Source organism: Podarcis bocagei (assembly GCF_964188305.1).
Source record: "Podarcis bocagei genome assembly, chromosome: 2".
In the NCBI taxonomy this organism is placed as follows: Eukaryota; Metazoa; Chordata; class Lepidosauria; order Squamata; family Lacertidae; genus Podarcis; species Podarcis bocagei.
In genome coordinates this window covers 69,381,188-69,524,491 of record NC_138126.1, presented here as the reverse complement: position 1 = coordinate 69,524,491, position 143,304 = coordinate 69,381,188, and the positions used below count along the sequence as shown (strand labels likewise).

Genomic DNA, 143,304 nt, shown 5'->3' with positions numbered 1-143,304 from the left:
ACCTGGCGTCGGCGAGACACCCGCAGACCAACGGGCAAGCGGAGCGGGTCAATGCCATCATGCAGCAGTACCTGAGATGCTATGCGAATCAACAGCCTGCGACGTGGGTGGATTACCTGCCGCTTGCCGAGTTCGCCTACAACAACACGAAGCACGTGTCCACGGGGGTCACGCCGTTCTTCGCCAACAACGGGAGGCACCCCAGAACCTTCCCGGGACTGGAAAGAATGGGGGAGGGGGAGCCGCAGACGGCAGATGCGTTCGCGTCGGAGCTGCAGGAAGTCCACGATCAGCTGAGGCGCCACCTGGAGCTGGCCAAACACGCATACAAGGTACAAGCGGACAGACACAGAAGGGTTGGCGAAGAGCTCCACGTGGGAGACTGGGTCTGGTTAGCAGCCCACGCAGTGCCAGCCAGGTCGTTGGCCAAGAAGAAACTAGGGCATAAACAACTGGGGCCCTACCAAGTCGAAGAGCAGGTCAACCCGGTAGCTTTCAGACTGGCACTTCCGGAGGGTTCCAGAATGCATCCGGTGTTCCACAGATCGGTGCTCACTCCCTACAAGGCACCGCACAGGTTCCAGGAAACCGGAACGGCGCCGAGTCCGGTCAGAGACAGAACAGGGCACGCGGGAGTGGCACAGAAGGAGCGCATCAACGAAGTCACGGAGATTTTGGACTCCAGATGGGGGGAAGAGGGGGTAGAATACTTTCTCGCCAAGGAGGGCACCCCGGCCAGTGCGAACAGCTGGGTGCCGGGCTACGCCTTGGACGAACCTCTACTCAAAGACGAGTTTCATGCCCTCTTCCCACATAGACCTATGCCAGCAGACTTTTTCGACGACTGGCTTTTCACGCCCACGCTTTCGGCCAGCACTTTCCGGGGGTTCGACTCGGAAGAGGACCCGACACAAGACGTCCGTTCCCCGGAGGGGTCACCCTCGGGATCTGCATCAGAACCCTCGTATTGGTGGGACGATAGACCAGAGGAGCAGTTCCGCAGAAGGTGGCTGGAAGGCCCAGGACGAGCAACGCCGCCAGGAGGAAGTGAGGGAGAAACGGACATGGACGTTTTCGGGGACGACCCTGGTTTCGAGCACGGCGGCACAGAGATGGAAGCGGAGGTGACCGTCGTCGACGAGAGCAGGGAGGAAGACCCGCGAGACTTCAGATGGAGGCCCGCCACGGGAAGCGAACGATATCCGACGTTCGTCCCTTTGCAACAGCAGCACCCAGCTCCAGCACCGGAAGGAGGGGAGGGGGGAATGGGGGGCTTCGAGGGGGGGATGGATGTCAGGGATTTAGGAGCAGAGGCAAGGCCAAGGGAGGAAACAGAGAGCGAAGGGGAGGAGGCAGAAGAAAAGATGAGTGATGACGACGACCCGAGATCTCCTAGTCTTTCCAGTGAATCAGAGGATTCACAGAAAGGAGCACCAGTGGCCAGGGCAAGGGGGGAGTCTAGGGGGGCACCCCAGGAAGATAGAGCCAGAGGGGACTCAGGGGAGAGCAGTTGGAAATCGGGACCAGCGTCACCGCCAGGGAGCAGGGAAGAAGAAGGGAGCCAGGGGGCAAGCGCTGGCAGCTCACCACAGGAGGGAGGGCATGAGTCAGGAGTGGCCACACCTCCATCGGGGAGCGAAGAAATGGTTAAGAGGAAAGTGGAAGGTTGGGCGCGCGCGCCAAGTTCAAATGCAGAGGAAGGCGGCGCAGTAAGCAGCCCGGAAAGGGAACCAGGTCCTAAAGCCCGGCGCAAGGAGGCAGGAGGGTCCGGGTCAGCGTCAGAAGAATCCAGGAAGGAAGAAACCCCGGGGGGTAGAGGGACCCAGAGGAGGACAGTCAGGCGGAAAAGGTGGAGCAGGGCTAGGATATTAAGTTGGTGCACAAGGGGCGGAGACTCAGACGGAGCTTCGCCGATCTAGCTACTAGACGTAGAGTTGCGCGCAGCAGCGTGAGAATGGAAACTGCAATTCAATAAAGACTTTTACTTAATGATCGCTGGCTAGCGTGATCCTCTGTGAGCTAGGATCTTCAAGCAGCTCTGACAACAACATTCAAAATTTCTGTTTTAGACTGCCTTTTTTGTGATGTAGGTATTATGTATCTGAGGGGTGGTCTTAGGTTACACCCTTTCTATTAAGTAGTGGGTTGACATAGCAGCCGGCACAGCGATTTCTTCAAGTAGCTCTTTTATTAAGATAAGCTGGAATAGAACTGACTGCGAACAGCTCAGCCGGCCTGTATTTATAGGCAGCCGGCTGTCAACATTGTAACTACAACAGCTCAGAGTTCCCGCCTAAACTAACTGCCGCGGACCTGAGTGAAAACTATCTACAGACCTGAGTGAAAACTATATACAGTATCCCCCTGTTGGCCCAGGGTGAAAATACACTACATAACACCCCTCCCCACCGAGATAAGGCGTTAGTTACAATCGTAATGGTTTCCTTATATACAGCACTACGCGTAATGGTTCAATTAGGCACAAAAGCATATCGGTTACATTTCCCATACTTAGACCAACAGTGATACCTGTCCAACAACGTAGTCCTTTAAATGAGTTGGCCGCTTGGAAACTCTGCCAGACCGCCGGGGACTGGTAGCCAAGTCCGGAGGGCCACACAGTTCTCACTGAGGCTGTGGTGCGACCCTAGGTGGCGTTGGAACCAACTCCCCTGGATCCGCTGCTGTGGGTGGAGCCTCCGCAAGTGGAGTGGCCTGAGTCTGTTCTGAGACGGCTTGGTTCGGCTCCACGCTGGCAGTTTGCGAGGGAGGTGTAGGTGGGGCCTCGCCATCTGTACGTGTCTCTTCTGGAGCCGCAAGCGCAGTTGGGGGCACCTCGGTAGTGTCTAAGTCGCCAACCCTGCGCCTAAGCTGGTCTATGTGCCGTCGCCACAAACGTCCGTCTTCGAGTGCCACCTGGTACGAGCGAGGTCCAGTGACTCCCACTACTGTGGCTGGCACCCAAGGGATGTCCCCCACATAGTTCCGGGCAAAGAGCTGGTTTCCTGGGACAAATGACCGTGGTGCGTTGGCACAGCCTGGGGGTTCAGCCACGGCAAAGTCTGGGTGTAGCCGGTCGAGCGGTGACCTGAGGCGGCGGCCCATAAGCAGTTCAGCAGGACTCCTCCCTGTGGCCGCATGAGGCGTGATGTGTTGCACGAACAAGTATTCGGCGACCCGCTCATGCCAGTCTCCCCGGTCCAAGCGCGCCAGTGCCTCTTTTGTCGAGCGCACCATTCTTTCCGCTTGCCCGTTGCTGGATGGATGAAAAGGTGCCGTTAGGGCATGGCGGATGCCCAGTCCCAAAAGATACCGCTCAAACGTGCCTGACGTGAACTGCGGTCCGTTGTCAGAGACAAGGACATCAGGACACCCATGCGTTGCAAACAGGCCTCGCAGCACCCGGATGACAGCTTCGGTAGTGGTGGAGGGCATCAGGGCGACCTCCAGCCATTTGGAATAGGCGTCCACCACTACCATAAATGTCCGGCCGTGAAAAGGGCCAGCCAGATCGATGTGTACCCTCGACCAGGGTGTCTTTGGCGTCTCCCAGGTGTGTCCCTTAGCTGCCGGTGGTGCAGGCCTCGACTCTTGGCACGCTTGACAGGCGGATACCCAGGCAGTGATGGCATCGTCCATATTAGGCCACCAGACGTAACACCGAGCCAACGCCTTCATTTTGACAATTCCCGGGTGGCCAACGTGCAGAGCCTCCAGGACGCGCTGACGGAGTCCCTGGGGAATCACGACGCGGTCTCCCCACAGCAGACAGCCGCGATGATCTGAGAGTTCATGTTGTCTGGTTGCGAAGGGCTGGAACTCCGATGCAAAAGGCCCTTGTGGCCACCCCCTCCACACCCAGTTGAGCACCCGGCTGATGGTGCGATCCTGGGCAGACGCGGAGGCCACAGTGGCAGCCGATACAGGCGCTGCCGGAAGATCCTCAATCAGAAGGAGCGATGAAGCTGGAGCTGGGTCTTCCACAAATGCTGGAAGAGGGCAACGGCTGAGGGCGTCGGCATGGCCCATCGATTTTCCCGGGCGATGGATGAGCCGGTAGTGGTAGGCAGCCAGGAAAACAGTCCATCGCAGCATGCGTGGTGAGAGGACCGGTGGAGTCGGACGATCACCGGCGAGGAGGCCCAGGAGTGGCTTGTGGTCAGTGATGAGGTCAAAAGTCCTGCCATAGAGGTATTCATGGAACCTCTTCACTCCAGCCACAAGTGCCAATGCCTCCTTGTCGAGCTGGCTGTAATTCCGTTCCGTCGGAGATAGTGTCCTGGAAAAGTAGGCGAGCGGTGCTTCTCTTCCATCTGGGAAACGGTGACTAAGGACAGCACCGATGCCAAAAGGTGAGGCGTCGCAGGCAAGGACCAGCAGCCTGGATTCACTGTACTGTACCAGTACACTGTCTGAAGAAAGGAGAGCCTTGACCGCGTTGAAGGCCGCCGTCTCTCGATGACCCCAGGCCCAAGGCGTCTTAGTGCTAAGGAGTCGGTGAAGAGGCTCTGCCACAGTGGCTTTGTGGGGCAGGAACATGTTATAAAAGTTCAGCAGCCCCAGGAATGCCTGCAACTCCGTTTTGTCCTTTGGGGTGGGGGCCTGCTGGATGTGGTTGGATGAAGGCCGGAGGCATCGATAAGATAGCCCAGGAACTCTACCTGTGGAACGGCAATCAGGCACTTCTCCCTCTTTACCTTGAGCCCGGCCTCCTGGAACCTGGTCAGCACAGCACGGAGGCACTCGAACAGCTGCTGGTGTGATTCTGCAGACACCAAGACGTCATCAAAATATGGTACCACGCCCGGAAGCCCTTGCAGGAGACGCTCCATAAGGCTTTGGAAGATGCCAGGAGCCACACTCACCCCGAACTGCAACCGGCGGCAACGGAATGCCCCCCGGTGGGTGACGATCGTCTGGGCTTCAGCAGTGGCATCATCGACTGGCAGTTGTTGATAGGCTTGGGCAAGGTCCAGCTTAGCGAAGACCTTACCCTCACCCAGGGAATGCAGCAGGTGTTGGACAACAGGAACCGGATAAGCGTGCTGCTGAAGTGCCTTGTTGATTGTGCACTTGTAGTCAGCGCAGATCCTCACCGACCCATCTGGCTTGACAGGCGTGACGATGGGGGTTTCCCACTTTGCGTGGTCAACGGGCTCCAAAACTCCTTGGGCGATCAGTTTGTCCAGTTGTTCGTCCACCTTAGCTTTGAGAGCAAAGGGAACCCGGCGTGGCTTAAGCTTGATGGGGGCGACTTGTGGATCAAGGCTAAAGGAGATGGGCGTACCAGTATATTGTCCCAAGGTGCCGTCAAAAACCTCGGCAAAGTCTTTGACCAGACCCTCAGTCTCTGCGTTAGAGATGCAGTTGATGCCGGTGACTTCCAGGCCGAGGGCATCAAACCAGTCTAGCCCTAGGAGGCTTGGCCGCTGACCTTCGACCACCACCAACCGGAGCAGGCCCGAAAAATCCTTGAAGGCGATCCGGAACCGGCCAACGCCTACCACGGGAATGTCGTTTCCCTGGTAGTCTCTCAGGTGTACGCGGTGAGAGTCGAGTTGCCTTTTGGATACTCTGGGTACCAGTCTTTTGATGGTGCTCCATGACACGACGGACAGGGCAGACCCGGTGTCGATCTCCATGTCACATGGAGCTCCTTCAATGAGCACCGTGACGTTCAGCTTGCGTCGCGTAGACGAGTCGGTTTGGCCAATCGTGGTTCCAGACGGGCAGCGGCAGTTGGTGAGAGCGAAACAACTTTCCTTGGCAGACTGGAGTGAAGACTTGAACTTGCGAGTCGATGAAGGGGGGGTGTCAGACGGAGCTGATTGGCAGACCTTAGCGATGTGGCCCCTTCTGGAACACCTCCTACAGATGGCGTCTCTGAATCGACACTTGGCACGGGAATGGTCGCCTCCGCAGCCAGCACATTCCAGTTGGCCCTTGGACTTCTGTTGGGGCTTCCTGCGCTCCCGCTTTGTCTGGTGCACGTCATCGTCTTCACTGGAGGATGCCTCATCACTGCTGGCCTCTTCATGATGCACCGGAACTGGCCCCCTAGCAAGACGCGGGCTGCTGGACTTGCGGATCTCCTGGGCGGAGCGTTCAGCAGCTTCTGAGGCCACAGCCTCCTCAATGGCTTTCTGTAGCGTGAGGTCTGGCTTGGCTAGGAGACGCCGTTGCAGATGGATGTCCCGGACCCCGCAGACGATTCGATCCATCAGGGCATCGTCTAAGTCTCGGAACTCACAGTGCATTGCAGCCTGTCGCAGGGCGGTGGCGTAGTTGTTGATTGACTCCCCCTCTGCCTGGTTCCGGTGGTAGAACGCATGGCGGGCAGCAATCTTGGACGGCTTTGGTGCGTAGTGGTTGCGGAGCTTCTCTTGGATCGTGTCCCATGGTGTTGCCTGGACTGCTTCCGGCGCAACCAATGCTCGGGCCGTCTCAAACACCTCAGGCCCACAGAGGCTGAGGAATAGGCCCCGCTTCCGATCCACTGATACTGCTGTCAGCTCGTTGGCTTGGAGGTAGCAGTCGAACCGAGCGAGGTAGGAGTCCCATGACTCAGAGGCTGGCGCAAACGGCGGTAGAGGCACAAATGAAGCCATGATTCCGATGCCGGCGTGAAGGGCGATGGATGGAACACAGTGCTCTAGCCAGAACAGTCAGCTCTGAATTGGTTCTGCCCAGTGATTTCGCTCAGTGATTTCGCTCTGTGATTTAGCTCAGTTCAGAGGCTGGCCGCATCTGGCTGTGCTCTGATGTCCATCCAATCCCACCTTCGTCGCCAGTATTAAGTAGTGGGTTGACATAGCAGCTGGCACAGCGATTTCTTCAAGTAGCTCTTTTATTAAGATAAGCTGGAATAGAACTGACTGCGAACAGCTCAGCCGGCCTGTATTTATAGGCAGCCGGCTGTCAACATTGTAACTACAACAGCTCAGAGTTCCCGCCTAAACTAACTGCCGCGGACCTGAGTGAAAACTATCTACAGACCTGAGTGAAAACTATATACAGTATCCCCCTGTTGGCCCAGGGTGAAAATACACTACATAACACTTTCTGTGATGCATGTATGATGTTTCTGGGGGTGGTCTTGATCTACAGGGTGGTCATTTCAAAAGTCTTTATAACGCCTTGTGCGCCATTTTTCTCTGTTCCTCCTAGCGTGGATCCTAGCGGTTTTCCCCTTGTTTCATTCTAAGGGAAAGCCTACTCTTTAGCCCTAAATCAGTACAAACGTTAATCCAGAGAAAACCCTACAACTGAGTGCAAAAAGGGACAATAGAAAGTGAGAATGAGCCCTCTAACTCCCTGCCCCCCACGTACTGCAGTTCCTATGGAAATGCTTCGCCCACCCCATGCCTAGGTTTTTATTAAATAATAATAATCTATGATGTGGCTGCAAGCCATGCAAATAATGCAACATGTAGTGAGGCCCTTCTTTCAGAAGAAAAATATTTAGAATGGGAGCCTTAAAGGGAAACGAGCTGTTTCTGCCATTTCCAGAGAGGCTTAACAATCAATTCCTCTTCAATCCCCTTAAAAAAAACAACTGTCGAGTATTTCCATCCAGGATGTGTTCTAACTTTTTAACCGTTGTTTTAACCCCATTAAAACATTAACAACAAAGTGAAAAAAACCCAATAAATTCCTCTTCCTAGGAACTCGGAATTGTACCTCTGCAAAAGGAAGTACAGTAGGGGTCTCCTAACAACTCTCAGCCCCTCCTAACAACTCTCAGCCCCTCCCCTCAACAAACTAATTGTTCCTTGGGGGAAGCTATGAATGTGTAAAATGGTATCATAGTGCCATAGCGCAGTATGCTGCGATTGTGGTATATGGAAAGATGCAAAAATGTGCTGTATGAAATATTATTTTGACAGTGTTAGAAACGTTTAAATTAGAAGACGGGGTACTTAATGTGAGAGGTATTAATAACTTACATAATGAGAGCTCTCTTTTCTTGCTGACAAGGCCAGGAGCACAAATTCAATTCTTGTGTCAGAGCAGTTTCCTTTCCATAGAGAATGGTAGATCAGAGGATACGTAGGAGGACCTAGTGTATTATTAATCCTCTAGCGTTTCTGAGAGTGGTAGAAAGACTAGTCCACAGGATACTTTGAAGTTCTTCTCTGAAATCTTATGGACCCAGTGCATTTTCAATAGAGTGTGGTGAAGTCATGTGTTGTGTGTGTTCTGTTTTATTAATAACTGGATATACTGATTCAATTGTCTCTTAACCAGATGGAACACATTATCAAGAAGTCTGTTCCTTATCTCCCAGCATGCTTTTCTTCACAACAAGCAATAGCAGAAGACGTTTTCAAAATGGACATCAGTCTTTTTCACCTCATAAAGAACTGTCAGCGGTTAGTACTGCAGTAAACTATAACCAAGCTCTAAAACATGGTAGAAAAAGATATCCATGTTGGCCCATAAAGGGGGTGGGGGTGGGGAATCCACAGTGGGATAATACCTTTATAACCCAAGCAAAATGTCACAAAAGTGTGAGAAACCTTTTGAGTTCAGGCTGCATGTTATGCAAATCGGATGTGGGGAGAGAAAAATGTTAAAAGCTGGCTTGGTATTAAAGCCACAAAGTCTGCATTTAGTCACAAGACTTAAGATGGAGTATGTGAAGGCATATCAGACACAATAGATTAGGCTCTCCAAAGTGCTGTTCAGGTTTCAGGTTACACCTAGGGAAACGTGTGATGAAGAAATGTTTAGTAGCTGGTTCCCTGTTTGGGAAAATATAAAATCCAGCAGGAAAAAATACAAATATGATGGAGGATCAACTGCACAATAGTTTCAAGTGAGGAAAGCTGACATTTAGACATATAACTAGAGGCAGGATAACCATAAACTGCTGCTCTCTCCCCCACCTGTTTTTTTGGCACAGTTGAGCAAAACTGGAAATGTGGAGTGTTCCTGGAAAAACGTAGCTACTGTTTTGCCCAGGGCATCTCTATGGCACTTACAGAAACAATTCTAGAGTGTGAAGCCTGTGCTGATCAGTCTGTGAAGTTGAAAGTTACGAGCATGGACTGAGCCACACCCTCAGTATTTTGTGACCTGAAAGGAAGAGGAACATGTCTCATTCCTGAAATAACAACTATGAGGAGATATATGTATCCATGTCTGTCTGTCTGTCTATCTATCTATCTATCTATCTATCTATCTATCTATCTATCTATGAGAATGAAGTTCAGTACACAAAATGCTTCAGTAAACTAAGCCGCCCATCACTGCCTGATTTTCATCCCCTTAACAGAATTATGAAGTCCTACTGATCTGATACTGAACTAGCACCATTGACAGCGCAATTCATTTCTGTCAACATTTTAAGTTGTGCAGGAAAGCAGTACGGCTTTCTCTCCCTCCCCTCCACCACCTGCCCCCGCCCTTCCAGGTGTTTGGCTGTGCAGATTTTTTTTAACGTTATCCACAAAAGAGTTTTAATTCAAATTTATTGGTAGCTTTATTTACTTACTGAAGGAGAATTTCCTTAGAGGCAAGAAAGTACTTGGAATGATGTAACTTTATGATCCGCACTGCCATATGTCTAAGGAGAAAAAATGAAGCATGGGGGGGGGGTGTTTGTGTGTGATGGAAACACGGGGCCTTATGCCATTTCCAACACCCGACTATGGCAAGAGGCGCACAGGACTCTTAGAAAGCTTGGTAAGCATTTCTCCAGATGTAACAGCAGGAGTTACAGGCCTCTCTTGTATTTACCTTTGCAGACTGAGCTGAATGTAGTGTTGGCAATTCCCAATCCTAAAATATATTTCTACACTTCCAGGCTTTGTAGCTAAGACACGCATGCAGGCAGAATCATTAAGTGAATTTATTTCCTTTAGTCTGTCTGCATACTAAAGGTTCTGCTCACTACTGCTCATTCATTTGATCACTTGGTGTATGCATGCCATCAGTGGGTGTCTGAGGACGAAGTAACATTTTTAGAGTCACTCTGTTTCTCTTCAGAATCGAGCTCTGAAAGAAACAGTGGTTCCACAAACTTTAAGCAGACAGAAGCTGCGGAGTTGTCCACTGACCTGCTGGTGCCCTTGGATGTTAAACAGAAACTTCCCCAGTCCTGGGAACAGTTTTGCACTTTTAATTTAAAATGCAAACAAACCACACACTGAATCAAGCAACAAATGTACAGATCAAGTCCCAAATGCTCTTTTAAATACACAAACCCGCATCGTGGATAGTATATCTGAAGCAGGGTAGGGTGGTGGGAGAGGCAACACTGCTCCAGTACTTTCTGATATGGATGTCTTGCAATTTCAGTTGTCAAGTTGAAAACAGACCAATAGTAGAGCTTGAAAATTTCCTGGTAAGTTTTGTTTTCCTATTATACCTGTCTTCACCCTCAGGAACATGAGCTCTGAGAACTATCAGGAGCACTCTCATAAGACATCTTCTGCTGTTATGGAATCAGCCTGTTTTCCAGTCACAACTGAGCTGTCTTAAGTCATGTCCAAGTGGCTTGTTTGTGGAACGTTCTTCCTGATTTGTTTCTGCAAAGTTTGCAGGGAATTATAGAATATAGAGGTGGAAGGGCCCACAAGGGCAATCTCACTGGTCAATTTCCAGTGCATTTTCCTAACTGCAAAAGGCTTGTGGGTTTTTTGTTTTTTATTTCTGTTATTATTATTACTCACTGCCAGAGTTCCTGATTCAAGACCCCTGGTGCCTTAAATGTGAAAACTGACTAGGGCTGCATCTAGACATGTCAAAGAAGCGATTCAGTTAAACACGTTGCAAACTCATACTGTACAGGGAAATCCGGGAGGGAAAGATGGGACTCCACAGTGCCATCTGGTTCCACAGTGTTATATTGCATATACAACACATATTAAACACTTTTTCTTTACCCATCTAGCTGAGTCCCTAGAGTCTTACGCAATCTGGCAGAGAGCCCTGTGTAAATGTTATGTAGGAACTAGATGCAAAGAAATGGTGTGTCTACAGTCTCCATATAGCCATATGGCTGAATCCTTTATTGTTAGGCCAAAGCCACATAAAACAGCAGCAGAAAATGTCGTGTGTGCCTACAAACGTTAGAAGATCTGATCTGCTTAATATCAGCCCTAGATCCAGACCGGGGACAGTAATGTCTCTTTAGCTCAGAAAAAAATGGATTAGCACTTCATGTGTTTTCTGGAACATTAATTTCTTTCTTGGAAAATCTGACAACAACATTAAATGCTAGTCCATATTTCACAACATCAGGATTGAACTGGTGGCCTCTTTCAAATTCCTAATTTCAGGATCATGAGTCTGCCTGAGGCATGTTCTTTGACCTTTCAAAATTGCCTTTCTTTTGCACATCACTTCCCTTATCTCCCTTTTGCTTACAGACTTCTTGTTTCTATGAATTAAAAAATGCTCTCAGAATTCTCACAGTGAGAAACTTCATGTGCTTAAATTCCACAAAATGCACCCAAACCTGTTCCTTGAGTTGCTTTGGAATGATAATCTAAAATCAGAATGCAATTCCAGCAAAAGTTTGACATGTTTTCCATTTATAACTCAGAGAAGTTCGCTCCTTAGAAGAGGCAAACAATTTAGAAAGCATTTAGGAGCCAAACCCAACTAGAAGTTTACAGAGCTTTTATGGCACTAGGATAATTTGCTGTAATTCCAGATTCAGAGCAAAAGACCAACTGTCAGCATTTTCATGAAATACTGTCAAATTGAGAGGCTTCACAGCTCAGCTGCTCACATGACAGGCAAGGTTACAGCTTAGGCAATCAAGACAATTTTCAGTCGCACATTTTAAAAACTGATTGCTGGAGAAGTGGAATTTCAATATGTATATTTTTAAATCAGTGAACAAATCTCTCTATTAACAACCTTGCTAATAAACTGATAGATAGAATGCCACTATTTTTAATCTTAGCTATCTAATGTTTGGGAGGTACTTTGCTATAATAAAATGCTGTGCTTTTTGGGGGCTTTTTTAAAAAAAAGATTCCTCCATATCAATATATTTTTATAGTGAAGAGTAGTCCAAAACAATACTGAAAGAAAGACTGAGCAGGCTAAGGGGCTAATATAAATTAGCAAACCTCCAACATCAAGTCTGTCAGACTTACACACACAAAAATGTTTTCTAAAAATCCATGTCTACAAATCCCATTTGCAAGGAGGAAATGGTTACAGGGAATTTTGTGTGTCAAATAAAATACATACACATGGCTTCAGACTCACTTTCCACTCACTTTCCACAGTCATATGAAGTTGCAATAAAAAAAATCCTTCCAGTAGCACCTTAAAGACCAACTAAGTTAGTTCTTGGTATGAGCTTTCGTGTGCATGCACACTTCTTCAGATATTGGTATCTGAAGAAGTGTGCTACTGGAAGGAATTTTTTTATTTTGACTATGGCAGACCAACACGGCTACCTATCTGTAATATGGAGTTGCAGTACATGAAGTGGGCTATTTCTTTGCATGGAATCTTCAATAGGTTCCTCCTGCAACCTACTGGGGTTTTCTTCAAGGATCTCAAAGTGGCATTCATGGTTCTCCATTTTAACCTCACAACGACTCTGTGAGGTAGGCATTTCTTTCTACTGCAAGGTTGCCCAAACTGAGCCAGTTGCCTGTTTCTTTCTGGGTGGGTCATCTTATGCTTAGCAGACCTTCAACCCCATCCCTCATTTCCAGCATCAAGAGCAGATCCATGCAGATAGGCTCCTAGTTCATACAGAGACTGACATTTTTATCCTTCCTGCCAATACTGCTAGTTCTGCCAAATATGGAAAACGTTGGTTCTGCCATTTACACATTTATTTGTACTAAGTGAAAAAGAATCTCTTCTATTAGAAAAATCAAAGGCTTGGGCATGAAGTAGGATCTAATTCCATATTATATTTAAAGAGAAAATAGAAAGGTTTCCTTAGAGTACTAACTCAGCGATGAGTATTCTGTTGAGTAGATGCTAAGTTCTTCCTGATGAAAGATGTGCATATTATTCCAAATACAACCAGGCATATTTTAAACACAGATTTAGGTCATAAGGGATACCAGCAGACAAATAATCTTTCTTTCAATGTTTTTGTATTCCTGAATATACTCCCGGATCCCACACAAGCACAAAACTTTCCCCTACAAGCCCGCACACACACCATTCAATATGAATTCACAGAGTGAATACAGAATTTGTCTTGGGATTGTCAACTTTCACATGTGGTATGTGGAATGCATTTCATGTTGCTCATGCACCTTAAAATTATGTCCATAAGTCCCAAAGAAAAACAAAGACCAACTATCTTCAGTCAGACACTGTGATTAGATGCTAAAATAGGGTTGGGGTGGAAATGCTTTGGGCACTATTATAACCTATGCTCCCTTTCTCTTCCTATAGTGCTAAAGATATTGCCACTGTATTCTGCTCTGGTCAGACCTCACCTGGAGTACTGTGTCCAGTTCTGGGCACCACAATTCAAGAAGGACACTGACAAACTGGAACGTGTCCAGAGGAGGGCAACCAAAATGGTCAAAGGCCTGGAAACGATGCCTTATGAGGAACGGCTAAGGGAGCTGGGCATGTTTAGCCTGGAGAAGATGAGGTTAAGGGGTGATATGATAGCCATGTTCAAATATATAAAAGGATGTAATATAGAGGAGGGAGAAAGGTTGTTTTCTGCTCCTCCAGAGAAGCAGACACGAAGCAATGGATCCAAACTACAAGAAAGAAGATTCCACCTAAACATTAGGAAGAACTTCCTGACAGTAAGAGCTGTTCGACAGTGCAATTTGCTGCCAAGGAGTGTGGTGGAGTCTCCTTCTCTGGAGGTCTTTAAGCAGAGGCTTGACAACCATATGTCAGGAGTGCTCTGATGGTGTTTCCTGCTTGGCAGGGGGTTGGACTCAATGGCCCTTGTGGTCTATTCCAACTCTATGATTCTATGATATGGGCCCCCAAAACAATAAAGTGGATTCCTGGAACCTGCAGACATTACCTTGATCTCTCATTCTAGTTTACCTACCCACAAAAGAAATCCTAGATAGATGATAGTTATGACACCAAGTTCTAAGAACTCTATTTGTTGTGAGATTTGGGGTGGGGCGGGGCTGATCTGTGACTTGGGGCCCCAGGTGAGAGCCAAGGTGAATGGGTGGAGTACTGCAGGGGGCCAGGAGGCTGAGAGGTGGTGAATAGGGGAGGTGAGTCAGAAGGAAAAGAAATCACTGAATTGTAAGGTTGGTTGTGATTCTGTCATATGAACCATGTACAGTCAGTTTATATACAGGTTCTTAAGAATGTGCATGTTTGTAGCCAGGGGAGCGAGTGAGGTGAATTGAGGGGCAGGCAGCGTGTGACCAAGCCAAAACAATTCCTACTTTCAAAGGAAGCCTATTGGCTTAATGCCAATATACAACTTCCCAAATTTCTGCAAAAACATACATAACAGCCTGCTGGATCGGCCCAGTTGCCCATCAAGTCCAGCATCCTTGTGGCCAACCAGATGCCTGTGGGAAACCCACAAACAGGACTTGAGCGCAACAGCTCTCTCTCATCCTGTGGTTTCTAGCAACTGGTATTCAGAAGCATTCCTGCTCCCAACTGTGGAGGCAGAGCACAGCCATCATGGCTAGTAAAAGGTAAAGAGACCCCTTGTGATGGCCTGGGAATCCGATTCAGAGGCTGAACCAGAGGAACCCCAGCCTGCACAGGAGTCCCCGCCTCCAGGGCCGGTTGAACTGGGGCAGGGCCTTGGATCTGAAGCACCTGCACCTGTGCCGGATCCTCAGGAGCAGGCACCAGGTGAATCCACTCTGCTCCAGAGGTGATTGAAGACACAGTGCCTACAGGTGCGCCTCTCCCAGCCCTGTCAGGGGAAGGTGAGTCTTCCCCTGGGTCCATTAACCCTCCAGCCTCTCCTGAGCTGCAGAGACTCAGGGCAGAGAGGCGAAGGGAACTGGTTTCTCCCAGGAGGAGTGCTCGCCTTAAGGCCAGGTCTCCTGGGGGCCGGGATCGCCCCTGGCCTTAGGGAAGATAAAGGCGAGTCAGCCCGGTCCCAGGTTGCGGGAGCAACGTCGTTGAAGAGCTGTTTCGGACAGCACCCTGTCCTGTTCCTCGAGAGTTCCTGTCCTTGTCCTGCTCCTCGCCCTGGACCCCGCTTCGCCCGTGGAGGACTGTCTGCCGACCCGCAACTCAGGTCCTGGACTTCGCACCACAGTAAGCTCCCCCTGGGATCAGCACACCCCTGACCGTTAGGTCCAGTCATGACCGACTCTGGGGTTGCGGCGCTCATCTCGCTTTATTGGCCAAGGGAGCCAGTGTACAGCTTCCAGGTCATGTGGCCAGCATGACTAAGCCGCTTCTGGCGAACCAGAGCAGCGCACAGAAAAACTGTTTACCTTCCCGCTTGGAGTGCTACCTATTTATCTACTTGCACTTTGACATGCTTTCAAACTGCTAGGTTGGCAGGAGCTGGGACTGAGCAACGGGAGCTCACCCCATCGCGGGGATTCGAACCACCAACCTTCTGATCAGCAAGCCCTAGGCTCTGTGGTTTAGACCACAGCGCCACCCGCGTCCCTATCATGGCTAGTAAGCCCTCTAGGCTAGCGGCCATCACTACTTTCTGTGAGAGCAAGTTCCACAGTTTAACTATGTGCTGCGTGAAGCAGTACTTTCTTTTATCCGAATCGTCCAACATGCAGCTTCATTGGTTGTTCTAGTGTTAGAAGTGATGTGTAGGTGGGTTCAGGCATGAACCCAAGTCTGAGATTCAGCTCAAAAAGTATTTGCTGGAACAGCAGGAACAAGAAGAACAAGACTGACAAACAGGAACACTTGGCCCAGTATATTTACCTTAAACCAGCCCAGGCAAAACATACAGGTTGCCTGTGATAGGTCGCCTTAGTGCTGCAATTAACGAATCACAACACTGGCCCTATCACAGCAGGGATTGGTGGCTTGCCAGCTACTAACAATGTCATTGGAGGGTTTTAGAATCCTCTGTCTTTTGTTATGCAATGAAGTTCCTGAGCTCCAGGAGGTCTGAAGTGCATGCATACATAACAATAAGAGAGGGGGGAAAGCTTTTCTCTATTTTTCTCCGTTCTGCATGACATCTTTTACTTGGTCTTTTCTCTAAACTGAAGTCCCAGGTGCTGCGACCTCTCCTCATAGGGGAGCTGCTCTTCTCCAAAGGCCTTCATTCTTTGACCAGGGTCATGCTGAGAAATTGCCATGGTTTCTCCAGATGTGACTTTTTTCAATGCTTTATTTGCTGCTGCATGGAGAAATTTTGGAGACATTCAAGACTTATAAACACTCGAGATTTATAAACAATCTAGAATTTCAGGCAGTTGTGTACTGAACAAACCAGAGACAAAATGCAGTTGCTAATCTATTTATAACAGTTTTGTCATAAAATCTGGCATACGCATAAAAGGTCATTTTACATTGTTATTTGCTTACACATTAAATCAGCAGCCTTACACCAGGAAATTGCCTTAACCTCAGCATTAGCAAGAAGATGCTAAGTTAAACAATAGATTTCACTCCTGTTACCATAGGGAGAAGTGCTCTATTTTCTTCAGTGAATTAACTGATAATGACAATTACTGTTAAGTGATAATGGCAGTGTACTGTTAATGACAGTTATGTAATTATTTTTAACTATTGCATTCTTTTTTTTCAAAAAAGGAATTAAGCAGAGGAAGGGGGGAGCACAGTTCAGCTATTTTATTTTGATGTCAGATTCACCTGCATTACAAAGATTGGCTGATCAAATCTGCAAGATTAGGAACCACATCCAAGAATCTTGACAGGACAAAAGCGATGTGCAATAATTAGTATATTTTAAATGTATTTGCAATTAGAGTCTATCATGCGAAACAGCAGATTTAAGAATGTCATAAAATTAAACAGCTAGGAAAAAGAGCACAAAACCTAATACGGAAAGAGAAGAAAAATGACTTGAAAACAATTGCGCCCAGATGGAATGAGGGATTGAGCTACTGCTATGGCTAGAAATTTGGTTACTAACCCTGATAGCTACGTTCTACCTCCACTTTGGAAGCACAGTATGCTTCTGAATACCAGTTGCCGGGGATCACAAGAGGGGAGAGAGCTGCTGCTGCTGCGTTGAGATCCTGCTTATGGTCATCCCACAGGCAACTGTTTGGTCACTGTGAGAACAGGATGCTGGACTAGATAATCTACTGGCCTGATCCCATAGGCTCTTCTTATATTCTTAACACTGTCCTGTACTAATTTGTCTGAATATCTAGGACAGGGCAGTCCAGCGTCTCAGACCAAGTAGGCTGCAAGAGTACCCACAGACCACACAATGAATTAAATTTCTACATCATAAAGTGTTCACAATATACCGTATTTTTCCATGTATGAGACTAGGTTTACCCCCCCTAAAAAATAATGTCAAGAATTGGGGGGGGGCGTCCTATACACGGATACATCTCCCCCCATTTTCTTAAATCGGAGTCCCCCAAAATAGGGGGCATTCTTCTACATGGGGGCGTCTTATAGACAGAAAAATACAGTAGTTAATATTATTTAATATACATCTACACAATATATTTAAGTGAATATATATAATCAAATACACAAAAAAATTATATATTTATTTATTAAACAAAATTGAATACACAAGCAGAAGTATGCACTTTTGTTAACAATACAGACATTGAGTCCCTGTCAGGATAAAAAGTCCCTGTCAGGATAAAAAGGGGTATAATATAATATTGTTGTAGATCTGGGGGGGGAGCCCCCTAAACACTAGGAATGGATAAATGCTAGGATTTTGATTCATTGGGATATGGATTAAAACACAAACTACAGAGCTGTGCCAGACAGGGAATTCCTATGCTGGCTTATACAAACCAACCTGGCCCGAACTATGGCTATTAAGAGAACAGTAAAGGGTCATTAACAATACCAGAGAGCTCCTTCCACCTTGCCCTGAAGTGTGAACAGAGACAGGGGTTTTAAGGGCTGCCAATGTAATAGGGTGTGTTTTTAAACAAAGGGTTGTTGGGAAGAAGAAAGGGAAGAAAGACTGAGATCCATCTTGAACAGGGAGACTGAAGGTTGCCTGTGCTGCTGTGGTACCAGCACCTCGTGAAAGGAGTATGCTGTAACATCTGGACTCCCTCACGCAGACCGAAGGTGTAAATAGGTGAATAAACCATATTTCTTATAGCCACAGCACCACACCCTTTGTGGGTGCCTGGGACCCCATGGGCTCTTGCCACTGCTTGGCAGAGAAAGGGGCAGGCACCCGACGTTTGTAACAATATAATAGTAATCGAAATAATAATATATTAGAAAGCTTCTAATCAATATGATTTGAGCCTCTTGTGAATCCAGTAAATGAATGCAGCTGAAGAAGAAGAAGAAGGGGTGCACATAGTCTCCTCATACTCCTCCCCTCCCTGTTCAGAGTGGAATATTGAATCTTTTCCAGATCCCAGTCTGGTGGGAGGGATGTCTTCAGCTGCTGGTAGGGGCCTGTTGCTTTGCCTTTTATGCACAATTGCCCTTTAGTTGCTTCTAGTTTATTATGTGGCTTTCACTGTACTTTCGCTCAATCTTGTGAGATAGCCTCATATTCCCCCAAGGGCAGGAAAATGCAATACAGACGGAATAAATTACATTGCAAGCTCTTCCTATGACACCTTGGACACACGTATTGAGGCAGAAGCCTCTTTCGACTCCTCAGTATTATTATTAATGTTGTTATTTGCATCCCTAATTGTCTGCTTGCATGCAGGGGTACAAGCATTCTGTTTTCCACAGTTGCTTACGGAAAGTCTGCAAGTTGGGCATGAACACAGAAAACCCCTACTGTGATCCCCAGAAAACAGCATTAAGAGGCATACTGATACTGGAGGGAGTATATTGCTATGACAACTAGTCTAGTAGCCACTAGAACATCACTTCAGTAGATGTGGAGGAACTGGTAGCAGACTAGCGCAGATTACTAATGGGTGGGCGGTTTATACGAAATCCCTTGCTTTTCCATCTGATTAGATGCCTAAATGAATAGTTCAGATTAACTCCTTGAACAATTAATTTAGAGAAGATAAATCCACCAACTCAAATGTGTCAGGAACCGCAGTAAGCAAAGACTGTGTGACTTGTGACCCACCAAGCTGAGCACAGCCCACATATGGTGGCTTGCCAAGGGCTTAACAACCACTTATTTTTGCAACCACACATAAGAAGCAAAAAGGAGGTTCAGCAAGTGCCTTGTAGGCTGCTGTATTTGGCTGGTTTGCTGCATTTGCCTTGATGAGCCACAAGTTCTGCAGGCCTGCAGCCGGAACTCAGTTCTGGCACCTCTGAGGTGGGTGCCATTGCCATTATAAGAGAACAAGGAAGGTGTTCATGGTGAGTTCCAGCACCTATTTTTTCCAATAAAAATAGCACTGGCTGCAACGAAGAAAGCCACAAGACTGCACAACTGATCTGTGTGGTACCCTACCAGATGTTACAGAATGAGAGCTCTCATCTGTACCCAGTCAGCATCACCAGTGGCAAAGAATGGTGGGAGGTATGGTTTGGAAACATCTCGAGATCCGCAGGTATGAGATGTATGTAAAAAGGTAAAGGGACCCCTGACCGTTAGGTCCAGTCGTGGACGACTCTGGGGTTGCGGCACTCATCTCGCTTTCCTAACTGATGGAGCCGGCATTTGTCTGCAGACAGCTTCCGGGTCATGTGGTCAGCATGACTAAGCCGCTTCTGGTGAACCAGAGCAGTGCACAGAAACGCTGTTTACCTTCCCGCCGGAGCGGTACCTATTTATCTACTTGCACTGCATGCTTTCGAACTGCTAGGTTGGCAGGAGCTGGAACCAAGCAATGGGAGCTCACCCCGTCACTGGGATTCAATGTATGTACCTCTCCCCATTTTCTGTTCATGGACGATACAAATGAATTCTGCATGCAACCAAACATGTCAACCCTGCCTGCAGCATAAAAAGGTTCCATATGTTAGACTTTCCATTAAACATATGTCACTTGAATGTTCCTATTCATGTGCATTTGATATCCAATGCTGAAGCGTTTGAACATTTTCCCCCACTTTCCTATGACATTTCCCAGTGCTGCTGGGAAAATATCTTGTTTTATTTTGTTTTTAAGATGGACTACATTTTCTCACCATCGCTACCTGCCTGCTACACTGATTCTCTTTTATTTGTCTGCCTTGTGCTTTTTAATTTCACACTTTGTTTTCTCACCCCACCCAGCAGTGCAGTCTTTACAAACAGATCCTTATTCTGCGAGATATTTCTTGCTTTCCTATTCTGGTTTACTCTGCCAAGCCAGATACATGAAAGCCAAGATAACTTACAGCTGGAGGAAATTAGATTTCTGCTCCAAATAAAAAGTAATAAAATGTACCCCAGTCTCAGTGGTGACAGGTATCAACAGTTTTGGCCAAATTTGCCAGCGAGGTAGAGAGAGGCAAGCAGAATGAAAGAGCAGCAGACCAGGAGAGAAGGAATTAATAGTAATGTGGAGCGTAAGGCTATGCCAAGTCATGGACAGAGAAAATCTAATTCTTCCTCTGTAAAATCTCACTCCTCCCTGTTCCCCCAAGGGCCGTTCCAAATATTTTCTTAAAGTGGAGCTTCCCCCTTTTACATTGACTTGCCATGCAAAAAACATAACCTTGTTATTCTTCATCATTACATTTGTATCCTGCTTTTCTTTCAAGAGGAACAAAGGGTTATCCTATGTTGTTAAATCACCAGAAATATCTGGGTTGCCTCTTATGCCAGGATGTAATGTGAACCCATAGTTTAGTGTTACGTAAATGAGCCAGCTGAGATCTGGACTCACAGCCTCCCCACTCTGCTCCCAGCCATGAGGAGGAGAGTGGAAGCATCCGCTTCCAGTTTAGCATGAAGTGCGCCAGGAAAGGAAAGGGAGGATGTGTGAGCCAAAGAGTGAAACAGATACATTAATGTGACAGGCGGCACAATAAGATGCACAGCCCCTACTTCTGGTTTTGCCCTAACATGGGTGAATACTGGGAAGCCTTTTTCCAACTGCTCGCAACACTGATCTGCAACATAGGCAATATGTCTTCTTTAGTGAAAAATCTAGCATGGTTTGGATTTTCAGAAAATGCCTACCCACCAAACTACCAAGTTATTATATTATGGTAGTCCAGATATGTTGTAAACAAGGCACGATAGGCAAAATGCATTCAACATTGCATTTGGAAGAGAAAGCTTGTAGATATTTTAATGCTAATTATTTGGGCTAATAATGGCTGAAGTAAAGATCTATAGAAGGTGGTTGAGACAAATACTGTAGTGTTTTTATTTGGGGTCTCCGTTTACCTTATGACTGTATTCTACAATATATTTGGACCTGTCATTGCCAGTAGTTTGACACCACTGTCACATGCGATGTTTAACTTGGACAGAGTTGAATAGGTTTCACAGCAGGTTGATATACTTGAGTAGCCAAGGGTCCGAGCAACAGCTGGCTCACTTGTGGTCATCTGATCAAGAGAGCAGCCAAGTTATTTTGAGCAAACTGCAAAATCTTTTATTGCAAGCTGTGATGTTTTGAAGAGGGGGGAAAAACTGACTTAAAATTAAGCCAGTGAATCTATTCTTCTCCTAAACGAGAAACAATGTGCTCTGGCACTGTATTTTAAAGCAGCCCAAAGGTAGACTGATCACTAAGGAAGGGGGGAATGCAGTCAGTATGATGAAATTAAAGGGCACTTCTTTGAAGCGCAGTTTAAATATGGTAGTTAAATGTGGGGGGGGGATCAAGATTTTAAAATATTGGCTTAAAAGTTGGCTTCTAAGCACAATTGGTTGAACGTGCTTAGAAGCCTCCTCTTGATCGGCAACTCTGATATTATAATGGAGCCAGTTCAACCACTCTTAGAAGCCCCTTTCAGACCTTCCTGGTTTGGGGTGGAGCGAGCAGAAATATGTACATGCACTCCCAATATCTATGCATTCGGACCACATGTTAAAAGCACCAAAGTGTTGGTGCTGACCTTTAAAGCCCTAAACAGCCTCGGTCCTGTATACCTGAAGGAGCGTCTCCATCCCCATCGTTCTGCCTGGACACTGAGGTCCAGCTCCGAGGGCCTTCTGGCGGTTCCCTCACTGCGAGAAGCCAAGTTACAGGGAACCAGGCAGAGGGCCTTCTCGGCTCTCCCTGTGGCGCCCGCCCTGTGGAACGCCCTCCTATCAGATGTCAAAGAAATTAACAAATATCTGACTTTTAGAAGACATCTGAAGGCAGCCCTGTTTAGGGAAGCTTTTAATATCTGATGAATTCTTGTATTTTAATGTTTTGATGGAAGCTGCCCAGAGTGGCTGGGGTATAAACAATAAATTATTATTATTATTATTATTATTATTATTATTATTATTAGGGCTAATGTGTATTTGAAATCCAACAAACTGTTGGGGAGGGGAGCTGCTTGGAGTTAGGAATGGGGGGGGGTTAGGAATTGGGGGGGTTAAGATAGGGTTGCCATATTTCAAAAAGTAAAAACCAGGATACCTCATAAGTTGTTGAGCTTTATTTAGACAACCCCCACAGCTGATATGTGATTTTTCAACTGACTTGCCTAAGATCCAGGACAAAGCACCGCTTTGTAGAAATTTCCCCACTTTAGAAATCCCAATAATGTCCGGACATGTAGCAGCCCATGGGCCTAGCCAGAATTTTTGGGGTGGGTGAAGAAGAAGAAGAAGAAGAAGAAGAAGAAGAAGAAGAAGAAGAAGAAGAAGAGTTTGGATTTGATATCCCACTTTATCACTACTTGAAGGAGTCTCAAAGTGGCTAACATTCTCCTTTCCCTTCCTCCCTCACAACAAACACTCTGTGAGGTGAGTAGGGCTGAGAGACTTCAAGAAGTGTGACTAGCCCAAGGTCACCCAGCAGCTGCATGTGGAGGAGCGGAGACGCGAACCCGGTTCCCCAGATTACGAGTCTACCGCTCTTAACCACTACACCACACTGGCTCTGTGTGTGAGAACTCTGTGTGTGAGAACTGAGTTATCAGCAATGCAATTGGTCAGTTAGCCCCCCTCCCCAGCTGCGCCTATGTCTTTCGTCCTCCTTTTTTGCTATCAATCCACATCATGCTGAAGTGGCTTTCTGAACAAATGTAACAGCTGTTAGGCTGCAGTTATACACATTGTGTGTTTAACATGCATTTTGGCCCTGAGAAGGAAGACCCCTCTACATCTTGGCTGTGATGAGGTCAATAGCAATAGTGTTTCCAAGAGCGGTCACAGCACCTCAAAAGTCCATTTCTGGCCTCCTCTTCAGTTTTTTACACATACACTATGGTTACACAAACTTGCCCTAAACTCTGATTTCCCCCAGTCTGCAATGCAATACCTGTTTTCTCTCTTTCCCTCCGCCCCTTACTGTCAGATGGTGTTTGACATAATTCAACTCCACAAAGTAAGCACTACAAAAATGCACTTCTCAAACATAAACACAGTTCCCTTATGTCAAACTTTTAAACTTCATAACCGTGGAACGGCAGAAATCTGTATAAACACACAAGTGCTGTTGTAACTATTGATGTTGGCCTGAAGGATTGAGCATGGCTGCCAAGTCTTTTAATGAGGAAATACTTACAAACCTAGCCCCAAGGTAAAGCTTTGGTAAAACCTGATTTTTTTTAAGGGCAATTAATAATAATAAGCCTGTAGTCACAGCAGAGAAGCAGCCTATATTTCGTTTTAAAATAATGTAAAATTAAATTGCTAGTTGCCGCTAAAGTTGGAGTGTCAGCCTGAAATAACTGGCATGGGGGTGACAAGCCATTGCATATCCTAAAGTATGGGGATACATTTTAAGCATGGTTGGAAATACAGTAGTTGTAGCAGTATTTTTTACTGTTATAACATTAGGGTTTTAAGGTTTTTTTTTTCAGTTTTCCAAAACCTTTCTTCCAGACATTAAATTAAAAGTGTATTTTATAGAATGGAGGTAGATTTTGATCCCAGCTAACAATATTGGATCAACTATGGTTGTAGTAACTAACGGGATATGAAGTATCTGTGATGTGGCTTCTAATGCAGCAACAGACTGGTCATAATTGTGAGCCCATTGAGTAATTTAAACATTTCATTATTTTAATGAAGCAAGCTGACAATGTCAGGCACATCTTTAACTCAAAAGTGCGCAAGACACAAAAGCTGCTTTGAATTTGGCATACGAGAGCAGTCTCAAATGAAATCCGCAGACACAAAGACTGAGAGGGCATATCAGCAGAGCCCCAGAGCTGATGCTGAGATGTAGAATTTGGCAAAGATTTTGAATGGTACTAAAAACATGCCTTCAGGAGTTGTTTGATTGAAATCTGATGGCTTGTCAAAGTCAAATTCTTTTACCTAATGAGGAAACCACACAAATATAACAGTGGAATTTAATATATACAATCCACATATGTGCATGTACATATACAGAATCATTAAGAACCAGATGTTTTTTTTAAAAGGCCTTGTCTTTTTATGCCAGTAGTTTGATGAGAGCATGGTCCTGACTCGACATGAGATCATAAAAAATTGCCTGTGCCTCTTTTTACAGAGTGAGCCTATCCTCCAGTTATGCCAGCTGGGATGGGTTAGGATCGAAACGAAATCCTCATGTGTGTAACCCAAAGATATACCAACATAATGAAGTTGCACCAACATTGCAAAAGCCTTGGGTCTAATGAAACTTGGACCAAAGGAAGCAGGCCAAGGCCAGCAGAGGGGGCAATGGTGGGGTTGGGGTATTGTGGAGGAGAAGCAATGGTCAGTGTAGCTGGAATCCTATGCCCCCTTGCAGGTTGCTCCATCTCCACTGCTAGCACAAACCTATGGCTACAAAACAGGTGAAAGAGCACAACAACAAAGGAAGTCACCTTTGAAAGCACCATGAGGGTAGTGACCAAACAAGGCCTGAGAAGCTATGATCTGTTTGGAAAGCTTTATTTCAAATACATCAGCAGAAGACCACTGGATGCACTTCAGTTTATAAATAGCAAGAAGAAATCAGCACGTTATACACAAACGAATCTTGTGGGATCAAAAACCTAAGCAGCAATAAAAGTGGCTATTACATAATAGGTTTACAGTATGCAAGATTGAGTACAACTTTGTCATAGCTGTTTGCTGCACTGACCCTCCTAAACACCACCAACCCTCTAGTAGCAGCTTGCTTGGCCTTTGAGAGAAGCATCACTGCTGCTTTATTCTTATCACCAACTCTCCCATTATTGTGTTTTTTATTTCCTGCTGGAGCAAGCCCAATGCCCGGTTGCAATCTTCTGCAAGCTTGCTTGGGATTACAGTCAGTTGAAATCGGCGGGAATTCTGAATAATCGTGGGGAGTAAGAATGAGGCTGGAAAGAGCTTGTTGCACTTGCAAATATCCAGCTGAAGTTATGTGGTCCTCATACTATTTATTTCTGGCCAGTTCCATGGATTCCCCCCCTCCCCGGGAACTGCAGATTAATTGCATTTTGAATCTTGATTATTGACTGCAGATTTTCCTATGCAAAAATGAACACATGCAAGCAATGCGAACATGAAAATGTGATCCTCTGTGTACTCGATGGAGAAAAGATTATGTGTATTTTTTCAGTATCACTGTGGTGCTGTGACATTTTAAAATGGCATTTCCTCCCATCTGTTGCACATTCGCAGACGAAAGAGTGGGGGACAATTCCCCTGCAATATCACAGTAGAAAACAGTGCCTTTTCAGAATTAAAACCACCCTTCTTGCTTGACCTAAAAAAGACAGTGCTCTTACTTCCTGATCAGTCACCAGCTGTTCACAGAAGTCCACCCTTAGCAACACATACCTAGGTATGTTATTTAAATATATAGTCTCTGCAGCTATCTTAAAGCAAATAACAGAAAGACTTAAATCCCCACAGAAACAACAGCACATTCCGTTTTCCCTCAAGCACACCCATCTGGGGAACATCTGCTAGGGAAACACTGGCAAATTGAGTTAAAATACATTAAAAACATGCAGCTAAAACCTGTATCTTTCCTTTTCCTTTCTGTTTTACACTCCCTGTATTGTCTTTCTACTCACTTTCCTCTTCAGTTTCTTTTTTTAAAAAAATACCCTGCTTTGCTGCTGGCTGTTCCATACACTGTCCATGTTTTCCATTCTTGACCACCCACTTTCACCTTAAGACTACAAAGCCTTTTCTCTTTTTGCAAAATCCCATTCAGTTTCAAGGTGGATCTTCATCATTGCTCCTTCTGCTATTCTTTTAGGGCAATGGGAAACTGCTTTGTACCAAGTCAGACTACTGCTCCATCTAGTTCAGCATATTGCCTACACTGACTGGCAGTGACTCTTCAGGGTTTCAGACAGAGGTCTCTCCCAGACATACCTGGAGATGCTGTGTATTGAACTTTGGGCCTTCTGAGTGCCAGGTAGATGCTGTACCACTGAGCTAACCAGGTACTCTGCTCCTTTCTCTTTGTCTGTCCTTCTTTCCTTTTATGTGACCATTTCCTCTTGTGCAATGGAACAAGGCTTAGTTTTATGCAGTGGACAACGACTGAATCCAGAGACGGAGAATAGCTGATTTATTAGGGTTGCCATATTTCATGAGGTAAAAATCCGGACACGAAAAGAAAGTTGTTGAGCTTTTCTAGGGCAATTGCCCGATAGCCCCTCTGTCACCATGCCAAAGCCTGCACCCAGGTCACCTAAAAAATCCCCAAATCCAGGTCGTTTGTTTTAAATGTAAAATTCCCCCTGGATGGGCATGTAGAACTCCCAAAAAAGGACATGTCTGGGAATTCCCAGGTGTATGGCAACCCTATATTTCTGAAGATATCAGAAGCCAGTGACATAAGAAATAGAGACCCCAGGTGTACATTTTTATTATTTTAATAATGTTTTTGTGGGACGCGGGTGGCGCTGTGGGTAAAAGCCTCAGCGCCTAGGGCTTGCCAATCGAAAGGTCGGCGGTTCGAATCCCCGCGGCAGGGTGCGCTCCCGTTGCTCGGTCCCAGCGCCTGCCAACCTAGCAGTTCGAAAGCACCCCCGGGTGCAAGTAGATAAATAGGGACCACTTACTAGCGGGAAGGTAAACGGCGTTTCCGTGTGCGGCTCTGGCTCGCCAGAGCAGCGATGTCACGCTGGCCACGTGACCCGGAAGTGTCTCCGGACAGCGCTGGCCCCCGGCCTCTTGAGTGAGATGGGCGCACAACCCTAGAGTCTGTCAAGACTGGCCCGTACGGGCAGGGGTACCTTTACCTTTAATGTTTCACTTTAATTGCCTTTTAGAATGTATTAGGCTTGATTTTTGTGTGTTCTGCATTTGTGAGTCTCTCTCCTACGCTGCATTCCATCTCTCCTTAATCTATCGAAGACCCAGGAAGAAGCTTTTCTGATGCTCTTCCCTCACTGAAGCCTAGGTTGCCAGAGTAACACCAGACGTTCGAGACCTAAAATGGTCAAATGGCCTGGGCACATTGGGGCCACTCCAAGGTGATGCAGGGGTGAAGATACCAATATGAAGCCATGTGTGCTTTACTTCTCGTGACCTGTAACCTTTCCTGCATGTGAAGATGTTTTAGGACTCTTTGTTTGCTGTGTTTGAACTACTATATAAGCTTTTGTTCTGAAGTGCCTTGGGGCAGACCTTCTCAACTGGCATGTTGAGTCTAGTGAGCTCAGTCCTATTCCAAGAGCTATAATAAACGCTGGATCCCTAAATCCGGATGCTGGACTTGAAAACAGTTTCCTTTGTTCTGTGGTTTATTCCTCACCTGGGTAACGAACAAGGTGGTATAGAGGTGAATTCTTACCACACCAGTGAAAGGACCACATGTATATCATCCAGTAGTTTGGCCTGGCCCTTTTCAGCCTCTTTTTATGTGGAATTTGCTGTCATGTCTGGGGTTTCCTCAGCATTCCCCTATCAGTGAATACTTCCCAAAGTTTCTTTCTTCTGTTTGCGTTATTTTGCATTCCTCTGCGTATACTCAGCTGCTATTTTGACATCCCCACCTAAGGCTGGCACTGCCTCAACAGCCTGTTCTTTTCTTCCTCTGATTGTTAGTGTGGAAATCAGGGACTCTGTCATGAATGCCTGGAAGCTGATCCAACTTCCAGTATTAGATGAGCATGGGCATAGACAAAGTGATGAAAGTGGGTGGGTGGATGTGGGCGCAAGCAGGCTCTTTGCAAGTCATAGTAATAGAAAACAGGTATGACTTGGGGGGGGGTCTGAGCAGTGCTTAGATGGGAGACTTTCTGGAAACTCCCAAGTACACCCCCTTGAACTTCATAATGGAAGAAAGCAGTGCTATTTTTCTAGAAAAAGAGGTGCTGAAATTCACCATGAACACCTCCCTCATTCTCTTATAATGGCAATGATGCCCACTTGAGAGGTGCCAGAACTGAGTTCCAGCTGAAAAAAAGCCCTGGAAGAAAGGTAAGATGTAAGTAAATGAAATAAAAATAAAATAAAACATTCATTATAGTAACTTGCCTCACAGCGTTTCTGAGGGTAAATGAAATGAAGACTGGAAAACATGTTAAACAACAAAATGCTGTACCAATAACAAATATGGTTTTTCAGTGGTCCTTAGCTCATTGAAACAACTTGAAAGTTCCAGATACTCTGATAAGACAGCAAAGGCTGCCAAGGTTAGCTGGGCATTAAATGGCCCTGGTTCTTATGTATGCAACATGAACACCAGACCCGCATCAACTCTCAAGGCCTAAACACCCTTTTGAAGGCATCATTATGAGGTGCACACTTCCATATGTTTCTGACAGGGGACCACAGAAGCTTCCAGTCCACTGACATGTCCAGTTTCAAAACTTGGCACACTTGAATAATTTAAAATTGAATGAAGAGCCACATAAGTGGTTTTAAAAGTACCGAGTAAAATATGTAACCCAGGGAGACGAGAGGCACAAGACCACAGTCCTGATTATGAGTGTATAAAGCTCTACCTGCTTGACCTCCTTTCCTTCTGGTTGTAAAACAGCTTCCTGCAATTCCCTTCATGAGTCACTGGTCACTCCTGGCACTGAAATTGCATACCTAAGGAACTGACTTCTTGAGATACAGCAGGGGCATTCCACCTTCCTAAAAATACAGAGAGGGCAAAATAGTTCCACTTCCAGTTGAAACAACATGAATCGAAAACCTCACCTTTTAATAATTACCTGGCGTTGTTCCTTCCGTGCCAGAGTTTGGTCACGGCAGCTTTTTCCTATTTATAATGATGCAAATGTTTGCTTAGCTGAATAGCTCTATTTATTATTTGCCATGTTTACAAAAGCACTCAAAATGCCTTCTGTGCCGGTAACTATGGGACGAGAAAAAACTGCGGATTCATCCATTTAAGTGGGTTCTGTTGCTGTAATGCTTCTCTTCCGCCTCCTCCCCCCCCCCCCCATAGTTTGCTGGTGACTATTCATGAATGAAGCCTATGAGCCTTTTTGGACTTATATGACCTTGAAGCACATCAGGCTGCAATTGCAATGAATTTATCACGAGTCTCAGTAGGAAGCAAAGTTCTAATTTTATAGCTGCCTTCATGAAGACTGACAACATTTTGCAACAATCTGGGTAAGTGTACTGTTTGTCTTTGATGCATCTATCTATCTGTTACTTTCCTGCTCTCCATACTGAGTCTTATTGGAATTAACAGTCTTGGACCCATGCATCTAACAACAGAGGTGGCTGAAAGCCATTTGCTAAAGCAAATGTAGCAAACATTGGGTTAGATTGTAGTGATTTTGGTGGACAAATAGACCCCAGGCGGTTGATGCTGGAAGATGAGAAGCAGCAGTGGTGCTGGAGGCCTGCCCTGCATAACTTATGTTAACCTGCTACCCTCAGGTGTGATAGAGGGTGTCATTCTGCCACTGATACTTCTGTACCTGGAAATGGTGCCAGGGAGGCCATCTTGGCCTTTTGTGTCTTGGGTTAGCGCTAAGGTATGATCCCCTCTCCCTCCACCCTGTCCCTTCCCTCTCAATAGTTTGGTTCTATACAGATGGACTGTGCTTTTAAGTAAGCCAAGCAGATAGTCATTTCAGTACACATCAGAAGAAATGTGCTCTTACATGTTAGTTAACATGGGACCTAAGATGGCCTCTTCAGTACACTTAAAGTATCCTATTACCTTTTCTGAATTTGGGTTAGAGCTACTAAAACTCCCACAATGGAGAGGCCATTTGGGATATTTATAATACTTCAAGCTCCCACATACATGGCTTGGACTGCTAGATAGAATTGCAATATTCTTTCTGAGGATAGGACAAAGGAAGGTTGTTGGGAATGAGGGAGAAAGGAGAAAAATACTGTGAGGAGGAGAAGAGCGGTGTAACTCAGGGGTTTAAAGCAACACAAGGACTGTGGGATGTTTCTAGTCCACCAAGGCTTATTGGCAGAATTGGGGTTTTTTTCCAGGCTATGGAGAGACATCAGGCTATGGAGAGACATCCATGGGTTGCCTAATCCTGATCCAGTGGCGTAGCGTGGGGGGTGCAGGGGGGCCCGGCCGCACCGGGCGCAACATCTGGGGGTTAGGGTTAGGGGGCGCAAATCCACGGGTTAGGGGGCGCAAATTACTTGCCTTGCCCCGGGTGCTGACAACCCACGCTACGCCACTGTCCTGATCCAAGTTATTTGAACAGAGATGGGTGACACAGCAAGATTAATGGAACAACAACCATAATATTTTTGTTTGCAAATGTCTTCCACCACATTTTTTGACCAATTATTTCCTGAAATGTCCCTTTGTGGGACTGATCTCTTTCTGCACCCTGTTCTTTAGCATGTAACTGCTGCTCCGTGCAAAACAAGGGCACAGTTCTGGGGTGCAGCATTGTCAGATTTATCAATCTCCATTTTGTTTTTTGGTCAGAACTCTTGGACAGGAGAGAGTGCCAGAGACCAGACCAGCGGCCACCCTCTCAACTCAAGCAGTAGCAATCATATGTCTGCCTCAGCCATTAACATCCTTAAAGGGGTGTCTCCGTTTCCCTTTTTCCAAAAGCAGACTTTTCCACTATATATTCCACTATATTCCTTCAGGGGAGAAAAACAGCTGAGGAAACAGAGAAGGGAGAGGATCAAAATCTCATCCCAGTGCTACAGATGTTACTACATGGGGTAATTCATAAATGGATTTTTTTTCCAGCAAAACACCCTGATTTGGGATCCCTGCCATCTAGCATATTTTTGGTTGAGACTTGCTGTCCACTTTAGGGGCACCTTCTAATGAGGCTTCTACTACAGAGTCTAAATGAAGGATGGGCTATCCCCCCCCCCAATGGTGGCCTTCCTTTTTATGTTTCATGTTTTAGCTGCGAAAACAGCACTACAGTGCCATCAAGTGATAATTTGCAAGCATTACACTGGCATATTTGAAACATAACAAGACTCTGTACTCTAATTCTATAACCAAGTACAGAAACACCACCATCTATATCCTGGATTCTCAGACGGTGTGTGTCAGGTTACCCCAGAAAGCATAGCTGTCAACTTTTCCCTTTTCTTGCAAGGAATCCTATTCGGAATAAGGGAATTTCCCTTTAAAAAAGGGAAACATTGACAGCTATGCAGAAAGGGAACAAGAAGCTGGTTATCTCTCCATTCTTGCCTTTATCACCCCCCACTCGTTCTTGAGCAGAGCCCTATGGGACAATTAAAAGTGAGGCTGGATGCAAACAGAAAAAAATGAGTAAACAATACGTGAATGAAGTTTCCATTTTTATTGTCAAAGCAAGAGCAACTACACTGCTCTTACTACAGTGGTGCCTCGCAAGACGAAAAGAATCCGTTCTGTGATTCTCTTCGTCTAGCGGTTTTTTCGTCTTGCGAAGCAAGCCCATTGACGGATTAGTGGATTAGCGCTATTAGCGGCTTTTAGCGGTTTATCTGCTGATCGGATCAGCTGATAAGCGGCTTAGCGGCTTAGAAAAAGGGGGGGGGAGAGAAAAACCCAGCAGGAACTCGCAAGACATTGTCGTCTTGCGAAGCAAGCCCATAGGAAATTCGTTTTGCGAAGCACCTCCAAAACGGAAAACTCTTTCGTCTAGCGAGTTTTCCGTCTTGCGAGGCATTCGTCTTGCGGGGCACCACTGTACTTCCTTAATAATACTAATTTTATTATTTATACCCAGCCCACCTGGTTTTATCACTCCTGCAGTTCCTCCCTCTACAAAATGCTGTCTTATAGATATAAAACCACAGGCCTAGTAGTGAGCCAACTATGACATACAGTGGTACCTCGGGTTACATATGCTTCAGGTTACAGACTCCGCTAACCCAGAAATATTACCTCGGGTTAAGAACTTTGCTTCAGGATGAGAACAGAAATTGTGCTCTGGTGGCACGGCGGCAGCAGGAGGCCCCATTAGCTAAAGTGGTGCTTCAGGTTAAGAACAGTTTCAGGTTAAGAACGGACCTCCGGAACGAATTAAGTACTTAACACGAGGTACCACTGTACTTGGGCCATTAGAAAGCTGCTCCTCTTATCTCCCAGTAATAATGCCAAGGCAAAAGAGAGACCAACCCAGTCCCACCCATAGGCTTTGACATGGAGCTACTGTAGAGCTGTCTCCCTGCCCCACTAGAAAGAATACGCACTCAGCTCCAAGTTGCCAGTTGTCCAGGGACTAATCAGAAGCAAGAGGAAGGATACTTTGACCCCATTTGTGGGGTAAAGGAACAAGAGCCACCAACTGCTATTCAAGGAAGAACACTAGCAAGTGAAGACTGGCCTGGCTTAAACTCTTGCAGCTCACTATTTTGCCTTAGAGAACTAATCTCCATCCTCCAAGTTTTGCCTCCATCCTTCATTCATTGTGTGTTATGCCTTTTAGTTTGTAAGCCTGGTGGGAGGTCCTGTCTCTCTCCTTTTTAAACTTTATATATTGATGCGAGCTACTTCAGGAGGCAATACAGTGGTGCCTCGCAAGACGAAATTAATTCGTTCCGCAAGTCTCTTCGTCTTGCGTTTTTTTCGTCTTGCGATGCACGGTTTCCCATAGGAATGCATTGAAAATCAATTAATGCGTTCCTAGGGAAACCGCCTTCAGACCAGGTCCGGGGACAGTCTGTCCCCGGACCTCTTCTGAAGGCTGGGGGGGGGGACAAGGGCTTTTCTTCCCACCCCCAGCATTTTAAAAAACCCCGGGACAGCGGAGGACTTCTCCGCTGTCCGGGCGATCTTAAAATGCTGGCGGGCGGCATTTTAAAATCGCCCCGGACAGCGGAGGACTTCTCCGCTGTCCGGGGCGATTTAAAAGCCCCTGGGAAGGCAGGCAGGGGGGACAAAGACTTTTGCCCCCCGCCAGCCTTCAGAAGAGGTCCTGGACCTCTTCTGAAGGCGGGCGGGGGGGCGAAAGTCTTTGCTCCCCCCCGCCTGCCTTCAAAAGGTGTCCCCGCGGCGGCGGGAGGTGTCCCCTGCCCCCCGCCCGGCTTCGGAGCACCGGGAGAAGCGATCTCCCCGCAGCCCCTTGCTTCAAAAGAGGTCCGGGGGCAGCGGGGAAGAAGCGCATCGCTTCCCGCTGCCCCCGGACCTCTTTTGAAGCAAGGGGCTGTGGGGAGATAGCGATCTCGCCACAGCCCCTTGCTGCAAAAGACGTCCGGGGGCAGCGGGGAAGAAGCGCTTCGCTTCCCGCTGCCCCCGGACCTCTTTTGAAGCAAGGGGCTGCGGGGAGATAGCGATCTCCCTGCAGCCCCTTGCTGCAAAAGACGTCCGGGGGAAGCGGGGAAGAAGCGCGTCGCTTCCCGCTGCCCCCGGACCTCTTTTGAAGCAAGGGGCTGCGGGGAGATAGCGATCTCCCCACAGCCCCTTGCTTCAAAAGAGAAGACCCGCTGTCCCCGGGGCAAGCTTCGTTTTGCGAAGCAAACCCATAGGGAAATTCGTCTTGTGAGGCAACTCGAAAACGAAAAAACCTTTCGTTTTGCGAGTTTTTCGTCTCGCGAGGCGTTCGTCTTGCAGGGTACCACTGTAATTGTTTGAAAAGTGGACTAAACATGCAGCAAATAACTAAAATCTATAGAACCTCCTGAAGCAGGGCCAATTTTCTTTTAATAATCCCATGCATATCTACTCAGATGTTTACAACGGGGCTTAGTCTCAGGGAAGTGGATTTTGGATTGCAGCCCATACTTATTCATAGCAAGCCCCACTGAGTTTACTCCTAGGTAAAAGGGTTATTCCTAGGTAAGTGGGTACATGTCTGCAGCCTTCACTGTACACAAATAAGAGCTCTGTATTTCAGAGTTGCAAAAGCCTCCGCTGGACATTATTAACTTGTCTAAAAATAGAGGCATTTCTTTACCGAGAGTGCGCAGAGCCAACTTTCTCCTATAAAGTACCAACTTTGAGGCTTGTGGCAACCACTCACCTCATCTAACTGCCTTGTCTCTATGTATAACTACATATAAATTTAAATGCAGCAACACAGACACTAAATGGCAGCAGCTACCCAGAGCAGAACACCTTATTCAGTAAGAAAACAACTCTAAAACCACCTGCCTGAAAAAAACAACCTAATTTAAACAGATGGTCTGGTAGGTGTCCAGAATTTTGAGATACAATCAGGTGTTTAAGTAAACGGAAGTGCTATTTGCATAGAGCAATATTTACAAAAAAGCTAAATGTGGAATGCAATCTACACTTGGGCGAGCAGTCTTTCCAAACAGAGGAACTTAGAAAATCTTGAGCTACCCTGCAGGTCCCAAGAAACCGAGCGATGAGCTGCTTTGCTTTTTTAATACTGTATTATATGCCTTGCAAGTTGCAGAAATCCAGAGCAAAGAAAACAAAAACCGCTGTTTTGTTTTGTCTTTTTAAATGCAGCCTCCTAAAACTTGAGCCGTGCTTGTCCTTTCGGCTGTGCCCTTAAAAATACTGCGTCGCGCTTTAGGCAGGAAGCCGCTCGTTGAAGCCCCACATCTAAAGCGCGACGCAGCAGCATACAAGGCACAAAGCCTGCAAATTACAAGCAAAGGGCGCCTGGGATGCTCGGCGATAAGAGACTACACTTCCCAGGAGCCCCCGGGGCTGCGGAACGGGAAGTGACGTATACGCGCCGCTGCCTGGTCAAAGGGTTAGAGGAGCAAGTGGCAGGGAGCATGTGGCTTATCAGCTACTCGCTGTGAACCCCGCGCCTCCGCTGGTGCCAGTGTACGCGGGCTAAGGACCGGAAACCTTGGAGCTGCTATAGCATGGCAGCAGCAGGAGGCAGCGAGCAGAAAGAGCTGCTGGCTCTGATGCACCAGCACTTGGTCCAGATTGGCTATGAGAGAGCAGCAAGGGAGCTGCTGGCACAGAGTGGGCAGGTAACTGCACGGGCTCCCACGTGGGTGGAGGGGCGGGGGGGGGGCTGACAAGCCTTGCTCTCCCCCCGCCTCACTAGCAAGCCTTCCCAATAACTCTATGAAACTGCAACCCTATAAAGTCTTTTCTTTCTGGTCTAACAAGGCAGCTGCCCCCGGTAATCCTGCAGTAGGGAAGAATTCGTATTGGGAAGCTTGTTCTGTGGCGCCCAGCAGCCCATTTTCATAGCAGTAGCCTTTCCTTGCCTCACAAGGCCTTAGCAAGGGTTTGTACAGTTTATTAGGCGTGTATTTCTAGGCAGCTTTTCAGAACACCCAGGGCTCCTATTGAAAGGATTTCTGAGATTTTATTTCAGTGGCTTGTATCCTCTAGCGGTGTACGGTGCAGTTATAAAGATGCAGTGAAGACGAGACCAGTGGATGCTTACCAGAAAGCTTAAAAGTCCCAATTTGAAATTAAAGGTTTTCACTAGGTGGTGGAAGTGGAAGGGGGGCCTCCCTGATCTGAGCTGGGAAGTTCTTCAGTACTGGGCCTGGGTGGGGACCACTAACAGGCTCCCCTGAACACCTCAGCCAGGGATACAGTGGTACCTCGGGTTAAGAACTTAATTCGTTCCGGAGGTCCATTCTTAACTTGAAACTGTTCTTAACCTGAAGCACCACTTTAGCTAATGGGGCCTCCTGCTGCCACTGCCTCACGATTTCTGTTCTCATCCTGAAGCAAAGTTCTTAACCCGAGGTACTATTTCTGGGTTAGCGCAGTCTGTAACCTGAAGCGTCTGTAACCCGAGGTACCACTGTACAAGGAATCAGGTGGTCCTTATGTACATGAAGTACTCTGGACACTTGGAACATGGTGGGTGTGGTTATATATATATATCTAAGAAATCCTAAGGAGCTGTGGTATCCTAAAATGTAAGGTGTTCATTGTGTGACCGTGTTCTGGAATAAGGGTAACTCTTGGCTGAAGGAACCTCTACCCCCATGTTGCTGGCTACAGGTTGGCCCAATAGTAGGTATGCTGCTTTAGAATCCACTTTTTGTTCTTAGCGCGAGTTTGCTGTCATCGTTCACAATATCAGTAAAGAAAAATAATCCATTTATCTGACTCCACTATTCTTTCCAACTGCCACTTCGATTCAGTTGTATACCTACTTTTGGGCCACCCTGCATAGTGAAAACAAAACAGTATTTGATAATTTGCTATCTAGATATGTAGGATAAGCAACCTTGCTTTTTCATTTTACTCTGCGAAGTATTGCCTATAAATCCAGATTACCTCTCACAGTCGAGTATTTGGGAATGGTAATTCATTGATTTTTCTAACCTTTCTGAGCAGTCCTAGGAGTGAATTGTGAATTCCAGTCCACATTTTGACTGTTGAGAGTCAGTTATTACAGATTATCAAGAGTAACATGTTCTTGTATGTTCCATTTTATGCTAGTACCCTTGAACCTAGCTGATTATTTAGTCTGCTTCAGCTAGCATTGTCCTGGTATCAGTGTCAACAGAGTCACACACACATGCATATTATTTAGTGACTTGCCGTTGAATGTGTGACTGCTAGGTACAGAAGAAAATACTGTGTGCGAGGAGCCTGAAAGGGAAATGAAACTGAAAGCTCCAGCTGTTATACAATGTTAGTCATCATTGGAATAGATTTATTGAAAGCAGGGGTTTAGTAACACTCATGTCCAATCTCTGAGGCTGTTTCATGGATGCAGGTTTATTCAGAAATAGACATGCATGTGTGAATTTGCCCTAAGCCTGTTAAATTCAAGGGTTCCAATTAGAGTTTTGGTTTGAGGTTTATATACCCAAAGCAATCTCATGATAAAAGTATGTGAGTTTTACATTATCTACTTAATGGGTGTGTACAACTGCTTCAATATTGAATAGATTAAAAATATAACCTATAGAGGAAGCAAGGGGTTAGTGTGTTGTTTGAGTATAACCTCAGGAAATGTGGGTTTTTAAAACCTTAATATTTATGTTCTCTTGTAGTGCAGTAAGCCACTTGTGACCTATCCTAAATTTTGTTTACAGTTGGGATGGTTGAGGTCACAACCCAGAAACCACAGACTCTGTAAAGCTTAATTATTTGCATTTGGTTTTGAGGATGTGTCTGCAGGTGCAGATGGTCTTCACCACCCAGTATTAAAATAATTTATAGCTTAAAATAGCAACACACTTGAACAATCTGCATATTTTTACTATGGTCATCTAGCAGGGTGTATTTATTTAAAATATGGCCTAGTGCAAGTACGAGACCACATAACACTGGTCTTGAAAGACCTACATTGACTCCCATATGTTTCTAAGCACAATTCAAAGTGTTGGTGCTGACCTTTAAAGCCCTAAACGGCCTCGGTCCAGTATACCTGAAGGAGTGTCTCCACCCCCATCATTCAGCCTGGACACTGAGGTCCAGCTCTGAGGGCCTTCTGGTGGTTCCCTCACTATGAGACATGAAGCTACAGTGAACCAGGCAGGGGGCCTTCTCATTAGTGGCACCCGTCCTGGGGAACACCTCCCATCAAATGTCAAGGAAATAAACAACTATCTAACGTTTAGAAGACATCTGAAGGCATCCCTGTTTAGGGAAGTTTTTAATGACTGATGTTTTAATGTATTTTTAATCTTTTGTTGGAAGCTACCCAGAGTGGCTGGGGAAACCCAGCCAGATGGGTGGGGTATGAATGAATGAATGAATGAATCTACAGCCCTGAACTCTAATGCAGAATCATTTTCTCCTTGGAGGCTCTGTAGTCCTGATGTCTGGACCACCACAGAATTTCCCCAACGCTGTAACCTCCTAAGTGGAGAATCTCTAATGTGGTTCTGCTGTCTGGGCTCTCTGTTTAGTATGAAACCTTTCTTCCCACCTGTGACAGGTATACAGAGCTTCGTGGTAGCACTAGCAAGACTTGATGCACATCAGCTTTGAACATTGCCATTTTTGAGGTACTGCTAAGCTACCAGGGACACGAGTGGCGCTGTGGTCTAAACCACTGAGCCTAGGGCTTGCCGATTGGAAGGTCAGCGGTTTGAATCCCCGTGATGGGGTGAGCTCCTGTTGCTCTGTCCCAGCTCCTGCCAACCTAGCAGTTCGAAAGTACGCCAAAAAAAGTGCAAATAGTTAAACAGGTACCACTCCGGCAGGAAGGTAAACGGCGTTTCCATGTGTTGCTCTGGTTTCGGTGTTCCATTGCGCCAGAAGCAGCTTAGTCATGCTGGCCACATGACCTGGAAAAACTGTGGACAAATGCTGGCTCCCTTAGCCAGTAAAGCAAGATGAGTGCCGCAACCCCAGAGTCATTCGCGACTGAACTTAACTGTCAGGGTCGTTTACCTATCAGACTGAAACAAATAATTTAGGCAGACAGCGTTGCAACTTGAAGGTATTTTGTGGCATAGAGGAGAATGATGCTACGTGTATATAGGATTGGGGTAGCCAGACTTGAAGCTGGGAGGTTTGCAAGATTATGAAGACCCTAAACATGAAATTACACTGAAAGCAATATTGGATGAAATCTTTATGGTTTCAGAGGTATCCACTTGTTTCTCATCCAGACTGAAGTCATGTGGGCTTTTACCACCTAGAAATAACATTGTAGAGCAGTGACTGTTACTATTAGGGGTGTTCAGATAAGCCATTCTCATGCATTGAGGAGCTGCGTTGAATGTGTCCCCCCAACCCAATGCCCATAAGTGGCTTTGTGTGAGAAGCATCTCTCGATATTTAAATATATGTGAGTTCCTCCCACTTATCCTCGTATAGAGGAGGCCGGTGTGTGTACTTTAAAATGCACATAGCACTGTTTGATAAATATGATAAATGCTTATCCAGCTGTGTTGCAGGCACTTTTGTTTGTGGGTGTGGTTCTCCCCACTGCTTGGACTTCTCCATTTGGATTGCAACTATGAGAGGCAAATAAATCTGGAGCCAAAATTGGCTGTACTGACAGTGGATTAAGTAACATGCAAGAGGGAGAGTAAGAATGCAAAAAGCATATTACAGGAAACCTACAGTGTTGTGTTAGTTGATGTCAGAGTTGGCAACCGCTGGCAGTTTTGTATGTGTGTGTTTCTTCAACATCCTAGTTGGGTATAGGATATATTTATCAGTGCTGGTAATAGTATGTTTCCAATTGTCATAGTTGGCATTTATTAGGCACTTGGGTGTAGCTGCTGCCAACACTTCTCTTGAGGATTTTATGAAAGTACAGTGGTACCTTTGTAGTCGAACAGCTTGGCTCCTGAACAAATTGGCACCCGAACGCCGCAAACCCAGAAGTGAGTTTTCTGGTTTGCAAATGTTTTTCGGAAGCTGAATGTCCGATTGAGTGCAGGAAGCTCCTGCAGCCAATCAAAAGCTGCGCCTTGGTTTTTGAATGGTTCTGGGAGTCGAACGGACTTCTGGAATGGATTAAGTTCGACAACCAAGGTACCACTGTACTTGATAAGTATATAGACTTCTAAAAAGAAAAACAAAAAACCTTCAGATACATTTTAATCTGGGGCCAGAAATACTATTTTCCATTATGTTGGGCTTATCTTTTTGCCTCTTTGGGGATATAAAACCAGTGGGGGTTTTTGGTAAATATTCTACAATGAGAAGAAATTAGTTGTGTCTTGGGAGCATCTTTTGGCCAAATTGTTTTCCATTTTTTGTGGTTCTTAATATGGGCCTGTAATGTACTTGGAGCAACTCTACAGTTGCTTTCTTGTTGTTGTTGTTTTTAAAAAATGTGGGGCCAAAGAGTGGGGTTTCTGCTCTTGATATGGGTAAAGGTCACAATTAACTTCTCCTTTTCTCTTTCAGAAGACCTTCCTACCATCCCCAGTCCCCCTCGGAGATATCTTCACTCAGTGGAAAAAGTAAGTTTAACAAAAAAGAAACAAGTTATGTTTTTGTCTGATACTGTGCCTGATAGACACACTTTTAAATTAGTATTTATTAGCAATACATTTTAATAATAATAGTAGTATTGGTATTTTCTGCATTTTAATTACTTCCCTTTTGGAAGGGTAACCTCCAGACCAACATAATTTACCCTGAATAAAAGGATAGATTAGATAAAATAGTCTTGTTTCATTCTTGGAACATGTGGAGTTGCATTTGGCGTTTGTAATAAGGGGCTCTTCCTGGAGCAATCCTGGAGCCATTATAGATTTACCAGGCAAGGAAGGGTCTTTATTGCCCTATGACTCCTCCTTGTGCTCTACATAGACCTGTCACTACATGCATAGAGGGTCTTCACATGTGAGGGAAATGGCATAGCTGGCTTAGCATTCAAAGAACTCCTTGGAAGGGGGCATCAGAACCCCAGTGTCCTCCCCTTTTGTACTGTAGAAGGGTCAGAAAGCACTTCTGAAGCAAGCCCCCCAAATTAAAAAAAATCCCTTTCACCCAGCTCATGAAAAGTGGAATATTATGTCCCTATTCTTTTTGTTCAAATTAAAACTTTGAAGTTCCTTCTGTTTCACTCCATCAATCCGGGAGTTCTTGGGCTCTGTGTATCCTTTATTGTATCTAAATTGATAATGCAAAGTTGTTCGGCCTGAGGTAAAAAGATTAGTGTTTTGTCTATAAATCACTATGCTCAAGTAACGGTACACATTGCCTACATAATTTTGACTAATTGTGGGTCGCAACTTTGATTGGTTCAGTCTTTCATTTCATTTTTACTTCCAGGTTTTCCCCAAAGTTGTTTTCTAAGTATTGCGTAAATCTCACACACTCTTCCTCTCTGTCCCATCTAGCTAAATGGTTAGACAAATGACACCTACATGATATAAAATGCAGTAGAAGGCAGGGATCTGCTAGGAAATGCCAACTTTCCTACTGAGTGATACTGTCAAGTTTTGCCCCCTGTTTATTCTCTCTCCGTGGTTCCTTCCGCCTCCACAGTTCCCCTGTACATTGGCCCTTGGAACCAGCAATACCATGGCAATCCTTCTATGTGGGGCTCATTCTCCCCCTTTACCCCTTTGGGGGGGGGTTTAAACTATGATCCATTCACTCTTGTGTGTGGGCAAGAGATCCATTAGCTGATCCCTTTTCTCTTTAATTATTTTTCTCTTGGGTAAAGTTTAGACTCAACATTTTTTTTCTTGACAGGTAGGTGATCAGTGTGACAGTCTTGGAAAATTCCAGCTTCAAATTAGCCACGCAGATAGGATGAAGCTATTACTAGGTTTTAATTAAGCTCCTCATCCTAATTTCACGGTATTGGGTATGATTAGTTCTATTACTGCCTCTAATAAGTTAATTTTAAAAGTTAACTTGGGGAGACAATTTGCCTGAACTACAAACTTTTTTTAAAAAAAGTCAAAGAAGTACCCAGTTTGTTTTATTTCCATAGCAAAGTAAATGTTTCATGAGTGACAGTGGTGGTTCTTCTACTACAGAGGCATGAGACTCAGAAAGTTGTTGAGGGAACCCTTTTAAGCTAACTATCCTCGTTTAATGCCTATTCAACATACTTGCAAAATCTGTTCAACAGAACTTCCTCACAAGCCCAGAAACGAAAGGCGGAGGAAATCAAGCAGGGCAGCCCAGCAAAGATCAGAGTTCCTGATCCCAAGAGCAGCTCTGAGAGCTCGGAGGAGGAAGCAGCAAAACCCATAAAAAGTAAGATGCACTTGTCTAATTCCATGTCCCCAAGCACTTTACTACCTGGCTATTTTGTGATGTATAATTTGCACCTTAGATGCTGTTTGAAAAGAGCAAATGCAGGTGAGGGACCATCTCATCTCTGTCCTTGACACATGCAGTTTGCTTGCAAAGAGGTTTTGCTGTGAGGAGTGCTATGGAACTTTGAGATACTGTCTAGAATTTTGACACATGGTGTCCTTTGACAGGATAGAAATTGTCCTGCGACTTCAGTTTTCCCTCCCCTTGGAGACACTGAAATCCTTCAGACTTGTGTAGGCTGACATCTCTTCTCTGTTGCAGGCAATGTGGCTGTGAATAACAGTTCCCTAGCTAAAGCGGAGAGCAGCAGTGAGGACGAGGAGTCATCTTCTGAAGAGGAAGAAGGTGCTGGCAAGGAGGTGAGAAGGCAGTTACTGTTACTGCTAGTGCTTGTAAATGGTGTGTGTGAGAATAGGATAGCTGTGGAAAATCAGACTTCATGATTGCAAATATAGCACTTGCTTTGTTTGTGTATGTTCAAAATCTCTCATCAGGTAAACTTTGGAAACTCCCTTTTTTTTTAGAAAGAGAACAGAGGAAGGTTTGAGCTGTCTCCTCACCTTCCAGAAAACCTAACCCCAAAATGCTTAATTCAGGGATATAGGAAAAGTCATGAGAGCCTGGAATAACTGAGATGTGTCTGCTTTGAAGGCTCACAAGCAGATATTGTAAGATTTGGGAGAAAAAACATACCTACCAAGAATCCCTAAGGAAACATTCCCTGTTTGAAAAGCATCCAAATGCACCTTGTTAGGGTGACCGTAATAAGTTGCATTCTTTACATGGTAAATTCTAGACGATCTTTGAATGTCTAGGCAATTGTCTAGAGTAGACAGTTCTAGACAAGCATTGATCTACCTTCAGATCGAAATCAGTCTTGAGGATATTGAATAGGAGAAAGCCTATAACAATAAGCACATGGTCCAAAAGGTAGGGCACAGCTCTCCTCTCTCTATTGTACATGCAGAGCTGCCAGTTAATGTGGTCTTATTGGAGCTGTTTGCAAACTTGGAGTCTCTGTGATGGACTGCATAGGCTATGTATTTTATTTATGAAATTATACCGCTTGATTGTAGAAAAGCCTCAAAGCAGTGTAGAAGAATCAGTCATTGGTGGTGTCCTATGTACAACTTGACAAGTGTAATGAGATTGCTTCTCCTCTTAGGTGAACATCCCCGCAGCAGGAAACAAAACCAGCAACTTGCTGCAACTTGCTGCACAGAAGACGAACTCCTTCCCAGGGAAAGGGGTGGCTGTAGCTGCTGTCCAGGCAAAAGGGCAACAGAAAAAGGCAACTGCAAATAAGCCACCAACACCGGCTGTGACAAAGGCAGGACAGAATAAAATCCTCCCTGTTAAACCAGGATCTGCTTCGCAGCCTCCTGCTATAGCAGGGCAGAATGCATCACAGGCAGCCGCTGCAAGGAAGACAAAGAACTCTGAAAGCAGTAGCAGCAGCAGCAGCAGCAGCTCATCTGAAAGTGAGGAAGAGAAGACACCAGCAGCAGTAAAAACCCCAGTACCCAAGCCAGGTAAGAAGTTGGCTGGCTTGAGATGTGTGTCGCAAGGCATTGCACAAACATCATCCGAGCTCTCAGACTCGAATCTTTCCTTTTGACTTGCGGTGAGGTTGGCTTGCATTGCCTTGCAAATCATGTTGTAGCCTTGATTGTTTCAGCTCTATTGGAGGGGATAAATATAAAACTATTCTCAACAAAAGGAAAACGTTCAGTACTCTCAGTGAAAGCAGGTGTCCATTGCAAAGAGACCAAACACGTTGAAGGATCCAAAGGACACAAATGCAGTTCTCATGAGCACACATACAGGCAGGCAGGCAGGCAGGCATGTGTGTAGCACAGCAGCTTTCTTGGATTAAAGTTATGGCAAGCATGCTGAGCTGTCTGAGCACCTGAAATAAATACATTTCCATTTTGATGTCTGTTGACAGATTTTTCTCTCTGGATTTCCTCATTTATTTATGAGGATGTTGGCCAGTATCTAGCTAAATCAAAATCACATGCAAAATAGGGTCACTCGCCTCCCCATAAATTTGTGCTGTATGGGTTTTCATAAGCCTAGCAATTGTAATAATATGTTGTCTAGTCTATTGGAAAGTCTTACAAATTATGGTCAACTAAGACACACTCTGTCTCATTGGAGTACAGTAATTGAAATGGGCTTAAGTAACTTGAGTCCATTGGCTTCAATGGGTCTACAAGGAGTGTGTAGTAATATTGGATATTGCTCATCACTTCTGTCAACTCCAGGAGCATAAACCTCCTCAGTTATGACCCACTTCTGCTGTGAATTCTTAACATCCCTCCATATTGGATCTTAAAACGTAATTGGTTTTTACTGCAGAAGAATATCCTGCTGCTGTGTCATTAATTGGTATAATCGCAAGTACATGATTGGTATGTTCTGAACATGCCAACTGGAGGCTAAAGACACTTTCTAATGGCATGACTCATGTGAATAGAAACACAATTCTTCTATCTTGGGCTTCTCTTTCCTTTCCAGAGCTGAGTAGTCAGCAGCCAGGGCATATCTTTCCAAACAGCAAGATTTTTAGGTAATTTAAATGACCTGTGGGTCGTGGCCCACTTAAAAACAGCTTTGTGCAAGTATCTTAAAATCTGATGGTTGGAGATATGGATACCCTAATAATAAAAAAGCACCCCAGAGCTTCCTACTTTTTTGGTCTTGGATCTCTAAAGCTGCATTTAATGTTCTCTCATATTTATCGGATTCAACTTAAGTGTTTTTGTCTCCTCTGTGTCTTAGCTCTGAAGAAGGCAGAGAGTAGCAGTGGAGACTCCAGTGATGACTCAGACTCGGAAGAAGAAACAAATACTGCAACGCTCCAGGTAGTTCCAACTACTGCAGGAGTGGGGAACAGCCAACTCACAGGCTGGATGCAGCTCATGGCGCTTTTGAATCCAGCCAGCTCTCTTTGTCCTACTTCCCTTCACCATACTTGGAGGGAAAAGGTCCCATTGGTACAAAACAGGGTGGGAAAGAAGGGAGAAAGAAGGGGAGTAACAGTGGGTAACCTAAAGAAAATGGGTCCCCTGGCCATCACCAGTCGACCCTGCCAACCTTTGGCTTTGATCCTGCTTACCACTGGCTCCAGCCCACCCCTGGTAATGTGGCCCAAGTGACACTTGTCATAGAAATGGCTTCCCACCCCTGATCTAAGAGCTCCTTTTAGGACAAAGTGAGTTGCACATACCTTGGCTAGGAAGGCTCTGTGCGCACACTTCATCCTATGGCTGAGAGAAGTAGGAGTCTCCATTGTGGAAAAGTGTTTTCTGTCCTTGCCTCCGAAAGACAAGTGAACATCAGAGAGCCACTTCCACATAGAACTGTTCCCCCCACTGCTTTGCTTGAACGTCTCCTCACGTCCCAGTCTCGCTCTGTGGGAAAAGCTTAAACATTGGGGTGGAATTTTCCAGGCTAATCTCTTCCCTGTGCATTAGAATAGAATAGAATAGATATTTATTACGGCCATGGGCCCATACAGATAAAAACAAGACATAAATAACAGCTTGTGCACGTGGGAAAAAACAGCCGCTAAAACAACACTATAACAATAAAATACTGTAAGATGGAATGACATACTGCGCCTTAATTAGCTTGTAGTGCTCCTCGGCAGCGCTTTTGGGTAAGGACAGCGACCAGAAACCTAGCCACTTTCAGGGTCGTATGGATATCCTTATCCTGCAGGATTTGGGCAAGGTGGAATTTTGGTGGGGTACCCTCTAGCTTCTGTATGATTGATCCCAACAAATTTGCCCGTGGCACATTGAACAAGGGGCAAGTGAACATAATGTGCTGAAGCGACTCCGGCGTCTCCCTATCACATTCGCACATGGCGGAGGCTTGTCCCTTTGAGAATCTATGTCTCAGGACATTGGAGGGAAAAACGTTAAACCTCGCTTTGGTGAAGGCCAGCCTATGGGCAACAGATGAAAGGGAGGAGAGGTATGATGGAACGCAGTAAGTTAAAGTGATACCAATGTTCTGGGGCGAGCAAACACCTCCCCCCAGCGTATAGTTTCGCTGTAAATCGATGTCGTCCAGTCTTTGGCGGATCAGTCTTTGAGCAGTGATTTGATCTAGATTAAGGGAATCTAAGGGAGAGATTCCGTAACTCAGGAGTTTGGCATGAATTCTACTAGTCCAAAGGCTGGAGAATTCATCTCGCCATAAGCATTGGACAAGGTAATGGTCTGGTAATCTGTGCCACAATGATAACCAATAATTGAAGACTTGCTTCCACAGGCAAGTTTCTACGGACGCAATCTTCAATTCTAATCGCATGGCTGCGTTGCTTACGCACAGGGGGAGCATTAGGAGCCGACGTAGGAATTGGTTTTGCAGAGTCTCAAGGGGAGTAAGATCTGTCATCACGGCCCAGAGCGGGGCAGCATAAGCAAGCACGGGAACCACTTTTGCCTTGAACACCTTTAGGGCCGAGGGAACATGCAAAGCTCCATCCGAAAAGAAAAATCGGAGGAGCGCATATGACAGTGTTTTGGCCTTGTTAAGTAGGTGTTGAATTTGTGCTTTCCACCCCAAATTGTATTGAAAAATAACTCCTAGGTATTGAAATTTTAGGACTTGCTCTATTTTTGCTCCACCAAGCTTCCATTCGTATAATCTCCGACTTCTGGCGAAAATCAGAATCTTAGATTTAGCATGGTTGATGGTTAATTGGTTGCGTTGACAATACGTGGCAAAGATCTTCAGAGCTCTCTTTAGTCCAACACGTGTATAAGATAGAATTACCGCGTCGTCCGCGTATAGAAGGAGTGGACAGCGGTAATCCGCTAGTCTAGGCGCGTGTGTACTTGGGGATGAGTTGACTAGGGGTGCTCGCATGTCGCTGATGAATAGGTTGAATAGGCAGGGAGCCAATATACATCCTTGGCGCACTCCCTTGTTTATTGGTATCGAATTTGTGAGGTCGCCCGCAGGAGTAAGTCTCACTCTGGCAAGGGTACCTTCGTGGAGCTGGCTTATAAGCCATAAGAGTCTTCTATCGATGCCCTGTTTCGCAAGTTTCTCCCAAAGAATATTTCTAGGAACGCTGTCAAAGGCTGCCTTTAGATCTAGGAAGGCAGCACAAAGGTAGCCGCGGGGGGACGACGAGTACTTCCGTGCCAGATGGTAAAGGACTATCGCATGATCGGTTGTAGAACGTTTAATTCTGAACCCTGCTTGTTCGTGACCAATCTGGTTAGTCTCGTCTGCCCATCGCAATAGTTTAGTCAGCAAAAAGCTGGCATAAATTTTCCCTATGATCGAAAGGAGGCTGATGTTACGGTAGTTTTCCGGCTCCATTGGAGAACCTTTTTTATGAATTGGTACTATAATGGCCTCCTTCCATATTTTGGGGATGAGACCAGAAGCGTTGATTGCGTCGAAGGTTTTGGCCAAGATGTCAGCCCACCATTTTGGGTGTAGTTTGATTGCTTCAGCAGGGATCAGGTCGGGCCCTGGGGCTTTGCCCGGTTTCAGCTGGGCTATTAGCTTGGCTATTTCGTCCGGATCGGTGGGAGGCCAAATAGGTAGGTGGGAAAACAGATGCATCAGATGGTCGGAGGGAGCATCAGCCTGTGAGAAACATTTCTTCAGGAACAATTCCCTTGTCGGTGCTGGGATGACTGCCCTTGGGTATTTCCTCACCCTTCTATTAATCAAAGACCAGAATTCCCTGGATCTATGTGGTTTTGAAGCGGTAATCAAGGCCTGCCAGCGATTGTGTTGCCACTCGCGTTTGGCAGTTTTCTGCGTGCGTTTGTAAGCTTGCTTGGCTTGTGCATAACTAGCTGGCAGAGTAGATGCATCGGAGGTCTTATATGCATTATATATAGCACGAAGGCGCTGTCTTGCTTGTTTGCACTGAGAATTATACCAGGGGGCACCGTAAGTATACTCGTTTCGATTTAATATTTTGGGTGGTAACCTGAAGAAGGACGTAAGTTCAGTCGTATGATGGTGAAAGCGTTTCAACACTATGCTATGCTCGTCTGAGGCAGAGCCTATGTTGGAATGGGGCCCGAGGATTTCTTTTTGAAAGAATTCCTGATACTTTTGAGCCTGGGTCTCCGACCATTTGATTCCTCTTACTTGGAGAGAGGATTCGTTGGTTACCATCTGGGTCGCATGTCTATGGGCCTCCGACTGCCAGTTCAGGGAAAGCTTGGCTACAAGGGGAAGATGATCACTAGATTGTACATTCTCGATCTTAAAGGTGGAAATACACTTAAGTAGATCACTGGAAACCAACAGGTAATCGAGGACGCTGTTTGATTTAACGCTTAGGTGAGTGAAATCCCCTGGAATATCAGGGAGGCATGTTCCATTTAGGGGGACCAGATTTAAACGGATGGCCATTTGATAGAGGAGTACTCCAGCCTCATTAGCTCGTTGGTCTTTAGAAGTTCTCCTCATGATATGTTCCAGCTCATAATTATTAAGGTTTGGGGTAACCCACCATTTGGTTTTGGTCAGCGAGTCCCAATTTGCTGCTGTGCGGGCATTAAAATCGCCACCTATTATGGCCGGGGTGTTAGGAAACTTAACATAGCATGAGAGCAAATGCTCTTCTAGCGAGCCCCATTTAGAGCCCAGTTCGGAGGAAGAACCCCCAGGTGGCAAGTAAACATTTGTAACTAGAAGTGAGATCTTTTCCCCCGCAATCAGTCCGGTGAGGGCGTAAGGAGGCAAGGCCTGTACTAGAGTAAGTTTAGAGCGTAGGTTGAGGGAGATGCCTATTATTAGGCCCCCTTTAGGGCGGCCTCCTTTCAGGGAGGGGCAGGCAGGGAGTTCTAGAAGCTCAAAGCCATTTAGGGCAATTTTCTCTACTTCCCACGATTCTTGGAACAAGATGATATGAAACCGGTTAATATACTCCAAGAATTCTGGGTCAAGTTTTTTCCCCCTCCAGCCCGCAATGTTCCAGCTGAGGACTGATAGGGGGGAGTTCCTGTTGTGACCAATTCGCTGTCATTTCAGGGAGAGGTGTGAGTCCTTTGGAGGCAAGGCAGACCCCGCAAAAAAGTCAGTTATTTTGCTTTGCATGGCAGGCACCTGCTGAAGGTACCTAGTCTTGAAGTTGGTAGTGAAGAATTCTGACTGGGGCGACAAAACGGGTCTCCCGCTGGGTAACCCAAGGGCGGCCACTTCAGTGGGAAACTCCACTGGATTTGCTGAGACTGCCCCACCGCGAGGTCTAAAGGTCGCCGATGAAACCATTTGGTTTATATGTCCGGCCGGGTCTTCAATCAAGTCCGGGCCATTTTTTGATGTAGGTGGAACACTCCCATGACCTGATGCTGGGGAAGGTACAGGGGATGCTCGGCGTACTGGTACCATTTGTATGTCGAGTCTATGCCGCTCAGGGGAATAAGAGGACTCCAGTTCCGGCATTGATGGATTAGATGGTAAGGAATTGTTTTGGTGGAAGGAACTCTGAGTTGCACTCCTCAGCGGGGGACTCTTGGGGGGCGAGTCAAAATTTATCAAGAGTTGGGATGAGGGGCCAACTTGTGGGGCAAGACCTGAGTCTGCCAAACGTCGATGGATTTTGCCCACAAGTGGGGGAGGCATGGGTTTAGGAGCTGGACTAAGGTATGGAAAACTGCCTGCTTCCTTAAAACACGACTCCGAAAAGCTGGCAGGGTTATCCTGAGAAGTGGGCAGGACTCTTCCGTTCTTCTGGACCTGTATGAGCTGATGATTAAGTACTTCTAGTCTTCCAATTATTTCTTGTTGTTCTCTTGGTGGAAGGTCGCCAAAGGTGGCTAAAAGCTCTCTTTCCTCCGGCGGGGTCAGAGAATTGCTTGCGCCAGTGGGTTTCTTTAGGGCTCGTGGGGACGTAGGGTAAGTCCAGTTTCGGTACGGGTGGATATCCTCCGGGGGAGGAGGCTCGATGTCTTGGGGTACTCCCGACCTCTCCGACCGAGTCCGCTCCGTGCCGTGACCGGCAAGTAGAAGGGGGTGGATCATGCTATCCATAAAAACTCTTGTTGGGATGATATCATACCTAGCCAAGAGTGATTTCTGCCTGATGATAGCTGAAGGAATCCTTGGAGAATAAAACGCAAGCATCACTTTCTGTTGCCTGAGGTGCTGGTTCAAGGGTAATACTGCAATGAGATCGCATTGTGAGATTTCTATGTTTAGGAGATTGCTTAGGTGCTTTTTAACCCCACTCAGAGTAAGCCACCTTGGTGACCCTGCCCCGATGTTTAGGCAGATTTTCTTAGGTTGCAGGGACAACGCTTGGTGTTTCAGTGCAGGATTTGGTTTATATTTAGGGATCACACTTCTTTTTTTGGTTGAAGATAAGGACCTCTGGCACTTCAATTCCCCCGTATCTACAGTTGGTTTAAACTTTGGCCAGAAGTTATCAATTTTCTGTTCGAGGTTACATAGCTGGGAGGATAGCACATCAATCTTCTTAAATATGCAATTAAGGGTTCTGACCACAAGATGGAGATGTTCATGTTGTTCTTGTCTTGCGCAGTCCTCAGCTCCGGCGTCCTGCACCACCCTCAGTGGGACACACCCTCTTTCTCCAAGCTTGCCGTCCGCAGTTTTAATCTGGGGTAAAAGCAATTCCTCTTCTGGAGACATTAGAGGGTAGAAACGGTTCTGAGTTTTCACCCTATAGCAGTGTTCAGTGGGGTCACTCCGATTGCCAGACACGAGGGGGTCGGTTTTTAATTGTTTGGCTCTTGGGGAGGGCAGAGCCTCGTCACAATCCCTTAGGCGTTTGCCTTGGCCCATCGTTATGAGTCTTTTAAAATAACAGTGCTTAAAAGGTAATAAAAGGTGGAAGAAATAAAAATACAACTGGATGTGAGCTGGCGGAGAACCAGTAAGTCGAAGGCTACTTCCAAGGCTGCCGGAGAATACAATTATCTGCTCATTAAAGCTGATTTACGATGCAGGCTTTACAGTTATCAACAATGTGAACTCCTGGCATGGGCTCCAACACCCTGATACAATCTTCAGCAAAAACTTGAAAGGCTGGGAGCCACAACACAGATTTTAGAGAGGATTCGAAATGAGCTCCGGCAAATGCGTCTTACCTCATCGCCATCTTGACGCACCTCCTCTCCTTCCCTGTGCATTTAATTTTCATTGTGCCAGGAGATTTGGACATTGGTGTGCTTTCGTGCAAGCTGTTTCCCCCATGTGAATGCTAATGCATGTGCCTGTGCTGCCATGTGCCTGTGCTAATATTTGAATTGGCTCTCTGGAACATTGCTCTAAACCAGCCTTCCCCAGTTTGATGCCCTCTATGTGTTTTTGGATTACACCGCCCATCAGCCCCAGCCTGTTTGACCATTGGCTAATTTCAGCAATTTATTCTGTGGAAGAGTTATCCCATGGTTTTGGGCTCCTCTGTCCAACTAGGAAAAGCAGAGTTATTTGACTGCTGCTTTAAAATGGGAACTGCTGTCAACTTCTGCTTTCTTCCCTGCCTTTTTCTGTGTTTTTTGTCCTGTCTGCTTTCTCCTGTTTATTCTTCCTGTTTCTTCCCCACCTTTGATGCCTTTGCTTTCCCAGCCTCCAGCTGAGTCCACTCGCATCCTTCTCATGATGTCTTCTGCCACCTGAAAACTTTCAAGGGAATGCAGAGACAGTGGCTACATGTCATTTCTTCCATTTCTGTATTCTCTCCCAACCACACACTGCCAGCTCAAGGGCTTTAGCAGCACAAGAGGGTAGCACTGTGTGATGAGATTGTGTGATCATATCTCATTGGGTTGACTTACTAGGTCATTGGATCAAGGAGAGAATAGGCCTGCCTTATCCAAACATCCTTATCCTGCCTGTTTGGCCATTGTAACAGTTCCTCCTGTTCATTTGGTAGGATAGCAGGTATAAATATTTGAGGTGCAGTGCTGGTGGTGAGGTCACATTCATTATACACCATGTTAGTTCTCCCTGGTGTATTACTGCCTATCTTCCTTCTCGTTTGGTTCCATGTGTGTCCTGGGATCCTTTATATACATTTGTTCACTATCAGTATTCTTTAATTCAAGGTGCCCATTTCAAAGCGGAGGGGTCTCTTCTCTCCAGAATGAGATGTTGAAAGTTAGTTGGCCCTGAATTCTGGGTCTTGCCTACCTAACCACGGTCCAATGCCAGATTCCAAAACTGCTTGGGAATCGAGGGCAACCTGCAGTTTAGGTGCTTGGAGGACTGTGGCCATGTATTGTATTCTTATCAAAGACATGTTCCTTGAGAACTTTCCAGCTCTCAGCTGCCGTGCACCTATTTTAACTTTCCCGTTGTTGTAGGTAAAACCAGCTGCGGAAAGCAGACAGGTCGACACGACGCCGACAAAAAGTGTGCCAGCCACCGCTGTACCGTCTAAAGGAAATGCAGTAAAGGCATCTCCAGCAAAGAAAACAGCACAACAAACCAGAGCAAGATCTGGAAATGTGGCTAAAACCACGAAGCCAGCAGACAGCTCTGAGACAAGTGACTCGTCTGACACTGAGATCGAGGAACCCTGCTTGGCAACACAGGTGAGACACCCTGGGGATACCTGCCCTTCCTTTCTCTCCCTAAGGCAGGGTACTTGTGACCTTCCAGGTACTACTGGGCTACAACTCCCAACATCCTGACTATGCTGGCCGGGGCTGGTGGAAGTTTTAGTCCAACAACATCTGGAGGACCATACCTTTCCCATACCTGCTGTAAGCCACTAAGCACAAAATCCAAGAAGGGATGCTAGCTTAAAAATGGGCTACATTTGGCCATCACTTACCCAAGCAGTATATTGGGTCATCTGAGTAAGTGATGTTCATCACTTACTCAGCAGTATATTGGCTGGATGTAGGGGGGAAATCAGTTTCCCCCAAAATGCCAGTAACAGAATGTATTGCTATTCCTAAAATTAGCCAATTCAAAATGAAACACTCTAATTGTGTAGTTTGGTTTGATGGCACATAGCTGTGTTTATGTAAGTCCCTTCTTAGTGATGTGGGCTGCTTCCAAGTACAGTGGTACCTCAGTTTAAGAACAGTCCTGTTTACGAACTATTTGGTTTACGAACTCTGCAAAACCAGAAGTAGTGTCCCGGTTTGCAAACTTTGCCTCGGTCTAATAATGGAATCCGAACAGTGGAAGGGCACCGGCAGCGGGAGGCCTCATTAGGGAAAGCACACCTCGGTTTAAGAACGGACTTCCAGAACGAATTAAGTTCGTAAACCGAGGTACCACTGTATCTGGGAAAGTGGCATAGCAGTGTTTCAAAGGAGTTAGTTTTATTATTTGTTCAAATGAACCTGTAACAAAAATCGTTGACACTCCAGCCACAAGATAAATCGCCGTGTGCCTCCTATGACTCCAAAACAAGTTGCTCAGCCTTGAAAGTTGCTTCCCAAAACCTTTTTTCTGATTTGTTTTTTATGTTGGGATTTATTTATTTTTAAAGTCTTACATATGAACCACTTGAGTTCATGAATTGGCTTTTATCTGTTCTATTCTATTCTTCTAATCTTAAAAATAGGCAAAGTCACCTGGAAAATCCCCTCAGACCTTCTCGTCCCCAGTGAAAAATGCAGCAGCACCCAGTCTCCTGTCAACCAAGACAGTCTCTGTTCCAGCTCTGTTGAAGCAAACGCCAAAGACTTCCGCAGTGAAACAGCCACCTCCTGCCAAGGCTGCTGGCAGGGGGAAGAAAGCAGAAAGCTCAGAGAGCAGCGAGTCGTCATCTGAGAATGAGGATGAGGCTCCCTCAGTTCCAGTAAGCCAGAAGGTTAGAAATGCATTGCTTCTACTTGAAATAATGGGATTGACTCTGCCCCCCCCCCCACCTTGCCTTACATGGCCTAACGCATTCAGAATTATGTGTCTTTCTTGTGCATGAAATCTCCACTTTACAGGTTGCTTCCCTGATCACCTTTTTTAAGAATCTCTCGGGCTGTCTCCAATTCAGTTGGTTCCTCAGTATGTTGCCAATCTAGCTAAAGCGTAATAAGCTTGCTTTTCTGATGCTCGCATTTTGACAACAGGGAATGGTCATGACTGATAAAGCAAAAATGTTTTCCTTCACAACATAACGTTTATTACACAATCACTATTGGAACTGCTTTCTGAATGTTGGACTCGTGTTATTGCTCCTCACTACGAAGCTTAAAATAAGTTTACAGCCCTTGTTGGTGTCACCTCGACGCTCAGAAACGCAGTTGGTAAATCTCTGCTGTTCATGATGCCCTTATTGCCATTTGGCCTCTTGCCTCAGTTCCGTGGCCTGTCTTGGGGTATGTCTGTCCTCCGCAGCAGCTTTAAGGTCGCTGCTTTGAGTATTTAGCAGTATTTGGTCAAGTTTAGTTTCCTAAAAACTGTTGATCTGTGAGACACTTCCTGGAATTTTCAAAGCGTCAATCTTACAAACCTCCAGAATGTCAAAGGGAGCACATCTCTCAAACTCCTATGTTGAATTATTGCACCCTACCCATTTTGGGTTTTTTTTTTAATTGCTTTGTAGTCTTTGTTTTATTTTCTGCCTTGCAAAGAATTTGTGTGACTGGGAACAGGAGGCTGGACTGGACGAGCTACTGGCTTGATCCAGCAGGCTTTTATCTTCTTGTGAGTCCATCTAGCTCAGTCTTGTCTACACCAGTTGATCCAGCGCCCCTGGATTTCAGATAGAGCCTTCCCAGCCCTACCAGGAGATGACAAGGATTTTACCTGAGACCTTCTGCATGCAAAGTCATAAACTTTAGTGATTATTAATGGAAGCAAGCAGTGATTATTAATGGAACCCTTTCCCAGAAGGGTTAGAGGAGGGCCTGGGTGGCACTTCATTTGGAGTATAACCAGATATGTTTTGTCATGGCAAACTGCTGTGCGCTTTGCAAGCTCTGGTTTCACTATTGTTAGTTCTAGGGTCCTATGTTCGTTCTTCTGGCGCTGTCAGAGATGTGCTTTCTCCTTCCTAATTGCCCCTTCTTTGAATAATTCTGGTCACAGAACATGATCAGAATGAGCCAGCTGGACAAGGTGTGTTGCACAGATTTCCTTGCCAGCTTATTGCATTCATTCTTGGGACACAACTGGATGAGAAGTTAAGAAAGGCTTCCAGCTGTTATAAGCGTCCGCCAGTCTTGGCTTCAGCCTCTCTTAATAGATGAAAGCTGCTCAGAAAACCTCTCTCTCTTTTTGCCCAGAGCCTTATTCTACTCCCCAGCGCTCTTAAAAATGCAGTAGACCAGATGCTGGGGTGGTGGTTCTTTTTGAAATGGCTGCTTTGATTTTGCTTCCTTTGGGGGCCTTTAAACTTCAGTGTAATTCAGCCCAACTATAATGTGCATTGCTTGCTGCGTGGCTTCCTTCTAAGGCAATTGAATGGCAAAACTGAATTTGGTGGAGGGGACAAGCTTGCTTCTTGCTTTATGCCCATACCCCCTTTCATGTTCTCATGAGCTCTTTCATGTTGTTGTTGGCATCTGTCTGTCTCAAGAGACAATGTACTTCTCCACATATCCTTAGGTCTTGTATGCTATGTGTGTAGGCCATCCTTTATAGCACTTAACAAATCAGTGGGGTTTTGAATTGGCCGATATTTTTGTCTCAAGTCATTTGGAGAAAGCAACTGAATTAATTGGAGAGATGAGAGATGAAACTTAAAACATTATGAAAGATCTGCATTTGAATTATAAGGAAAGGATCCTGGTGCTTTTTCAGTTCAGTTTAGTCCTTTCCATCTGCTTTGGAACATACTTCAATTTGCCAAAGCACTGTCCTCTTCTGAAACAATTTTTAATTAAAGGACAATTCAGTTAGCCCTTCTTTTTTTTTCCTCGAGGCTTTCCATTATATCTTTGAGCCTGAAAATGTAACTGATAGCTTGTTAATGCAACTGATAGCTTGTAATACAATTTTTTTTATAATAGATAATGTCCTTTTTATAATAGATAATGACCTTTTAAATATTTTTGTCTGTAGTGCTTGCTGTTCAAGCAGTTGAATGCTCTGGTATTTTGTTTGATAGACACTCCTTCCTCCTGGGATTGCAGCCACTTTAGCAAGCTTTGCAATGCCATGCTTTGTGGGGGGTTGTTTCTCACAAGCACCTAGCTGGCTGCTGTGGGAAAGAGAATTAAAGAGACCTTTGATCTGATCCGGTGGGCGGCCTCTCATGTTTTTATGAAGGGGTGTTAGAAAGTGGCTTACATGCAGAGTTGCTTAGTTAGGGCAAGGTGAGAGCAAAGGTAAGGAGAAAGAGCCTGGAAAGATAGGATTATACTTTAATCCACAGTAATAGTAATATTGTTTGTTTGTTTGTTTGTTTGTTTGTTTGTTTGTTTGTTACTTATACCCTGCCCATCTGGCTGTGCCTCCCCAGCCACTCGGGGTGGCTTCCAACAGAATTAAAAGCACAATAAAACATCAGACATTAAAACAGCCTTCAGGTGTCTTCTAAAAGTCAGATAGTTTTTTATTCCCTTGACATCTGATAGGAGAGTATTCCACAGGACGGGCGCTACTACCGAGAAGGCCCTCTTTCTGGTTCCCTGTAACCTCATTTCTCACAGTGAGGGAACTGCCAGAAGGCCCTCAGCACTGGACCTCAGTGTCCGGGCAGAACGATGGGGGTGGAGACGCTCCTTCAGATATACTGGACCGAGGCCATTTAGGGCTTTAAAGGTCAGCACCAAGACTTTGAATTGTGCTCGGAAACATACTGGAAGCCAATGCAGGTCTTTCAGGACCAGTGTTATATGGTCTTCGCGGCCGCTCCCAGTCACCAGTCTAGCTGCTGCATTCTGGATTAGTTGCAGTTTCTGTGTCACCTTTAAAGGTAGCCCCACGTAGAGTGCATTGCAGTAGTCCAAGCGGGAGATAACTAGAGCATGCAGCACTCTGGCAAGACAGTCTGTGGACAGGTAGGGTCTCAGCCTGTGTACCAGATGGAGCTGATAAACAGCTGCCCTGGACACAGAATTGACTTGCGCCTCCACGGACAGCTGTGAGTCCAAAATGACTCCCAGGCTGTTCACCTGGTCCTTCAGGGGCACAGTTACCCCAGTCAGTTCAATGTAACCAAGTGATTTAGTAGAGGTGCGGGATGTCCTGTACAATGTCAACCATGTAGCTGCTCTGCCTGAAACAGCCAAGATAAAAGGCATTTCAAAGCACTAGTAGCAGACAGCTGCGCAGGTTTTCTGCAGGATCACGAACCACGTGCTCCACCTGCTTCTGCAGCCAGCCAAAGCATGCCAAGAGAAGGCTCTACTTTGTTTCTCTGGCCCAGTGAGCTCCAGGAGAGGAGGCGTTTCTGAAATGTGTCCTGTGCGAATTGAACTAATTTGCTCCAAGAAGAATTCTGATGCCCTAGGGCCTAGAGTGATCTAATTTAGCATGCTTTATTTTACTTGTATTTCATAAACAAAGCTGAAAACTTTGAAACTTGCCTAAAATTGTTCTTTCAATTGGCATCTATTCCTTGTTACTAACACATTTATGAAACGGAAAAATTTCCGCCCCATGGCACTTGGCTGCCGGGAGTTCTAGCGCGAAACATCTGAACAGCACGAGGTTCAGGAAGGCTGCTTTAAAGTATGCAATTTCATTGCTTTAGGATGCCACTTTTATGGGAGGGGGCTTTCACAGCTGTAGGATTGTCCCTGGGGATTCAACAGAGAATACACACCACAGTTGGGGAAGACAAACCTAAAGGAATATTCCTTCACTTCAAGTCCTAAACTCTCATGTCTGATCTCGAGTTCAGGTCATGCAAAATTGTTGTTGTTGTTTAGTCGTGTCCAACTCTTCGTGACCCCATGGACCAGAGCACGCCAGGCACTCCTGTCTTCCACTGCCTCCCGCAGTTTGGTCAGACTCATGTTTGTAGCTCCGAGAACACTGTCCAACCATCCGCGACCCTTCCCCTCTGCAGGGAGGTGGGACCGATTCGGATGGTCCGCCCCCGCCACTTAATGGATCCAAATGGTTTCCAGAGAGTGGTAGGGGATGCTTTATCCCATGTTGATGGCCTTTCAGCTGATTCCCTGGTGGCCCGCTGGAATGTGGAGTTAACCAGGGCTATTGACTGTTTGGCTCCGAAGCGCCCTCTCCGTGGAGCCCGGACAGCCCCGTGGTTTTCCACGGATCTGAGGGCAATGAAACAATCGTTGAGACGGCTAGAGCGCCGGTGGCGGACGACCCATTCTGAAGCTGACCGGACACAGGTTAGAGCTCAGTGTCGAGCCTACCAAGTGGCGGTAGCGACGGCAAAGAAGGCTTTCTTCGCCGCCTCTATTGCATCTGCAGAAAACAGCAGCAGGAGACTTTTTCAGGTGGTCCGCAATTTAGCGGAACCACCTGCTACATCAGGGCCCAGTACGGGCCACATGATCTCCTGCAATGATTTTGCAAAGTTTTTTGCAGATAAAGTCGCTCAGATTCGGGAAGAGGTAGACGCCACCGTGGGAGCAGGGCCGGGGCGGGAGAGTGCTAGAGTCCTGTCTAGTCAAATTGCGTGGGATCAATTCCAATCTGTTACCTCCGAGGATGTGGACAGGCTGCTTGGACGAGTGAAACCAACCACCTGTCTCCTTGATCCTTGCCCATCCTGGCTTATAAAAGCTAGCCGGGAAGGGCTGGGCGATGGGCTTCGTGGGGTGGTGAATGCTTCCCTCCGTGAGGGAGCCTTCCCAGACCCGCTGAAAGAGGCAGTTATTAAACCGCTTCTTAAAAAACCATCTTTAGATGCGGCCACGATGGCCAACTATCGCCCAGTCTCAAATCTTCCATTCTTGGGCAAGGTGATTGAGCGAGTGGTTGCTGAACAACTCCAGGCCCGCCTGGAAGAAGCGGACCATTTGGATCCCTTCCAATCGGGATTCAGGCCTCATCACGGGACTGAAACTGCCTTGGTCGCACTGGTTGATGATCTCCGGCGGGCTAGGGACAAAGGTGAGAGCTGTTTCCTAGTTCTGCTGGATCTCTCAGCGGCGTTTGATACCATCGACCATAACATCCTTCTGGACCGTCTTGAGGGGCTGGGAGCTGGGGGCACTGTCATACAGTGGTTCCGCTCCTTCCTCCTGGGCCGTGTTCAGAAAGTGGTGGTGGGGGATGAGTGTTCAGACCCCTGGGCTCTCACTTGTGGGGTGCCTCAGGGTTCTGTCCTCTCCCCCATGCTTTTCAACATCTACATGCAGCCGCTGGGAGAGATCATCAGGGGGTTTGGGCTGGGTGTTCATCAGTATGCAGATGATACCCAGCTCTACCTTTCTTTCAAATCAGAACCAGTGAAGGCGGTGACAGTCCTGTGTCAGTGTCTGGAGGCGGTTGGAGGATGGATGGCGGCAAACAGATTGAGATTGAATCCTGACAAGACAGAAGTACTGTTTCTGGGGGACAGGAGGCGGGCAGGTGTGGGGGATTCCCTGGTCCTGAATGGGGTAACCGTGCCCCTGAAGGACCAGGTGCGCAGCCTGGGAGTCATTTTGGACTCACAGCTGTCCATGGAGGCACAGGTTAAATCCGTGTCCAGGGCAGCTGTGTATCAGCTCCATCTGGTACGTAGGCTGAGACCCTATCTGCCCGCGGACTGCCTCGCCAGAGTGGTGCATGCTCTGGTTATCTCCCGCTTGGACTACTGCAATGCGCTCTACGTGGGGCTACCTTTGAAGGTGACGCAGAAACTACAACTAATCCAGAATGCGGCAGCTAGACTGGTGACTGGGAGCGGCCGCCGAGACCATATAACACCGGTCTTGAAAGACTTACATTGGCTCCCAGTACATTTCCGAGCACAATTCAAAGTGTTGGTGCTGACCTTTAAAGCCCTAAACGGCCTCGGTCCAGTATACCTGAAGGAGCGTCTCCACCTCCATCGTTCTACCCGGACACTGAGGTCCAGCACCGAGGGCCTTCTGGCGGTTCCCTCATTGCGAGAAGCCAAGTTACAGGGAACCAGGCAGAGGGCCTTCTCGGTAGTGGCGCCCTCCCTGTGGAATGCCCTCCCACCAGATGTCAAAGAGAACAACAACTACCAGACTTTTAGAAGACATCTGAAGGCAGCCCTGTTTAGGGAAGCTTTTAATGTTTGATGTACCATAGTATTTTAATATTCTTTTGGAAGCCGCCCAGAGTGGCTGGGGAAACCCAGCCAGATGGGCGGGGTATAAATAATAAATTATTATTATTATTATTATTATCTCGTCCTCTGTCGTCCCCTTCTTCTTGTGCCCTCCATCTTTCCCAACATCAGGGTCTTTTCCAGGGAATCTTCTCTTCTCATGAGGTGGCCAAAGTATTGGAGCCTAAGCTTCACGATCTGTCCTTCCAGTGAGCACTCAGGGCTTATTTCCTTAAGAATGGAGAGGTTTGATCTTCTTGCAGTCCATGGGACTCTCAAGAGTCTCCTCCAGCACCGTAATTCAAAAGCATCAATTCTTTGGCGATCAGCCTTCTTTATGGTCCAGCTCTCACTTCCATACATCGCTACTGGGAAAACAATGGCTTTAACTATACAGACCTTTGTTGGCACAGTGATGTCATGCAAAACAGCCATGTCTATTTCAGTTGCACTTAAAAACTGTAATTATCAGTCTTTCCCATCCAGGAATATCCCTTTTTTTATCCTGTTTTGGGAGACAGATTGGGGGCACATCATAAGAAACCAATGAAACTCAGATAAACTCTTCAGCCATGAAAATAAATCCTTCACTGATGGCGGTTGTGTGTGTTTTGTTTTTTCCCTGTGGTGCAGAAATTGCAAACTCCTCAGCCTCCCGCTGGAGCCAGACAAAATCAGATTGATAAACCAGGCACCCCGGCGAAAGCTGTGTCGAGTGCTTTGAAGGGGAAGGAGATGGAGAGTAAGAGCAGCAGCAGCTCATCTGACAGCGAGGAGGAAATGATTCCTCCAACACAACAGAACCTGCCACCTCCTTTCGGTAAGAAGCCCCTGGTTTTCGTTGGTGCTTGGGGGCCTCTTGTTTTCAGCTTCTCTGTAAAATTTCTTTGCCTGAGCATTGGGGGCTCTGGAGTAACAAACATCTTCCCTAAGGGTAAAAGCACGCACACCCACACCCACAAATGCGCTCTGAAGTGCCAAAACACAGGAACAGATGCCAATTATTCTGAAACGGATGTGAGGAACTTGTCAGTGTTCCAATTCTGTATTTGTTTTGTTTCAGAACATACTTCCAAATTGGCTGAAGGGACTGTAATTTTTGAGGAGGGGTGGGGGGGTCTCATTGTTTCTGGTTCCTCATAGCGTTTGCCAAGCGGATCCATTTCTGAGTGATGAGCTCCCCTTGGAGGCTGAAGAAAACAGCCAGTAAAAATAGCTTCATGCTTCTTGAGCTATTCATAAAGGAACGTTAGCATCTATGAAACCCTCCCTGGAATATTCTTTGCTTTGCTGCTTCTGTGAAGTTGAAAGACTTGGTGTGAAACCATCTTAAGTCATGGGAGGAAACCAGCATGACAGCTTGCAGAGCCAGGGAGAGCTTTGCGCTCAGTTTTTATGACTGGGAATTTTTGTACACAGCTATCACTTTATTACTCCACACCAGTGGTTTTCAGCCAGTGTGCCATGGCACCCTGGGGTGCCTTGAATGATGCTCAGGGGTGCCGTGGGCAACACTGGTCTCCATCCCTCTTTCCTTCCCTTGATACCTCTGATGCCCTCTTGCGTCTCTGCCTCCCAAAGGCTTGCACAGTTGTTTGTTGCAGCAACTCTGGCTACAAGCTCCCCAGGTGAATGGTGCCTCTGGAACTGGCTAGGGGGTGTTTCCCAGGCCCCTATGGGGCAGTGTGAGGAGTGAAGAGAGTTATCCATCCATCCCTGTGGTAAAGCATGAGCCTACACTGGATATCTCTATGTTCAGAGACTGTTTTTCAGCAAATGCTATGCCCCAAATTGCCTAGCAGGTCTCACTGTTTCATAACACGAGCAGTAAAAAATATGCCTGGAATCTTACAGTGATGAAGAAGAAGAAGCCCTGAGGGACTAGATGTTCTCCAAAATTTTGACATTTCTGTAGAAGCTGCCTCTTTCCATGAAATAATAGAACCTACTGTAAGATGTTGTGTTGCAACGTAAACCCGAGAATTCAAGGATGCTTAGCAACAGAAAAAGCTATGAGAGCGTGTGTACCCTCTCTTTGGGCCATTCCATGGTCTTTTTGAAAGCTTATTTCTTGCAAAACCTTAAAAATGAGAGATCTAGCATGTTGTACCCAGTGGACAGACAGAGTGGGAGATTTGGCATAGGGCAGCTCAAGTTCTGGTCTTCCCTCGCCCATTAAATAGCTTTAGGCAAATTCTTGGCCTAACTTTACATTTCAGCGTTGCTTAAAGATAAAATGTGTGTAACTTCAGTTCATACCACCCCAGGTTTCATGGAGGTAGGTTGGGACACAAATGTAGTGACATAGTACAGTGGAACCTCGGTTTTCAAAGGTAATCCATTCCGGAAGACTGACTTCTGAAACATTTGAAAACTGAGGGTCAATGGGCGGTTGGCAAAATCCATTGAAAAAATGGGAAAACGCACAGCGGAGGCCGTTCGACTTCCAAGGCACGTTCGAAAATGGAAGCAATTACTTCCGGGTTTTTGGCGTTCAGGTTCCGAATCGTTCAGCTTCCGAGACGCTCGAAAACCGAGGTTCCACTGTAGCATGCTTGAATAGTGCATAGTATTTAAACGTGTGCTGCACTGACTACTGCTTGGTGCCTTAAAACCATCACCTCTCATCTTTCAAAGCACGGGTTGCATCCATTGCTATGCCTACACAGAGTAGACCCATTGAAACGACTAATTTAGATCCATCAATGTCAATGTTTACTCTGAAACATAATTTCTATGTTTACTTTGAGTAAACCATGGCTGAATGTGACCTTGTGTGAGTTATTAGGATTTCTGGCGCAGCTCTTAGTCTTTTCCCTGCTACCCTTTGGCACCAGCGCAGGAAGCTGCCTTATCCAAAGTCAAGCTCTTCGTCCATCTTGCCAGCATATTCTACTCTGACTGGTAGCTGCTCTGCAGAATCTCCAGCAAAGTACTTTTCCCCATCACCTGCAGCAAAAGATGGACCCCTGGACATTCTGTATGCCAAGCGTTTCCCACTGAACTATGACCCCTTTCCCTGGGTTAACATGCATTTGCAATGCCTTTCTTTTTGCCACCATGATCATGGAAAAGAAGAGTGTGTGAGGTTTTAATGGAGATATTGGGAAACTTCCCCCACAATTTTATCATGTTTGGTCTATCTGAACTAACTGTACAAAGATGAGGCATTACTGTACTGCATGGCTTGGCTATTTTGTTTTTTTCCAGGGAGCTTAGACCAGCTAAAGGGTAAAGGAATTGTCCTTCAGTGAGTTCTTTTTCAATTGCAGTGCAATGGATTTGCTTTTTTTAAAAGGCTTGCATCTAAAAATCTTTCTCCCCTGCTTGTAGGTTTGACAGGCTTTGTAGTTTGGGGAGGGGGGAATACCAGGCAGCAGCTTATCTGTCACCAGCAGGTAGCTGCTAATAAGATCTAGACTTCATGGCTGCAGGCTGGATCCCAACAGACTTCCTGACATATTTGTCCAGAAGCTGGAGGGGAAGACGTTTCTCAATTCGGGGTCCAGCTTTTCTAGTGGGACCATGAACTGTGGTGATCTCCAATTCCTTCCTGTTTTTCTTCAACTAGGAAATCACCAGCAAGCACTGACATGACCTTTCCAAGAGAGCTGCGGCTGTTCCTGAAGTCTGTGTTTCACTTCCTTTCTGTTCCTTTTTTCATTTAAGAAGAAATGGCTGCAGCCACAGGTCCAGAGTGCATGAGCTCCTATCTACAGATGAAGCTATCTTATCATAAGAAGCTGCCTCAATACCAAGTCAGGCCATTGGCTTATCTAACTCAGTATTGTCCACAGTAGATGTGGAACCTGTGGCCCTCCAGGTGTCACTGAACTCCAGTTTCCGCCTCAACCAGCATTGCCCAGTGGTCAAGGATGATGGGAGTTGTAGTCCAACAATATCTGGAGGGCCTAATGTTCTTGAACTGCAATGGTCAGCAGTGGCTCTTTAGGGTTTCAGGCAGAAATTGTTCCCAGCCCTACCTGGAGACACCAGGGATTGAACCTGCGACCTTCTGCCTGCAAAGCATATGCTCTGGCACTGAGCTGCAGCCCCCTTAAGCTTTAACCCATTGCGCTGTTGTCTCACCTCCTTATTTCCTTTTAGCAACCAAGGCAAACGCTGCACCTCAGGTGGTGTCTGCTGCAAAGTCCCTGCCCCCACCAGGAGGACCCCTTCAGAAGGCTCAGGAGAGTGAAGACAGTAGCCAGGATTCTAGCGATGAGTCTGACTCTGAAGAAGACAAAGTGTTCACCCAGGTAACTGAGAAAGCGAGGAGGGCAGAAACTCCCACTTGTATAACTCCGGCTGTGCTTCGCATCCTGGTCCTAAGTTCATGGTTGCTTGCTTTGCAACACTTGAGGCCTGTGCTTGCGTCTGGTGTGTTCAGAACCATTTTTTTAGAATATAAAAAGAAAGCCTCGAAAATTTGCTGATTGGCTGTTTAGCATGGAATGAGGATGAGGATCTGGAATTGGCCTCCTGCTTCTGAAAATCTGACAAGTGGGACGTTGGCTTCTTCAAAAGATCTGGCTTTGAGATTGTGAAGGGGTTGCTGTGTGTGCAGGACCCCTTTTGCTCACAGTTGCTCATTCAGGTAACGGACTGTGTGCACTCACAGCCCCTAGCTATAGATTTGGGCATTTGTGTTTACTCAACGGCTGTGCCATTCAGCTCAGGCTGTGGGACACAGAGTGAGTATGAAGTGGTCATGGTTGGCTAGGAACACTCCTCTGGCCTTGAGGTTGCATGGAGCTCTACCTAGTGCTTGCAGATAGTTGGATTGCTTTTTTCTAGTAGCCTTGTTGTCCCCCCCCTCCCCAAATTTCTGTTCCACATTTTGGATTCCAGATCTGCTTCTGAAAACAGTTCTAGGGCTTTCCACGCTTAAAAGCCACTGTTCCTTGGAAGTCTCAAAAAAGAAGAAACAGGCAGGTGCTTGGGTAGAACCAGTGCAGGAGTTGCCAAGACTTTTCCTAGTGGTGAATAAATAAGTAGTTATTATTTTGCACAGCTGACAGATTTGTTTGGTTTTTTTTAAAAAAGATTGTTTTTGTTAATCAAGTATAACATATACATCACGGCTGAAGCATATAATACAATATATGCATGCTGGATGCATAAAATATATTTTATATTATTGTACCAGGTGTAGCATATTATGAAGAACACATGAAAACCCCACAAAAACTCCAGCCAGGGGTGCAGGTTGGGAGAGGCTGGTAACTAACAATCTGAATAGTATTTTGTCTGAAAATTAAAAATCTAAGGAAGGCTTGCAGCTTACATATAGGGTTGCAAAAACCAAAACAAACACCATTCTGTTTCAGAATGTGTCTTCAGTGTTCTAAGCGTTACTGAAATGTACCCAAGCTAGACATGTATTATTTTTGTAAGTAGCTTTGGGTCAGTTTTGTTAGGAAAATGACTAATTATATTATTATCAATAATAATAATGGCTGTTAATTTCAGTGGGTCTACACTAACAGCCCATTATACTTATGAGCACCATTACTATCACCTTGCTTCTTGGGGGAAGCAACTGCGGTCTTCTTAATGGAGGCAGCAATTAAACTTTTCTTTAAAAAAAAAACCCTTAAAAATGTGAGGGGAATGGCAACATAAGGGCAAGTGGAAAGATGGAGCAGAAATTTAACAACAAAAAATAAATATATGTGCATATTTTGTTATATGTTGTATTTGTTGTTTGGTAACCTAGACCTTCACAGAAATAAATTCCCTTGAGTTTCTATGCGTATAGAGCTTCTGCTCTTGTCACAATCTAATTACAGTGGTGCCTCGCAAGACGAAATTAATCCGTTCCGCGAGTCTCTTCGTCTAGCGGTTTTTTCGTCTTGCGAAGCAACCCTATTAGCGGATTAGCGCTATTAGCGGTTTACCGGCTATTAAAGGCTTAGCGGATTAGTGGCTAAAAGGCTATTAGCGGCTTAGCGGCTTAGAAAAAGGGGGGAAGCGGGGAAAAATCGGAACACTTGCAAGACGTTTTCGTCTTGCAAAGCAAGCCCATAGGGAAAATCGTCTTGCAAAGCAGCTCAAAAACGGAAAACCCTTTCGTCTAGCGGGTTTTCCGTCTTGTGAGGCATTCGTCTTGCGGGGGCACCACTGTATGTAATAATCCTCCCTTTTCCTAGAAACCAGCTCAGGAAACTCAGAAACCCACACCCGCTCCTGCAAAAGCTCCAGCTGCAAAGATGGCAGGTGCTACATCAGGCAAAGCAGGCAATGCTCAGCCAGCAGGAAAAGTTGGGACAGCAAGCCCAATGAAGTCTGCAGCTGCCTCTCTCCAGAAAGCTGCAGAGAGCTCAGAGACCGACAGCTCTGATTCTTCAGAGGATGAGGTGGCGGCTGCAAAGCCTGTGAAACAGGTAAAAAGAGAATCCGTTCTGCTGCACAGAATCAAAGAGTGCAGCTGTACTAGTGGCTCAGACTTCAGGTGTGAAGCTGCCTGGTCCCCAGCACTAATGACACCTTTCCCTTCTCAATAGCTTCTTGAGGCAGTGGTGATACTAGTGTCATAAGTGACCGTCATTGTCCATAGGCACTTTGGTAGGGCTGCTTTACTTCTCTCTGGCATGGATTTCCCTTGCCTCCCTCCCATCACCTCTGATCTTTCTTAAGTGATAGCACTTTACTGCCAATTATGTAAATTCTTTTCTTTTGTTTATTGCAACATTTATATCCCATCCATCTAGTATAAACATGCCACTTGGGTGGCCCAAAACCTATAAAAATTACAAATCCATTAAAAAAAGTATTAAAATTACATAAGAAACAGAGATCAGTCATTTTATCTCCCGATACCAGCGTTGGGAGTTGTTAATATAATAATGTGCTTTTTTAAAACAAAAAATAAAGATCAACTACTTGAGCTTCATTGTTGCTGGCCTTCTAAGAAATACCAAGTGAAGATTTGCATTGTTCATGCGTGATAGGTGGCAATAGAAACAAGAATGTTTGAACCTGCTTTCTTTAGGCATAAGAATAGTCTGTTAATTCCAAGAATGGCTGGTTGTGAAGTCTGCACCCTCTTCTTTTAACTTCTAATGGACATTTCTGATTTTGTATCTTCCTGCAGCCCCCCATTCACCCCTTTTTTCTGCCGAAAGCAGTAAAAACACCTGCTCCTCCAGGGAAGCGTGCACAGGCCAGCTCTAGTACACCCAACTCTGTTTCCACCAAGTGCCAAGGCCCTGCTGCAGTAACAACGGGGAAGGTGGAGCAGAGCTCCTCCAAGAAGCCTAAACTAAGCCAGGCTCTGCCTGATAAACCCGATGGGATCCCTAAGCACAAGGAGAGTTCTGGAAGCAGCAGTTCCTCGGATAGCGAGGAGGAGGCATTGACAACCGCCAAGCAGATCCCACAGCCTGGTAAGAGACGAGATGGGGGGAATTCCAGTCCCCTTTGAATGTGGCAAGCACAGTGAAGAGATGCAACAAGACAGCAGTGCCCCCATGAGAGGGGAAGCTGAGAAGGATCCTAGCCTATTCATGGCATGTTTACAGAAGGTGTTTAGCCATCTGAAAGCCACAGCCTCTCACCTGGAATCTTGGATGTTGAGGGGATAGGCATTCTTGTTCATCCTTAGGGGTGCACCATGTATCCCAAGACTGAGCCAGGGAAATAGGTGATGAGGCTAAGCCATGACTCCAGTTAATCCTCCCCACCCTCAGTGGCTATTTCACATTAGAAATTCGATAGATAGATGATAGATAGATAGATAGATAGATAGATAGATAGATAGATAGATAGATAGATAGATAGATAGATGATAGATAGATAGCAAGCACAATTGGCCAAGTCTCAATGGGAGAAATTCCTTGGTTATATCTTCATTTTGTCTTATTACAAGGGCACTAGAGAAGAACTTTATGGTTTTCCTTCTCACAGTGTTTTCTTGATCTCACAACGAGATTTTCTTGTTTGTTTTTTTAATTAAAAAAATTGCCCTCAAAGAAACCTTAAGTATGCCGAACCTTCTTTAGGAGACTAGTTCTAGGCACGAGATGTGGAGCACTGTAGAATTTGGCACAATTCCTTTAGGAAATGTGGCCCCTAAGTGGGCTGCCTGTGGTAATTCAAGTAGTCTTGAAAGTGGTCTGCCTCTTCGCTGGGCCCAAGGGTCATGTAGCTCTTGTCCCAATAACTCCCTCACTTGCCTACCTTGGGGGGAAAACGAAAAGTAAGGAAAGTTTGGTATTCCTATAGCACAGCTAAAACAACCCCAGTGGCCATCACCTAAACTTCTATGTACCCTTTGCTGCGACTACCTTGGCAATGTTGGGATGGGCAAACTCTGTGGGTAAAAGTTCATAAGGCTCTTGGGTTGGCACTGTCTCCACAGTTAGATACTCTTTGTGTCACAACAGTTTTGCAGCAGTAGAAGTACCACAGATGGCAGTTTCCCCTCTTTCTTTCTCTTTTAGCAAGCATACCACAGAAACAAGGAGTGGGGGGGAAGCCAGGGAGCTCATCTGAAGCAACCAGCAGTGATGAAGACCAGGAGGCTTCGCAGGTATTGCTTCCTTATTGATGGGGGCTGCATGCTGAGAAGACAGCTCTTAACACTGGCACACATTCCATTGGGCTGCATTTGATGTTTTGTCTTAATGGTGCATGTCTGCCCAAAGGATTTTTCAAGATGGATGGTAGTACTATAAGGCTTGGCCTCATAGCTATAAGTAATGCCAGCAAGGTGTGGATTTTACCATTCAGCTGCATGGTTATCTGCTATTAACACCGTACAGACTGGAGTTTTGCTCACTTCAGCAGTCTTGGGCTTGGGGATCAGTCTTGAAGACACAATAGCCCTGTCTCACAGTTTCATAAGGGAAGACTGCATTGAGCAAGAAGGGCATTTTACTGGTCTTGTAAATGCATCAGATGTTAAGTGTGATTGGTAAAAATAGTTCTTACAGCTGCTTACTCAAGCCTGGCAAAGGAAGGTCTCCCCTCTCTGCAAGCTGGTGAGGGGGGCATGCAACTAGACAAGAAATGTAAGGTTATATTAGTGCAGGACAAATGGGTTCAACATTTATTGATCTGGTATTGTATCCATGACCAGAATGATAATTTTTTAAAAAATGTTTCCAATTTAATGTAAAACAAAAAGAAAGAAGAAGCTGCTTTAAGGATAATTTGTTGTTTCAGGACATAGTTACAGTATTCAGGAACAGCACTTGGGGTCTGTAGTGACCCCCAGTCTTAAGTTGGACCCGATATCATAAGCCCGTGATAAGATGCACTGTTTTCTTGAACTTAAAGTGGCTTTTAAAATAATGATATTTAAACCTCCTTATGCCCATAATATAAAGTTAGTTTGTTTAAATGAGGGTTTTCACCATACTGATATTATCTGGATGCTTAAAATTTTGGTGTTTCAGTGTTTTTTTCCCCTTTCAGTCTGACCCAGTGGTTTTGTGAGGTGGTTTTATTTTGTTTGTAAATGACAAAACGTGCTCCTTCATTGTAAGATAAGTGCATGGGGTATGAAAGGGAAGAGATTGGGGGTGAGGGAAGCATGCAACTAGATAAGAAATGTAAGGTTATATTAGTGCAGGACAAATGGGTTCAACATTTATTGTACGTTTTATATTAAAAATTGGTATTGAAATTACTCATAAGAAAACTGATAATAGGAATAGGTTCAGCAAAGGTGTCGTCATCTTAAATGCACCTGCTGAATGGAATGAGAGGTGCTTCCTGGAAGTAGAATCTTGATTATATCTGTGTCTGACCTCATGTTAACCTGCCCTGCCTGATTAAGGGAGAGGTCCAGGGTGAAACTGCAGGGCTATGCAACGGTTAAACAAGGGGAGCTCTGTTAGGCAAACGGCAGCAATTCTTTATTTGCAATTTAAGCCATGTCTAAGCTATAAAATGTCCTTTTATGAGCAGCATATAGTATGAGCTGTACATCTGCAACGCATTAGACTTGCATGTGAGCCTGGGAGTGTGGTAATGGTCAGCAGCCTCCCCTAGGCGTGCTTAACAGGGAGAGAACAGAGAAGCAAATTTACTGCGTGTGTTGTAAACACATAAAATACTGGCATAAATGCTTGCTCTCTCCCCCGCTGCCTCCCAATAGGGGGAATGGAAGCATTGGACAGGTTTTTCTGTCTCTGTGCTCCAGCTATGCTTTCTCCAGAGCCTGTGAGCTGCTTCCTTGCTTCTACCTTCACTGGGGCAGGCAGGGGCGGGACTCGTCGTGTGTTTTCCTTCACGGGCTCATAAGAGGCAGAAAATGGGGCTGTGAAGGAGGAGATGACCTGGGCTTGCCAGAATAATGGGGAGCTGAGCTAATCCCTCTAGGCCACAGACTGCACGCCACTGGATCATCTAGGAAGGGGTGGGGGAGATGCTAGACCCTTTTGGAGCCATGTTTTTTGTAATGATGGTGCAGATGATCCCGGGTCCCAGCGGGCTTAAGGCTAGTCATAACTCTACCTGACAGCTTAATTCACTAGTATGTCCTTGTACATAGCACCCCCACCTCCCTGCAAAACTTTTCCCTCCTCCTGCAGGAATTAGCAGCCTAATTGGAGAAACGTCCATAATTCAAGGGTTGAGCATCTGCTTTGCATGCAGAAAGTCCCAAGTTCAATCCAGCCTGCAACCCTGGAGAGCTGCTGTATAGACCAGGAGGAGCCAACCTCTAGATGGTGCTGGACTACAACTCCATCATCTCTGGCCATTGGCCATGGGACCTGGGGCTGATGAGAACAGGAATCCAATGACCCCTGGTCTAGGCTCAGCTGAGCCAGATGGACCCAATGGACCCAAAGGCCTATGTTCCTGTTGTCTTCTCCAGGGCAGATGGGGTTCGTCAACCTGGGAAGGTAGCCCATCTAGGAGAAGGAAAATTCTGATCCTAAACCCCTGGGAGAAGAAAGGGCTAAGGAGTAAACTCCATTCCACAAATCTGGAATGGAGTCTCTAAGACAGTTGGATGGAGCCTTGTATGCCTCCTTCCAGCAACTCCTGCAGCCAAGCTGGTGCCAAGCATACTGCTCTGCTTTCCTTTGGACAACATCAGCGAGGTTGAGAGTGGGGTCTTGCTATCTGGGCAGTTCAGTTCTTCATACACACAGCCCAGGCTTATGCCCCGGGGAAGTCATTGCAGTGCTGCTAACGCAGCAGTTGCACTTCACCCCCGGAGACACACTCCATTGTCTCTCGAGACAGGCGGATGGCAACATGGCCTTGTCTTCTCAACCTGCCCTGACAATTCCTTGTCATGCTCTTCCCACCTTCCACCAATGCTCTGGTGCCTCATTGAAATTAAGAGAAACAGAGGTTGAAGAACCACATTCCTGGATTCTCACCTGTCAATATTGCAGCAGGACTATGAAAAAGTATCCAGTTAAGTGGCTACCCGGTGGTGATTTGTAAGGTACCACTTCCATGTTCTTCAGCTTGAAGACGGATAGCAGCATCCCTCAATAAGTTCCAGTTCCTAACTTGTGTATGTGTTCTCTCTCCTCCCCACCCCCTGCCCTCCTCTAGTCCCTCTTAAAGGGCTTTGTGGGCCCTATAAAGACCCCACTGCCCACTCTGCCGAAGGGTGCCGCTCCTGCGCTATCCAAACAGAGTTCCAGAAAAGCTGCCTCTGCTCTTCGTGGTCCTCCCGTCAGCGTGGCTTCTGGCGACAGCTCTTCCAGTGACAGTAGCGACTCGGACGCCGATGCTAAGGAAATAGTTGGGCAGAAGACAGGTTAGTCTTGGAGGGTGAATCCTTACAGAAGGCCTGGAGGAGAGGAATGTTCAAGTAAATCAGTCATGATGTGATATGGGCACAGGTCTACTTGTCCCAACCGCCTGAGAGCTCTCGTATTTAGCACAAAGTGAGGAGGTCCCCATTTCTCAGCTTGGGGGGTGGGCAGGAGGAGGGGTTAAAGCAATGAGTCTCAGCTGCTACTTTTGCCTCCTCCCAAACTCAGTGTGGCATGAAACTTCTGACATCTTCCACTTGCTGGGGGAGGAGGGAGAGGGATTTCTGCATGGACATATTTAGTGACTCTCCTCAGGTGGGTGGGGACAGTATTTTGCACTGAAGGGTTAACCCCATGCAGTGTGTCTGTTCTTAGCTTGCACGCCATAGCCGTAGCATCACCCTTATGGTCACTTGTCTGAAGATGGCAGCTGTGTTCTGAAGTGTTGCGTAGCGTTTGTTTTTCTTTAGGACAGGAATGGGGAACGAAACGAGGGCAGCAAGCCAGATTGTTACCTTCCCCCGCCACCCTAGGCTGCCTACCTGTCAATCACCTTGACAGCACAGTATCATTAGATACTGCCTTTGCGGCTCTTGGCAGAGAGCTTTGCAAGGGGCTTAGAAAGACCTAGCAAGTGCTTTCCTGCCCTTTCAGCTGAGCCAGGACTTCACCTGCCCCACACCTTGACATCAGGTGTAGGGGCTGGTACCCATGGCGTGGCCAGATAGGCCTATGTGCCGAGTGATGCCTGTAAGCTGGAATTGCCACTTTAGGGAAGCAGTTAGTCTACTTCTGCTCATCTTCTCAGTTAAATGTCTGGGGTGGTGGCAGACATTTTAAAATGGGGGTCTGTGTCACGTGAGATATCTAGTTCTTTTAACATCCCTAGGCTTAGGCAATTTAGGGGGCTCTGCCCTGTTTTTGACCAAAAAGGTGGTTTTCAGAAGCAAGTGGGGGGAGATCTCTTCTAAAAAGCTAAAAAAATAGCACTTTGGAGTCATGGTGTCTGAAGTGCAAGGCTTCCGTTTGTGTCCTGGGATTCTGTAAAGTTCTGTGACCAAGAACATGAATCGTTAAAATAAGGGCTAGTCGGCATGAGCAAGTCTTCTGCTGCCACCTGTTGGACATCCGTCAGGAACACATCAGGCATGCTTTTTTTGTGTGTGTGGTCTTAGGAATCCCTTGGGCAGGACACCTGAAGGGAATAACTGATAGGTGTTGGATTTGTGGATCATTCCCCAGGGTTGCTAGTGAGAGTAAGTGTGTCCTCCTACCTTTCCTCTTTCTGACTGCTTTCTTAAATTGTTATATGGCCAGCTAAATGAGCAAACTGTCAAACAACATAGCTGCTAAAATAGGAAAAAGACACACTTTATTTCTTGCTGAAAGCTGGCAAAACATGGACTGCAGGACGCTGTTGTTGACTGGGTTTGGACGCTATGATAAACTCTGGGTTTATTCTGATGGCAGTCAGCCTAGGCAACCTCTGTCTTGTTTGGATTTGTTCACCCTCATCGAGGCCATTAGCGATGAAAGGTATCATTTTAGATCTAAGACAGCTTCCTTGGATTAGGCCTGGGCGATATATCAGTATGAGGGGCAGACCGCAATGACAGTTTCACTCAGCGGTACATCGCTGGTGAAACCACCGCCTTCCGAGTCCTTCTGCTGCCAGCGCCAAGGGAGAAACAAGCTGCAGCTGGAGGCAGAGGGACTCAGAAAGCCGCAGTTTCACCAGCGATATACCGCTGAGTGAAACCGCCATCGTCTGCCTTCATACCAGCAGAGGGAGAGACAAGCTGCATCAGCAAGGTGCCATACAGCTTGTTCCTCCCTCTTCCTCTTTAAACTGCTTGGCTGAGGAGTGCGCCACTGCCCTCGCCACCAGCAGAAGCAGGATCGGGGCTGCTCAGCTGCTCATAACACTTCCCCCTTGAAGGGGGGCGGCTGTTGTTCCCCCTCAAGGGAGAAGTTCAAAAGATCCCCCACTTCGCCTCTGGCTTTTGGGAGCCAGCTGCAGGGTGTGGGCTCTTTTAGACACTCCTGAGCAGCAGGCTGGGGCCAGCTGAATTGGCCCCAGCCCGCAAGGCGTTGGGGTTGAAAGTGCCTCAGCTCCGGTGGTGAGAGTGGAGGCAGTTTCACCCCACGCCTTGCCGGCAGGTGCTGATGCAGCTTCTTTCAACATTGCCAAACCGCGAGTTTGGTGGGTGATAAATCGCAATGTTGAAAACCCAACATTGCCCAGCCCTACCTTGGATTTAGGCGGAAAGGAGACACAGAGCTGGGTGTCATCAGCATAGCGGTAACACAGAAGCCAGAAACCGTGGATTATATCTCCCAGCAGTTTAATGTAAATGTTAAATAGCATGGGGGACAGAACCCTGAGGGACCACAGGCCAAAGGCTAAGGCTTCAAAGAGTCCCCCAGCACCACCTTCTGGCTTCGCCCCTCCATAAGTTGGGCCTTTTTCTCCTGCTGTTAAACATTCAACGAGAAGCTTGGTTACTAATTTGATGCATGGCCTGATTTACCTCCCATGAGCCGCAGTGCTTTGGAAGTAGGAGGCATTGGAGAGGCATAAGCTTCTCAGCAGCTAGTAAGGCTGTCAAGAGCACTTGAGTCATTCTCTCTTTCAATTATGTTTCCACAGAGATTGGCCCCTTACCCTCTTCCGGAAAAGAAGTGGCAAGGACCAAGAGGGCTAAGGGGGCCGCAGCAAGGAAAAAAGGAGCGGGAAGCGTCGGCTCCAAAGCCGCCTCTGCCAAGAAAGCTGCCGCAAAGGCCCAGAGCAACGGCAGCAGCAAAAGGAAACCTGCAGGGCAGTTGGCACTCACCCTGCTGGCCAGCACTCAAACCGCACAAGTTGGCTCAGAGGAGGCCGCAGCCCAAGCTCCTGGTGCAGCCGCCCAGGGAGAGCCCCAAGCCACCCCTGTTGCGGCAGTCAAGCGTCCCAAAGCAACCAAATCTTCCAAGGCTGGGGCAAAAGAGAAGCCGTCCAAGAAGCGAAAGCTGGCAGCTGGGGATGCTGGCCTGGGCGAGCCGAAGGGAAAGAAGCTGAAAGCAAAGAGTGGTGTAGAGGTGCCGAAAAAGCTGAAGAAGAAGAAGAAAGACAAGTCTTCAACCGGCAGCGAAACACCAAAGAAAAAAGGCAGCAAAGAAAAGAAAGCTGATAAGAGTAAGAGCACCACACACACACACACACACACACACACACACACACACACACACCATACAGTCCCAGGGGTCCCTTGCCCTATTCAGCACACTCTGCTGCCCCCAGATGGGCTCGTGCGGTATTGCTAGCTGTCAAGAAAGCTTAGTGTGCATTTGTGTTAGTAAGCAAAGGATGCAAGATTTCAGACCAGCAGGTTTCTCTGCAGAGGACCGTCTCTTCAGTGGGCTTTGGTTAGGCTTCTGTTATCCCTGACTACTGACCATGCTAACCTAGGCTGATGGGAGTCAGGAGTCCAGCAAATCTGGAAGTCACCAGGCTGTGGCTGCCTGCCCTTCTCTACCCTTCTGCCAAGCTACGCAGAAGGCTGACTCTGAATCCTGTGTTCAGAGAGTCTCGAAAAACACAATCCCAACTTTTCATCCTCCTGTTTCCCCATAGCCTATGTGGGTCCCCTGTTGTTGTGGATGCACTCAGTTGATGCAGTCTCTATTCGGGTGTTCTGCTTCTGTGCCAAATGGCGGGGGCAGGGCTGTGTCACAGGTGCTGAGTAGTCCTTCCACGTGGTGCCCGTCCAAACATCTGCAGGGAAGATAGGGAGGCTTTCATGTGTGGAGCTGCACGCAGCCTCCTTACAGACACCAGCCCTGTACAATGTCAGGGGAAAGAACTACTCTGGGATTTGATTTAATGCAGAAGTAGAGCATCTGAATAGGGCCTGCTGTTGTATTGTCCCTATTTTGTTCCATTACGTTGCATAGTAAGCTGCTTTGGTGGTGGTTTAACAGAAAAAGCAGGGTGTGAAAAATAAATCTCAAACTTAGGACCAGCTTGATGTGCCTAAGGTAAAGGTAAAGGGACCCCTGACCATTAGGTCCAGTCGTGGCCGACTCTGGGGTTGCGGCGCTCATCTCGCTTTATTGGCCGAGGGAGCCGGCGTACAGCTTCCGGGTCATGTGCCTTATCCTCATATAAATTGGTCCATCAGGCTGGGCTCCCTTTGCTTTGCAATGTTGCCTCCCAAACAATGCAGTCGTGTGGCTGGAGTTTCTTCGCTGCCAGTGAATAAGCTGGCTGCTTTACTCAGCAAAGCTCTTCCTACTGTGCTTGTAAGGGATTTCTGCCGTGCAATTTGGAGCAGCAAGGACCATTTTCTGCAAATGCAGGAAAGGACAGAAGCCATATGCATGTATGACCCATAAAAAGGGCAGCCCTTGCTGTTGTGGTGTTTTTGCACATTCCAATTGTGTACATGCACTCTGACCCCCAGCTCTATTTTCCCCTCCATTTTGCTGGTCCTGGCAAGGCAGGAGGAAGAGGAGAAATCTCTGCCATTAAATGGCCAGGCATCTGTGTGGCCCCACTGAGCTAGGGAACAGCCTTCTGTCCTACATAGGAAAGGGTCTGTTTTTAAAAACAAATGGAAAAGTACCATCCCAGTTCCATGCATAGATTCACAGGAGGAATGAAATTCAGTTTCAAGGGCTGCTAGTTCTTGTGACATTTAGCAGTAATTGAGCAAGCCGTGGATATATGTGCTGATGACTCTACAGTATTAAAGCTGCATTTAAGTGCTGAGAGCTGCTGTTACCACACAGAGAGGGTGGGGAGAGGATGGCTGTTAATCATTCTCTGTTAAAAGAGCAGCTCCAGCCTGTGTGAGGCTCCTGCTAAGATTTGGTACATTCCTGTTGCTAGTATACTTCCATAGTGATTTCTCTCTCGCTTTGCTGCTGCCTCACACAGGGAAAGACTGTTCCAGTCCTCCTCCAGCAGAAGATGAGAAAGGGCAATGGAATAGATGGGAGGGGAAATTTCTGACAAAGCTGAGTTACAGCTATATTGTTGGGCAAGGATGAGGCTCTGACTTAACATATATAGCTTTTGGAAAAATCAGCTATGCACGGATATATACATATGGCTGTATTGATCCAGGCACTGGGCAAATGAATCACTAATGCAAAAAAGAATGCAGTGTCTGATATCTGTGCAAGGAATGTCTTCAGTTTCTCCCTCTATAAACCAGAGACATGACTGGAAAGTCATTTAATATATAAAGGCTAGATGTTTGTGGCTTATTTTGCACATTCCCAAAGAGCAAGATGATCACCAGCATTTGCAAACCCCCCATTGGCAACGCTGAGATTCTGAAAAGTTCTCACAAATTCTTGTGTAAATACCATTTTAGTGGTTTTGCAGTAAGAAACTGCATCCACGATCCTTCCCATGTAGCCTGTACATTCTAATATACAGAGATTGCCTAAGTATATTGCTTTTGTTGTGCAGAATGCAGTATACGCCAAACACTTCCCTCCAGTTGCTGGGTCACTTTGGCCTGAACTTCATTTGTTTTTTCACTAGTGACGGAGGGCACACTGAGCCACAAGTTCCAAGGACGCTGTGTTTCTGTTGTAGCTCCACTAGCCCTGCTAAATGGGGGCTTGTGTGCTGTGTGCCATGCCTGTTGTGTGATCCCACTTGCTGCATTTCTGCCCATAACAAGAGTCATTGTGAATGATGGAAACCCTTGTATAGGGACTCTCCTTGCCAAAGAGGATTCATCTGTAATGGGAAAGTGCTTTCTCTAAATAATAGGAACATGCCTTTGTTCCCCCGTTCCTCAGTCTTTCCCAACCTACAATTCCCATCAGCCTTAACCAGCATGGCCAAAGGTCGGGGGTGATGAGAGTTGCCTTCTTATGCTGTTACCTAAATGTAGTTCTTTTCTTAACCTAGGAAATGATCCCACATAGCTGAATGAGATTGTTTCAGGACTGAAGAGCTTGTTCTTCCACAGCCTCCCCTGTTTATGGAGAGCCAAGCAGATCTTGATTACACTGGCTAATAATTTGTCTGACCTCAAGATTTAAAAAAACAGGTTCTTATTTTCTTTCTTGCAAAATTGTTTTATAGAGAAAAAGAAGAGCAAAAAGCTGGAGTCTCTTACCGCAGATGGATCAAAGAAGAAGAAGAAAAAGAAGGTAACAGGACACTAGAGAACTTTTTTGGATGGGTAAACCTGTCTGTAAGCACTGGAACTTAATGGGGCTTGCTTCTGAGTAGACTTATACAGGATTGCTCCATCCGTGTTAGGTTGTTTGCATTTGAAGAGGCTCCAGGACTATGCTGTTTTTCCAAAACCAGGTGTGACTGCAGCCTAGAATACTTACGCAATTTGGTCTACATATTTCCAAAGTTGCTAGGAGACAGCCTTGTCAGAGGCATTCCTTAGCTTAAGGATTATATGCAGGTGGTGTAGAAACAACAAACCCATATCAATGATGCAAATACAGGATTAAAGAATGGAGGTGACACCCCGCCCCATGTTAACAGTCTTGTCTGTCTTAAATTTTGTTTTAGTGGAGTGGCTTTATTTCCACCTATTTCCTTGTATCCATGAGAGGGAAGACCTATTGTCCATCTTACTGTACAGCTTGAAAACACTCTGAAAGTGAATTTTTCAGCTCAGTTTCTCTTTCCCCGCCCTAGTTATGTGTGTATAGGGAAATTTTAACACTGGGGCACATTCACACGTGCATCCCTCACTCCCAAACACAGTCATACCTTGGATCCCGAATGCCTTGTGAGTCGAACGTTTTGGCTCCCAAACGCCGCAAACCCGGGAGTGTTCCGGTTTGCGAACTTTCTTTGGAACCCGAACGTCCGACGCAGCTTCTTCGGCTTCCGATTGACTGCAGGAGCTTCCTGCAGCCAATCGGAAGCCGTGCCTTAGTTTCCGAATGTTTTGGAAGTCGGACTTCCGGACAGATTTTGTTCAGCTTCTGAGGTACGACTGTATATATGTACACATATACACATACAGGTGGGTGCCTATATTGTCCATAACTATATTGTGTCCCTCGTGAGTGCTGTGAGGAGCTTTTCACTTTGCTTATCTTGGAGTTTTTAACAAAAGTCAAGTACAATGGGATACAGTGCTGTCTGTACAATGGGTTCATTTACTTGGTCCGAAACCAAATTATTCAGCTAGTTTCAGATAACTTGTCCTTGCCACATGAGTGAAAGACTGCCAATACTTAGTAACTAGCTTTTTACTATTCTGCCATATTCAAATCTGCGGTACATTCTAATACTGTAAGATGCGGTGCTGGCATGTGACAACGCTCATAGGAAACTTGCATTGCAAGAAACTTTGCTTCCTCCTAAACTTCATTACCTTTAGGTTACGTGGCTGTGGGATGCATTTATCGCTCATGAAGCAATCCCTTTAAAAAAGAGGCGGGGGGGGGGGGGAATCAGGGCTTTCCCAAGACATTTTGCCACTTGATGGCATCCCCTCCTCCTAATGCCATCTATAGAAGCCGATCTGATTGGCAGCTGGGGATTTCTTCAACACAAGTGGCAGGGTGGCTTTCACCACTATACCTGAGAGCAGCAGACTAGTTTAAGGGTCTTGAGGTGGGTGGTGTGACACACACGCAGTTCGGTTCAGCCTTGCATAGCAGTAGTTTTTCTTTTGCTTGGTTGTCTGGAATATGGCCTAAAAGCTAAACTAGGCTGTGAGGTGAAAGCCAGGCTAGAGCTACTTAATTTGTCTGACAGGATGGTATGAGTTATTGTGTTTCAACTGTTTCCCAGACTCTCCAGAATATGGGCCTGAACTGAGCACTTTGCCCTGAGCTAACATAATTTCTTCAAGGGAGTCTGAAATTTCCGTTAGTCCAAACGAGTTTGAGATTGACACCCTTCCCACCCACCCCAGAATTAAGTTTTGCACCGGAGCACTAAAGATTTGAGATGCCCTTTCCCAGCATGCTTTGTGTTTCTTAAACGGAGAATTAAGTCTTATTTTGCCAGCATTTGAGATTGGGAGCAGGAAAGATGGTTGCATGAGTAGCTGAGCCTAGGAAGAACTGGAAGGACCTGTTTCACCATCTGAAACTGGGTCTGTGTTCTCTGTACTGTGAAGGGAGCCAAGGACGTTGGAGGCAGTGCCAGTTCTTGGGGCGGTGGGGGCGTAAAAACAACAACAGACCTAAATTGTTCTGGATTTCTTTCAGAAAACTGGTGATCTTGAGGGAGCAGCATGAGCCGGTAAGTATCTTTTTAAAGTATTCTGCCAATTAGTTCATGTCAATTTGGCAAATTCCGATGGCTCTTTTTCTCTGGATAGAGCCTTTTGCTTAGGAAATACTCTCATTCAAGGCAGCTGGCATGGGCTTAGCCAGGATTCCTGTTCAGGGGGGCAGAACCTCAGTTAAGTATTTTTATTGATTTCTGGGAGGGCACCTGTGCCTTGCACACACACACACACACACACACACACACACCCACACCGGCAGCTGGGCCTATTCCTTCCAGGATCACTTTTAGTTTAGAGGTATACGAAGATGATTCTGTTCTAGGTTTTTGGGTTGTTTTTAATTGCATTTTTAATTTATGGCTTTAAATTCCTATCAAGAGCATAAACCAGATTTCCCCAACCTGGCGCTCTCCGGATGTTTTTGGGCTCCCAACTCCCATCAGCCCCAGTCAGTTTTGCCAATGGCCAGACTTTATGGGAATTGTCCCGACATCTGGAGGGCACTAGGGTTGGGGAAACAGGCATAAAGCCACTTAGAACTCTGATAAGGATTTAACGCAGTTCCGTAGCGATAGCAGTTTTATAGTGGGTTAGGCTCTCAATGAGAATTGGCATTAAAAATGTGTGCTCTGAAGGAGGTTTATTTTGGAATGTGTCAGGCCTGAAATAAATTGTATCTTCAAGTACCTCGAGTTCTTTCATCTTCTGCAAAAGTCAAATAGCTCTAGGGTGGAGCTGGGTCATTGGTGTTTTCTGGTGGTTGGTAGCAGTGATAGTACCTCATTAATACAAGGGCGAGAAAAGATGCTTGTGATGCATTTGAAAAATTATTTTCCGATTCATTGACAAATCTGTCATTGGCAGAATTTCCCTCCTTTGCAGTAGTTTTTATTTTTATTTTTAATGTGTTCTTTCTTTCTCTCTCTCTCCCTTTCCTGTAGTGGCTTAAAGCACGAAGTAAAGAATAAAAATATGCTAGGAGCATTCAAGGGAAAGAAACTGTTTGTTTATATTTTTAAAGAAAAGAAAATGGGAATGTCAAAGACTTGATTCCAGTATTTATAACTATTTTTAACTGTGACTTTTAGAGCTAAGCATTGCTAACAGTTGATCTGGCTATTTGCTTGGGAATAAGACATGCCCCGATTGCTTGGCCAATGGAGAAGATGCAGCTACTGTAACTGACGGAATGTGAGGAAGACAAACACCTTTGAATAATCCTGAATCCAGCAATTACTTTTACGGCTATCTCTACTTCCTCCTTCACCCAATCCCAACCCTTAAGAGTTATATTTTTTAAAGGAAAAGATTGCCTCCCCCTCTTTTCATACTACATTAAAGGAAGAAGTTTGATGTCTCTGCAATGTCCATCCAGAAATTGTGTTCAATATGTACAAAACCCTGTTGATTCTAGGTTGGCTTGTACTTTTCTCTCCCTCTCTTTCTTTTTTTAAATAATAGTATACAATAAAACCATAGTAACTGGGAAAAGCACATGTGTGTTATTTGGAAACTGAAAATGTGTAAATGTCTTGGCTGCAGCTAAACAATTTCGAAGGATTTGGTCAGCTGCACACAGCTGTCATGTTGTGTTGAACAGGCTCATGTATTTGTGATTTGTTTGTTTCGTTCTTAAAGAGAGCCAAGCTTCCAGCCCTCGTGGTTTTCACAGGAAGGTTTATGGAAATGCATGTTCCGTTTCTCTCCCTTTGGTTGTTAACCAGTTAATTGGAGTCTTCTCTCAGTCATCCACCTCTATGGACAAGAGCCCCGTATTAGTAGGTTATCTTTTATTTTTTTTAACTTTACAAAGACTTACAGTTAAAATCATCTTTGAGTTCACTAATAAAGCAGTGATCATATATTCAAAGGGTATAATTAGTATGTCATAAGCGTGGGTGCTCGTCTATCATCTATCACTAATATATATCCACTCTGCTGGCTTGCTTGTGTAATTGAAGAAACATTCACTTATATTTGCTTTGGATGCGGGAGAAGCCTGTTCTTTGCCCAGATAGATTTATATAGCCTTACCTACAATTCCAGTATTCTCTTGCTAGAAACTCTACTAAAGCAAGTTCTAGGGCTATGCTAGCAAATGCAAAGGGTACACAACCAACTCCATAGGGTACAGCATTTGGGGTTTCAGGATTCACAACTATATTTAAACCTTACATAAGGTAATGCCTCCATTCCTCTAGACCATCAGGACCCTGATTCCCATCAGCCCCAGCCAGCATAACTCAGGATGACAGCAGTTCATATCCATGTATGTAAAGAACACTCGATAATTTCCCTTTAAAGAAGCACAAACTCAGAGCAAAAAGGAGAAACGTTTGGCAAACCCTCACCACGATCAACTCCTGCTTGGAAACCTATGTCCCCATTGTGGAAGGACGTGTGGATCCAGAACTGGGCTCCACAGTCACTTACAGCTTCACTGTTAAGACTGTGTTCATGGAAGGCACCCTTACTCGGCTATGAGTGATCACCAAAGAACAAATAAATGAAGGGTTCAGTAGAAATCTTCTACCTCTTGTAAGACTTATCTAAAATCAGGAGGAATCCAGTGGGGAAAGAGTAAGGGGAATTAAACATAGAGTAATAAACCTTTGAAGAATATATTTGGAAAACAATTTTATATTCTCTCCCCCCCCACCCCCATTCGAGGGAAACAGATATTTCATTGCAGAAGATGTGCTCACTGTCTCAGAATCCTATTGTTATTCACATACATTCAGTAAATGTTCCCCTATTCATGGAGCCTGATTAGCCACAAGAATCACTGCAGGGTTTATTGGGGGGGGGGGAGAGAGATCCTCTCTGCATGAGCTGAATAATTGAGGAAAACATCACCCTTTCTTGCTTGAAGCATTTTGCTGCTAAAGCAGTGGTTGTACAAGGGTTACTTCTCTAAAAAGGTAATTCAGGGCTCAGCTCAGCAGGCTATTATATTTAATCAACCTACTTTTCCCTCCTCCATTAAGGATAATGCTTAAGCCTAGGAATTTGAGAAGTGGTTGCGGCTAACATAATTCAGGAAATCAATACAGAAGCAAAAAACGAGAGCAAACTGGAAAAGATAAGCTGGGCTTCTTGAGCTGATGCAGCTGGTGCTACTGCCTGCCTTGTTTGCTTGGCATTCCTAAAGAAAGAAGAGAAATGAGAAAGGTGCATTAGAAGTCAAGCCCCAGAAATGTTTCCTAGTAATAGAGGCAGAAATTGATGGAAAGTACACAAAAAGCCAACCCACAAAAAACTTGTGTTGTTCTCCCCCTTAAAGTTAATGGTGCCTTTAATTGTTAGGCCTTGAGGTGGGGAGGTATCCTAATTTGGCTTGTAGACCTATCGTTCTCCACATGCACCCCCCCAAACCCCTCTGCCTTTGACACCTAGAGAATATCTGTATTCAGGCTTTAAAAAAAGATAGGCAGAGGCTGGATGTGCCACTATCTGCACATAGAAGGCCTTGGCAACTGCAGGAACTGTGTGGCCCATTCAATCTGAAAGGTAAAGGTAAAGGGACCCCTGACCATTAGGTCCAGTCATGGCCGACTCTGGGGTTGTGGCGCTCATCTCGCTTTATTGGCCGAAGGAGCCGGCATACAGCTTCTGCGTCATGTGGCCAGCATGACTAAGCCGCTTCTGGTGAACCAGAGCAGCACACGGAAACACCATTTACCTTCCCACCCGAGCGGTACCTATTTATCTACTTGCACTTTGACATGCTTTTGAACTGCTAGGTTGGCAGGAGCTGGGACCAAGCAATGGGAGCTCACCCTGTTGCGGGGATTCAAACTGCCGACCTTCTGATCGGCAAGTCCTAGGCTCTGTGGTTTAACCCACAGCGCCACCCGCGTCCCTATTCAATCTGTACAGACTGTTTTAAAAAGTTTAAAAACAAAGTTTAAAGAAGATTAAAAACAAAGTACTTGGCTTGCTCTCTTGTGTATGTAGCTGAGAACACCAGCACTGAAATGAAAGGTGCCTTCAAGGTGAACTCCTAGGCTCTCCTGAACTAAGCCAGCTACTTTCAGGGAGGATAAGGTGAACAATGGCTCCTGCCATGATGACTGTATGCTCCCTCTAGGATCAGAGTCACCATGCCTCTGATTTGCCAGTCACTGGGAACAGCAGAGACAGTGCTATGATCCTCATCTCCTGCTTGTGGGCTCCCTATGGACATCAGGTTGGCCACTATGGGGGTAAAACAATGGTGGGCTTAGACAGGTCTTTGGTTTGAGCCAGCAAAATTCTTAAGTTACCTCAACCATTTAGGTTACTGAAGCTCAGCTGAGAAGCTGTCACATTCTCAGTATCACCAGCTGTCACGTTCACCAGTTGCCCTTTTCCTGGAAAAGGGAGGAAGAGAGAGAGATTAGCACTTTCCAATGCCCTAAGGTGTCCTCTTCTTTCCACATCACCTTTAGGATGCTTCCTACTAGTTTCTGCTTTCTCATGTTCAGCCAGCAGCACAATTGTTTGTTTTTCATCTATCTTATTATTATTTTTAGTAATACACAAAATTATTAACATTTGGCCATATTATTTTCCACTGCCTGTAGAGAGAAAGGTCATTTGAAATCTGACAAATGGGCACTGAACGATTTGTATCTTTAGTCCATTCAACAATGCAAAGTTGTGTACTTAATGGCAAGTGGGTATATACTGGTTTTATGATTTTTGAGAGGCACTATCCCTCTGGATGCAAGTTGAATGGAATCACCATTAGGGAGATGGCTGTTCTACTCAGATTCTACTTCGGCATCTGGTTGGCCACTCTGAGAACAGGGTGCTGGGCTAGATCTGCCATTGGCCTCATCCAGCAGAGTTCTTATGATTTAAGTTTTTTTCTGCATAGGCTGTGACTAATTCCAATAATTTTTTTCTGGTTTTTTTTCATTTGACTAATTCCAAGTTTTGTTTTGTTTCTTGAGAATGTGTTAGATTGGCATAATGATAATGACACAAATGAAGATGTTGGGTTTTCTGAGATTTCTATGCGCTGTAAGGTCATAATGTTTTAAATGATTTGCCATGGCTGTTGCATTTGCTTGTTACATTTGGAAAAAGCTTACTCAGGGGCAGATATCAGGTAGAAATCTGAAGCACAAAGATAGGGGAAACTTCCTTAACTGTTCACAACAGTCTTCCCACTTTCTTGATGTGGGTGGTGGTGGTGGTAAGAGAATGGCATAAGTTCAGTCATCAAGCAGGACTAAGTGCAACCAACAAGGCTATTTTTTCACATCAGGTTGCCTCGTGATATTGACCAAACACCATCCCCATGGTGAAGCCACAAGGAACATAAGGCACACGCATGCAGAAATCAAAGTGGGTTTATCTTCCAGGCAAGGAAAAACAATGTGAATTTGGCAGCAACAAGTATTGGCTCCACAACCAGATGACCCAAATTCTGCCACCAAAGTATTTTGTACAAAACTAGACAAAAATGCTCTAACTGCACTGCCTATGTAATAAGAGCTTCTCAGGGAAGTCTGGCATGGTGGATGTGGAAAGTAGTCAATGTGGTTCACACACAGTTGTGTTGTGACTCTTGGGAATCGCAGCACCCCAGCCCACCCTGCCTATATCTCCAAAAAAAACTCCACTGCCTGACTTCATCACTTCTCTTTAGAAAAAGTAAAGAACACTGCTACAGCTGCAACAATGGCTGCTGCACTGCAAACACTCTGGCTGTGTTTAGGACTCAAGTCCAGGTGGGGGTGGGGGGGAGAGACTCATTAGCTCCTAGGACTTGGGCCATTAAGATGTTGCTCCCTAACTCTAGATAATCCAGTTTACTCAAGAATATAAAGGACATCTGCTTGCTTATTAACTCCTTTCCCCCTTGATAGGAAACAGAAGCTCTTTACCAGTGCAGTCCAGTGGCCCACGGACTTTAGTAGTGCCCTCAACCATGGTGCCATTTTTGTAGACGCACCAGCAAAAGCCAGTGCTACCATGGCATTGCTTAGGCAGATAGTCGCCATTTTCATCGCACTTGGCACAGAATCTTCCCAGGTGGACACCCCGACCACATTCTTCTGTCTGGCACTTGGTTTTCACTTTAAACAAAACAAAAACAGAAACTTCAGTGTGCACAGTTGACTGCCAGCTGCTAGCACTGCCCTTTGATGCAACTGTAACTACAACTGAACAGCTCCCTTGCCTTGCTTGAGACACATGGCTAAGTTCAGAGGTAAAGCTTTCCCTGCACCATAGCACTTCAGGTGGTAAGTTGGCACCAAATACTTGAATGCTCCCCGCTTATAGAAAAATAGCACAGCTGGAAGCATTCCCCAACTCCACAGAAGCGGCTTTGAAATTGAAAGTCCAGGAGAAACAATCCTTTTTGGTTTGGCTGAATGTATCAACTGCCTCCTAATATGAGAAGAGGCTGTTTCATTGTGGCTGCACCATGGGAAAGTAAAGGGGGGATGTGAGGAAAGAATTGCTTTTTGTAACAATATGCCCGTTTAATTAGGACAGCTATTTTATTGGGATGGCTCCCAGGGAACCCATTTAGCCTAATGAGAGCAAATGCTAATGAGTACTGCTTAATGGAGGCAGTATTAATATAAATTCTGCTAATGGGAATGTGTCCGACCACTGCTGAGTGGCTAATTGGTATGAAAATCTCGGCTGCGGGCTTTTATTTCAGAAACAGCTGAAATCACAGAAGGAGGAATCATTCTTTTTTTAAGCATTGCATTGGTGCCCAAATTTGGGACAGGAAAGTGGTTGACCATGTCGGTGTCCAAATTAAAGACTGTGTGTCATTAATAAGGCTCTCCCTCTCTCTGCGTGTGACTGTTAAAATTGTTTCAGTAGGGTTTCCTTTTTCTTTTAAAATAAATATTTGAAGTGGGCCTTAATTCAAACAACAGGTCTTCTTTCATCATGGGTGCATCATTTAGCTTAGATAATTGCAGTTTCAAATGAATTGCTCTTTGCCAATCACTCTTCCCAGGGGCAGACCGTGTTTTGCTTCTGCTGTGATGAGCGAAAAGAGACTTTTTTAAAACCAGTGGTTCTATAACATGAAGACCTCGTTCATTGAATTGCAAGTCAGCAGAGAGCTCCCTTTTACAGCCACTGTTTCCTTTGAAGAGACGGCAAGTGGCTTTGGGCTCAAGCTGTGCTCTACATCAAGCATATTTCAGTAGTAAAATGGTCAGTATCACAACATGTCGAAACAGGTTTTTCACATCTTCTGCCAAGGAAGACATTCGTTTTTTGCTGTTTTCATTATTAGGTCCCTCGGTGTAGAACAGCAGCCAAGGCAATGCAGAATTTGTTTAAAATGTAACAAACAACTGTACAGTATAAAGATGTTCCATACCTAGACAACCAATACAGAAGTTGTTGGAAGGCCTCTCTGAAATCCAGAGGTGCGGTGCCACTGTTGAGAGTGTCCTACTCTTGGCCCCATGAGTTTTCAATTGAGATAAAGAAGAAAACCTCACCCCAAAAAACCAAGGCCTCCAAAGATGATCTCTTAGGACACAGAAGCTAGTAGACTGGGCAGTGTTCCTGCAGATAGACCATCCATATGGAAGCCAGCAACTAAACAAGGCCCAGAAGCTAATGGAGGGAGCTAATGGAGGTGAGCCAACAGAAGGCAAATATGTTTCCATGTTTTGAGTACAAGGCAAAGTTAAGCACTTTTAAGTTGCGCTGATCCTACGTCCTATACCTCAATCCTATACACACTCACCTGGCAATAAGTCTGACCGAGCATCCTGGCATTTACTTCTGAAGAGGCCTATACAGGATTATCGTATTAAGCACATTCCCAGGTCTTCCAGTCACAAGATTCATACTGGAAGGGACTGGGAGAGCACACAGCAGCTCACTGGGGAGCCGGTGCTGTTCATGCATGCCCTCCTTTGTGGCATCCACAGGATGCCATCTTCATCAAAATGCCTTTCCGTGATCTCCTCCACTCTCTGGAAACAGTGGATATGGATCAAACACCAACTGGATGCTGCACAGAAGTTGCATGCGTGAGCAGTGTCTAGTGAACAGTAAACAGCCGTGTGGAATCACTCTTCGAGTGCTTAGTTTTGCCGCTGAAAATAGGTGGTCCTGGCCAAGGAATTGCACCCAGGTGGGCAACGCTTTCTGGCAGCACCTTTTAGCAGCCTCCTTCAGCAGCAACATTCTGAAATACGTTGTAGGGCTAAACCTTTGTGCCTTGCATAGAAAGGCCAAGAAATAGTGAATGAACTGCAGCTGGAAGGGAGAATACTGGGCTTGGGTGGTCTTTGTGTTAAGGGTGAGCAGTCTTTTTCCCCCAGCCCAAAGCTTGCCAGGTTAATTGGAGCTACAAGGCTTTCGCCAACTAATTACTAGATTTACACTTGCAAATGAACTCCAGCTGGGAGAGCATTGCCTGTGAGTGGCTCTCACACCCTGGCTTGCTTGAGGCTAGTGGGGCTGTGCATTGGGCTGGATCCAACCAACTGTGGGAGTTCTCAGGTTAATGCAAATTCGCTGCTTCCCTCCCATCATTTCAGCCCCCTGTGCCCCTGAAAAGCTGAATGAGATGTAGGATGGGGAACTGCAGGTGAAGAGGGAAGCCTGCAGAAATTGCAGGTGCCCCCTTGTATGAGAGGAAGGGCCTTCCACTCACATCCTTCAGATCCAAACCAATGCAAGGGACATGGAGCCGCCGGCACAAAGAGCAACACTGTGCTGAGTTCTCCTCCACAAGCACACCTGTAACAGTTTCTAGCCACTTTGTGTCGTGATGTCTTCGTGCTGTGCGTTACAGTGGTACCTTGGTTTACGAACTTAATCCTTTCCAGAAGTCTGTTCTTAAACCAAGGCGTGCTTTCCCATAGCAGCGGGGGACTCAATTTACAAATGGAACACAATCAACAGGATGTTCTGCTTCCAAGGCAAAGTTCACAAACTAAAACACCTATTTCCGGGTTTGCAGCATTCTTAATCCAAGTTGTTCATAAACTAAGTTGCTCTTAAACCAAGGTACCACTGTACTTCTAAGTTGAAACACGTGATGATGCATCACTGGTTAAGTAATGCTCTGCGTTCAGGCCCAGCGCAAGCAATTGCCCAGGACAGGCACTGGCCAAGGACCCTAGAGGCCCAGAAGGCCCCCCCCCGGCCCAATCCTGTTGTGCTGCCTTGCCACCTTCTTCACTGGGCCTCTGGAAAGCCGTTTTAATGGTGGTTGTGCTGCTTTTGAATGGGAGCCAAGCTCTGCTCCTATCCATGATGACTATCTGCCATTTTTATTTACCCACAATATAAGGCCCCAGACCATACATCTATAAAACCGCCCACCACTGGTGGTGTTTTCGTTACCATGAAAGAAAAAGAAAAGGCACAGCTGCATTGGAAGGGTGTTTGGGGGGGCATGGGTGGCACCATGTTGCGGGCTCCATAAATTCTGGTGCCAGTCCTGTCCATGTTCCAGAACAAAGAGGGAGACCTCCACACAGGGCTATCATTTTCAGCAGCAGCTCAACATCCTGTATAATATCTCCTTCCACCCCCAAGTCATCAGCATACATTAACATTAGTCTTCTGGCATGCAGCAGAGCCCTTTCAGTCCCTCCTACAGAAATGTACTGTTTCTAGTACATTGGGATTTTGTTTCACATGATTTCCTGCATCTCTTTAGGATCTGAAGCTGCAGCAAAATGGAATGTTGTCTGTTGTGTTGTGATTTGAGCCCTTCAGAGAATTTGCATCCATCACCCTTAGAATTCCTTTCAGTGCTACAGTCCTTGCATACCTTGTTCAGCTGGAATCTCATTCTTGGCCATTTGGAAGAGCAGCCACTTGTGCATCCAGGTTTCAAAAGACTGCAAGAGATCAAATGCAGTTAATAAAAGGCATCCCTATCCACAAATAAATAAATGTAAGTTAACAACAGTATAATTGCCAAATGATGAGAAGTCCACCATATGTTTCACTGCTGGGTGAACGCCACTGTACACTGCAGGAAAGGGCTTTAATATAGTTCAGTCAATTTTAACTACACTAATAAACCTGAGGCTTTGTTGGCATAATTAACAGAGGTCCAGCGCTGCGGTCCCTTCACGGAAGAACTCCCTGCTGTTAGTTCCCAAACATAATTCCTAGAATCTCAGGCATTTAGCAAGTTTAACTGAGGCCTATTTAAATCCCACACATGAACAACTCAAAACACTAGATAGCAGTCAAGAGCAAATTAGGAAGCATTGCAAGTGACAGTGGATACTTGTAATCTTTTCCTGAGCACAAGAGGGGAAGGACTAGGATCCCTTCCAAAGTCTTAGATTCCAACAAGAATAAGTCCCAAGGCAAATAAAATTAACAGTGTAGAGAGCTTCTAGGGCAGGTGACTCAATCTCAGGGACATGGGTTCGAGCCTCACATTGGGTGAAATATTCCTGTATTGCAGGGGGCTGGCTAGGCGATCCTCGTGGTCCCTTCCAACTCTATGATCTGTTAAATGAGATATTGCCTATCCACTGTGACACCATGTTCTCTTCAGGACGGGAGGAGCGGGGAGAGGATTCTGTGAAAGATGGCAGCACTTACCTTCCAGTCCTCAAAATCCAAGCGGTTCTTCAGAGTATTCATATTTTCCATGAAGCTCTTTTTCAGTTCAGGAAATTTTATGAGAGGGTTTGATTGCTGTAGGGAGGAACATGTTAACAAACATTATGTAAGGAAAGTCAGTCTGTTGGAGGCCCAGAAAGAGATCACCTAGCAAAGCAAGACTATGCTCAAAGGACTGGGTATGGACTGGCGGCATGTGAAATACCAACTCCATCTCATGAATTCAACCAGATACAGTGACAATGAGGTCCAACCAGAGAGCATGGCAGCAGACCCATTTGTGGGAGTTGAATCACTAGCACACTCTTCTAAGGCAGGCAAAAGGTACAGGTGAGAGGGATTGCTGAACTATCTCTGCCCCCACCACCTTTCATCCTAAAGCTGCCTCCCTCGACTGCTCCTCCCTGCCTTGGAGAGTTCAAAGTTTGGATGCAACTCCTTTTAAGAGGAAAACAGCCACAGCAGAATGATTTCAAAGGAAACATACAGATGGAGAGAAAGGCTCCTTTCCCTAGCTTTTTCACTGGCATCGCTTTTGCATATTCTGGTGGCTGTTTTGGAACGGTTAAATTTGTTTTTAGTTTATGTCAATAATTAATTGTATTATTGGGTTTAATTATTTTTGGGTTATAGTGTTTTGCTGCCAATTTCCTAAATACCTTGGGTTTCTTTGGGACATTGGGCAGGGCATGGGTTTGGGGAGGAAAATACAAAGAAACAAGCAAGCTAGTGCATCCAGTGAGAAGCCGAGATAAAAAGAAAAGCCTTTGCTTTCCCTAAAATTTAATGATAATTATCCACAGCATGCACCACAAACTCTCACTGTCTGAATGTTTATCTAAACTCCCTATTATCTAATCCATCTTTGTCCACATAGCCCCATATTACGAGTATGCCAATTTATCTAAGTTTCTCATTTAACAGATGCCTGCCATGCCACCCTCCAAGGTCATTTGGTGTCATGGACTGGCAGGATGATGGGGATTCTGACGAGGTGTGTAACTGGGGCTGGGACACAATGGGGCAAGCAGGGGATGAGGAAGGATGTACTCACAGGCATAGGGGGCAGCAGGAGGGGTGCTCTAGGACAGTGTTTCCCAACCGGTGTTCCGCGGCACACTAGTGTGCCGCGAGACGTTGCCTGGTGTGCCGTGGGAGGGAGGCGGGCGAGTCGGGTGGCGAGAGGCGGGGCGGCGGCGGCGAGGAGAGGCCGCTCAGCGCGGGGCTCTCGCCATCTGCCTGCCTGGCTGCCTGCGTGGCGCTGACGTCACGGGGCTGTAACGTGCCCCACATAGGCACACGCAGGGCGGCGAGCGAGCTCCCTCCCACATCCCATCGCCGCTCGCTTCGGCCGGCCTACTGGGCTGTCGCAGGCGGAAGGCCTGCGCATGCGCGAGGTTTTCGCGCCTTCAGGATTCCCTTCACGCCTTCCTCCTCCCGGGTCCTTGAGAGCGCGGGAAGCAGCAGCGCGAGACTGGCGTTGAGCCTGGTAGGTATTGCGCTTGCCAAGGCAGTCATTTGGGAAATGAAAACTTGCAAAGCAAGCAACCAGTTCAATCTGAAGTACGTGTATGCTTAATATCCTGTATCTGAAACCTGTTCTGCCCCCTCCCCCACACTTGGTGCCATTTTCATCTACACATGCAGCAGAGTAAGTTGACCCAGAATAGTACCAATTCAGATGGCAGATGGGAGAATGACAGTGCTGAATGCTTTCCCATGTAGAACAGTCCCTGCAAATAAAAACCTAGCATATTTGGAAGAGGGATGCTAGCCTAACCATTACCTTCTATGCTGTTACTATTTTTTTATTTTTTTTTACATAAGTAAAAAGTGACCTTTCCCCATCTGGCATGGTGGTGTGCCTCGAGATTTTTTTCATGAAACAAGTGTGCCTTTGCCCAAAAAAGGTTGGGAAACACTGCTCTAGGAGGCCGAGGCAGGCAAGGACCCACAGCCCAGCTCACTAGCTGGCCAGGTGGGGCTCGCTAGCTCTGGGAGGAGGGATGTGATTCCTTAGCAGGAGTGGGCTTGGAACAGGTGAGGGTCACATGCCTCATCAAGCCCAGATGTTGCAATCAGCATGCAGAGTATAAAAGGGAAGTAGAGCTGAGGTGTTTTATCTGCTCAGCTGCCCATATTCATTGTCCTGGATGCTCCTGGACCTCTGCGAGACTGTGCTTTGGGTTTGGCTCTGGACTGTATCCTGACTGCTGGACTTGACTACTTGGAATGACCCTGGACTGCGTTTCCTGATCTATGGACTTCATATGGATTGACCCTTGGGCTTTGAACTTGGCATACTGACTTGCTGCCAGGTAGGTCAGGGGTTCAGGACACTTGGCAGATTTAATTGGTACAGTAGTGCCTTCTCTGGGTGCAGGAAAGTTTCCAAAGTGTATATGTAGTTCAGAACCTGTGCATTATTCACGGTTAATGTTATGACACTTAGGCTACAGTCCTTGGATCTAAAGAGGTATAGGCACATGGGAAAGAAAGGCATAGGTTGCTGCAATTGTGCCTTGCTGCTTTTCATGCTGAAGAAATAACCAACTATTCAATCTAGCAGTACTAACTGGTGCACTAAGCGCAATTAAACCCATGTGCCTGTCCACCCTTCCCTCATTTGGATCCCTGCATAAATGCCGTATCCCCAATCCTTCCCGGGAACACAAACACACCTGTCAGATACTGTGGTTGGAAAACAAATAATATGTTAGTGATTTTTAGGAACATAAAGAATATCTTGTTCTGTGCTATGAGTTGCATCCTCTACCTCCCTCTTCAAATCTGCCCAGTGGGTTGGGTGGCCCACAGGAAGAGGAGTGCTAGAGGGTGTTCCATCGAGCAAGTGGAAGTTATTGGGCTAACAGGATGACTTTGTGGGATTCAGCCCTAGGCCTCCAGCAGCTGAGTCTATAGCTGCAAACTTGAGTACTCTCCATCTAAGACAAGCAGAACTGTTGCACAGGCAAAGAGACGAGGCTCTTACCATGAGTAGACGTTTGATCTGGTCTTCAGTGCTATTGGTCAGCTTCATTTTATCCTCTGGAGACTGTAGAAGAGACGACAACAAAGAAGTTGAAATATCGTAATAGATATAGGATTCCAGAGTCTGTTACTGAATGGTAGAAATTAAAAAATGGTAGTATTTAGATAATATGAAGGGAAATGCAAGCTACAGAACTGTGCCAGACATGGGTTAGCTTATGCAAACCAGTCTGCTGCAGCCAGCTAAGTGCAGAGTCATTGAGAAACAATGGGGAGTCAGGTGCTGGGCCATTTAGGACAATTGGCAATGCACAAAGCAATCCTCCTCCCCCCCATGCCCCAGGAGTGGGCAAAGACAGGAGATTTGGGAGGTTACCAAGGTGATCGAGGCATGATATCACAGGAAAAAATGTCCTTTTGAAATCTAAAGGTGTTCTGGGAACAAGGAAAATGTAGGAATAGATGGCATTGGATGGAGAAGGCTGCACCGAGAGACCAGGAGCCATGACTGCCTGGGCGTAGCCAGGATTTATGTTACGGGGGCAGGCTTTATGTTGGGGGGGGCAGAACTGAGCTATCTGTGACACGATTGGTCGGTTAAGTATTTTTATTTACTTACTTGATTGGGATGGTAGCTGCCCCCACCCACCTCCTTGGCTATGCCCATGCATGACTGACTGCTGCTTTGAACCCCAAAGCTATGAGAGAGGCAATGAGAAACACTCTTGAGGTGTCCTGTTCTGCACCCCCTCCACTGAAGACTCCAGGTGTAAATATGTGTACGATAAACCTTATTTCTTAAAGACGCCAGCCTCCACTGTGCCACGGTTTTCCCAACAGAAACACAGCCCTGGGTGAATGCCTACAACACCCCTGGAATCTTGCTACCGCTTGGCATAGATTGGGGGTGGCATGCAACTTTTGTCACACTATGAAGCTGCTCCTTGCCCAATGACAGAGCAGACTACACAAAGGGCTCTTCCCTGTCCTTCGCACACTGCAACAGATACAATGGACTTACTTACACCCAGGTCTCTTTGAACTCAACGTGAAAATTTAGTTGCAACTTTTTTTGTGATCTGGATCTCATTTAAGTATCGTTGACTTAAAGGAAACAACATGGAATGAACTTCAATCGGGATCCAAACCATTAGTATGAACTTCCTCCCAAGGGTTCTGGGGTGTCCCTAAACCAGCTTTGGCACCATTCCCTGGTTGCCGCCACCTCTAGGGAACGTTGGCAAGGAAGGCTAATTTCCTGGCAAACCATTCCTGCATACTGCAAGGTGACCAAATAAGAACAGAGAACAGAGCTGGCCTAATAGGCTGTCAGCTTCACTCATGTCACATTGACTCATGTCAAGTTGAGCCAACTCACTCTCCCTGCTCTGAAGCTGCTGTTTCAAATGGAATCTCTCTACACAGCTTAATTTGAGGCAAGACCTGTCAGTTTCAAGAGCCTAACGTTTATTTCCAACACTGGTGTAAGGTCTAGGTGCTGGGAGCATTGCAATACTAGCCAGGAGGGTTGTTTTTGTATTGGCAGACTGGTTGGAAAGGAAAGGCCCCAGAAGACAGAGTGAATGTCTTCCCCCTCATCCATAGCTATCCCCTGCAAGTTGTATGGATGAAAAGGAGAGGTTCCGAGGCAGCAGGCAACCCTAACACCACCCTGCCCTGTGCTAGTTAAGCAATTGTCATCTTTACCTCTTCATCTGGGTCCCTCATGAGCATAGGCATAATGTTGGCCATTGCCATCCTCTTCTGGTTAACTGCCTTGGGAGCTGCAGGAGAAAAGAGTGGTGCAATTAAACATGTAGGAAGATTTTTAAAAAAGTGGTCTCCCCCAAGGATATTCCTCTTATACAGATGAGTCAAACATACAAGAGTACAAATTATATTGCACAGAGAGTTCATGACTTCAATCAAGGTATCTGAGCTGGACTCAAAAGTGGAAACTTATACTTGTCCCGTCCCCCCCAGTAGCAGACATCCCCCCCCCATCTCATATTAGAAACAGCTTTCCAAACTCTACGCCTGGGAGGGAAATCCCTCGAAACTGTCCAAAGGCTCAGATAGCTTTTTGTAAAAAAGGATTATTCAAACTAATGGAGGACACCATGCTGCCACCAAGCTATACCCCTTCGCATATCCAAATATATTACGAAGGACTCTTGCAGAACTGACAGCACTAACCTACTCATCCACGCTAACTATAGGGTGCACAACCTTGCCCAAGTTGTACTGTGTTGGACTTCAGGGGCAGAATGCTTCTTTTCATGTTTTTATAAATTGTAAATTGATGTAAACTGTTAATGTACAATATATAACAGTCATGAAAGCAACTCAAGAGCAGAATATAAACTGAAGCTATAAAACTCACAATAAGCATGACTGAATCTGTAGATCTGTTTTCCTTTCTTTGGGAGGAGGGGTGGGATATAAATTTAATAAATATAGTAAACTATCATCTGGTCTGTCTAAGCAGACAAGAGATGGCTATTGGGATTCGCGTGCATAAACAGCTGACAGACCCAGGCTCAGTCCCTTCAGCTCTGATTTGCACAATTAACACACAAAATTGAGAAATGTTTTAAGAATTCAGAATGCTTGCAAATCTATCATGGTTAAACTTAAAGGTTAGACAGTGTAGGAGTGGGGGAGAGGGCAGGAAGAGGAAGAAGGAAGCTACTAACCATGAGGGAGATTGTTGGCCAGCGACTGCAGTTTCAGCTCAGTGGCGGTCTTGGTTACTTTGGAAATCTGGGTGTTGTGCTGATACACAAAGTAGCCAGTCACTGCCTGGCCCGCAATAAGCAAGGCTATCAGGATGGAAAAGGCAGCATAGACAGGTTTACGGCTGGAAGAACCCCTGCAAGATATAAAAGAGGCATGTCAGTTTGTCCAATCAGTGGTCCAGATGTCCAGGTTGAGAGCTTATTTTCTTAGAACAGGTTTGGATTCACCTGCATGCAAATTACCAAGGCACGGAATATCTCTGGCTTGTAACACAAACAGAATGCTTTGACTTGGTTAACTAAGGGCTAAATTAGGTGAAATGGGTTTATTAAAAGTTTCTTTAATAAACAACAACCATAGAAAAGGAGGGAAAGTGGAGTTGGTCCATGGTAATAAGAGTTACACACATACAATTTTCCTGATCAAAAGTATCCAGTTCCAAAGCTTACATTTGCACTACATGGCAATACATATGTGTGCCTTTATATTTTCTTACATGGGTCAAAATGTAGCTGGGAGAAGGGATCTAAATTGTGGGGATAGTACAGAAGGGGGAAACTGATAAACCTTCGCTCTTGCCACCTCTCCTTCCTCCCACATAGCTTCTTTAAACTTCTTTTTTTTAGTGTGGGAAATCTGATCCTGGATCTCTTGCCATTTTGGTCCTAAGGTATGATTCTGAAGACTTGAGGTTACTCAGCTTATCAGAGGTTCCTCAAGTGAGACGCTTAGTGAATGGTAGACAAGCTTCCTTACAGGCAACTTAACCATCACTACTAATGGTCTTCTAAACTGCATAAGAGCAAGTGATCATTGGCCATGTTGGCTAGGCGTAATAAGAGTTGCAGCACCACTGGAGGGCACCACATTGGCTATGCTGTCAGTTAAGCCTCTGAGGAGTCACATAGTTCCCCAAAACACAGTCTGGAAATCAGTTATCCAGTTAACTTTTTAAATAGAAGAGTTCTACACAATTTAAGATTAATTCCTGAGTGCAAGATAGAGACAGGATGCGCTCAACATCTGCTTATCAGGATTCTCCCCTTGGTTCCACCAGGACCGCAATTCCCTTTTTACAGTTCCTTTTCCCCAAGCTACTCATACAGTATTTAACAGCCCTTCACCCTGATGGAAAACACCATGGGGGAAATTCCCAAGCTGTAGCCAGTCATTATCTGTTCTGCTTGTCACCTCACTTGTTGCTAGGCAGACAGAATGTGAAAAGTAAGAAATGTTTGGAGATCTAATGCCATAGGCTTTAATGCAGTAAAAGCTGTATGATTGCAATAATTATACAAGTGTGTGTGTGTGTATATAATTAGAATCATAGAACTGTTAAGTTTGAAGGGACCCCAAGGGTCATCTAGTACAACCCCCTGCAGGAATTCTCCCCCCCACACACACACACACTCTTGCAGCCTGTAGATTGCATCAGAATAAAAGTGTTTTCACTTGTATCACATAATCAGTGCCTTTTTTCTGGGGGGACGCAGGGGTATGCATACCCCTAAACGTTTTGTGAATCTTTGTACTTTTGTCCATTTACTGTATTTTTCCTGATTTGAACTATAAAACGGTTGTTTTCTTGAGTCAAAATGAGAATACCCCTAAACATTTTTAAAGGAACAAAAGCACTGTGCATAATTATGATTAGTCATCACAACAGTGGGACTCAGAGAAACCTCCCCGCACCCACATTCAAATAATACATGGACTAGCCCATGGATACATGGATATGCCAAGTGGCCACAGATCTCCTTGTATGTGTATGAAGGGATTCTGCATGCATACCAGTACAGGAATGTAGATCTCTTGTGCATTAGCAGTGGAGCAGGGGGTTCCATAAGCCAATCCAGCCCACCCCTTACATGGAGGAGCTCAATGCAAGTAAGTCAGGAGGCACACTGAAGCTGCTATGAGCCTCATTGATTTTTGATTCTTTTTTTAAGTATGATTTTATTAATGGGGTAAGTAGCAATTTGGGTGGGGTGGGGGAAGTTCACTGGGGAAATAGTGAAAGGGGAAAGGGATAATTCTTTTCCATATGCTGTGGTTCCATATTGGATGTCTCTCTCGATGTCCCCTTTCCCCTCCCCACAGCTACATTTTAAAGAGATGGAGACACATTTAGGCATGTCTGTTGTAATGTGAAGTTTGACCTTCAGTTGCATCAATAATTCTCCCTGTATTTATTAGGGCTGTCACCAGATTAAAGATACCTTGACAGTTGATCAATCATAGGCGTTTTACTCAGTCAAGTAAATTCGCATTAATCTGCACATGAATAAAGCAACTTTAACACACACAACAAAGTGTTCTCTTTCAAATGGTGCGTGCATGTGTTATGTGTGGCAGATACCCCCTGAGAAATACACATTTCTGTGATTAAAAGGAGAATGATGCCATTTTTTTAAAAAAAAGAAAAAGGTTTATTTGCTTTAAAATGAAACACAAATGCAGATATTTCCAACTGAATTCTCATATAACCATAAACACAAACACAGTTAAATATAAATCAATCATTTGCAACATTTCAGATAAATAACTAACATTTTGAAAATATGTTCTAGTGCCAAGAATCAACAAGTGTTTAGTAGTTCTAAATACGTTTGTTATGCTTCTCTTCTACTTTTTCTATAACGAGCAAGCTTTGCAATAATGGCATATTAATCTCTTCTAAACTACTGCCTGTCGCACACATTGTTTTGTGAGTACTTTTATTAACAACAATTAACTTTTAGAAAGAGTACTCAATCACTCACAGCAGCTTATTATTCAACCAGAAGAATTATAATTCTACTAAACATTGAAGTCCTATTATTTATGTCCCCTGTCATGTACATTCAAGACTTAAAAACCCTAGCTAAATTCATCCACTTTAAATGTCCTGGATCTGATTCAGAGAGGAATGTAATGCTTGTTGCTTAAAAAAAAACCCATCTCCAGTACAGTTTAGCGCCATGTAAATCATCCTGTAGGACAAAAAGGTTGCTATAATGTTTAAGTATGGATATTAACTTTCTGAACACCCTTCTCCCTAGTAACAAGTGACATCGTCGTATCTCTATTATTTGATTGGCTTTGGCTGTTCAGTAATTCCCCAAAATGGTCACTGTTGTTAAAAAATCATTATTCGCCATATAAAAATGAAAAGACAAGGAACCTGAGAACATGACATGCATTTCTTAGTGTGCCTCCATTTTGTAGGTGTGGTGCAGGGGTTAGAGAGGTTGGCTTGCATGTGAAAACCCAGGTTCAAATCAAGCTTACTAGGTGCTTTTTTCAGCTCTTTAACCCAGACAATTTTATGGGGCTGTTATGATGCTAAAATGTTGTATTTTGGAGTTTCTTGAGGGAAACAAGTAACTGGAAAGCAGTTGCATTCCATTTTCTCCTCCCTCAAAAGTAAAGTAACTTTTCGGGCCAGGGAAAAAAGAGTAAAGGGGGGAGGGGGAGGAACAGATCCTCACACCAAAAAAATACTTAGTATTTAGTGGTCGCTAAGAAAACCAGGATTTTGTTTTTTGTTTTAATGGAAGAGATGTTTGGATTGGCTGTTTAATATTAGCAATGGGACTGAATATTATGCTAAACAGAAATTCTTAATCCTATTTGCAGAATACATGGTGTTTACAAAAATCCTGAAATACAGTGCAAGGGGGGGCTGTTTTATATTAATACTCTCATTAATCAATATTATTTTAGAAACAGTTCCCAATTCTTTACAGCACCTCCTTAATCTACCAGAAGGTACAGTGTGATGCAGCAAACAAACAAACAAACAAACAAACAAACAAACAAACAAACAAACCCTAAAGGCTGCATCAACAGAAGTGAAGAGTCATCATCAAGGGAAGTTATAGTCAAGCTCTATTTTGCCTTGGTCAGACCACACCAGGCATACTGTGTCCAGTTCTGTGTGCCACAACTTAAGATGGATATCGCACAGTGCTATTTTTCTGAAAAAAGAGGTGGTGGAACTCACCATGAACTCCTCCCTTGTTCTCTTACAACGGTGCCCACCTGAGAGGTGCAAGAACTCAAAAAAAAGCCCTGGATATTGACAAGCTGGAACATGAGGACGGTGACCAAGATAATAAAGGGTATGGCAACCAAGCCTTATGAGGAATGGTTGAGGGGGTTGAGTATGTTTCGCCTGGTAAAAAAGTGGCGATTGAGAGGAGATAACCTTCTTCAAATATCTAAAGGGCTGTCATATGGAAGCTGTCATATGGAAGCAAGCTTGTTTTCTCCTGCTCTGGAGGCTAGGACCCAAACCAATGGCTTCAAGTTACAAGAAAGAAGATTTTGACTAAACACCAGGAAGAACTTCCTAGCAGTAAGAGCTGCTTGATAGTGGAAAGGACTCTCTTGGGACTTGCGGGGCAGGCTTTATGTTGAGGGGGGGGGGAGAACCTTAGTTAGTGAAGTATTTTGTACTGATTTACTTGATTTAGGGTGGCAGCTGCCCCTTCCTGCCCCCTCTTGGCTACGCCCATGACCTGGAAGGCTGTGGACTTTCATTCCTTGGAGATTTTTAAGCAGCAGTTGGATGCATAGCTGTCAACCTTTCCCTTTTCTTGCGAGGAATCCTATTTGGAATAAGGGAATTTCCCTTAAAAAAAGGGGAAACGTTGACAGCTATGATTGAATGACCAGCTATCAGGCATTATTTAGTTGAGATTCCTACATTACAGGGGTTGGTACCTCAGGGTAAATTTCAACTGTACAATTCTCTGATTTGATAATTCTATGAAACAGTGAAGTTCTAACAGTTATACTCTGTCATGTAAATTCAAGTCTAAACAGCCCAAGCGGAAGTTACTCGCTTTAAATGTGATCTGATTCATAAGCAGAATATAATGCTTGTTGCTTTAAAAATAAAAATCCATCTCCAGTATAGTTTAGCTCCATATAACTCAACATGCGGGACAGAAAGTCTGCTATAATGTTAAAGTATGGATATTAATTTTCTGAACACCTTTCTCCCTAGCAACAAGTGACATCACCATGTCTCTATTATCTGATTGGCTTTGGCTGTTTGGTTTGGCAGGAACTGCCTATTGCCAGCGTCGCAGCAGTGTAATTCCCCGAAATGGTCACCGTTGTTAAGAAATCATTATTCGCCATGTATTAATAAAAAGACAAGAAACCTGAAAGGGTGACATACAAAATGGAGGCACACTAAGAAAAGTAAGTGTGGTGCAAGGGCTAGAGAGGTTGGTTTGCTTGTGGAAACCCAGCTCAAATCCTTACTAAACAATCAAGCTCACACTGTGATATTTTTTACTTTCCATTTCCTCCTCCTTCAAAAGTAAAATAGCCTTTCCAGCGGGATAAAAAGGTAAGAAAGAAAGAACACACACCCTCCCCTCAAATGCTTAGTGGTGGCTGGTAAATACAAAAGTTCCAAAGAATTGTTATAAAATATAGTGCTGAGACTAAATAAAACACACCAATCGCCCCTTATTTGGAGAGGTGCAGGCAAGAATAAAAGTTAAAGAGCATCAATTGCACCAAACTTTTCCTTTCAGTTACGAAAAACAGCCCAACACTAACTGTGGCAGAACTAACTGTAGCAAAGGTCTGCAATTCAGCATGAGGAGAAATATAATATATCACTGGTTTGCAAACAAACAGGAGTCATTTCTGCAACGCAATCCTATTCCCAAGTCTCACGCTGTACAAAGGGGCTTACTCCCAGGTAAATGCGTACAGGTTTGCAGCTTCAGTTAATTCCACCCCACCCCCTAATTTAGGCCACCAATCCCCCCCCCCCCGTTTTAGCCTTTCATTTTAGAGGGATTGAAAGCAGAGTACCATACCTTACCATAACTTTCTGCCCACATAGTTGGGACCTGCTGGCAGTTACACAGAAAGTACACACAGTTACACTACCTCTTGGCCTGATACAACATCATGAGCAACACAAGGTTCCACCCTACCACCATCAAAAAGAAAAGGAAAGGAAAAAAAGATGCAAAATGTCCAAGACCAGTCCAGTTATTTTGGTACCTGAGACAGAAAATCCTGCAAACACCTTCCCACCTCTCCAGCGATAAAAATATAACACACGTTAAATACCTTTCAATATGATGCCTCTTCATGATATCTAAAACCTACTGATTGAGGCAGCTGCCGCACTTTGCTTAATGGTGGGACTAGCACTGCCAGGCTGCCTTTCTAGTGGGCAGAGAGTTTACAGTGGGAAACCTTGATGCTTATTTACCCCATACAAATTATTAAAAGTGCAAGGCAGTGGGGGGGGGGGAGAACACACAGGCAATCATATGTACCTTTCTGGCACTGGAGCAGAGCCAATGTATGTATTGGGGAGAAGGTTGTTCCTGTCATCTTCCATGGTGCTGTCTCTTTTGATGTTCTTCTTGGAGACTGCAAGTTAAGATGTTCTGCCTGGGACCAGCAAGGGCTCTATAAAGGCTACTGCAGTCCTCAGAAGCTTCTAGAAGCACAGAAATGGGAAGTGAAAGTTGCAGGACCTAAAGAATTGGAAAAACCCTTCAAGTCCTTCCTCCACCCCCACCAGTACCAACACACAGGTCGTAAGCAAATTATCCCAGCTTTAACTTTTTTAAAAAATCTCATTGGCTACTCAGATGACATCACCGGTTGTCAGGTAGAGTTCTGCAGCTTTTCGTGCTACCACATAGACTGTGCATTTTGAGAACACTGTAACGTAGCTCATGGCTCTCTCACGGCATGGTTTATTCAAATAACGTAACTTTTTGTTCTTTGGAGAGAGATTTTACTTCAGATTGGGCTTTGGAGGGGAGATTTGGAAAGTGCATGTGATGAATCTTTAACATACTGGTGCATATTTATGAGGCAATATGCCACAATATAGTACGTAAGTTGTGATGAACAATACTGTTTTTATGTGGGGGTGTAAAAGCTAGATTAAAATCTTCCCTGAAACAGTGAGACGCAAGGAGTGAAGATCATATACTACCAACCTTTTATTAACTCATTAGCAACCAAACGAGAACAAAAACCACCACCTAAATTTTAAACACCACAGCCGAGAACTCCCAGTTCCAACATTCAATAGCAGGACCTGTGTCATCACCCCATGAGAAACGGAGAACAAATGAAAGACCCCAGTTTTTTTTCTCTCATAGGTGGAAAAAGTGAGCAGGCTTCGGAAATGTACCAGCCAGTCCCAATGTAAATGTCAAGTTTAGACTAAAGAAAAAAGACTGCAGAGATTGGGTATTTTTGCGTTAATCATCTTCCTAGACAGTGATGCCATATATTGCCATATATTGAATTCAGTATAACCAAATAACAAGGGCATGATAAAGGGTCCACAGGGGTAACCAGGTCAGCCTGTTGCAACAAATTCCTATGGCACATTACACTTTAATGCAATAGGGCCAGCTTTGTCAAATGTATTAAGTGGTGTTGTCCTCAGTCGGCATATTCCAATGAAGAAAAATGGGAGCAGTATTGTAAAGTTGGGCCAGCATTGCAAGAGAGATGCAATGTCCAATGCTAATAAAGCCTGTTGAAAACATGTTAAGATCCAAACCATTTTCCTTTCCCCCAAGTGATACCAGCACTAGGGATTACAGACCCTCCAAGTGTCCCTATTTTCTAGGGACATCCTGATTTAGAGAAGCTGTTCCGGTTTCTGATTTGATCCCATAATGTCACGCTTTTACTTAGGTTGCCTCTATTTTCATCACATAAATGTTGGAGGGTATGGAGTTATCCAGCCCCTGAGCCATCTGAAGGCAATCCTGTATAGGGAAGTTTTTTTAAAAAATGTTTAATGTTCTATTATGTTTTAATGTATGTTGGAAACTGCCCAGAGTGGCTGGGGGAACACAGTAAGATGTGTGTGGGGGGGGTATAAATAGTAAAATTATCATTATGGAATGGGACGTCCCTATTTTCATCAGAGAAATGTTGGAGGCTATGGTGCCATGAACTGGCAGGGGTTCAGAGAGGAGGAAGAGGATCCTGGCTGGGATTGGGTCAAACGGGGGGGGGGGTGTAAGCTGGGGGTGGAAAAGGAGAGGTTGGTGTAGGAAGTACTCATGGGGTAACAGAGGATGACAAGGGGATGGGGGCCAGTGAGCAGGAAGTCAAACAGCGGGACCCCTTGCCAGAGCCAGAGGAACCCCTGCCCCCATGAACATGGTGGATCCTGAGGCGTAACAAACAGTGGGCAGGGCACTCCAGGAAGCAGAGGCAGGCCAGGGCCTATAGACCAGCTCACTAGCTGGCCAGGTGGGGCCTGGATCACAAGGAGGCTTGTGATTCCTCAACTGGAGCAAGCTGAGAGCAGGTGAGGATGAAGCCCAGATGCTACAACCAGCAGGCCCATTATAAGAAGACAGCAGAGCTTACGTGCCATGTCTGCTCAACTGCCGTGAAGAACCTGGTCTTGTGCTCTCCTGGACCGCCACAGGTTTCTACTTTGGGCTTTGATTGACCCTGAACTTCGTTTCCTGACCTTCGGCCTTTGACTTTGGACCTCGGCCTGTAGACTTTGCAGATGCTGATTGACCCTTGGATTTTGGGACTCAGTCTTGGCACGCTGTCCGGCTGCTGAATCGGCCAGGGGATCAGGACAATAAGTCACACTTGCTCAGCTAGAACCTTTCACTGGATCATGTTTACATTGGACAGTCACTGCACTGAAATGGGGCCTGCCTCTCCCTTGTGGTGCTGGGCCCTAACATATGTCAACCAGATGCCCTCCAGATGTTTTGGACTCCATTTCCCATCAGCCCCAGCCAGGTTTGATTGGTGGGGTCTAGTTCAAAACATCTTGTGGGTACCATGCTCATTACCAGTGTTAACCGATTTATTACAAGACCTTTGTAGACTGGAGTCCACATTAGCAGATAAATCATCTACATTCAGCTAGTGTCTTAACTAGCAGGTTTGTAAGTATGTTGGCAGCGACTAGGGGATCATATTTGAAGACTAGGGGATCATATTGAAGATTTCCAGAAGGGTAAAACTTCAGTGCCTGCATATCAGCTTGCATCATCACATGACCAGCAAAAGCCAAATAATGCAAAATAAGCAAAGATATGCTTGATTTGTACAACAGATGTAGCTCAGACATTTGAGCTTCTCTTGGTACAGAACTGATTTTGTAAACAAATCCCCAAATACTTTCATCTCTAAAATAACACATTACTTGTTGCGTGGCTTCTTCTTGCATCCTGTGATGTGCAACTCTCTCATCCGTAACAGTGATATTAGGTCACAAGCACTCTTGACAAGAATATCTGTAGAGCAGTGTTACATGTAGTTTTAATGAAATTGGGTGAGTAGGAAGAGAGGGACAGGGTGAGTCAACCTTCCACCTACAATACCTTTGGTATTCATCTCCTGCCCCCTCCACCCCCCAGCTTATGAAACTAGACGTGCAAACATTGTGGTGTGAACACACTCCACAATGGCACACACATGCCTGTACTCTGAAGTGAAGTGGCATCACCACTGTCATGGGGGATTGATTGATTGATTGATTGATTGATTGATTGAATGCTTGCTTGCTTTCCCTGGCTTGGTCCCCAAGTAGGAAATGGGAAAAACCATTGTCTGAAGCCCCAGAGAGCCACTGCCAGTCTGTGTGGACAATAAGAACATAAGGGCCATTGGGTGAGTCCAATGGCCCATTTAGTCCAGCATCCTGTTCTCACAGGATGCCTGTGGGAAACCAGCAAGCAGGATTTGAGCACATGAATCCTTCAAGATCAAAAGGAAATAGTTCTGCCCTGTAACAATCCCGTGCTGAATGTGTACAAGAATATACATTCTTTTTATTTGTCTAGCTACTTCTGGTGGAAATTTTAGTAGCTTACCTCTTTTTAAAAATGACCTTTTTGCTTAGGAAGCATTGGAACACAACTGCTAAACAAGCTACTGCTCTCTCATAACAAAGGCAGAAGTACAGCTTTTGTGAAGCACTTTCTACCTAGCAACTCTAAATATCAGGAAGTAGCCAATTTCTGATTGGCTAGAATACTGGTTATCATTTCCCCTTTTCTATTTGTTAGGTTTCCATATAAAACCGCAAAAGAAAATGAGGAAGAAAGTCATTATTTCCAAGTTCCTTTTCCATGAAATGATGCACAAAAAGAGATCATGAAAATGGAAGACATTTCAAGAATGAGTTAGCAATCAGTAATCTGGGGACCAGATGAATAAGGGCTGGTAGGCAGAATGAGGATTTTGGGTTTCATGAAAAAGCTTATTTTGTTGGCATCTGTCTGTCTCAAGAGACAATGTTGTGTGCTTCAGGGGGCGAAGTCAAACTGCTGCCTTAGCAGCACCCAAGTGACCTCTCTGGGCTGCAAGCCTGGGCAGTGTGTGAGAGGTTGTGGGCTACCCGGAAGACCACTCTTGACCTTGCTGATGTGGTCCAAAGGAAAGCGGAGCAATACATCTGACACCAGCTTGGCTGCAGTTGTCAGGTGGCGGTGTAAAATGTGCCATCCAACCACCTTAGGGGCTCCACTCCATACTTATGTAGGGTTTACTCCAGGCTTCCTCAAACCTTCATGTTTAAAGACTACAATCCCCATCATCCCTGAGCACTGGTCCTGCTAGCTAGGGATCATGGGAGTTGTAGGCCAAAAACATCTGGAGGGCTGAGGTTGAGGAAGCCTGGTTTACTCCTTAGCCTCTTCTTCTCCCAATGATGTCCCACAAAGCAGTGGAGCAGTTTAATACCAAGGAGATAAGCATTGCTTCAAGTGTCAAAATAACTTGACTGCCCTTAGGTACAAGGCAGAAGCTCAATTTGGAGAGAAGGCAGTGCCATTTGCTGTACTGCCTCAGGCAATAAAATGTTTTGGGCTTGCTCCGAGAATACACTTTTGCTCCTTACATATTCTCATCAGCCTAAATACAGAAGTAGACCTCAGCTACATGCAAGGTCCTGTGACATTTTATGTATTGTTTCTCCCGAGTCAGGAAGAAACTAGACTGCCACCAAAACCGTGATGCAGAACCAAAACCTGTTTTGAAGAAAACACTTAAAACACTCAGAACTGTACAGCCCATAATATAAAAAGGGAAATAACCCAAGGCCAAGGTACAGTCCAAAACGCCAATAGCTCCTTTCTGCTTTTACAAGCCATTTGGTTATCAATAATATTGTTGCTACAACTTGGACGCAGTCTGTATCGAGAAAAGGTCCAGCATTCATTTGGCATGATGGAACTAGAGACTGATGAACCAGGCATGGCCTGACTGAAATAATTACGTAATAATTTATTATTTATACCCCGTCCATCTGGCTGGGTTTTCCCAGCCACTCTGGGCAGCTCCCAACAAATTAAAAACATGCTAAAACATCAAACGTTAAATTCTTCCCTAAGTAACGCTGCAACAATTTAAAAATATTTTCCAACTTCTTGCTCTAAAAGCCTCCATCTTCAGACACCAAGGGGTAGTAGCCTGAGATACGCCCTATTCTACAGTGGCTCCTGGCCTGTAGAGCACCAATCCTAACTTTTGATGTAAAGTTAAAACTTATTTGCCTGGGATTTTAATTAGGTTTAATTTTAGTACAGTGGTACCTCGCAAGACGAATGCCTCGCAAAACAAAAAACTCGCTAGACGAAAGGTTTTTTCGTCCGCGATTTGCCTCGCAAGACGAATTTCCCTATGGGCTTGCTTCGCAAGACGAAAACGTCTTGCGACTTTGTTAAGCCGTTTAAACCGTGCTTCGCAAGACGGAAAATTCGCTAGACGGCAAAAATTGCGGAACAAATTAATTTCGTCTTGCGGGGCACCACTGTACCATGATTTTTTAAAAAACAAAACCCTGCTGCTTTCTCGTTTCATGCCTGTTTATATTAATGCAATTAAGTTTCTGAACAGTTTTGTGCCTGTTTTAGTGGAAGCCGCCTCGTGAATTTTTAGCAAAATTAAGAGAGACAGGATATAAATAAGTGAAGCGTTAATAAGAAAGTGAGCTATGACAAAGTCCTTATTTTGGCTGGTGCTCATTCCAGCACTATTTAAACCAACCCCATCGAGAATTTGCACAGGTAAACACTTCTTGCACAATTACTTCTCCCTAGTTCTTGACAAAAATACAAAGACTGCAATGCTATCCACTTACATGGGAGTAAATGTCATTGAAAGCAGTGAGTTACTTCTGAGAAAACAAGCTTGGGATTTCTGTGCAGCAATAATGCAATGTAAATAAAAATTCTCAATTCAGATCCACAGCTCTACCATGGTAAATCTGTATTGACGATCTGCATGTGACAATGCACTAGTGAATACAAAATAATCTGAAATAATGAAAAGGTAAGGTGCATCTAAAAGGGCAGATGGGGAAGAATCAAATTATTCCTTTCATACAGATTTAAACGTTTTTCTAAATGGATCCCTGAAAGATGTATGTGACAAGATGAGTCCAGAATTCTGTTATACAAAATCCAAAAGAACACATTGCTAGCCTATTGCATCTAAAACCAAACAGTGCTTTGGGGGAAGTGGCTGTCCAGGGTTGTGTGTGGTTTTTTTTTAAAAAAAAGTTCAATCTATATATGGAATTGAGATGCTTTGTCGCTACTTTTATCCACCACCGTCAAAATCGTCCTTAGACGGTAGCAAGATTTTTTATTTTTGCTAAGTAGTATTGAGTAGCTTCACAGAAAAATAACTCGGTGGAAAAGTGATACAACAGAAATCCCGTGGAAGCTGTTAATGCACAGAAACTCCCCAAAAGAGACTGCTTTTCATGTAAGTAATTAGTGAGAAAAGGTCCAACTCAAGGATGCACTTCTAAAGACACCAGCGGTGACCAGAGTTGTATAAGAAAAGAACAAATGAGAGCAGAGGTTTATTGGAAAGCTTTAATGATGAAAGATAACAGCTACTGTTTACAGACGGCGACCACGGCGACCGCCCTTTCTGCGAGTGCTGTCTGAAGGGATAGGGGTGACATCCTCTGTGGAGAGAAATAAGGATTTCACATTCAGAAGACTTTCTTGCATACACAGGTCCCACACACATACAAAACCCTCTAAGTCACTTTTCATATGGTAAATGAAACAATTTTCCAATGCAGAAGGCTGGTGGTCAAAATCTAACACTAAGAACCCAATTTACTGCAGGATCGTAAGTCAGACTAAGAAGCTGTACTTCCAATTTACAACAACTGTATTTTAGGATGTGAAAGTCCAAGTTCAGAGAAGCCTGCAGAGGCTTTAGGACTTCCACTTTACTTAATTAAGAAGGGACAACACAACTACCAGGGGGAAACATTTCATAATACCATGGTAGTTACCATGAAGCTTAGCACCAGTTTCAATTCTTTCTAACTAAAGGTCACAACTACCTGATGTTGGGACATCTCCTTGTCTAATCTGCAGTATTTCTGTACTTCATATCTTAAACTCAGCACCTTTAGCATGTACCCCACAATCTTGAAAAGCGTTATCACAGGAAACCAAAAGGGTTTGTTTAACACCTGAGTAAGAATGGGACATTAAGAAACAGCCGTTTTCTAAAAGAGACGGTTTCCAAGGAGATGCATTCTTCAAATGCATCTTCGGTTGACAACTCACCAATGCGCCCTATCTTCATGCCAGAGCGAGCCAGAGCTCTGAGGGCTGACTGGGCTCCAGGCCCAGGAGTCTTTGTTCTGCAAAGGAAAAAAATGAGGAAATATATGAAGCAGATAAGCATTTACAACTTATCTCTGATGTCTGCATTTGTTTATATATTGTATGGTTCTATAATAATTCATATGGAGGGAGTAAACTGGTGACAAAGACCAATACGGGACACGCAGGGAGATAAGATGGCAGTTCAACTTCAAGCTTTTGGTCTAGTGGCAAATAGAGCCCTTACTGTATTTTTATAAAAGCCATGTCATTTTCAGCTAACTTCATAGGCTCACCTTTATGCTGGAATCTGAAGGAAAGCGTGTAATGGAGGCATTTTATATTAACCAGCAGGAGTTTTTTTTCTTTTTCAATTCAGACATTTAATCTACTGGGAATGCCAATCAGTTTCTGTGATTCATAGAATTATGTTCTTTTTTTTGTCTTGGGTGCCTGCTACCCCTTGGGAATTATCATTGTCATAATCCATGTGGATTCTCAAGATATCTCTGCTGCTTGTCTTTTCTACCCTATGCAGAACTGAGAAGGCCTCCCTCTTTTTTGCTTCTAACTGCAAGGCCTATGTCTAATGGACACAGAATATCTCTGTTCTATTAAGGGAAATACATAGAAGCATTCAAAAGAAGTGGCTATATTAGATGCAACCTGATCTCACTGACAAATAATGTGGACAATACTTTTTATAAGATCATGGTAGTCCAAACTGCAACTTAGTCCATCTAAATGCAAAGCTTATTTAGGTAAGAGAAAAACAACAAAATATCCACAAAGATATTAAGCCAACCAATATATGCATTCAGTGCCAAGAGGGTATCCTCTCTGCTTCCCACCCCCCACCACCACCTTGGTCTACAGAATGCTACAAAATTATATACACGGTAATGTTCTCATATGGTATTCCAGCATAATGTAACCTGTTAAGGGGTGAATGCTGAATGCCTTAGATACTAATTAGTATCTGATTAATTACATTTTATAAACTCTGTGTGGGAGAGAATGACAGACATACCTATTTCCACCTGTAGCCCGCAACTTGATGTGAAGGGCAGTGATTCCCAGCTCCTTGCATCTCTGAGCTACATCCTGGGCAGCCAGCATAGCAGCATAAGGAGAAGACTCGTCCCTGTCAGCCTTCACTTTCATGCCACCAGTTACTCGGCAGATTGTTTCCCTGAGAAAGAAGGAACAGAGAGATTATTTGAGGAACCCCAAGTCTAGTCTCACTTTCACAGGAGATATGAAGTTACAGGGTAAGCAGATAAATTGTATTCTTGGCTTCTTTGCCAAATTGTTTTTAAAATATGGAAGCAACAACTTCCAAACCTTAACGCCTCTGCTGCTGCCCACAAGTCCTAAATCCTAGCAGACAAGACACAGAACCAGTCACACAAAGTTTAGCTGTCCCTTATGTTCCCACTTACTCCAGTATGCCTGAACAGCTTATAGAAGGTCATGGGGAACTGGTGGCCCTCCATTTTGTTGGATTCTGACTCCCACCAGCCCCAGCCAGGCAGCACTGCCAATGGGATTTGTAGTTCAGAAACACCTGGAGGCCCACATTGTTTCCTGAGTCCTGACTTATAGGATTTTAAACTAAGAGAACCTTTCTGTACCAATGTGAGTGTGTCTCTTGACTTCTGTAGTTGATCAAGGGTCTGCCTGTGATGTCCAGCACTATATGTCCAGGAGTTGCATTAAGGAGTATTGAGGTGTAAAAGTTTACCAAACATCATAGACCAACATTCCCCACCCCCATATGTCTTTCATTTTAAAAACATGTTAAAGAAAGCAGTCACAAATAGGTGTCTACTCACTTGCCCGACAGGTCAGTTACATGGACAAAAGTGTCATTGAAGGAAGCGAAGATGTGGCAGACTCCAAACACATTCTCTCCTTCAGCCACCTGTGGTCCCAGACTGATTACTTGTTCTTCCTTCTTTTCCTTGCCCTTACGAGGTGCCATTTCTGTCATAAGAAAACAACAACAAATTAGGGAGGATATGGAAGGCCTTAAAGTACTGTCTCTTAGAAGGGATCTACTTATAAACCTTTATTAAATTAAGATTCTAGGGCAAGGAAAGTAAGTAGTTCAGACCCAAGTCACACAAGAAAGCTATTTTAATAAGCAGCTACATGGGGCTAGTTCACAGCCCTTTTTGCAGCTCTGCACAGAAAATCATTTCTGTACTGGTGCCAACTTCCAGTTCAGTCAGGCAGTACAGCAGCCTTCACCAACCTGGTGCCCTATAACACCCAGCAGCCCCAGCCAGCATGGTTGTGCTGTATGGGGCGGAAGGGAATTGTAGTCCAAAACACCTTGGCAAAGGTTGCAACAGAAGCACCTGTGCCTGAAGTTCCAGCTTCTAACTGCACCTCACTCCCAGCAACATCCACTCACCCTTGCAGCAACCCTGTTTTTCCTTGCCTCAGAAAACAAGGAAATCACTGCATCAGGTACTTCTCTCACACATATATATAAATCCGAGGGGAAGATAAAGGACATCAATAGCACCATAGTTTACTAAGTTCACAGTCTTGATTAAGATATATGCAATATATTAACTGGGAGGAACAGCATCATGAGACCAACAACAACCAGAATTGGGAGTTCTTGAAACACAAAACTTGTGCTAATTTGCACCGACTTTTCTTCAACATATTTTAATAATTCTTTTCATAAAAAGGGAATGGAAGCCAAATGAGTTAACATAATGGTCTCCACTTTCTTTTTAAAATTATTTCAGGCCTATTAAATGAACATCCCTTCTGTATGACCGTGAAACACTCAGCATTTCAGTGAAATGTGTTGCTTCCACACTAATTATACTAGCTAGCAGGTTACAAAAATTAACAACCTCCCAGAATGACTTGCACAGGAAGAATAATGCTAATCAAACAGCACACATTACCACAATCACACCCCTATAGGAAAAATCCCGCACTCCTCAATCAGGTATGCTTAGGCCTATAGCATGATACATTTCCCAGCATCATACATGTGGCAAGATCCCCACTGCTCCTATCTGTAATATTTAGCAATATATATTCTACAGACAATGCCATCAAGAAGATGGAGTAGGAGCAAATGGACCCTCAGCACAACAGCACTTAAGTACTTCTAAACAAAAGGGTATGTAAAAAACAGATATTTATCTTACAACAGAGAAACCCTCAAGTCACTACATTCAACATTCAAATAAAGGGGGTTACAATATAGGCAGAATGTATGGAAACCTAGATGGCAGTGATTTTGCAGAGCAAGAATACAGCATGGGTAGTCAACATGGTAACTTCCAGATGCTTTGTACTACAACTCCCATCAACCTCAGCTTGCATGATAAGGAGCATTAGGAGGTGGACCACACAGTGTCTGGATGGCAGCACATTGGCTATTGCTGGAATATGGCAGCAGCTTTAGCATACTTAAAAAACAAAATAAACCATGTTCCTAGCCCAAATGACTGCAGAAGTAATCCTGGAAACTTTTTCAGGTCTGGCTGAGAATTCTCATGTCCATTGAGAATAAATTAATCTATGCCATTGCTATGATTTACTGTTCTCATGGTTAGAAAAGAAGGGTTAGCTGTCTCTCCTACGTACAAAGCTCAACCTGCCCCCCACCTAGAACACAAAAATTAATTCTATAATTATGAAGTACACTGTGGTTACGACCGGTTTAAGCAAATAATCTCCAAACAGTGAACAATTCAAAAAGAGCATGCACACACACAACACAGTGTGTGTGTGTGTGTGGTATTCCAGTTGAAAAGAACCAAGCACATTTTGCTCTCTAAAGCACAACTGATTTCCAGAAGTCAGTCCTACGGAATTGAAAGCAAACTACTGCTAGGTAAGTGGGCTTTAGGATTGCAGCCTTTGAGGTGGAAACTTTAAAAATACGGCTGTTAAGGGCTGCAATCCTGCAGAGCTAGGCCGTGTACTGTATGTAACATTGCAGATGCAGACGACTCCGTGATACGTGGATCTTTTTCTCTCTCAATGTACCAGGACGGCCTGAAAACACAAACATGATGCCAGATCATCTCTGATCTCACAAGGCCTTAATCAGACCCAGAAAGTTCACTTCCTAGGGATGAGGGAATTTGTGAATTGAAACAACCTGCAGCTAGTAAATAAAGAAGCTTTTCCCACGTCAAACCATCTCAAAAGAAAGGGAGCCAGCCAGCCTACCGGAGAGCAGACTCAGCCACAGGCCTAGCGGCGGCCCTGGGAGAACCTCTCAGCCTATAGTCCACCTTGGCCTTAATGAGAACCACAGCGGCCTACATCACGGAAAGCGACTCAAGCTACTGCTTCGCCTCTTAATAAAGCAAGAGGCGTGCAACTGAAACAAAAGGCGCTACGAGGCTCCATCCCCGCTTTGCCCAGCCGCGCTCCTTCCCACTGCGGTGCTGCCTACCCCCGCGGACCCCGGGGGCACCAGTCCCTCCCCTCCGCCGCCCTCCCCGTGCAGCCGGCGGAGGAGAGGCCAGGCAAACCGCGGACAAATTCGGGGAGAGCCGGGTCTCCGAGGATGGGGGTGGATGGAAGTTACCCCCCTCTCTCGACACTTACTCGCACGTCTCCGCAGGCAGCAACCAACACCGGAAAGGAAGAGGCGGGCGTCGCGGGGGTGAGAGGTCACCTCTCTTCACCCGGAAGCGATACCGCTGACAAAGGCGGGTCACTTCCTCGAAAGACAATCCGGCTTAATCTTTAAATGCAGACACACACGCACGGAATTTGATCGATTGGTGAAGTGATGGAAGATAGGGAGCAAAAAAAAAAAGGGGGGGAAAGGAAAAATAAGACATGAGTCGGAATGACCTATTAAAAAATGGCGACGGGGCAGTGATGGAAACCCTCACTAAAGATGGCGGAGACTAGATAAAGTCTTTTCCTCAAGATGTCGGGCGGCGGCTCTGACGTCAGCGCGTTCCACCCCAGCCGCACACATAAAGCGGGGGAGCGATATCCTCGCCTTTTGAGAGTGTCCGTGGCGAATATGGAGGCTGCGGGGAAGGAAAGCGGGAACTGGAGCCTTTATATAAACCTCAACGTGTTTGAAAAGGGCAGACTCAGATCGTTCATTGATTCCTCGCTGTGCGCGAACGCAGCTCATGGTCCTGTTGGGTAGCCGCTTCCTCTGCGCCGGTCTTTCTCCGCGAGGAGAGGACCGCGCTTGCTCTCACTTGGTTCAAAGGGAGCGCGCCTTGCTTTTGACGCTCGGATGTGGCTGGCCCCGTTTTCCCAGTGCCGAAAGGTGCTGGCTCAGCAAGTGTTTTGTCTGTGCCAAAACCCAGTCCTGAGTTTCTCTGCCCATCGGATGAAGTGCTTCTGCCGAGGGGTGCTTAGGCTCCGAATGCAATGTTTAATTGCATATACAGCATTACTTAGAAAAATGGTTGCGGCAATTACAATCGAAATGGCTACAACCGGGGGTCCCATTTCTGCAATAACCAAAGTGTCGTTTTCCCAGAAGGTGGGAAACCTATTCAGAGATCAGAGCTTTTCTTCCCCACAGCTGGTATCATCATTTATTATTTGCAAAAGTGCTTATATGATGGAGGTTAGAGGGTAGGGTTGCCATATTACATATTTCAAAAAAGTGAGTGAAGTTGTTGAACTTGTTTTGGGTTGTGTGCCAAAAAGCTGTAGAACCATTGAGAATATCTGTACCTGGCCCTACAACCAATTTCCTCTTCTGAGATGGAGACCATTTGCCAGGGGTAGGCAAACGAAGGTCCGGGGGCCGGATCTGGCCCAAAAGCCTTCTCAGTCCGGCCCACGGATGGTCCGTGAATCAGCGTGTTTTTATATGAGTAGAATGTGTTCTTTTATTTAAAATGCACCTCTGGGTTATTTGTGGGGCACAGGAATCTGTTCATCCCCCCCCCTATAGTCTGGCCCACCACATGGTCTGAGGGACAGTGGACTGGCACCCTGCTGAAAAAGTTTGCTGACCTCTGCCATTTGCGCGCTAGTGGTAGATTATCATACTGACAGAGCAATCCATATCCCTTTTTTGTTGGGCTGCTGGTGGTGGGGCGGCGTCTCTGGTGCAGATCTCCCTTGTCTGCCTACCAGAAAATGGGGCTTTCCAGAGGTGGGGCTGAACATTCTCTGGATCTTTTGGAATGTGAGTTGACCATGCTGCCATCATGTGGCAGTGTTGAGTGAGCTGGGCCCAGTCTCTGCCAGCACCCTTCACCTGGGATGCTCAGCATAGCTATGAAAGTGACAGTGACCCTGCTGCTCTGTAAAGCCCCACCATGCTGGGTGAGTGGAAGTGTTAGGATTGCTCCCAAAGAAGGGCCTGTGGTTTTCCTAATATGGTGCTGACACAGTCTATTAATTTACCTCCAGAAAATTGCCAGTTACAGGTGAACCTTTAGCCCTCCAGATGTTGCTGCACACACCATTGGCTATGCTTGTTGGAGCTGATGAAAGTTGTAGTTCAGCAGCATCTGGAGGACCAAAGTTCCCCATAGCTGAGTTAAAGGAATGACCTAACCTAAAGCGTGTGGCCTGTATCCAACTAAGCGCTTCTCATACCTTTGGAAATTGACTTAATTTAGGTACAGTGGTACCCCGCAAGACGAATGCCTCACAAGACGGAAAACCCGCAAGACGAAAGGGTTTTCTGTTTTGGAGGCCCTTCGCAAGACGAATTTCCCTATGGGCTTGCTTCGCAAGACGAAAGCCCATAGGGAAATCTCCGGGGACCTGTTTTAAATGCTGGTGGTGGGGAGCAAAGCCTTTCCCCCCCTCCGGCCTTCAGAAGAGGTCCAGGAAGGCCGGCGGGGGCCGAAAGGCTTTGCTCCCCACCGCCAGCATTTTAAAAGCAGTCCGGCATAGCAGGGAAGCGCTTCCCGCTGTCACCGACGGCTTTTGAAGGCAGGCGGGGGGGGGAAGACTTTCGCCCCCCGCCCGCCTTCAGAAGAGATCCAGGACCTCTTCTGAAGGCCGGCGGGGGCGAAAGTCTTTCCGCCCCGCCTGCCTTCCCGGGAGAGGAAGCCTGTCGCCGACGGCTTTTGAAGGCAGGCGGGGGGGGAAGACTTTCGCCCCCCGCCCGCCTTCAGAAGAGGTCCTGGACCTCTTCTGAAGGCTGGCGGGGGGCAAAAGTCTTTGTCCCCCCTGCCTGCCTTCCCAGGGGCTTTTAAATCGCCCCGGACAGCGGAGAAGTCCTCCGCTGTCCCGGGGTTTTTTAAAATGCTGGGGGTGGGAAGAAAAGCCCTTGTCCCCCCCCCCCCCCCCGAGCCTTCAGAAGAGGTCGGGGACAGACTGTCCCCGGACCTGGTCTGAAGGCGGTTTCCCTAGGAACGCATTAATTGGTTTTCAATGCATTCCTATGGGAAACCGTGCATCGCAAGACGAAAAACTCGCAAGACGAAGAGACTTGCGGAACGAATTAATTTCGTCTTGCGAGGCACCACTGTATTTTAATTTTAAGAGGTCTACCCTGAGTAGAAATGAGTTGGATTCAACCCTGTGATTTTCATAATATCACTGGTTTGACAATTGTGCAGACACTGAAAAACAGGCAAACAGAAAAAAAATGTTTAACTTTTATTTGTATTCATTGCAGAAGCAAAACATGGTTAAAAAATAGTATTGCCCAAAACTGCACTAGTTTTGATTGATTGCATTTTGTTGTTTACGCATGTATGGCTTTCATTTCTGATGCATTTTGTCAGCTATCCTGTGTACATGGCTTTCATTGTATACAATACAGCTAACTTGTGTGTGTTGTTTGGATCGGTCATAGTTTGTCAGCCGTGTACTTGTACAGTGGTACCTCGGGTTAAGAACTTAATTCGTTCTGGAGGTCTGTTCTTAACCTGAAACTGTTCTTAACCTGAAGCACCACTTTAGCTAATGGGGCCTCCTGCTGCTGCCGTGCTGCCGGAGCACAATTTCTGTTCTCATCCCGAAGTAAAGTTCTTAACCCAAGGTACTATTTCTGGGTTAGCGGAGTCTAACCTGAAGCATATGTAACCTGAAGCGTATGTAACCCGAGGAACTACTGTATAGGATTCATAGGATAGAGTTAGCTGTGTCAATGAAGCAGTGTTTGCTTCTGTACAAAATACATGATGGTAATGCTAATTTGTAGTTGCTGATGAAAAATAATTAATAACTAAGCAGAATTTTAAACAGGTTTATGGTTAACCCCACCTCCTCTGCTTGCAAGCCTGCTCATAGCATTACTGGTTATGAGCTCACATGGCTTGTTTCCATCATTGTCAGGCGGAAAGTGCTGACTGTGCCTGAATGAAACACAAGGCTGTGGTTATTAAAATATGAGTTACGTATGTGCTTTGATCTGTGTGTGGGGGGGATTTCCTCTGAGACCCCCAGCAATTTTCCAAGTGGACTGCTGGTGGTGGGGTGGGGAACTGAGGACTGCTAGTCTGGGCGCTGGGCATACGTAATATTACACAGGTCCTGCCTGCAGGCTCAACAAAAGGGAACAAGATTGGAGAAAGAAAATGTCCCACTTGCTGGGGGCGGCTAAAAGGAATCTTCAAAAGTTGCAGTTAAAAAAACACAACCCACAGTTATATAACAATTAGCCTAAAATTGGAGAAAAGAAGAGAATCAAGTGGAACATCATCAAGAGAGAAACACATGATAAAATAAGTATATTTTAAATAATTTCTTAAACACAGACAAGGAGGGAGCCAACCATTCCCTAAACCTCCCACTTGGGACATACAACAGGATTGCAAAAGTGGTGTTTGTGTGTGTGTACATAAATGCAGATCATTTTTTGTTCTACGTGCGTGCACACTTGCACACATGTACTTTCTTTTGATCTTACTAAACTAATATTCTCAAAGAAGCTGGCTTCTAAAAAGCTTCAATTACATTGAATTACAATTCTGTCCCCATTGTACAGGCTTCAACATGGATGGGGAACGTGACTCTCTCCCTATGTTGTTGGACTGCAGTGGTCAGGGATGATGGGAGTTGTGGTGCAACAAAATCTGGATGGCCACAGGCTCTCCACCCTTGTGCTTTGTACAACACGCATTTAGTTATGTTGCCTTTGCCCCACCCCCAGCCTGCCACCACTCATGTGCATAAAACATCCCCAGCCAGCAGCCTAAATATACCCGGCTGAAAGTATAGGCCTGGAATCATGATTCCACTGAAGTCAATGAAAGATTTATTAAGCACTTCAGTAGCACCGTGATGGCAAGCAAGGCAATCCATCCATCACTACCGCCCCTCAAAATCATATCCGTCATAGATGAGGCAGCTCATGGAATCTGAAGGTGTTTTGAAATCCCTCAAGTGGAAGAAGCAGAACAAGCAGGACTCCTGGCCAAGAAGTAAATGTGCTGCAGCAGAAATCTGCAACGAGTTCCAATCTCTTTATTACCCTTTTCCTGTAAAGGAACTCAGGCAACATTTTACATCTCATTTATCTTTCAAGGAGGCTTGCTGGATGATTTTTGAAACAGGATGGGCTCTGCCACCTCTCATTCATCTGGAACGAATCTCCATCCGTTTGCATCGATTGAGAGAGAGAGAGAGAGAGATTTGCCAAATATTTCAAAGGGACCTTTCAAATATCACTCTGGAGCCTGACGTTTCCTTCGCATTAAGGTTGTCACAGCTTGATGGTCCTGGAAGGATTTACACAGGGGAGTGGGAGGCCATGTTGCTGTAAGAAATCATTGACTGGTAATCATGAATGGGCACTCGTCCATTCCCTACTTCTCTGATGATGATGAAGTAGCTCTACTTTCAGCAGCCTGACTGTCATTTCATTTGGGGATCGGGGGGCTGAGAAAAAACCCAGAGTCAGGGAATTAAAACAAACAAAAAACACTGCTGGGAACAAAAGCACATAGCATACATGAAGGGCTGAATCTTCTTGTAAAGTCAGAGTAAGTAGCCACACATTCGTTCCTAGATGAATTGGATTCATTATTTAAATAATTTAATTTAAGTAATTTCTTCTTTGTGTAAGCTTAATTCCAGATCCTGCTCTTCTGTTGCAAAGGACTGCTGCAGATACCTCACCTTTCACACTTTGGGATTGTGGTGGGAGTTTCAGGGCTGGTTCTGATATTGGGAGTGTTGTAACTGGCCTCTTTGCAGCCTGTCCTATTCATGTATATCCAACAGTAGGCGTGGCTCATATCATTACCCAAAAAGTACCCTAATTTTGCTCCGGCTCCTGAAGACTCTACTGATTTGGGTGGCAGCAGCAAAAAAAAGGAAAGTAAATTAAAGTATACACAAAGCTCTGGCATGGGTGGAGCCCTGTGCCCTGTTGGGGCTGTCATCAGATCAATGTCGTATGAGTGGAGAGGGGGTGAGAATCCTCCTTAGCTGATCTGCATGGATTAATTTAGGAAATGGGCCCTGCACATGTTCTCTGGCATGCAACCCCCAGAGGGTTGACTACAGATCAGGCCCAAAAACACCAGCCACTCTTGCTTTATAATAATTGTAGCTGTGTTCACTCAGACTTGCTCCCTGGTAGTTTTGCATACTTAGTTGCCTGCTCACAGAACCTAGGTAAAAAGGTAAAGGGACCCCTGACTATTAGGTCCAGTCGTGACCGACTCTGGGGTTGCGGTGCTCATCTCACTTTATTGGCCAAGGGAGCCGGCGTACAGCTTCCGGGTCATGTGGCCAGCATGACTAAGCCGCTTCTGGCGAACCAGAGCAGCGCACGGAAACACTGTTTACCTTCCCTCAGGAGCGATACCTATTTATCTACTTGCACTTTGACGTGCTTTCGAACTGCTAGGTTGGCAGGAGCTGGGACCGAGCAACAGGAGCTCACCCTGTTGCGGGGATTTGAACCGCCGACCTTCTGATTTGCAAGCCCGAGGCTCTGTGGTTTAACCCACAGTGCCACCCGTGTCCCAGGGGTACACAAACAGAACCTAGGGGGTCCACAAAAAGCAGAGGAAGCTGTGTTGGTTAATGGGCGTGGGGAACCAAAACACATAGTTGAACCGCATGAAGATCAGAGTGCTCAGTATGTCAGAGGTCTTACCTCCTGGATCACAGGCAGCATGCAGGGGAACAACAGCGGCAGGAGAAGGCTATTTTGCCCATGCCTTGCATGTGGGATTTGTATCAGCATGTGGCTTCCTACCGTGAGAAACAGGATGCTCAGCTGGAAGGGCCCTTGGTTTGATACAGGTTCTTGATCGGGTGACGTTTTGCGATATTTGTGGAATCCTCTATGTAGATGGATTTAAAGTCTGTTTCAAAGAAGCGGGATAGTTTTAGGTGTGCTTCAAAATAAGTGGAACAGCACTGGATCAACCACTTGGAGCATTGGGCCAACCAACAATGGAGCCACAGGACAAAACTGACATGCTGAAGGTGGAATTGGGCCTGGCCTGTCCGGCATGGGAGAGCTTCACTGCATGCCTCAAAGCTGGCAGCTTCGTAGTGGTTGATGTCAGCTGGGTGCTGAAAGAGCTGCACATTTAAATAATGTGCTAACAAAACAAAAACAAAAAAACCCAACAACCCACATGCTGGTCTTTTCACACTTAAAAGTCGCCTAAGCAATAGTATTTGCTTCTAACCTTTCCCAGTGGTGCATATCTCTTTGTGTTAGAAGACATTTCTATTAAAGACAGAATAGGAATGTAATGCAATTAATATCAAATGAAGCCCCTCCGAGACGACTCCATAACACAGCAATGGCCTTCTTGTGAAAATTTATCTACAGTGGAGTATAAAGGGGTCTTAAAGAATAATGAAACTGTATGTGGGGATTTTAATGTACGTAATAATTCCCTGAAACATTTTCTCTTAAAAGATCTAATTGGTGGCGATTTTAATCCACATCTCTCTCTGTAGGGACATAAGGCTATTGCTGTGAATGGCATAGACTTTGCGGAGAGAATGACAGAACTGGGACTGCCATTTTATTTCTTCCTTAAGCAGGTGACCGCAGGGAAATTTCTCTGCATCTTACTCAACAGAGCTTCCATTTGTTAAATGTGAGCCTCAGAGCTTAAAGACTGTTTCCTGGCCTGAGATGTCCTTGGTTAAAGGAAGAGTGGATGTATTCAGATTCAGTGTTTGAGAAAGTTCTGGAATTCGAATTGATCCAATGGTTTTGGAGGTGGACAGAAAGGCAACACTTGAAGGCCCTAACAAAGGCTGACTTTGCTGGGATCTGAGGGAGCTCAGAACTTTATGGAGCTACTTGACAATTTAAGAGTTTGGGAGGAAAAAAATCATATTTGTTTTGTTCTCATAAGGAACTCCAGTTCCCCCGAAGGCATCAATGAAGATGGCTGTGACCATATTGGCTTTTGTCAGGTTATGAGATTAAATAAATACCTGAAACTAAAAGGTGGATGGTGCTGTTCTCTTTTCTCCCGCTAGAGGGTGCTTGAAATATTGTTGGATGAAAGCAAGATGACCACACAAACAAACATCTCAAAGTTCCTATGAAGCAAACAACAAAAAGGGAGCAATTGCAATGAGAAGCTACAGATCTGGAATTTGTTAGCAAATGTGACCTTATATATATCATGGATTCAGTAAGGGATGTGGGTAGTTCTCTCAGCTATATACAGTAATTGTGTTCCATTTACAGTAGTATTCTTGTAATGGGTTTGTTTTGAACTGTAGTTCATGTTTCACATCCCAGCTATTAGAATATAGCCATTTGTGTGAGCTAGGTTTATCCCTAGGTGTACCTCTTGCCTTGGGATATTTTAAAGTCTCAGAGGAAGTTTAAGACTTTTTAACTGGAAATGCTGGGAATTTAATATGGGGCTCCCCACCACCACCCAAAGTGTGCTCTGTTGCTCAGCTGTGAACAGTCTACCCAAGGATTATTTAAAAATCCCTGGAATAAAATGAAAGTAAAATGGTTTTACAGTATTGTTCAGTCCAGTTGGCACATGGCCACTCGCACTGCCAGCACAGGACTCAGATACAAAAAGGAAAGTGTGTAGGGCAAAGGGAAGAATGTGGCTCGTACAGTGAGCTTCACATCCCGTGTTAAAAAACCTTTCTAGAGACTGGTCTGGTAAGGGGTTAGACTGGAGCTTGACCTAGGACACTGGTTTCAAACCCCGGATCAACTTTGCAAACTAATGAGAAGGCCTTAGGCAAGTTTCTCCCATTCAATTTCATTTCTCCACTAGCAACATGAGAATAACAGCAGAACGCCTGATGGCTGTGATAAGGATAATAAAGGACCATTAAAGCAATGAATTAACCAAAAGGTGCTATGGAAGTGAGAGATTAAAAATAAATATTGACACATTTTAGGGCTGACACAATATACTAGCCAACTTGTCCCTATCTCGCTATTGCTGTAGGCTTTTGCTCATGGAGTGGGGAGAGGCCATTGTGCCCATCACTTCAGACAGAAAAATATATGTGGCTAGTCCTGCTAATCAGCAAGCCGGCCTTTGGTATGGCAGAGCCAATTCTGTGTGGAGCTCTCTCCAGATTTCTATCTGTGCCTCTACATTTCAAAGGAACCTAAATAATTACGGTATATTAGCCGGGCATTTATTAGAGGATCCACTGTTGGTTTTCCTGTTCCTTTCCTGTCCTCTTTCATTTCCTTGTGGTACTAGTAGTGGGAAGATACTGTATATAATTACAGGCACCAACTCAATAACAGCTATGAGCCCTTGGCTACACCCACCCACACACCCACCCACACACCATACTTTTAAAGCACATTCTCCACAAATAATATGGAAACTATAGTTTGTTAAAGATCCTGGGAATTATTGCTCTGTGAGGTTAAACTACAGTCCCCAGGATTCTTTGGGTGGGTGTGTAAAATGTGCTTTCAGTGTCTGGTTTGTAGACAATCCTTCAGTGTGCAAACGTGCTACAGCTATAAAAATCTGAGTGGTTATGATCCTGTTCTGAAGGAATCTTATTATTCATTTATTGCATGTATATCTCAAGGAGCTCAAGGTGGCAAACATGGTTCTCTTCCTCATTTAATCCCCACAACAACCCTGTGAGGTAGGTTAGGCCGAGAGGCAGTGACTGCTCCTAGTCCAAAACTCTGACCAACCACTACACCACGCTGGCTCTCATTCCAGCGCTGGAATGTAAAGAGAATAATAGCACTGCTTTTCCTTAAAGAATAAACAGGCCCAGGGGCGTCTTACCCATAGAGGCTAGTGGCACGGGGCGCCAAGTTCTGGAGGGCACCAGGGAAGAGGCGGAGGCTGAATGCAGCGCCTCCTGGCATCAGCTCGCTGCCCTCTCCTGCCTCCGCCATGCCGCGCTGAAGCAGCGCCGCGCCCAGAGCCTCTGTCTGACCTGGCCACCGCGGCACGAAGCGTCCAGCTGAGGCGGGAGGCGCCTCGTCCAGCCTCAGCCTCTTCCCCGCCGGAGGAGCCGCCTCCTTCAGCCCCGCTGGCAGCGCCATCCTCCCTTTAAAAAGGTGGACAACTGGGAAAAAGGTGGACAACTAGCTAACAGGACAACCTGAATAGGCCCCTCATCATTATGGATGCCGGGAGAAAAGGTGCCTGAAAACCAGTGGCGTAGCGTGGGTTGTCAGCACCCGGGGCAAGGCAAGTAATTTGCGCCCCCTAACCCGTGGATTTGCGCCCCCTAACCCTAACCCCCAGATGTTGCACCCGGTGCGGCCGGCCCCCCCTGCAGCCCCCATGCTACGCCACTGCTGAAAACACCTAGTCAAGGCTCAGAAAATGACACAGCTTTGCTATTTGTCCGCACTTCTCCCATTCAAGCAAGTGTTCCCTTCTCCTGGCAGTAGCTCTTACTATCTGCCGTCTCTGAAATTAATTTTGCAAGGGAGAACCGTATTCACTTTCTGTTTCTGCTCCTCTGTGTGCAAGGCTTTTCTCTGACCATCTAGTTTCTGTGTCCGTTGCAGGATTCCTCAGCCCCCCCAGCCCTCCCCTTTTGAAGACCATAGAAAGCTGTTTTATACCAAGTCAGACCACAGGCCCATTATGTTTTTATTTTTCATTTATTCATTACGCCACTTGATTGTAGGGGGGAAAACCCTCAAAACACTACAAAACAGAACAGTCAGATTATCACAAGAAGAGTTTTCAATGATATTTTAAAGCATACAGAAAGTGAAAGCAATAGACTAAAACCAATTAAAACTCAGCATCAGCTTTCTAAGCGTCTGGGAAGAATTGTCTAAACATGAATATTTTTAGCAGGCCCCAGAAGTGAAGGTGCCTGCCTGATCTCCATAGTTCAGTATTGTATACACTGACTGGCAGCAGCTCTCCAGGGTCTCAGGCCCATTAGCTAGAATCTAATGGGCACATAACTACATTTTCTTAGTAAATTTGTAAAAAAGAAGAACCTTATTCTTTTTCTAGGGCAGGCATAGGCAAACTCGGTCCTCCAGATGTTTTGAGACTACAATTCCCATCATCCCTGACTACTGGTCCTGTTAGCTAGGGATGATGGGAGTTGTAGTCCCAAAACATCTGGAGGGCCAAGTTTGCCAATGCCTTTTCTGAGGCAAGTTTCCATATCTGGTTCCAGGGCCTGCAACAACTTACACCTGGTTGCTGCATAAGGCTCAACATTTACCTAAGTCACGTAGGCCCAGCCTCCTTAGGCCAACAGCCCCATCGTCACCGTATCCACATCACTGTTGATAAAGGAAGGTTTGTAACTATTTCCCAATTGTTGATGTCTGACTCTTCGTGACCCCTTCAAGCACGCCAGGCATTCCTGTCTTCCACTGCCCCCCGCAGTTTGGTCAAACTCATGCTGGTAGCTTCGAGAACACTGTCCAACCATCTCGTCCTCTGTCTTCCCCTTCTCCTTGTGCCCTCCATCTTTCCCAGCATCAGGGTCTTTTCCAAGGAGTCTTCTCTTCTCATGAGGTGGCCAATAAGGCCATACAAAAAACCCTCAAGACCTGAATGTGCCAGACTTCGTTATCCCTTATCTTGCCCCAGAAGGGATTCACAAACTGCTTGGTGTCAGCCTACTCACTTCAACCCCTTAACACCCCTGTGAGCGATGGGATAACCCCCGCCCCCAAACCCAGTGCATTTCCTTCCCACATGAACTTGATTAATTGCAAGCACATTCACAATCTTCCAGCTGGCGATAAGCGCCACCAGGGGGTTGGCGGGAGTTTGGATGCTGCTTCATGTGTGTGAGAATCCTCCCGGCTATGCCTGGATCCTCGACGTGGGTGGCCCATCTCAGCCAGCCTGTGCAGGAAAGGTGAATGGAGTGGGATAGAATTTCGTCCCAGAAGTGCTACAGGAAAAAAAGGAACCATATGTGCATGGAAGGCTGGGCCGGGCAGACTATAAACGGAATTAGCATCCGAGAGGATATGGCCAATCTAAAGCGTTTTTGGAAACAGATGTGAGAGGCAAGGAAACAGCACATTTTTATTTCACTTTATCAAAGCAAAATAGCCCAGGCTGCCAGATGAGCACCTAGAAAGCACAACTCTGATCACCAGCAATCTCCCATGTAAGGCACTGTTGGGAGGCCCCTGCCTCCTGTTTTTCCTCCCCTTTCTATTGCCAAAGAGAAGTATTCGTGGTGAGTTAAGGAAGAGAAGGAGCACCGCCACCCACCCCTCTCCCTCTGTGTTTTGGCTTCCATGGATGAGTTCACAAAACCCAAGGGGCCAGTGTGGTGTAGTGGTTAGTGTCTTGGAGTTATATTGGAGAGACCCAGGTTCAAATCTCCTCCTGCCCATGGTGCAGTTCACTGAGTGACATTGGGCCAGTAATTCTCCCTCAGCTTCAGCTACCTCAGAGGTATACTGCTTTGACCTCCTTGGAGGGAAAATGTGAGATAAATGCAAGCAAACAATGGGGTGTTGGCGAATGGAAGACTAGAGGCTCATGCTCATCCTCCAGTCATTCCTCTTTCTGGAGTTGCTTTCCCAGGTATTGCACAGCTGCTTAATCACCTCGTGTGGCCATCACTCCGCTTTCTGTTTGTCCTTGTGTGATAGGAGTAGGGAGGAGTTTGTAGCAGCAGTATATCCTCCATCACCACCAGACCACCAATTCCGTCTTGAGTGAGAGGTGGCTCCCAATATTTCCAGAGCAAAACCTTGAGGCACCCCGTGGGCCCAAAGAGCAATGAGGCCTCCATGGCAGAAGCTGCTAGCTATGAATAGAGGAATATCAGGACGCCTTAGGCCTTGTCCTTTGTTTGAAGAATATTTGAGGAGAGACCTTGAAGTTGCCCATCAGCACCTGGACAACAGGTCACCTGGCCACACCCTTCCCCACTGTGCTGAGATGGACTGTGTTTCTATTTAAATTATAGTAATTACTTCTACATTTGCCTCTCTATGTATAAATGAGCTTAGGCGATTTGTATACAAATCTGTGCCCTCCTTTTGCCCTCTGCTTGGGTATGTGATGCATTTTCTTTTGGGAGGGCAATCTGTTATGTGGGCGCCCAAGGATGGCTAGAGTGCGCTGCTATTGGGCCAGGCCTAGCTGGCCAGGTAAACTGCAGGGCAGGCCAGGCAGAGAATGGCGAGACAGCCAAAGGCTGCTTCTCCCCCTCTTCCTCTTGCTCTTCAGAGCTCCCACCACAGCAGTTTCAGAAGCTTCAACCAGTGAACGGCGCCCCCTCTGGAAGCCCAGTCAAGCCACCCCAGTGCTGAGTCTGCTGATCAGTCTGAAGCTCCCAGTGCGACAGGAAGGAATCCAGAATTATCTTTTAGATACTGTTTTCTCCTTGTATCTTGACAGGAAGAATAATGTCTCTCCGCTTCTTCTCCCAGATCAGAAAAAAAGCGAGGCTATGCGTGCACCAGCAGTACCGCCATGTTATCAACAGTAGAGAGGGGCATTCTCAGACCACTTCCAGAGAACTTGTCAAGGCAATTAACAGTTGGCAGAAACATTAATGCTTGGCATTAAAGGCCCTGGCGCTAGTTAGGAAAGATAATTTATTTTCTCAGGATCTCTCGCCAGGAAGTAAGCCATAAACTCCAAAGCCACATCTACTTTTCAACTAGTGACAGTGGAGAATATTTCAACTTTATCTCCTTAGCTATCTCCCTTCAACTGTTCTGTGGCTACAGCCTCCCATTACGTACTGCTCATCCGGAATGCATATAGGATTGCTGCTGCATTCTTTGGTAATTGCATTGGATAATTCTAGAATATTCGGCCAAAATACTTCTGCTCTCTTTAGTCCTTCTTTGCAGTGATGTGGCTATAAATCTGCTTTAAGTTGTTAGCATGCCTTAAAAAAAAATAATCAAGCAATTATTTGGTTCACTGTTGATCCATTCTACTTGTGTGGTCTACCAGTTCCCACCAAGATAAGTTCATGAAGTTGCATAATTTGTTTTGAGATTGATCTGTTTATCTCTTCTCCTAGCTTGCCAGATGCTGGCCAAGCCGGCAAGCCCTTAAGTGAAAGATGCAAATGGACAAATGTGCTTAATCAGAACCCCTTTAACAGTCATGTTGTTACTGTGTGGGCGGATGGGTGTTTGCAAATGCCAGGCCGAATACTTAGCAAATTCCTTTCCCCACAAGAATAATTAATCAGTGGGAACATTTTCGCCACTGGACATTGTGAACTTTAGCTCTGAGACTAGTTATTAGTCATATTTTCTCCCCCTTTCTTGGCACGATAATTTCTGTGCAAGTCCCACTCCGAAAATCTCTCACAAGGGTTCAAGTATTCTAAAATGCATATTTCTTGGAACTATTGTAGCTGACCTTGCAAACGACCTTTGTTCTTGACAAAATTGCCATGTTTTTTGTAGACAATGTACGTATCTGGGGGTGTAATGGACACAGGAACGTGAATATATTTTGGAACAATATGGACTCTCAGAAAACACACAAGGGTACTAAAACTGCCTTAAGTTCCAAATAATAGGAATTTCTGCCTGGTGAGTATAAATTTGTAACCAGTTTTGTGTTTTCACTTTCCTTTGGTATCTCTCCCTCTCTCTTTTGTTGGGGGATGGATGTTTTGATTTAAATGGTTCCTTTTCCCATTTGTTAATGGGGAATTATTCCAGAGAACGGTGCCAGAGGCCACATTCCAGAGATCAGACAGTCTACTGCTTCATCCCTATCAGATGTGGTACACCAAATATCACAGCAACGTTTTTTCTCTCCAGCGCTGGATATTCCCACTTGAGTGTGTAGTGAGACAACCACAAAATGTTAGCTAATGAAACACAGACTTAGGGGGGCGGAGGGTGGAGCTGGGACAACGCTGGAAAGGGAGAACGTGTATCCTGACTGATGTTTCTCAAATGGGATGACAAGGACTTCCCGCAGTCCCTGGAGCCCTTTTGTGTGTGTCTTGCGCTGAGTGCCATTGGGAATGCGAAAGCGCTGGGAATTCTTCTGCCAGCACAGACTCTGGTAGCCTTTCAGTGGCACACAAACAGATGACGAAGGGCTGGCCTTTTCATCTCAAAGATCAAGAAAGAACATGAAGCTCTGAAGGCACAATGTGAGCAATAAACATCCTTCGTTATGAAGCTGAATTGAAAAGTAGAACTGACAACTTTCTTGTGTGGCCCTTTTCTTGTATATCATAGCATGGAAAATAAACAGGTGCAGTGTTTACAACCACATGTGGAAAACTCTGCCGGTGGAATTTCCGAGTCTCATTAAAATCCCTGGTCATCGCTGGGTGGCTGAACGGACCAAGGAGGTGGGCCGTATTTTGATTGTCTTGACAATGAAGTATTGAGAGCTCCAGGAAGGGAACAGAAAGATAGTTCACTTGCTCGGTGCAGCTGTCCTGTGCACCTCTCTGCCCAGTGCCACTCAGCATGGAGTCAACCAATCTTTTTTATTATTTCCCCCATTTGTTGCTACACAGGGGGCCAGAGAAATGTGGCTTGCTCACTGAAGCCACCATTCAGCTCTGTAATGAATGCAGCTCACCATCCATGGTGCCCCAGTAAGTCAGGCAGGGCACTGAAAGAGGGTGCCCAGGATCCTCACAAACGTGGTGTCAGCGCTCAGGGGTGCCAACAGGATTTTCTGGGCCCATGGAGATTGCAGAAGAGGACACTTGCAAAAGAGGACACATATTTACATACAATTTGCAAATGGCTTTTTGTCATGTGCATATTTGTGTCGTCCTTCACAAGTGTAGAAGAGGCCACAGGAAAAATAAATCCCTTACTATGACATATGACAGACAGAATGTGAACAGATGAAGCTTTTCTAATAATTATATTTCTATATTATGAAAGGCTTAACCAGTTGAACTTCTGCCTGCCACATAGTTGGTAAAGGTACAAGAACCCTGTTTTCACCAACCCTAAACCAAAGTCTAGGCTGCAATCCTGTACCCACATACCTGGGAGCAAACACCATTAAACACCAAGAGACTTACTTCTGGGTAGACATGCATAGCACTGTACTGTATGTTAGACATACAGTGAATTCTTGATCAGTGCATGGACTTTAACTCATGCACAATAGGCAATATGCCTAAGCCTCTGGTGGAAAGTTTTCACATTTTGCCTTTGCCTTTTGAGGGGTATGTTTTTCCACATGTACTTACTGTACAGTAACATTATCAGAAAATAGCTTAGAGGAAATATGTGATCTCAGATGAACCTACCACAGGAAAGATGGGATGGGAAACTGCAGAGACTCAAGGGACAGAAGACAACAGGAAAGAAAAGTGCATTAACGGGGGAGAGGAAAATGTGGCCAATAATCAGGGGTAATGGGAATTGTAGTTCATCAACATCTGGAGGACCAAAGGTTTTCCCACACCTGCTTTACAGAATTTGCTGCTCCAGACACTCTTGCTGCGTGGCTCAGACTGGCTGTGCCTGGGCATATTTGTGCCATAAATATACATTTTTACTTGGAATGAATCCAGACGGGATTTTTTTCACATAAGTGTGCTCATAAAGTTTTGATAGTCATTCTCTCCCTCCCTCCCTGAGGAATTCTACCTCTGCTTAGGGATCTCCTATATCCTCGGAGCAGTCACCCGATCAGAGTTCCTCGGATTCTTTGGGGACAATGAAATGGATATAAGGCTGGTATAAGTTTGAAGATGTACCTTCTACATTGGACTCTTGCTCCCATCTGCCCCAGCGAGCACGGTCAGTGGACAGGTTTGATGGGAGTTGTACTCCAGTAACATCTGGAGGGCTGGCCACAGGATCCCCATCCCAGATCAGCTTCCTGTCCTGTGACACAGGATACTAGTTTGTTTTTGTTCCCATTTGTTTTTATGGTGTGTTTTTATTTTGCTTTTCCCTGTTGGATTTATATCCAATGTAAATTTTCTTTTGCTATTTATCTTCATAGGCACTTATTTGTCAACTTTTCAATTTACCTGCTTTTAAATTTATTAGCATTATAATAATAATTCTTTTAGGGTGCAATTTGATGAATGTTTACTCTTCAGTGAGTCCCAATATGTTAGCAGGGCTTACTTCCAAGTAAGTGTGCATAGGATTGCAGCTGAAGTTTATTTAAGCAACGTGTTCACAAAATAGTACACACAGGTTTAGAGATGTGAAAGCTGTTTATTTAAAATGATATATTTAATAACTCTTTTTATTGTGGATGACTGGAAGATCCTGTTTTTATCATTCTCCTGAAAGAACTGTAAAACCTGCTTGCTCACAACATGTTCATGTCGGACTCTTAAGAGTAATGCCTATTGTACTTCGTTTTCACGCCCTTGGATTGCTGTTTCTTTTGTTCTTTGCTGCTGGGCGCTGTTTTGGTACAGTTCCACAATATCAAACAATTCGTTGATGGAAAACAAAATGGAAAACTACAGGAGACATTTCACCACAAATATGGGCAAGGGGAGACGCACTGGAAAGTTTGGAGTATTGGCAACACTGTGTGACATCATATAACCTCAATGCAAACCAATCGGAAAGGTCAATGAACAGCGACATTGTAGAAGCACCATGAGAATTGTGTACCTGTGTGTGGAAATGCAATGAATGTGCAATTAACTGGTCATCTGGAAGAGCCTTTAATCTCCATAGGCTACCTGCAAGTCTGAGCATATGCCCAGGGCAATCTGATCAGAAGAAAATGTTTATGTTTGTTCATAGGAACCAACTAAAAAGTAAAACTTTCAGTTACTGCAGTGGTTTTGTTTTGTTTTGAAACCAATCTGTTTGAACATGAGCTGGAAACAGAGGTTGTTCCATGGGGTGTGTGTGGAAGCAATGTATTCTTTGCCACTGATTGCATCGTAGGTGTCATCTGCCCTCGGTGTTTAGAATTTATGCATCCACATGACTGCTACTGTGTGCTGACAATGATTTCAGGTACCATTGCTATTGTTCTGAGTTTGCCTGTACATGACTTAACAATCCTCAGAAGCCTCTAGGCAGGAATAAAGGGGCAGGGAGAAAATGATGAACTAGGACAAATCTGGGCCTCTCTCTTTCTCTCCCCACCTCCAAACTCTCCTCCAGGCCAAGGGAATGGAATTCTTTGCAGGCTAGAGCAGGGATTGTAGCTAGGCAAAGTCCAACATGCAGCTGGCCGTTGGAGCTGATCTGCCCCTCATCTCTCAACTGGAGCGTGAAAAGTGGAAATTATTTGATGAGCCAGCAGCTTCTTCTCAATCCCTGGTTAGGTGGTGGGGGAAACCTCAGAGTTAATTGGCTTCAAAAATCTGACATGCATGAGGACACAGGAAGCGCACCAATTGCCAAAGAAAGGGAGCAGCCTTAGAAGAAGACATCAGCTAGACATACCAATTACCCCAAAAGCAGGCAGCCTCATCCGGCCCTTCAGGGCATTCCACCAAGTTTTGCTGCTGGAATGGTGCAGGGGGAGAAAGGACTTTATGGAAATATAGATCACCGGACAGAGCATCAAACGCATTCTTCTCCCGGCTAATCACAGTGCCGGGGAATCCTTTCACTGAGAGATTATCACATAACTTAGGATAAGCCACCCAGGGCCAATGTCACCCACATTGAGTCAAAACAAAACAAAACCAAACCTGGGTTTCAGAAGTGTGGGGGCAGTGTGTGGGATTGCTGGCATAGAAGAAATCTCCCCTGAAAAGGTCAGGGTGTATTTCCAGAGATATTAGGTTTTTTCTTCTATACCCAGGTAATCCGCATGGCCCAGCTTCTCTTAGTACTGCCCACAGACAGCTACTGAGCACATCTCTGAACACAAGGGACACAAGAAAGAAGCACGAAGAAAACACATCCAGTCAGTCTAGTCTGAATTTTAACCTCTGGGCTGTTGGCCAGAACTGAAAAGCACGAAGCCTGGCAAAGATCCATCGGGGCTGTTTTTGCTATTAATTAGTATGTGGGTGCTTTCATATAGCAACCCTTTATTTAAAAAGTACACGTGATTAAGGTATCAAGTGGTGAGGTGGCTGCATTTGTAGTGCAGTGCAAGTGTGTGCTATGGAAATGTTGTGCTGCGAATGCAAATACATGAACTCTGTGCTGTTCCATCGAGTTCAACACACACCATTAATTAGAAAGAACAATGGACTTCGTATGTACTCAGGAGCTCTTTGTCCTTAGCGCTCTTTTTTTAAACACTTATTTCCCCTGCGGGGCAGAAAGGAACACTGACTCTCAGTGGATACTGCTGCTTTCCTTTTCTCTCCACCTCACTCTATGCCACTCAGTAGGGTTGCATGTGGACAGTATCCTGCTGCGTCTCCTTGTGCAGAACTGGGAGCAGGCTTGGCAATTGTCCTGATTTCCCCAGGAAGTCCAGAACATCACCATGCTACTGCGAATCAATAAAACATTCTCTTCCTAAGAGGGGAATGTCTTGAATTGTAATGGCACCATATACAACAAGGAGATACACTCTGTGCTTCTAAAGTGGCACAGCAAATCTCCCATCAGAATTTTCCCTTAAGCTTTTTGCTTCACCTTCATCGCCAAGTGAAAATAGGGCTGCAATCCTATAGAGATTTACCTGGAACTAAACTCTTCTGAACGCAGTGCTGACTTCCACATAAACCTGCATATGCCCTGTATGTTCACATTTGCCAAGGGAGGAGCCATGTCAGCTTGCTGCAGCAAAAACAGCAGTGTCTTGTGGCATCGCAAAGACTAACCAATGTGGCATAAGAGTTCCTGGGCTGCAGTTTACTATCAGAAGCATGAAACTGTCATCTGGAGCTGAAGTATATCTGTACATGGAAAGGAGCTGTAAATGGTAAGGTAAGAAGGAAATGAAATCCAGATAGTGATAATTACATTGTTAATGGTGGCCATTCACACACAGAAAAGATGTTGATAACACTGGCCACCTGATATTGGTAAGCCAATTGGCACATGCAGTGTGACAAAAATCCCTTATCCTGATTCAAACCACAAGCCATAGTATTTAACTTCTTGAAGTAATTTAGTAGTTTCACATTATGGTCTCCCTCTAAAAGTAATATGCAATTGCATGTTACTTGTAAGCTGACTTGATGGGATTTATATCCTGAAAGGTAGGATAAAATAACTGTAATGAATAAATGTATGCATTTACGAAGTGTACATATTTTTGGATATGGCCATTTCTGCTATCAGATTTGTGTCCATTCTTTTGTGTAGATCTGTTTGCCCTATGCAGAATGCAGAGGGGCCATTGTTGGCAGATAATGCCATAAATCACATTGAAAGAACGGGAATGAACGGCTGAAGTTGTGGATGACTTATTAAGTTGTGTGATTGTGTCGCCAGACACTTGCAGAGTGAATTAGTGGAATGACAACTAGTTTCTATCACATGTGTTAATTGGCTAACCGATGCCACAATGTCTATGTTATCCACACTTCTGGATTTTGTGTGTGTGTGTGTATGTGTGAATGACCACTGTTAGTAATATAATTTTAACTGTCTATACTTTTCTGCATTTCATTTCCTTTTGACCTCAATGTTTACATCTCAAGATAAAACTTAATGTAGCTGATGAAGTGAACTGTAGTCCATTAAAACCTATGCCAGAGTACATTTGTTAGTATTCAGATTGCCACAAGACTCTCCATTATACAGTAATTAGAGTTGTGTCTTCTTGGGTATTCTCTCTCCCAGTCTCGCTGTATAGAAATTTAGATTGTAACCTATTTGAGGCAGGGACCTCTCTGTTCTGTTACTTTCTAAAGTGCCAAATGCAGTGTAATGCTCTGAGGAGGGCAGGAGCCATTTTATCAAGTTGGTAACAAAGGACCTATCAACAAACAAATGTTTTTTCAACTGATGTCTGACATCACCACTCACTGCCTGGTTCGCATGTGCATTTTTACACTGTGGAGCTGATTTACTGGCAGATTTTGAAATGACAAATCACTCATCCCATCTTGGAAACTTTTGAAATGCAGATTTGTTCGGGAGGTGGTGACTCACAGTTTTGAACTATTCACAGAAGAAATCACCATGCCAGAGAGTAATTTTTGGGAGGCGTCCTTATTAAACACTTTAAAAAAACCCCAATATTGTGACAAACGGCAGCTCTGAAACTCAGTTAACTGACATCCAATTTGATCTCCCACTTTCTAACCAGGCTCACACAACAAAGAGTCCTAAACTGCCTGGATTAAAATATAGACGGCAGAAGAAGAAACTACAAATGAGATTCTTCCACCATGCCACCACTGAATACTTTCCACCTTTTTGCTGTCGTCAGTGCCCAATTTTTGGTGGAAAGGTACACTTTTATCACCAAGTGATATTAATGAATGTCATAGTTTAGTTATGTGATATGTGAACAACTGCTTATTTCTCCAGTGGAGATGGATCCATTTAGGGTAGGCATGGTTAAACTCGGCCCTCCAGCTGTTTTGGGACTACAACTCCCATCATCCCTAGCTAACAGGACCAATGGTCAGGGATGATGCAAACTGTAGTCCCAAAACAGCTGGAGGGCCAAGATTGTCCATGCCTGATTTAGGGCAAACAGGGCACTGTCCCGTCTGTTTTGCACTCACAGAACACTGCCCTCATCACAGTGGTGACGGGGGAAACCTAGAATAAGTTGGCTCCATCTGCTGTTGGCTCTGGCAGTGGGTACACTGCTGACCTCCCTAGATATGTGAAAGTCTGGAATTCTGTCTCTACCTACTTTTGGCCTCTCAAAGTGATGTAAAGGCCGGGGGGGGGGGCACCACAGAAATATTTGGAGTGGAGCTCTGGTTCTAGTATTATGGAACAAGAAAAAAAACACCTCTCTCATTGGCCACTTTCTCTACACCGTAGCTATTCTAAACCAAATATCCACAAATATTATACATTTTCTTCATAGGGGAGTTGCCCCTTTTTCCTGCATCCTTTCCAGATCTACAGCACCCTTTGTAAGGTTCAGTAATCTAAAAAAATAATAATCCCCAAATTACAAGTGCAGCAGTACCTTGGAATTGTGGATAAAAGCACTGAACTCACTAGGTCCAGAACAATGCAATTCGGCTGCTGAGGCACCATACATTTAAATCCCACCCTGTCAAAGAGTCCTGGGAATTGTAGTTTGTTTAGGATGCTTGCTGGGAATTGTAGCTCTGTGATGGGAAACTACAGTTCCCAGAATTCTTTGGGTGTATGCTTTAAATGTATGGTGTCTATGAAGCCTAAGCACCTCTTGTCTTGTAAGCTCTATGGGTTCCCTATAAACCACCGTGATCACCTCTGTCTTGAGAAGAGCAGGGTAAAAGTGTGACAGATATTCTGAATCACTGTGCTTAGATCAAGCTGCAGGGTTACATCCCTATGTACATTTACCTTGAAATTAAGTTGCATCTAAATTATCTGGCGTACTTCACAGTAAGACATGTTCAAGGTAGGGACAGTATTCCCAGCTGCAAACCATTTTAAAGAAAATTTATTGCAAACCATTTTAGGAGCCAGCTATGTGCAAACCTATTCTTTTTGATGGCCTCTGAAACAGGATTGCCAACCAACTCTTGGCTGGTCCTTGCAGCTTTTTGATGTCCACATCACCAGTGAGGCATGGGAGATTGTTTCCTTCCTGTTTTGCTTCCCCCAACTCTCATTTAGTTACTTATTAATCTGCTGCTTGTCTGAATGATACCAGGCTGAAAGGAAGTTACAGCAGCTGCTCAGCCACAACCAGCAGGTGTTAACAAAGGAGTAGCTTGGATCCAGACCAGGCTCTGGAAGAAGTGTGTGTCTATGAGAGAAAGCGAGGCTGAAATGAACCTAGATCTGTGACATATTCATCTCTCTGTATATACGTGTGGGTGACACACAGAGAAAAAGTGTTTGTGTTGTCTTCCACACGCCGAGTTCTTTGACCACACAGTGCATATATCTGATTTTCAGAGAGTCATGCAGCTCAGCTGGGGTCATGTTACTGAACTGAGTTCTCTGCTCTGCTTGGGTTTAGAGTTTTCTGCGATGGAGTCATCAGTTGTCTTTGGCCTCGGTGTTCCCCGTATGTGAAATGGGTTACTGCAGGTGCACAAATGACACTCCCCTCCCACCTCAAAATCTTACTGTTCCACCAAACAAAGCAAAATTAATTAAGGTGGGCTGCCATAGTGAGGGCCTCAAAGCCTGCAAACTGCTTAGGAACGCTGCTTGTCTCTTTTGGACTAGGCAAAGACCTGCTGATCTACACAAACGCAGGTGCCTCTTTGCTGTACCTCCCTCCACCCTGGACGAGCACTTTCCCGGCTACGAATCAGCAAAACCTATCCCGCTCCACCCGTGAGTGCGGAGCCCAATGCACTTCCCTAGGGCCTAGGCGCCTCATGTGAACACCATTGAAGTCTACAGCAGAAAGGGGTGCCAGCGCGAATCCTAGTGGAAAGTAATTGATCCCCGTGCATCTCGGGCTAAGGCGCGCGTGTGGGGGGGAGGGAACCCGCGCGCCTGATTAAGGCCGAGATGCTAAGCATGCTCCGAGATGCTGTTGCACACGTCCACGATCAACGGGGCGCGCTGTCTCAAAAAGTAAACCCGACTTCGGCGGTACAAGTTCAGCATTGGCGACGAAAGGCAGCCTTGATTTCCGGAGCGCGCCGCCGCTGCATTCCAACCCAGACCCGCCGCGATCCTCTCCGGTTCTACTCTGGAGCAGAGCCGGCGGGCGATTGCAAGGAAAGCCAGGATTCCCAACTTGCAGCCCCGACGACGCCTCGGCAAACAAACCAGAGGCACGGCACACACGCCGCCGCCGCCGCCGGAGGAACCTTCTTGGTGGGTGGAGATACGGAGGAAGGGGGCGGGCCAAATCTGATGGGAGAGCTGGCAGGAGGTCGCTCGGTCCTTCTGCCAGCAGCGGGGCCGGGCTGGGAAGGGTTAACCGCGGCAGCCTCAGCAGCAGCAACAGCTCCTCTTCTTCGGTGCTCCCCGCAGAGCCTGCTGTGGCCTTTGAGGAGGAGACGCTGCTAATGCACCGCGCACCAGCCCCCTCTCCCTCCGCCGCCACTGTGGGCTGCTGCAGACGCTGCGAAGGAGGACGGCAGCCTTGGCTGAGAGCTGCCTAGCAAGCGGCGCCCGGGAACCCGCGGAGGGAGCGAGGGAGCCTACCTTCCCAGCCGCCGCCGCCGCCTCCTGGCTCCTCAGGTGCTGCCCGGGGGCTTGCGGACAACAGGTACGAGGCGGCGAGGAGGAGGGAGGAAGGGGCGAGCGGGCGGCCGCCGCCGCTCTCTCGCAGGCTAATGAATGGGCTGCGGGGGCGCCGGGAGCGCGTGCAAGGCCCGGCTGGAGCTCGGGCGCCAGGCGAGGGTCCGACGCGGGCTGCTGCTCCTCCGCCTTCGCGGGTGGAGGAAGGCGAGCCTCCTTCGTCGTGGGGAAGGGCCGAGGGAGAGCGGCAGGGAGGCGGCGGCGGCGGGGCGGAGTGGGGGGTGCAGTGGACAAAGGAGGGAGCGGGGTTAGTTGGCGGGGAAGGAGGGAGAAAGGCCTGCTGAAGCGAAAGCCGCCTCTCCGCCTCCCTCAACCGTGCTTTGGGATGATTCTCTCTTTTCTCCATCCGCTCCCCCCCCCCCGGCAGTCTGTCTCTTTGACCCCTCCCCCCCCAAAGCTACAGTTCTAGGCTGGGGAGGGAAGCGTGTTGGTCCCATGTGTGAAAGAACGGGAGGGGCGCCTTGGAAGTTGCATCTGTCTACTGTTGCTGGAGATTTCTTTTTCTCTAGTTTCTCTCCCCCACCCCCCACCCCGGAAAATATATATATTCCTGAGAAGTGACAAAACTTTTGTCCTTTGCAGTATGTTGTGGAGACCCATGTGGTGGTGAAGGGTGTGTGTGTGAGGAGCAGGCGGGACTGGTCCTGGAAAACAGTGCAGCCTCTGGTGGCCCTTGGTGGGTGGAGAACTTGGCTTTTCTTTTCCCTTATCATTTTTTTAAATAAAATAGAAATATGTATCTGTGTTGTTTTGGACCTGGGTTTCCCTCTCTCTTGTTTCAGAAGCCGCTGCTGCTTTTATTCCCAGTGAAATTCCCTCTCCCTCCAGGAAATTCCATATATAAATTTTGTTTGTGCCTTCCTAATCTATCTCCTCCGATTGCTCTGGAGACAGTTCCTGATAAAGAGAGCCCTTAGCTTGCCAAGGCACATCTTAAAATACGAAAACGCAGCATACATAAATATCAATTTGAAATAATACTTGGCGCTTGGATTGCTTTTCATCTTCAAAGTGCTTTCACACTCATTAACTGATCCTCTCAGCATCCCTTGGATGGCAGCTTAACCTGGAATGATTTATACAGAATATCAAAGGGGTATGTCTTCCTAATGCTGTCTTGCGTTCATGAGTGTTGCTTTGTTCTTCACTGGTAAGCTCATGCCTCAAGCTGCACTTTCTTTATGCCAAGATATTCTGCACCCCAGTATTGAAGATTAGGGGAGAGAGGGCAAAGTAGACATCCATACAGGTGATGGAAGGTGGCCAGGAATTTTCTATTGAATCTCATGCCTCTTAGATCAAGGATGGCTTTTATCCGTAGTATCAAAAGGAAGAACACTTATTATGAGGGCACAGGGAGGCTAAACTGATTAATAACCAATACAGTAAATCTGCCCTGCTTTTTTTTTTTAAAGCTACTGTTTGTGACAAAAATTTGAGCTGTCTGTTTGACTTATATGTTGCTGTCATTGATAATTAGTAACACATAGTTGGAATTTTGAACAGGATGCTAGTTGTACCTGAGTTCACTGTGACATGTCAGCTACTGGAAAATGTTTTTCCAAGTACTTGAGCTCCTGATATACTAATGCTAGAGAGTCACTAAGACAGCCAAGCATTTTTGTGACTGATGTGCAAAATGTTAGCCTGGTTGAGTACCAGATGCTACCATGAGCTGCTTGGACGAAAAGTAGGATATAAATGTTACAAATAAATAAAACAAAGTGGATATGTTGGTCCAAAATGTCCAACCTGGTAAGGTTATAGTTGTAGCAGCCCCCTTGATTCAAAGTGGAAGTGGTCACATGGGGTTGGGGGCATGGGTGACACTGGTGAGCAGAATTTAAGGAAATATATATATAATGGGAATTTCAGGTAAAGAAATACTGTTGCTCCTATGCATTTTCAAAAACCTGAGATACAGTCCCTAAGATACTAAAAAAATGAGTAGATGGCCAGAATTAAAATACCTAACACTGCCAAAAATCTATTGGGATGGACACTATGAAGAATCTGAGAACTAGACGTGTAGAGGCTGTTTCCTTTTTTAACAAAATACCTCTCATAAGATTTTCATTATGTTGTACCAGTTCTGTATAACATTTAGAATGTGTTTCCGTTGATTACCATCTGCATTCTGCTAATTTTTGAAACAACTTGCTTTGGTTGATTGGAGGTGGTCAGAAGTTAGCAGCAGCTGTTCTGTGTTCCAGCCCTCTTTTCAAAACAGCATAAGCACAACTAGGAGTTTCTTCAAAAGAGGGCATCTGTTGCCTTCTCTCTGTGCTGGCATTTGAGCCTGGGAGCAAGAGCTGTGCCAAGTAACCTCCTGCTGCTGCTCTTGAATTACTCTGGGTATCCCAGAGATTCTTGGCTGGAGATGGAGGTTGATGGCAACTACAAGTTCATTTCTGCTAGAAAGAGATGTTGTTTGTAGAATGTAGAGAGCAAGGGTGGCAGGAAAGCTGTATTGTGTGACCTGTAGTCTGCTGATGGTGGTCTGGCTTGTACCAGGAGACACAAAGCCTCAAAATGGATTGAAGCCCTGTAGTTGCACTCTTCCCCTGGCCTTCCTGCCTGCACAGTTTAGCAGGATGAAAAGATCTCTCCTTCCTTAGAGATATCTGCTGGCTTTATAAAGCCCTAATCCCCTTGTGCCTTTCAACTCTTCCTCCTTCAAAAGGTGCTCTCTGAGGATTTATAGGAAGGAAAGCGCTAGCATTAATATAATACATGCAGGCATAAATATGAAACATATTTAACACTGGAGATTGCTGCATCAGTAAAGCTAGGTCCCTACCCTCCATGGCTGATCAGAGCTTTCGGATAACTGCCATAAAACAAATAGGCTACCTTTCAAGAAACCAGAGGCATGCTGCTCCAGGCAGCAGTACCTGGATGAAAAGAGCTATGGATAAGATGCTCTTCAAATGTCATTACCTAGGAGAGAGAAACAGCATTAATTAAAAATAAAAGATTAGAGAAAAGCATCAAATTGAATGAGTGAGTTGGCTTAACATTCCACACCTTCTGAAGCTGCAAGTCTTTGTGTTGCTGTGGCTTGAGCCTTAAACAAAGCACTTTATAATCCCAGCTGGAAGGCCTGTCCCAGCTTCTGAATTACAACATTAGCTGTGGTCTTTAGCCAACAACAAATGTTTGTGTTTGGTGTTGTGCGCGCACACACACACATACATAGATGATATAGATATACATATATATGTAGAGAGAGGGGTAATTTTATTCTTTCAGAAAGGAGAATTCTGTGGTTATTTTTCCTGACTTAGTAACTAGTGATAAGTATTGCTTCATTGGGTGGGTATTGAGGTAGACTAAAAGCCATCCTTGCCTAATTCCCCAAATATATTTCAGGGGCCATTGTGTAGTCAGACTTTCTTGCTCGGGTGTGAATAATATATTTTAAATGTCTAAAATTGGAAAGCATAGCATCACAGTTCATCTAAAGGAAAAAGAATGCATACATTTGCATGTGTTTACGATGAGTTCTGATTTGAAACTTAGAGGGTGTAGGTTGGAAAGGAGAAGTTTGGATGGCAGATTCATGAGCATTGCCTCTGGACACTGGAAGACCCATAAAGATCCCTTTTGGGCTGTGATTGATTCACTGCCACTGCCTGCACATTTTCAAGCTTTACTTCACAGCCTTGAGGAGTAGAAAAATGTTACTGTTTTTAAAATGAAAGCTAAGCTTCGCAGGGTCCAGTAATCGGTTTAGAATCATTATTCTTTAGAAAGACAAATGATATGCTTTATTATATTTTCATTGCTAGGCAGTTGCCTTGCGCTCTCCCTTAAGCCTGCTGGTCTGCTTTTCTCCAACAGTTTTCTCTAGAAATGTGTAAAGTGAGTGGCAGTGTGGTCCAGTGGTCTTGAAGATCTTAAGGTCTTAACTTCCTCCATGGTCTGTAAATTGGGGGCGGGGGGCGGGGAATAGTCCCCCAACTGTTGTGAATACCTCCTAGGCAATAATTTGCATTGGGAAATTAAGAGCACTTTAGAAACAAGTTTTGTAATGGCGGAACCTTTGTTTTCATTAATGTCATTGCTCTCAGAATACAGCTATAGGGAGGAGCGCATTTAGGATTACAACCGTAAAGAGAAACTTCGAAGTGTGACCCAGCTGAAACCAAAAAGACCCAATGTGTCAAACTGCAATGCACAATAATCATTTGCCTTATCCTGTGATACTTTGAATTCAGCAGTGCTAGAATCAGTGCTGCCAGGCAGGGTAAGGCTTCTTGCCATTGGAATCTGATTTCCACTGGGAGCCGAATGCTGGGCGGGTGCTGTGATGCATGCAATGGGGTTGGGTGGGGAAGGGATGCCTCAGGCAATAATATGATACAGCGATTTGGTCATGGGTTCCTTTGGTTGGATCATAGAGGGTAAGTTTGTGCAGAGGCTATTAAACATCAGACACATTCTCTCTTGGGCAGAGATGGGGGATAGCTGAAAAATGCCTGCTTTTGCCTATTTTGTCAAGGCTCCTATAGATCAGCTGGAAAATGAATGCAAAAAGGGGTCTGCATCATACAGTCAGTTGAAACATTGGTGAGAATGAGAGAGCAGATGTGAAGGGAGAAGTGGTAGGAGAGAGTCGCTTTGTGCTTTTAAGGGCAGCAGTGGGAAGGGCTTGTATCACACTGTGCTAGTCCAGTCCAGTTCTTTTCTCAGTTACTTTA

General features: G+C 45.5%; 3 protein-coding genes and 1 long non-coding RNA gene across 4 annotated transcripts; 2 read left to right on the top strand and 2 right to left on the bottom strand.

The window, feature by feature from the left end:
* Window positions 1-35,085: 35,085 nt before the first annotated feature.
* On the top strand, window positions 35,086-82,906 carry TCOF1 (treacle ribosome biogenesis factor 1). The gene is made up of 18 exons (XM_081180743.1): window positions 35,086-35,341; window positions 40,164-40,219; window positions 41,848-41,975; window positions 42,300-42,397; window positions 43,204-43,570; window positions 44,823-44,905; window positions 52,361-52,591; window positions 53,578-53,826; window positions 60,796-60,982; window positions 64,270-64,421; window positions 66,315-66,548; window positions 67,259-67,550; window positions 68,607-68,695; window positions 71,686-71,893; window positions 74,542-75,066; window positions 77,977-78,044; window positions 80,085-80,118; window positions 81,049-82,906. The coding sequence occupies exons 1-17, from the start codon at window positions 35,228-35,230 to the stop codon at window positions 80,112-80,114; spliced, it is 3,111 nt and encodes a 1,036-aa protein (XP_081036869.1). The 5' UTR covers window positions 35,086-35,227; the 3' UTR covers window positions 80,115-80,118; window positions 81,049-82,906.
* A 1,420-nt stretch (window positions 82,907-84,326) lies between these two features.
* CD74 (CD74 molecule) lies at window positions 84,327-102,954 on the bottom strand. Its single transcript, XM_081180783.1, has 8 exons — window positions 102,712-102,954; window positions 96,373-96,548; window positions 95,384-95,460; window positions 93,678-93,740; window positions 90,665-90,760; window positions 89,874-89,943; window positions 85,984-86,175; window positions 84,327-84,459 (listed from the first exon to the last, which is right to left on the bottom strand). Exons 1-8 carry the CDS (start codon window positions 102,774-102,776, stop codon window positions 84,374-84,376), a joined length of 825 nt encoding a protein of 274 aa, XP_081036909.1. The 5' UTR covers window positions 102,777-102,954; the 3' UTR covers window positions 84,327-84,373.
* Window positions 102,955-109,258: 6,304 nt separating this feature from the next.
* On the bottom strand, window positions 109,259-114,778 carry RPS14 (ribosomal protein S14). Its single transcript, XM_081185023.1, has 5 exons — window positions 114,622-114,778; window positions 111,861-112,011; window positions 111,056-111,217; window positions 109,987-110,063; window positions 109,259-109,367 (listed from the first exon to the last, which is right to left on the bottom strand). Exons 2-5 carry the CDS (start codon window positions 112,007-112,009, stop codon window positions 109,300-109,302), a joined length of 456 nt encoding a protein of 151 aa, XP_081041149.1. The 5' UTR covers window positions 112,010-112,011; window positions 114,622-114,778; the 3' UTR covers window positions 109,259-109,299.
* A 12,672-nt stretch (window positions 114,779-127,450) lies between these two features.
* Window positions 127,451-129,850, top strand: LOC308579791. Its single transcript, XR_014004584.1, has 3 exons — window positions 127,451-128,149; window positions 128,789-128,917; window positions 129,050-129,850. It is a non-coding gene; the product is annotated as an uncharacterized lncRNA (long non-coding RNA).
* Window positions 129,851-143,304: the final 13,454 nt, after the last annotated feature.

Bases quoted from the DNA above. Each gene is read 5' to 3' on its own strand.
- TCOF1 (XM_081180743.1), top strand. From the start codon at position 35,228: ATGGCAGCAGCAGGAGGCAGCGAGCAGAAAGAGCTGCTGGCTCTGATG. The intron at 43,571-44,822 runs GTAAGAAGTTGG...TCTGTGTCTTAG, and splicing joins AACCCCAGTACCCAAGCCAG to CTCTGAAGAAGGCAGAGAGT. The intron at 78,045-80,084 runs GTAACAGGACAC...GATTTCTTTCAG, and splicing joins AGAAGAAGAAGAAAAAGAAG to AAAACTGGTGATCTTGAGGG.
- CD74 (XM_081180783.1), bottom strand. From the start codon at position 102,776: ATGGAAGATGACAGGAACAACCTTCTCCCCAATACATACATTGGCTCT. The intron at 89,944-90,664 runs GTAAGTGCTGCC...GATCTCTTGCAG, and splicing joins TGGATTTTGAGGACTGGAAG to TCTTTTGAAACCTGGATGCA. The intron at 86,176-89,873 runs GTATGCAAGGAC...TTTTGTTTAAAG, and splicing joins TGAGATTCCAGCTGAACAAG to TGAAAACCAAGTGCCAGACA.
- RPS14 (XM_081185023.1), bottom strand. From the start codon at position 112,009: ATGGCACCTCGTAAGGGCAAGGAAAAGAAGGAAGAACAAGTAATCAGT. The intron at 111,218-111,860 runs GTGAGTAGACAC...CTTCTTTCTCAG, and splicing joins GTAACTGACCTGTCGGGCAA to GGAAACAATCTGCCGAGTAA. The intron at 110,064-111,055 runs GTATGTCTGTCA...TTTCCTTTGCAG, and splicing joins CGGGCTACAGGTGGAAATAG to AACAAAGACTCCTGGGCCTG.